The sequence below is a fragment of the Chelmon rostratus genome, chromosome 5, assembly GCF_017976325.1.
Source record: "Chelmon rostratus isolate fCheRos1 chromosome 5, fCheRos1.pri, whole genome shotgun sequence".
In the NCBI taxonomy this organism is placed as follows: domain Eukaryota; kingdom Metazoa; phylum Chordata; class Actinopteri; order Chaetodontiformes; family Chaetodontidae; genus Chelmon; species Chelmon rostratus.
Window position 1 is genome coordinate 22,600,987 of NC_055662.1, and position 115,197 is coordinate 22,716,183.

Below are 115,197 nucleotides of genomic sequence, written 5' to 3' on the forward strand. Positions count from 1 at the left end.
ATAGAAGATTAACACCTCTTCAATAACCTTCCAACCTTAGGAGAGATTAAACATAATAAACATATAGTTTACATGGAATTAATTTAATTGTGTGTTGGGGACATTTGACATTTGACATCTGACATTTTTGTTAAACTACGTCATTACAGTAAAACAGTGACTAATGGCTTCCTCTTTTCCCAGGCACGTGTTCATTTTTATTAATGCTTTATTTGACATGCATGTATTTATGTCACATGAGCTGCTGTGTTCTTAAAAGTTGTACAGCTACAGGAATATCTCTAAAATATGTCCTCAGCTAACCACGTTTTTTTTTTTTTTTTTTTTTGTAGTTGCTGTTGCCTCATTCTGTTTCAGAGAAATAATGGCTTTATTTTAAATAAATAATGGAGAGTAGCCAGCACAAAAAACAATTAAGCCATTGACAGACCATAAATATTTCTACTTATTGTTCACAATCATGCATCCAACACGGTGGTTCATCATTCAAAAATAAAAAAGTATTGTGCCACATCAATGTGGGTTGAATTTTTGATGGTAATGTAGAAACAGCCATAATACATGAGAGTTTTGAAATATTGTAAGCAGAGAACAACATTTCTGCTTGGTGCGAGGCTGTTGTCTGCATGTGACAATAAATAAAATAATACATTTTATCAGATATCTGTTAATATGACCTGAAATTACCCAAGCAACACCTGTAGGGCTACAGTTAGCATCAGAAAGTGGCCAGTGATAATAATCAATAACCGGTATGGAAAGTAAAACTTCTCAAATGAGATGACAACCTCATATAACCCTCTCACTGACTCACCACAGTATCAGTTCATTCTCTTGTACCATACACACACAAACAACAGACATAATACATACATGTTTGCACTTATGAGGACCCTTCTGGATGCTTTCTCTTGCCCCTGACCCTTACCTTACATAACATTACTACAAAATACCTGACCCCAGTTCATGGGGCTCGAGATCATTCTCTTTCCAGAAGCTACCAGGTTCCTCTGTCGTCATACAGCTGTCAGTCCCCCCAACTGTCTCCAGACACACACACACACACTCTGTTAAACCCCCCTCCCGCCACTTTGGCATCAGGCATTTGCTGGTAACTTCTCAGCTGTCTGTGCCCTAAATAGACCATATCAGGGGCAGACCATCTTTAAGGGGGTCACTCTCATAGCATTTATTGAATGGAAAATAACTGTTTTATTCACAAAGTTTTGATAATTCAAAGGATAATTGTTGCAACGCAAGTAATTGTGGTTTATAATGACCTTTGGTACAAAATTGCCATTTGGGGTTTTAGTGCGCTTGGAGTGAACCCCCACATGTAATAGCCTACCTCCTCTATGGATCTGTCCCACCTCATTGAGATCCTCTATAAATATAAATTGAGGAGTAGGTGGGGGAGGTTACAGAAGACAGAAAAAGTTTGTAACAAATACTAGGGACTGGAGGTCCAGACCATCTACGCAGGGCCAGACAAACACAACACACAATCCTTAAGGTACTGTATAGCTTCCACAGAGTTCTGTTTTTTTGTGTGTCATTTGAGTGACATTCAGGTATGCTGAGGGTACTTAGGATAAGGACACAGAGGGGGGTAGACTGTGCCTATCAGGGGAGCAGGGTGAGATGGTGTGTCCATTGGGAAACTGGCATTTGTTGCAAGGGGACTATGCCCAAATAAGGCCTGAGGGGAGGCCATTTAAACTTAGAGATAGCATGTGCATGGCCATTTGCTGCAGGAGGCCCAGGTCAGCAGGACGCAGATTTGCATCAACGGTGAGAATGAAAATGTGTTTAATGTTACAGTACTTTTTAAATAATGTCATTGTGCTGACAGATTCTAATAGTATTCTCCAGAGTAAATGTGAAATAAAAGTATGTACTGTACGTCTGTATACTGGCTTCCATTCTAATACTCTTGAGCTTTGAAATGGAAAAAAGTGTTCACCAGATTTGTTTTTAATCTTTAGCTTATTTGAAACATTTGTTTGTCTCCAGAAGTCCCTTTATGTGATTGCAAAATATGACTTTGATAAGAAGCTTTGGTGACTTTATTCCAGTTAAAGTACATTTAAATTTGACTGACCAATTGTTGAACTGTGCTTTGGCTGGTGGACTCTGATACTGTTCTTGTGATACTGTCATAAGAAGTCATTAAACATATGTGTACATTTTAGCTGTCATAACTGATAATCCCTTTTTCTACCAGATGGGAGATCCCATTCAGTTAAAAGATGAAGGAAACAAACACTTCCAGGCAGGTGATATTGACAAGGCCATTCAGTGCTACACCAGTGCCATCAAGGTGTGCAAGGACAAAAAAGTGCTTGCTGTCATTCACAGGAACAGGTGTGCATGCTACTTAAAAAAGGTAAGAGTATGTTCAAAGCAGTGCAAAAGCAAACATTTAATAACAGATTATGTGTAATTTCTTTGGCAAATTTAGACCTTTATTTAACTTTTTCTGTTTTCTTTCAGGAAAACTATACTAATGCAGCATCTGATGCTTCTAAAGGTAGAGCAAGAAGTACAGAAATTTAACAAACACCAGAGAAACAAAGCACACACTAGCAGCAATGACACCAAAAACAATACAAACATCATCTTAAACCAAAGGCTATAAGCTCATTATGACTCTTTCTTCCTCGCATATAGCAATTGATGTTGATGCAGCAGATATTAAAGCCTTGTACCGGCGTTGCCAAGCTCTGGAGAAGTTAGGAAAACTGGACATGGCTTTTAAAGATGTGCAGAGATGTGCCACTCTCGAACCAAAGAACAAGACCTTCCTGGAGACTCTACGCAGACTGGGAGCAGACATCCAGGCCAAGGTCAGCATCAAACAGAACAACACACTCCCAGACAGAAGTTCATTCAGACTATAAGACTATACAAATCACTTCACATAAATACATTCAACAACACTGAATTAACACTGCTACATGTGTTCAAAAGAGATATTTTGGCTGAAAACTATAAGTAGGTGTTGTTACGTTGTGGCCTTAGAAATTAATGTTTTTTGATTCTGCAGAAAATTTACAGATGTACTTATACTGAACCACAAACAAAATGCATAATGTCAACAACACGGAATGATGGAAGTTTCATTTTCATTTTCCACAGCTCAAAACAACATTCTCCACAGATTCGAGGGTACAGAACATGTTTGACATTCTCCTTGGTGACGAAATGGACAAGGAGAAAAGGGAAAAAGTGAGTATTTTCTGTTCCTCTTTATATTGTAGTCCGGATGTGGATGTACGTAAATGTGGTTTCATTTCTGCTACTTATCCTTTCATGTCTAGGCTGCCAACAACCTGATTGTGCTGTCCAGAGAGGACGCCGGAGCAGAGAGAATCTTCCAGAATAACGGGGTGCCTCTGCTGCTCAACATGATAGAGACAGGCAAACCAGAGATGATCCTGGCTGCTGTTCGTACTTTGTCAGGAATGTGCACAGGACACAAAGCTCGGGTGAGCATATCATGGATAAAAGAATGAATAAAAGAAAAATGCAAGATTAGAATCAAAGAGTTCGTGGAAATCCAGACAAAGGCAATGATGACACCTCTGCAGACGAACACAACAAACTTTAAAAGCATAAACTCTACCTATAATTTTCCGTTAGAAATAAGTTTTATATTATTTGCATTTCATTTTTCTCATTAAAATGAATATTTCTTTTTACCTCTCCTAAACAGGCCATGGCTATTGTTCACATGGTGGGTGTTGATAAGATGTGCAGCATCATGGCGGTTGACAATGAGGAGATTGCACTGGCAACCTGCAACCTCTTCCAGTGCATCAACGACTCCCTCACTGGTGGAGATAAAAGGGAATATGGGAAAGAAGAAGCCTTGGTTTTGGGTGAGTCGAAATCATCATCCGTATGTGTAACAAAAAGTAGATTTTATTATGGGCACTTATTTAATCTTCAACTAGGACCTATAGAATCACAGACATAATGAAAAAATGGAAAAGGCTTTAGCTATGCCGCTATTTGTTTTATTTCACAGCACTACTGACTGAGACATATCCTCTTTTATGCCATCTGTCCCTCTGCAGATGCATCTAAAGACCTGAAAACCATTCTTCTCTCTCTGCTGGAAATGGTGGCTAATAAGAAGGTCTCTGGCCATGGCAGAGACCAGGCGCTGAACCTCCTGAGCAAGAATGTACCTCGTAAAGACAAGAAAGAGCCAGACCACTCCAGGACCCTCTTCACAATTGACCATGGTGAGCAGACAGCTGCACCTGGTCCTTAAATTGGTTTGAGGTACTGTCTATTGCTGCTTCCCAGGCTGACATGAGATATTAATATATCCATGTGTTTGTTCTTCAGGTCTGAAGAAGATCCTCAAGGTGTGTGGTCAGGTTGCTGAGCTGCCAGACCAGCTTCCCATGACAGACAATACACAGCTGATTGCCAGCGTGCTCCTCAACAAGCTCTATGATGACCTCAAATGTGACCCAGAGAGAAATAACTTCAGGGACATTTGTGATGAATATATTAAGTACGTCCATAAAATACAGATTCCCCATTGACCAGTTTTATAGCCAAGACTTTATAACAACAAAACTTTCATCATCTCTTATGCTTTTCTCTTTTCCTTGTACTCCCTTCCTTTTCCACAGATCCAAAATTGACCCCAACGACATGGACAAGACCATTCACGCCATCAACACCATCTCAGGGCTGCTTCAGGGTCCGTTCGATGTTGGTAATGCACTGGTTGGACATCAAGGCATAATGGAGATGATGGTGGCGCTGTGTGGCTCCGAACGTGAGGTCGACCAGATGGTCGCTGTGGAAGCGCTGATCCATTCTTCCTCAAAGATGAGCCGCGCCAGCTTCATCATCACCAACGGTGTGTCGCTGCTCAAGGACATTTACAAGAAGACCAAGAATGAGAGGATTAAAATACGTGCGCTGGTGGTGAGTGTGCAAAGGAAATAATGGAACAGAGCTGGTCCTTGGCCCATGTACAATAAAGAATAACAATACAACACATTAGGAAAAAATCACTTGGAAGTACGTACAATACAAGACAGTACAGGAAAGTAAACACATTGTGAACAGCTACTGTTGCTCAACTTCAATCAGAATCAGTTTATTGCCAAATGGGTTTTCATATACGAGGAATTTGCCTTGGTGTTTTGGTATATAACATTAACATATGTGTAGGTACTGCAAAGTAATGCAAGCGAAGAGGAAGAAATAGAACAAGTCGGAGAACTACACCGGGCCAAAAGTTCTGTTGTTCCCTTTGATACAGAGAATAATAAGAAATTCGATTAGACTATCCATCTTCTAGATTTGGTCGGTGTATGTGGATGCATATTCATGTCCATGTCCTCTCCAGGGTCTCTGTAAACTGGGTTCAGCTGGAGGTGATGATTACAGTTTAAGGCAGTTTGCTGAGGGCTCCACAGAGAAGCTGGCCAAGCAGTGCAGAAAGTGAGTACTCACACAGAGATTGTTAAAGAATATAGCAGATTATAAAGTATAATAACCATCATGTAGTATGTAGAAAATATGTGAGGAGACCAATACTAGTATCAGTTCTTTTGATACCTAATCAGTTATTTTCTAATTTTGATGCAAATTGCTGAACAGATATGATTTGTTACAATATAAGTACCAGAATGTCATTGTGGCCACTTCACATCATCACTAAATGCACTTACTCTAAAATGTCTCTCTTTTACTCTTCAAGGTGGCTTTGTAATCCCCAGATTGACACCAAAACAAGGAACTGGGCTATTGAGGGTCTTGCTTATCTGACTAATGATGCTGACGTGAAAGATGACTTTGTGGAAGATGAGCTTGCTTTGAAAGCCATGTTTGAACTGGCCAAGGTATGAAAATAACAAATAGAAAGAAACATGCACTAACTCTGGTTAGACGTCTGAAATAACCTTTCTCCTTTCTCTGTGTTTTTAGTCTAAGGATAAGACAATCTTATATGCAGTGGCTTGCATCCTGGTTAACTGCACCAACTGCTATGATAAGAAGGAAATCATACCTGAGCTGGTTCAACTTGCCAAGTTCTCAAAGCAGCATGTGCCTGAGCAACACCCCAAGGTAAAAGAGGAAGGAAACGGAAATATTCTCTCAGACCACAATATCTAAATTGACATAGATAGAGTATGAGCAGTTACGCATACTATATGCATGCATATACACTCTTTGCACACTTGCTTTTCTTAGGACAAGAAGGACTTTATTGAGAAGAGAGTGAAAAGGTTGCTGAAGGCTGGAATCATATCAGCTCTTGCTGTCATGGTCAAAGCAGACAACTCCATACTGACTGACCAGACTAAGGAGATGCTGGCAAGGTGGGAGAGGAAGCATTTCATGGCAAAGTGATGACAAGGCATTTTGAAATGTCAATAAACATGTTCCCTAAAAAATTTCCCAAAAACAGTCATGAAAAGTCATGCCATGAGTCACTTCATGACATCAGCTGTAGTCAACACATATAGTAATAATGAACAATAGATGTCAAAAGGCCCTTTTCTTTTGAGTAATGCCATTCACGTTTTGATACAGTGTAATTTTGTCACCTTGTAGAGAATGACTTACATTTACTTTTAAATGTTCCATTCCATAAAGGAGGGAATGCAAGCTATAACACATATTAATATGTCCAGATTCTTGTTTATTCCTGTGCAGCATTGCTTAACAATATCTAATTGTTGAACCATCTTTTTATCTTTAGGGTTTTCTTGGCATTATCAGAAGATCCCAGAGATCGTGGTACTATTGTAGCCCAAGGTGGAGGAAAGGTGAGTGGTAGGTTAGGAAATAAAGTACAAGTAAAGTTATGACACTTCATCAAGTCACAAATTAATGGAAGTAGTTCTTTTTTAGATAACATGTTCCGCAACCAAATCATTAGAAAACTGGACAAACATTGCCTGGACAAACTGGTTGTTGCACGATATCCCACTGTTGTCCACTACTGTTGTTCTGACTCTGCCCTCAGGCTTTGATACCACTTGCTCTGGAAGGGACAGATGCTGGGAAGGTGAAGGCCAGCCACGTCCTTGCAAAGATTGCAGCTATTTCCAACCCAGAAATTGCCTTCCCTGGTGAGAGGGTAAGACTGCTTTGTTACTTTGTATAAAGAGCAGTCCCCTTTGGTATGATTGTGAGGGAAGGGGAATGGAAAGTTAATGAGGCACGACATTCTTCCTAATCTACGCTTTACTACACTACACTTTTCACTTTTGACGTCGATGTCTTTTGCCTATTTTTCTTTGTCTATCAACATATTGTGGGGAGAAGTGGCCAATTTATTTATTGTTTCTCATTGCTGTGACAGACTTATTCTGCTGAATAATAATGTAAACCACATCATTATTATTATTAATCGTGTTTGCTCCTCTCTTTCAGAATTCAGTATCTCTGCTGATTTGAAGTTTAGTACATTTACAAAATTCAGATCTCTGTCTTTCTTGTTTGACAGGTGTATGAGGTGGTGCGGCCTTTAGTTAGCCTCCTTCAGACAGACAGAGATGGGGTGCAGAACTATGAAGCTCTGAGAGGTCTCACCAACTTGGCTGGTTTCAGTGAAAAGCTACGGTAATGTCTTGCATCTTATGATATTATGGTCACACTTCATAGCTCATTTCCTCCAAGTGAGCTCACTGCAGGTCACGAGTGGTTATTGTGTTTCATCTCTTTTTCAGAGTAAAGATTGTGAAAGAGAACGCTCTGCCAGAAATTGAGAACTACATGTTTGAGGAACATGAGAAGATCAGACAGGCAGCCACTGAATGTATGTGCAACCTTGTTACATGTAAAGAGGTGAGAACAGACAAATCGGTAAATCCACATATAATAACAGATGATGTGTATAGTCAACATGTGCAACATGGTGTGGCTGTATTAAAAATATCAACTCTGTGTGTTTCAGGTCCAAGATCGTTTTCTGGAAGATGGCAATGACAAAATGAAGCTACTGGTCCTGCTATGTGGCGAGGATGATGACAACCTTCAGGTAGCTGCAGCTGGAGCTGTGGCCATGCTCACTGCTGCTCAGAAGAAACTCTGCACCAAACTGACAAAAGTGGTATGCACAGCAGTCGTTAATAGTGTTTTTACTGTAGAATATGAATAATAGTGTCATATCAGAGTCTGTTTTGAAAGCTTGTGCAACTATGACAAATGCCCAGAACTCCCCTGGTTAGCTTTCCTCCAGGAATAGATAGATATACTTTATTTATCCCAAGCTGGGAAATTGCAGAACTGATAACTTACTCAATATGGCAGATTACACAAGAGCAAACACCTACTAGCCCTTGTAAGGCCTAACTACACTGCAGCTCATGGCATCTGCTTGACCACATTGATGCTTTTCTCAGCATTTAACATTGCTGAATTGTTTGTATTTTGTGACAAGAGGTGCATTGTGTAGACTAAAGACACCTTGGTGTGCCATGTCTCACTCTTTGTGCCACTGAATGCATTTCACATTGTAGTTAATTAATTTGGAATAACTGAGACTGAGACAACATATGAATCTGCCTGCAAAAACAATGAAAGCTATACTTTCCATAATACAACTCAATAGCATGTTTTCATTACCTTCCCTTCCTGCAGATGCCTTTCAAAACTCAGTTTGAAACTCAGAGCCCAAGCTGAGCTGATGACATTATTATCAGGGGATATTTTCTGAGACATGACAAAGCTTCTCCAGAGCCACTCAAGACATAAAAAAAACCCCTTTAAAATTAAAATAAAAAAAAACTGCTGAGTTATACACATACTAACTTCCTCATAGATTCCACTGTTTAGAACTGAAAGTGTTAAAAAAAATATTCAAGCTACCAATCTCTAATTGCAGCATGTGTCATTTTCTATTCATCATTCACACATTTCAGTGTCACTGACTGATTGATTAATCTTTCCCAACAGACCACCCAGTGGCTTGAGATCCTGCAGAGGCTGTGTCTCCACACTGACATTAGAATACAGCACCGTGGCCTTGTGATTGTCTACAACATGCTCAACTCAGATGACAGCGAGCTGGCAAAGAAGCTGATTATCGATAGTGAGATGCTGGAAATCCTCTCAGTGATTGGCAAGGCAGCGGACAATCCCAATAGGCAGGAGGCCATCGATGCAGCACGTGCGTGCCTTGCCAAAGCTATGGATCTCGGTCTCATCAAACCCTTCACCAGTCCTTCTTAAAATGATGGCGACAAGAAAAGCAACAGCAATGGACATTCTTCTTATTTCTCCTGTTAAATACAGACTTTCTTCCACCAAATATATAACGATTAATCAACCTGACTCCAAATCTCTAAAGTCACAATAAAAATCAATGTTCTTTTTTTTACAGGGGTTGTTTGGGGCTAGCCAAATAAATATACATGGGGTCCCCCCATGAAGCTTCATGAAATGTATCATTTCCTTTTGTACTGAGCTGTGAGAGCACATTTACATGTGAACACACTAATCGTTATATCAATGTTGTGAAATTTGAAAAGGAAGTGACTTGATTCAGTACTTGGCAGTTTCAGTGACACCAAATGAAAGGTTGTGTCATGTCATGTGACCAAATGCTGAACAGAGTTTGAAGCAAACAATACATAGGTAAACAAAGTAAAGTAATACATTAATTAAACAATAGGGAATTCTTACTGTAATAGGACAATGTCATATTCTGATTTATTTTGTAATTTAGAACACATCTGCCTGAAATGTACCTTTTTAAAAGGTTTCTGTGAAAAGTAAATTAGCGTTGTTTTATTAAATCCATGTCAAGAGGAAAATGATCATGACTAATAGTCCCCAGCCCCTGTCACATACCCCCCACCCACACACACTGGACACAACAAGAAGTGAGATCGACACTGAGAAGATTCCCTGAACTTTCCATCCAAAATTTACACCTTCTCATTGACTAAGTATGTGATGAAAATATTGCTGTTCTACATCTGCACCACTCTCAGCTTTTCTCTAAATGAGTAACTTTTACATAACTCTGTCAAGCCAGAACTAGAACGAACGTTTCCTCACAGCACGTGATAGCATCATTATAGCATTCATATTTTAGATTTCATATTTTTGTTGAGCTTAGTTTGGACAATAATTTAACTATGCTGCAGACGTATGATGCTGTTAAGAAGACAGCTCTCTAGGGAATAATAAAGAGGTCTTGTTGTCCAAATGCACACCGGAAATTCAGGTGTTTCCCTAACCTTTATGTTATGTTCATGGCACGATCGATATTGTTATGGTGTGGCTTTTAACTGGGAGTCGCTTTGCTGGCAAATGAATGTAAAAGAAAAGAAAACGTAGGCTATTAGACCCATACCATGACACAGCACAGCCACATGTCTTTGATCGGGTAAACAGATGGGGGAAGGAGATTAGATTCCGCAGGAAGCACAAACCATCACACCATCTTTGAAAAAAGTAATGACTGACTGGCGGTTAATTTCCAGACAATCACGTGAATAGAACACCAATATGCAAAGCAGAGGACATTTCCAACAGACGTGAAGGTGTCAGTGTGTCAAAGCTCCCAGTAGGAGGAGGGTATATGCCTATCATGCCACCGTCAGTCTCGCGTTGCGCCAGGAGTGACCGCTTTCTGGCGACATTTGAGAGGATTCATTCGGGTGAGTTAACGTTTTATCAGTCTTCTTATCGAAACCAATCGGGCTTGCTTACTTCAGGACGAAGCACGAACGTGCAACAGAGAGGCACTGCTTTACTGCTGGCAGTAAAGGCACAATAGTAACGATCGTAATACATTAGCTTTCCATTAGCAACATAATTGCACTCAATTACGCTCGCTGCGACTCGTCTTGCACGTTCGTGCCACCGCCCTCGCCAAGCCTCACACATTGTATCCGTATTTAATTGAGTTCATTGCGGTCAAGCTTGCCATCAATTAATTAATCTGGCCGAACCAGCGGTCACTTTACAAACTCTGTAAAGCATGCTAACATAAGTAGCAACCCTGCAACATTCAATTAAAGACGTGGAATCTATATTTCAACAGGAGTTGTGGGTGGGACGACACACCAGGGTTTTGTGATCCAGAAAACATTGTCAGCACTGGTCTCGAACATGAATGGTAGGTTTCTGACAAATGACCAGCTTTAAACTGTGTCCAGTGTTAGCATCAGAGATCTTTCAATTTCATTTGTGTCTTGACAGAGGTGACCTTCATCTTTGTGCTGCTGTTGACTCCTGGTCTCACTCACTGCTTTTCAGTCACAGCAAAGCAAGGTATGTCTTTTCTTGTGTACGTCATTCTCATGATGAAAAAGTTTCTGTGAGATATTTCAGATCCGTACTGTCTGATTAATGTTACAGGTGGAAAGACATCTCCGCAGCTGTTTTTCTGCACGATTCCTGGATGTGCCGCTGATGTGGCTTACGTATTTTGCAATGAAAAGCGGCTCTTCAGTCGCACTCGCATTGCAGATTGCACAGGTCCTCCACCACCCAATACTCTCTGCCAGCATGATGGTCGGGCATTTGTTTCCACTGATAGAGATGGTGCTTGTGAATTTGAAGGGGAAGACAGATTTATTGATACGACAAAATGTACAGGTATTTCCTTTTGCTTTCTAAAACCCTTAATGTATTGTACATTGTCACACTCTTGCAATCATTCGCACCATTCTTGAAACTTTATATTTTGATTTGATGGGCCACAAAGCAACAGATTTCACAGAGTGTCTTCACATGCACTTCAGTGTCCCTGACCTAATTGGAGTTTGGAGTAATTTGTTTATGTGTAAACGTATTGTTTTCGGAAACCTGTTTAACCCCTTATGTTATTTTTGAAAAACCCAAATATCTACCCTTGTGTTCTGATTGAGATTGGGATTCTGTGTCCTGGTTTTTGTTCACTGTCTGCCGCGTGAAGTTGATTAACTCTAAAAATAGGAAAGCCAAATCAAGCAGAATGGTAAATGCAGCAGAGTCCTGGCAACCTGTTCCCTGTTACATTGGGAGTGATGCAGATGTGTCACAATGCTAAATTAGAAAAAAAAAAAATCTTATTTAGATGTGACCATTCAATAGTGTAGCAGAAGTTTTTCTGTTAATCTCACTGTTCGTTTTCTGATTCTGTCCTCTCTACTGTTACCACTTCCTCTGCATGTCAGGACAGGAAATCTCTGCTGCTACTTATTTCTCTCTTTAAATTACTGTACTTCTCAGAAAAGTGATACAGAACACCTTTGATGCCAAACTAGAGTCTAGATTTATATTTAGTCTCTTTGAAAAGTTTGTTCAATATATACTGTAAGAGAACTGACTGAGCTGTTCATAATGACGATAAATTAGGAGTATCAGTACATTTTCCTAAATACATAATGTGTAAACATCACACACAATGTAAACAGGTGAAATATTGTTTATGATGTTACTCTAACTAATAACATGTCATAACAATTCTCTTCTTTTCTCAACTAGACAATAGCAGCATTTGTGTTTTTACCACTGGTAAGCTTTTCCTGCAGACACACACTTAACATGATGCTGCCCACTGTTGTGACTGAACACTGACTGGAAGTTTCTGTCTTTCTCCCACATCATTACCAGTCACCACAGAGGACCATGCAGGAGATAAACACATTATTGCTGGAGTTTGTAAGTTCTGAACACCAATCCATCTGATACTGTGTCTGCTTGCATCATGTTTCTCCTGCATCTTGTTAAGAGTCCTGTAATTAAGCACTGCACATGAAGTACTTATACTTTACTTGCACATTCTCTTCTCATACCACTACTTCTTTACTACATTTCAGAAGAAATATGTACTTTTTGCTCCACTACAGTTATTTAACAGCTCTTGTTATTTCCTTAACTTGTTGCACACAAAGCAACAAGTCAAGAAAATAATGCTTTTTGCGACTAATTTAACTTGCTTTTACTCTGCCAACCTCTGTTTTCTTGCTTTCGCTCAGGAGTAAAATGTTTGCCTTTTGAATGCTGACAATCAGGTATGATTCATTTTTATGATATATTGCATTTATTGTGTATACATACAATTATCTGAAATATCCATCTCTTGATTCCACAGGTGCTTTAGTACTGATAGTACCAATAATAGGCTTATTCGTGTATCTCTATAAAAAGAGACAAAACAGAGAACAACAGCCTGCAGGTATTTAAAATGCATTGTTATTCTCAAAGTTCCTTTGTTAATATGTTAAGGTATTATTATATCATGTTACCAATATGTCTCACGTTTATTATGATTTTTTTCAGTTCTGGTGTGACTGCACCTCTTAGAGAGAGACAAAGCCCTGAAGAAACCAATGAGAGGTTAGTGAACATTAAATATGCAACATTTAACCCATCGTCAGTGCAAATGTACATCTAAATATAGTCATTCTGGCATGACTTTTTTACATTTCCAGAGATACTTGTGGTGGTCCTGGACTGAATAATGGCAGCTCTCCTTCTCAATGTGACCACGGATCTTAAACCCCTGCAGCAGCCTTAGAATTTATTGTCCTATTTTTTCATTTTATTTTTTTATTTTTAAATTGTGGTTTGGTTAATAATAATAACTATAATAATAATAATGATAAAGCATGTTTAAGTTGAAAGAGGATGCTTTTTATTTTATTGTTGTACAAGCCTCCACCACAAGCTGTTAGTTATTTCTAAACTGCTGTTACAGTTGTTGGAGATAATAGAGATATTATTGTCATGCCAATTTTAGGTAATGAAATGAAATAAATCTTTCTTTTTTTTTTAACAAACTGAGTCCTCTGGCGCCTGTTCCACTCCCCGGCTTCAGACCAGCAGAGGGCATGTTCGCCTCGCTTTTTTCTGTATCCAGTGGTGCACTGAATGGTGTGGTTGTATGTAAAGAGGCAGGGCTGGGACACAGAGACACACAGGGCTTCTCGCTGCTGTCGGTAGAGAAGTGACTCTTCAGTTGGACACAGTCCACAGCCTGTGGTGGAAATACAAACCGACACTGCGTATATTTTTCTTTACGGCCTGTATTCATCTGCTGGGATCGAAAGGGCTTCCTGTGAGGACCGCAGCAGCCACTCTGAGGAAAACATCTTTTCTACACGAATACTCGGAAGAAGATTGGCTGGTGAGGTTTATGTCAGTTTCGTATCCACACTATAGATATTGTTGAGATTTATATACGTGGCAAAAAAAGATGTCAACTATGCTGACACCTACACCATTAACTTATCATTGATTACGTTTCATTTCAAGTATCTCAAGGTGTTACGCCAGGTGAAAACCGCAGGTGCGCTTCAGATGTTTTCTCTTCTGATAGGAAGGTGTTGCGAGACTTGGTACGACCTTAGCGAAGGCGTGAAATGAAATGTAGCTGTGTTGGACTGGTGTCTCATTTGAGGTTTGTTGATGTGTCTGCAACTCTGTCGTGCACTTTTAGTGAGAAAGTGGAAGTCTCTAGTTTAATGGGAAATGAGGCAAGCGTGTCGAAGGTTGAGTAACACACGAGGGGGCAGCGGAAGAAAATCACTCATTTAACTTTAGAATATTGCTTATGTTTATAATCTAGATCTATATAATCTTATAGCTTCATGTCATGATGTTAACACCTTGCCAAAAAAAGTCACAGTTTAACCTTTTGTAAGCCAAGTTACTGAGAAACAGATGCATGCGTGCAGTAAACAGCTGTTGAATCCTATTGGCACAACATGCGCTGAAGGCCAGGTGATAGATTTTCAGGATCCAATTATTTTATCTGTGTGCATTATTATTAGATGCTGCCTTGGACCAGCCCTTCATTTACTGGTGTGATACCTGTCACATTAGCACTGCTCTTTACAGTGAAGTGCTACATATCTCCTCCTGGTAATTGGGAGCCACGATGTGACTGTGAAATAGCTTCACCCGAAGAGGAAAAATAGATAACTGGTGATGTTGAAGCTATACTGGAGGATTGAGAGCCTCCCAGTGAGAGAAGCTGCTCTAGAAGCTCAATAACAGCAGTATCCAGCGAATGATGTGGACTTGTTGGTTATCATTTGGTGGAAATTCAACTGTTGAGCTTCTGTTTACATGATATAAAGTCACTGACAAAATGCCCAGTTTTAATCGGCAAAATTCTGTTTTTTTTTGTCATAATGAAGGATCAAAAGTTTTGATGTTATGATGTGTTTTTCTCTCTGTTGTACAGAGGATCTTGAACAACTTGAATGAGAAATGTTTCTCTTTAGAATGCCTTTAACTTTTTTTTTTCTAATTAATTCAATGTTTGCTTTTTTTCTTCAGTCTAAACCAATTGTAGACCATGTCATCTTAACACATGTGGTCATGAGCCGTGCTGGTTGTAGCGGGCTGAAGAGTGAGGTGTATCTGGTCTGTAATGGGTCTGATTTTGTCCTGCGACCCTTTTAATGTTATATTTGTTACTTTATTGCATCATGGCTAATGAAGCAATGTTAAATGTAGTTTATGATTGTTCCTTGAAATATTCCAGACACTGGCTTGTCACTAACTTTGATCAAAGTGCAACATACTGATGACTGGAGAAAATGAATGATCATGCAAATCTGACTGATTTCAAACTAGCCTGTAGGACAAGCATGTGGTTTACTTTATGAACTTCCTCTTCCTTCCTCATTTGACTGTAAGGCAGTGGCATTGGTCTAGCTCGGGCCAGGTTGGTCAGCTTGCTGCAGAGGGTGTTTGAAAGGGAAAACAGCTCATGCAAATCCCCCACTCTCTCCTTGCGACCAACACCTGAGCTCCTGTGCTGTGCTGCCTGCTGTCCTTGCACTGATATGTTGCTTGCCAGAGTGAGCAGCATCTGTGCATTATGTAATATTTTCCATCTGAGTAGCATCAGAAGTGCCACATCACGCTAGAGCCAAAACCTTGTCAACAGCAATCATACTTACTCTCAGTTCTTCTTGGGGTTTTGGTTGTGGTGGATCTGATTCTCTCTTAGATTAGTGATTAAATCGTGACACTGACTGTAACCGTAAGCAATGATCAATAACACTGCTTCAGAGCAGAGGGCCACCTTTTTAAGCCAACAGTGGTGTAACCTTTCCCTGCTGTATGAGCTTCCTGTGAAGAGGTAGCCCAGCAATTAACAGCTACATCAGCTTTAGTGCAGTCTTGTGATTTGGGGTCAAAGAGTACTCGGTGTACTGTGCTTGTACTGTGCCATGGGATCCCTGTGGTGATATGACCAGAATAACAGCCATACAAGGCTCATTATGACAGTTACATAAGTCAGTGCCCTGAACATTCCTGATAATGGTCTGACTGATCGATGTGTCTTGTGTCCACACACAGGGGTGTGGCCCCATGTTGGGTCTGGCTACATTCAAGATGTTCTGATACAAAAATGCCTCAGTGTGTTGTGATAATGAAATCCCCCACCTTGTAATGTTTGTGTGTGTTTAGATTGACGTCTCTTCCTTCTACACCCAGTCTAATTCTTCTCTCAGAGCATCCTCTCTCTCACTCCCGTCTACAGCGTTATGTTCTGGGTCGAAGTGCTAATGTGCCATGACACAGCTGCAATGAGTTGAAAGCATGACAAGAGTGTTTGTTTTCTCTCCAGAGTTCTTCATCTCAGGTTATTCAGCACCCCGCCATTCTTTTCACTTGTAGCTACCTTTGATCAGATCCCCTTGATTTTAGCGAAGCAGCAGAGCGAGACCGTGCGAGGATTTGCTATCAATTCCTGTCGTGCCTATTATTGAAGATCTTGTATTTCACTTTCTTGTGATTTAACTTGCCACAGTCGTAAGATGTCCCACAATATATAACATGAGGATGGCTTACAATTTCTGATTGGTTATTGAGCGTTGTTTGTTACGCTACTTTGCCCTAAAACAAGCCTTAGGGGTCGCTACAAATGATTTCTGGGTATTGGTTAATCCAGTAGTAAATTGATTGATCGATTTACTCTATGTATCATACTCTATTGATCAGATGAGGTTTAGCCTCTGCACCTCTGTTCAGTTGGGTTGCACCTCTACCTAAGCACAGTGTGGGCTGCTCTCTCTCTCTTTTCTGCTTTGTTGCCCTCATTCATTGGCCAGGCTGCACTCATGTCAGCACATACCACATACTACTGATAGCCACCAGGACTTCATAATCAGCTATACTTTATTATCAGTACTGTGTTCTATGTTCATCCTAGACAATATGATATTTACTAGGAAATATTTTTCACAGCAATAGAATGAACATAAACTGTATGTCGTTTGCAATAAACAGGAAATCATCTCAGTTTTGTCAATAAATGATTCAGAAGTATTATGTAGGGGTGTTAAAGAAATTACAACTTCATGTAATAACCGTTCACAAAATTGGTGATTTCTGTAAAATGACAGTAATGAAAGCCTTAAAAATTAAGAATGAAAGAAAGCTTAAAATAGGTTCATTTTTGTCAATTATTTTTAATCCTTGAAAAAGGCATGCAAATAAGATCAGCTTTTCTTGGTAGACCTGCAGTCAGCAGCCTTCCGTACAAGTAGGTGTTTTATGGCCATTACTAGTCATTGAGAATACAAACTGATAACATATGTGGAATACCTTTGGTGCCTCTGGAGGAGCTATCTTTGTATAACCCAGATGATGTCATCAGGGTTGTCTGGCTTGGAGACTAAAAATGTATAACTAAGTCTGTGCTAAAAAGACCTGGGCATTTCATTTACCAGGCAGGGAGGGTCCAACTAGAGTACACTGTTGAGCTTGTTCAACCCATTCTGAAGACAAAAAGCCAGGATATATATCTCTCTGTGACAGATTTGGACTATTCTTCTTTAAATCAGTCTCTCAAAAGTTCCCCAACTATACAAAATCATTGGAATGCTGTTTTAAGAGAGAAGATGCAAGTTGTCACAGCAATCCTCAGTCACAGCACCTTATGTAACTCTTGATGATGTGACCTGACATGTCTTCGTCAGTCAAGTTCTTAAATTCATGGTTGTACAGAGATATGTTCATCTTGGGAAGACCATCAACAAATGCCAGTGTCGGGGTGTGTGAAAAATTCCCTTTTTTTTTTTTTTTTTTTTTTTTTTTTTTGCAGCATGTGAATCTGGATGAATATCCCAGTATTGTTGCTTTGATCCTAATGACCTCCAAAGAGTAGTCCCCCCCTGCCTCCATGGCCCCACAGCCAAATCTGCCAAAGGAGGGCTGCAGTGGTAATTGGCTCGTAATTGTGCTCTTTTGTATAATGATTGGTTGGTTGGAGGGTTGCAGGCAGAGCCCTTGGTTGGCAGCACTGCAGGAATTCAGATTATTCGGAGGTTGTGGAGTTTGTTGTTGTTTCTTGTTGTTGTTGTTGTTGTTTTGGCCCTGCTGAGCCCCCGTGTCCCCCTCCTACTTTCCTGTCCTGGTAATGACGAAGCTTGCAGAGGCCCACGCAGGGGAACCTTGGGTGCTAGAGTGAGAGAGTGGGAAGGAGGGATGACAAAATGAATGGGCCAGACAGCAAGACATAGAGGGGTGGGTGAAGACAAGCAAGTGGGAGAAAAGAATTAAAGAATGCAGAAATCTGACAACATGAAATTGTTCCTCTTTTTCTTCAGCAAGCTATGAGCTCTGATTAGTAAAGTCAGCCGGCCTTTATACAGTTGACCACTGTGGAGAATAATAAACAGTCAGTTGAGCCCACAGCGATATGCATAGGTAATAAACCTGTCTGTCACTCTTGTGGTGAAGGAAGTACAAGGACCTTTGGACTCCAGGGCAGGGCTGAGTAAAACTAAGCTGGGCTTGACTGGATGGGCAAGTCTTTCTCTTCTTCTCTTTGTGTCATGTGATCATGTTTTCCATTGGTTGTGACGTTACAAGCCGAGGCCAGCTTGCATAGATATCATTGGTGGTTGAATGTAATAAGCCTGCTGTAATAAGTCATGTCTCAGAGAGTGTGTGGTGGTGTAGTGTCTCGCTCCATCAGGGCAGCTTCTCCCTGCTTCTCTGTCTTTGGAGAACATTGTTTCTGTTTTCTCTCCATATACTCATCTCGATATCCCCCCTTCACCCTCCCTCCATTCCTTCAGTTGGATCATGTGACTCTCTGGACACAGAGGGTGACCTCCTCCTCACTGCTTCTCAGGCAGAGTGGAACCAGAGTGAGACGCTCTCTGAATTACAAATACACAGGCTCAGTACTCTCCCTGGGTTTCTTAGAAAACAAAATATGTTAAATCTCTGGCTCTAAATGGTGTGATTTTGTACCTGCATTTGCAGTTTTACAGTGCAGATTTATTTTTTTATTCTCCGTACTGCTGGGAAAATAAATTTCCATGCTATGAATAAAACTTGACACGAGGTGTTGTTGTACATTGTTGTTACATGAGCTAAGCACCCATTTCATATTTCAAACGATCACACCTTTTGTTCTCTATCACTATATCTCTCTCCCATTGTCTCCCCCCATCCTTGTCAAGCTAATTTTTTCTGATCATGTCACATCTCTTAAAGGTCAAAGCTCTGTAGGTGTAGTCTTTCTTTCCCTCCCACCTTTCTCTTTATTTGCTGTTGCCAAAAGGTCAAATACCGTCTGTAGTTAAAATGTAAATTTAGTTGGTGACAGTTGCCTGGCCACTGGTATATCTCACATATGCGCACCATTGAGCACACTAGAACAAGAAATCTGACGTATGTTGTGCTCATCACACACTGTGCACACTGTGTGATGCATCAGTGACTGTCACCTTTCTCACTGTAAAGAGCTCCCATTGTTTGCAGTTGTGCTTCTCTTTGCAGCATTGAGTTGTTAAGACACACATTGCTGTATTTTTAGCCATGGCAGCTCTGCTGGCAGCCCGAGCAGTCTGTCTGTATAACACTGTCCAACTATGGAATGGATGCCACCTTCATGACAAGATGTATCTAAATCTTATAACCAGAGTTTCCCATGAGTCTCTGCTGTACTCTGACATCTGTAGTGTGTCATGGTAACAGGATGACATTAGCATTCTACCATGTCATGAATTAATTATTACGCTACATTAGCACGCATACCAACTTCCACATGTTAACATGCCTAACATACATTACACTGAACTTTACACAACATACACTGAACACTGGATGTGATATGTTCCATACTTTGATTTAATCAACAACATCTTTTCATTTTGGTGTTGACCTGTGGCCAAACTTGGCCAAATTACTACTAGTTGTGGATTTTTTTTTTTGCCTTGTTTAGACGTATAGCGTACACACTGAAACACACTCCTCTGCCAGCTCTGCAGTGCTGCATAAAGCATGCAGACACTGCTCCGAGCTGCAGCACGGCTTGTCCATCAGAGGGATGATGAAAACAAACACACCTCCCGAGGATACTGTAAAATATGGAACAGTACACACCAAAACATTCCAAAATAGTACCTGCCTGCTGTTTTACAGCTTCATTTGGTGTGGGGACTCACCAGGGAGAGAAAACAGAGAGAGTATGTGTGTAAGAAGTGTGGCAATGTTTACAGGGCTCACAAAACCTGTGTGTTTCGGTGCACGAGTACATGGTGAAACTGTGTGCACTTTATGTTCTGTTTGCCTGCTGTGTTTTTTTATTTGTGTTTAGGTGGTTTGTTTGAATTGGGTGGAACCAGAGCAGCACTCCTGAACTGGGTGTGTTTTCTCTTTTTGTGTCTTTGAGATTGATGAGCAGACATTTCTGTTTGACTGAACATTTCACAAAGGCAGTGTTAGTCTCTTCGCTATCCCCCTCACTCTGTCTGCCACCCACCAAGCATTTTCTAGTCCTGCGCCTGTCTCACTATTTGTCTGGGAGGAAAACAGTCATTCTTGAAATATCTACAACAGCAAAGGAAAGTCTGAATGCTTTTGAGGCGGTGGAGGACTGCATTTAATTTGTTTGTTATTGTCATTTATAGGACTGATCATTTCTGCTGGGCTAGCGAAGGGGAGCCCACGCATTAGATGTTTGTTTCCCAGCTGTGTGATTCATAACAGAACATGACATATTTTAAACAGTTGGGGTAACTTAGCCAATTAGATATATCAGATATAATGATTACTGCCCAACACCACATACATTCAGCAAATTTGGCATCTTATTTCATCCAATAGTTTACACTTTATTTCAATGTATTTTATCATGCTGCCTATCACCCTGGAACACTGAGTATCTCTGGATACAGAGTAATTTCATTAAAAAATCACAATCAACAATGCAATGCAACAAGTTCTCTGAGATCAACTGAGCTTCAGTCAAGGATCGGAGCAGTTCAGCTGATGAAGCCGAGAGCCTACAGGCCGAGCTAAGCTGACTGTGCATGCATGCTCTTGATTGTATCCATTCAAACCCAGATATCAGTCCGTGGGATGTGAAGGTCATGAAAACCCAGCAGTCCAGTCCTCAGCGCTCTGCATAGCTGGCCTGCTATTGATTCTCCATTATGTCTCCAGTCTGCTGCGGTAATCCAGTAGTATCTGGGGACTGAAGCAAAGCTGAGCAAAAAGGAACCTATATGTACAGTAGTATGTGTCCTGGTGATAGAAACTGTGGGAGCCTCCCTGAATACCTCTCAACCGTGATGTTATGATCACATGTTTTGAAAGTCGTTGTACTATACTGTGAAAATTACTGTTTCTCTTTTATCACTTATTGCAAACAACCAGATCTACTCGGCAAAAGAGATGGTTTTCATGTATAATTTCTAAAATAAGTGCATCACTTATTTTGTCAATCACAAAATAAGTGGTTGATCTGTCTGATTCCTGCTGTCATTATTATTATCACGACTTGCCTAATGAGACCAGTGTGGGAATATTACCACAGCTACTTTTTGACAGTTCAGATGCATTGGATCTGTATTTTCGTCATACCAGATGGCCCATGTCTGCTCTTAGCAACATATTTTCTTTGCCAGGACTGCTTGGCTACAGAGTGGCTATTTGACTTCCACAGGGGCTGACTGGCACCCTTGGTGATTTCCCTGAAACCATGGAGGAGATATGTATGAGAGCCAGTGTTTGATCTGCGCTGTTGTTTGTTCGAGGGGTGGTAGAATGTCTGACAAGGGTGTGTGGACGAGCAGGAAAAGAGTTGTTTAGGAACAGAGACACTGACGGAGAGAAGAGAGCTAAGTAAGTAAAGTTTATTTTATGTCACCTTTTAAGAGCACAAGTCGCAATTTGACTTTGAAGTTGCAACAGTTTATTATGTATATTTTTTTCTACATTTTTACCAGACAGTGTTATGGACAGTGTAGTTGTTTGTGTGTGAAATCTAAGCTTGACAGCTGCGTGAAATGGAAATTGACTTGGAGTGTATTTTTCCCCATTCCAGTGAAATTTTTCTTTGGTCTGCAATGCGCAGACACAGTGTTGCACACTTTTTACCATGACGTACAAAATCTTTATGATCGTGCTTGACTTTCACAAGGGCACACAAACAACCCACAACTCACCCCTCTCCACAGGCCACTTCTAATGGTTCTCATTCAGGTTTAGACCACCAAGTACAGAGTTTTCTTTTTATTGATCAGTTGTATCAGTTTACCCATTTGGTCCTCATCCAGACCACAGAACATCCACTCTCTGCCAGTGGCATTGATTTGACAGGGATGCTTTTTTGTATTTGTAGCTTACAGTAATGTAATTGTGACTTGCAAGGTGTCATTTTACATGTGTGTAACCGTACACCTGTGCTCTCCTTTTCCCCGTGTTATATTCCTGTATGCCTGTGGTATTTGCAAAGGGAGTGTTTGACAGTGGTAAGACACAGCTGATTAGGATGATCTATCCATCCATTTTCATTCGCATGTCCAACCATCTGTCTGCCTCTCTTTTGTTGAGAGGTGAACAACAGACCTGCTGTTGTTCACTGCAGCTGCGGGCCTCGCATGGATTGTTCTGGAAACAGTCTGTTGGAGCACCGGCTGGGTTGTGAGGTCAGGTGAGTGAGAGAGGGAGAGAGATAGAGAGGTCCAAACAATCCCTTTTAGCACTGACACTCGGGCCAGGGCTGAACAGAGAGCCAGACAGGCCGGCAGGCTCATTAACATTCCTCAGGTTCAGAGCACACAGCCAGTAATACAGTGTAATGGCTCAGGTGGATCAACACCTCATTACACAGTGTTGAAGAGAAATACTCTGATTCATTTTTAATGGCTAATGATTGATAGCAGGATTTTGTTTTGTAAAGAGCATTGCAGGTGAGTTTTACCTCACTTCCAGTCATACCAAGACACGTGACCAAGATAATGTTTTAATTCAGGATGAGTCATCAAGTTTTGTGTGACCTCCATAAGAGAGGATCTGAAAAGACTGAATATTAGTTTAAAAGTGATGGAGAAGATATTAATGATGCATAGACCCAAACAAAGACACATAGCTGGAGCTGAGACTGAGAGGTGTGGTGTTGGCTAAAATGCATCTATGTTAGTGTTGTCTCTGTGTTCATAGCAACAGAAGAGTTGGTGCGCAGATAAGGACTCAGTCTGGAGATAAGAGCTACATACTTTTAATATCTGAATCAGTGTCTCCGTGTCAACATGCTTTTAATCCCCTTTTGAAGACTATTTTTAAACATGGCTGCAACATATTTGGTGCTTTTAGATAATACACCCTGCAGCATTGTGACTTCGTTATAGTAGTGGCCTGCTGTAGCTGGCAGTCAGAGTTTCAAAATCTCAGTGCAGTAGCTTCTGATTTGATGAGGATGTGATTGCTGGTCACAGAGCAGGTGACTAGAGGACATTGCACTGCAACCGCTGATGAGGCAGAAAGACATTGTGTAATATTCAAGGCTCAGAAACCTGCAGGTGCATTTATATGCAGGTGGAGTGGTGACTGCAGGCTTGCTAGAGCTTATCAGACAAAGTCCAAATTTTGTGTTTCTATTAAGCCTCTGCTCCTCACTCCCCGTCTGTGTCCCTGTTTTTCCCAGAAGACGACAGTGACGCACAGTTAGTGAAAGTAAGGAGGGAAGGAAAGAGGGTGACAGGGAGTGGTACAGTAAAATTGGACGACATATGAGGAAATGAGACAGAGTGGTGTTTTTGTGGCTCAGTAAGAGTGTGGTTGTGCTGTAAGCTGGGCAGCACCAGCAGATCGCTTTCAGCCCCGGGGCTACACCTCATTCATACACACTCTGCAGTTCTGCTTCTTTATGAGGTGTTATTTATCCAACACACACACACACACCGAAACACATGGCCTGTAATATGGAAGGAATTATAAAAATAAAGAAGTCAGAGATGAGGAGGAGGATGAGGACGAGGAAGGATGCCAGTAAATGTTTAAGTATAACGTGCTTTCTACATCTGCGCAGTGAGATTTGTGAAGTGGCAGCTGGACTGTCAATCAAGACTGCATTGTTCTCCAAAACAAGACTCTAACAAGAGGAGTTGGGATGGTTATTCCACACACATACATAAACATTTCATTAGTCACGAGTGACTGTCAAAGCAGAGAGCTCTGCCTGCAGGCCTGTTCTACAGTGAGCGTTTAGAAATAGACTAAATTGCCTCTCCTATCAGTCTCAGATTAACAGGAGAGTGACGGCATTTAAATGGCCTCAGACTTATTGCAGTTAATCAAGGAATCTCTGCTGGTGGACATCCTCCCGCCCTCAGCTTGTCACGCCTTAAGTTCGGAGCAGCTGCACTTCAGCCGAGGCTGTGAGCGTTTTTTCTGCCCTGGTTTTTTTAAATTACGTAACAATAACTCTTCTCTTGCAGAGGGTCCCCTGACAGATCCAAACCTCCTGATGTTATCTCGAGCTGACAATCAAGAGATGTTGCCCTGATTGCTGTTTGTCGGGCACAGCTTTTCACTAAGCAAGGTTAGTTTATGCTGTTGACTTTTTGGAAATAGTAATTTTAAGTTGTGAAATTACCACCAGTAAGTTTTCCTAATCATAGTTTTATTTCACTTCTTTACGTCTTTTTCAGATGTCAACCACAACAGAAAATGGGATGGGAGGGCCTTGGAGCACAAGCAGAGAGAAAACGTACAAAAAGGTAAAAATAGGACTATTCATACAACAGCTTCACCATATTTGGTTTTATTTGCCTCTTAAGACGAATGTGAGCCTGCTTCCATAACATTTATTCCTGAATGCCACTGTTTAGAGCCAACAAGTCCAAAAGGTCCTTATTTCTGAGCCGTAGTCATATGAGTCCTTATAAACGTCCTTCTACAGCACATAATGTCCTGACCCCTGCCAGGGCCGACTGCCAGAGATCAGTCAAGTGCTTGGTCACACTTGTTTTCTTTCCCTTTTTTTAAAAAAACTTTAGACGTCACTGCTTATGGCAGCATTTCTTTGGATGTCTCCATTACAAGGCTTTCCACAGTGGCTGTTCAGGTTGGGACTAATAACTGGTCAAAGGCCTTTTTGTGGTGGCTACCCACGCAATAGGAACACGATGTATGTTTATGTCCCAGCCTATTTTCTGGTTTGTGTGTTTGTTCTTAGAACACATTAAAAAAGTCATGGATTGACATGGATTTTCATGCGTCAGTGTATGGTCTGCTTTCCTTATTATGAGGCCATAGTTTGAATTGTGAAAAAAATATATGAAACTAGAGTTTGTAAATGAAATATAGAAAGGCTCAAACACAAGGGTTATCACTCTCAGGCTTGCCCATTTGCTATTTTTCAAATGTTCACATTTCCCCCCAATAGTGTATGTAATGGGGATAGCAGTGACAGTATGCTATAACAGCCTGATATAGCCTAATATGATGTTTTCTCTCCCATTTAACCATTTAGACCACGTCATCAGCCTTGAAGGGGGCTATTCAGCTCGGTATTGGCTATACAGTGGGCAACCTCACCTCCAAGCCTGACAGAGACGTGCTTATGCAAGACTTCTATGTGGTGGAGAGTGTCTTTCTGCCCAGGTCAGATATACGTTCATACTTATGCACACAGCTTCTACACACAGCAAGACATCTTTAGAAGCGCTCATTCAACATATTATCAGTTATTTGTGTAGCAATGGTTTGCACATTGTCATCAAAATAACAGCCACACTTTTGCGTTATTGATCTACGAGAGCCGGTGAATTGCAGAGCTGCTTCAGAAAAACTGTGTAGGTGGTAGCACGCTGCTCTTTGGCTGTGACAGCTTCATGTCTCGGCTCAGTGAATGAATGGAAAGTGGATAAAGACAAAGATTTGCCTGTCTGCACTCTCAAATATTTTATGTCTGGGTCTTGTATTAAAAACACTTAAAGCTATTATTAATCATGCTCAGTGGAAACTGCAGGCGCTGGACATCCAGTCCAAAAAACTGCTGCTACCACAAACTACCACCATCATCATTTATCAACAAAGTGAATTTTGCTAGTCTAAGTCATGATGCAGGGACAAAACTATTCTGGTGGATAATCCTGCCAAGAACTGTGAAATCAGCTTACTGTGCGCCTCTTACTGCCACAGTGCAAAACATATGTCAGCGTGGGGCCGCTCCATCATCTCAGGCTGTCTTCAGCTTAAATAAACATTTTCTAAAATCCAAAACAGACCCAGGAATTCTTAGAAAGTGTGACTCATGTATTCACACATAAATTTTTTTTATGTCTGGTCTATCTCTCATTAATTTTTATCTTCTCATGTGTGTGAAGCACTTTGTAACTGTGCATTTTAAAAAGTGCTATAGAAATAAAGCTTTACTTACTTACTTCCATTAACAGCTGTTTCTCAGACACATACTGTATACTAAGAGTTTAGCAGTAATCAATGTCATTTTACTAGCATTGTCCCATCAGTGTAAATAATGCAATCAGTTTTAGAGGATCTCATCAGTTTGTGTTAGCTGTATGAATGGATTTCTGATATTTTCTATTCAAAAATGTGCTTTGTATCATGAAACAAAACTTAATCGATGATAATTAGTCAAAAGGTTGCAAAAGGTTGCTATTTTCTATCCAACTACATGGATTGTCTTTAATTCTGAGGCTTTAGGATGAGAATACTAGGAAAAACTTTGGTTTGCCTTTGCAATTCTGTACCAGAATATGCAAACTTAGTATTGTTTAAGCAAACCTGGTCTTGGTATGCACATTTACTGTCCTGCTCTTCAGCAACAGCCAAACATTACTCTGATGAGTGTTTAAAAACCTGCTGTAGCTTTGCTGAGATGGTGAAGCACAAAAGGTGAGAGCTTGTTACATCATCCTCAATCTGCACCCAATGTCAAGCCTTTTCACATAATGGTGAAATAAAACGAAAGGTGTATTCATCTTCGGGGCCAGTTTTTCGCTCGAAAAGCCAGCTGAAAAAAATTAATCAAGGCTACACGGCTAAGAAAAACAGAAAATTACACAAGACACAACGAGCAAAACGTAATCATTGGGGAGGGAAAATTGATGTCTTACATCTGGCATCTGACATAACCATTTCCCTCTTTATTCTCTTACTTTCTCTAAAGTGTTTCTTTTCTGTTCTGTAATAGCACACAAACACAAACCGCTCTCCTTCTAGTTACTGACAGAGTATCCTGAGAGAGCGGCTGAGTGATGGAGAAGGCTCTCCAATGCTTTTATTGCCTCCCTCCCTCTCACCACTCCTCTCCCTCTCTTCCTCCTCGTGTTGTTGCTCCTCTCTGGTGGTTTTCCCACTGTTGTTTGTCCTGTCACTCCGGTTTTGGATGGTTGGAGATGTCGCAGATCACTTTGACTCCCACTCACGCACACACACACACACACACACACACACAGTTTTTTGTTTCTCAGTGCATGTATCTTTGACAACCAGCACACGTCTGTCACCAGGCAAACACACACACACAGATGGCTCCCTGATTAGATTGAATGAAACATTTCCAGGTGCTGTTTGTTGTTAAGGCTTTCCAGGCGAGGCGTATGTTTCTATCATGGACTGTCAGTCACTGATGATAGATAACTATTGTTGCCCTGACACACTAAGCAGAGCAGTCAGATTTCATTGTTTAGTAATCACAGTTATAGTGTTACACAGCAGGGCCTGACTGTTGCCTGTATCCTATTACCGAATATGGTACCAGCACAAAACAACAACACAGTAGCCTCTTTACCTAGAAAACCATCAAAGTCCTCAGAATTTAAACCAGATTTAGAGGCGCCCTGGAAAACAAAAACCTTTATTAACCTACTTGTTGTAGATTTAAGGTCAGTGTGATTGATTTCAATGAGAGTTTATTGGATGAAAGACTCATGCTAACCTTGTCAGATGTGCTTACTCCTGCGACACAGGTTTTTGCCATAGCCTGTCTGAGAATGTCAGGTCTCGTGGTCCAGCCAAGACAACAAAAAATGCAGGCTATTTTGTATGTTTGTTGTATTTTACTTTAGTCCTTTTACAATTCCCATCTCTCTCTAGAGTCAAGGCTCATGTGTTGGGTGATATTGTTTAGTTCCAGTAATCAGAGCCCCCTTCAGTCTCCAGGCGGAGAACTCTATACAGGCCAGTTTGTCACCACAACACTGGTGAATCTTGGTTCCCATAGACGACTTTGCTGAAGCCTGTTCATGCACGGGTGGAGCATATTACAAGGGCCCACTGATACACTTACTGGCAACCAATAGCCTAGATACACAGGCACAAAGATGAGGTGTTAGGCTTCACTTTCCCCCTGGTGCTGCCTGCATGGGATTCTTGGTAGGAGAATGACTGTTTGTGTTATTGACACTGACTCTGACTGTTCAACTTATATAATGTTAAAGCCCCCCCTCATTTGAGTTAGTGTTGGAATAAAGTAACTAATGCACCGTTATATGTTTTTTGTCTCCTGCCTTGCTGGGTTATTCATTGCACATCCCAGTGAGGGAAGCAACTTGACCCCAGCACATCACTATCCTGACTTCCGCTTCAAGACGTACGCCCCACTGGCCTTCCGCTACTTCAGGGACCTGTTCGGCATCAAACCAGACGACTACCTGGTAAGACTAAAACTTGGCTGAGACCTAGCTGGTCATTATTTGTTCCACCTTTAGATGATTATGCATGATTACCAACTATTTTGCAAAAAGTCGTGCAGGTGTGGGGAGGAAGTGTTAAGGGTCAAGTCAAATCAAGCATACTTTAACATAGAAAATGACTTCAAGAAAGTTTGACATTTTTGGAGATGTGCTCATTCACAGTGACTTCCTGGAGTCTCCACTGGTTGTCTGGCCAGGAAGCCATGTAAAGCCACTTGTGAATTGATTAAACAAACAAATAACACAATGGTAATTAGGTCGCTTTAGAGGTGCCGGATTTTGTCGCCTTCAGATAGAGCCCGGCGAGCTCTTTCACCCCGTTTCGAGTCTCAATACTAAGCTAAGATAACTTCCAGCTAGCTTTCGCTTTATATTTAGCGAACAGACATGAGATTGATGTCCATCTTTACATGTAACTCTCGGCTTCAAAGCAAATAAGTCTATTTTCCCACATTTCTAACTATTGCTTAAAGCAGTTCTGTTTTTCAGTGTGCGTCAAACAATGCATTTATTCATTGTCCATTGTTCTCTGGTGTAAGCATACTCCACGTTGAACCACACACTTTATTTCTTGAACACTTGAATCTGGTTTTCTTCCATTGTTTTCACATGAGCACAAGTCAAAAATACAAATAAAAACAGTTGCTCCAATAAACAGACGACAAAGGCCTGCTGGTTGGGTTTCTCCTGAATTAATTCCCACTGACTGAACAGTAATCTTCCTCTTCAGTGCGTAATGTGACAGAATTCAACGTGTATTTTATTGAGTAGGGGGCTGGTAGTGCCACACACCATCTGTACAGGGGAAAGACAGGATTGGGGGATGATGACGAGGCAAAACTTTGGGGCGGTGAAGATATTGGAGGTAATGACTGAGCAAACAGAGCGTGCCCTCATTACAAGAGCTTTAACCAGACAAATGATTCTGTGATTTCCCAGCAGAATCAAAGACAAACACAGAGTGAGAAACAGACAGAGAGAAAGAGAGAGTAATGTTTTTCATTGTGTCTGTGAAAATATTCTCTGAATGAAACCTTGGAACACTCATGATGTATGTTCAACTGCTCCTGTCAAAGCCTTTATTTCTGTACCCCATATGCCATCATGTTTGTTAATTTAATTTGCTGCTATATACCTTGTTATTATATTTATCCCTAGTTAACACATACACTTCTTGCTTGGAACAAAATTAGTTTTTGTGTGATCTTCTTTGGGCTTTATCATGTTATTACGCCATTTTCCTCTTTTCTGTCTGCCTCCAAGCCTTTCAGAAACCCACCAGCTGCATTCTTGTTCTTGAATGCAAATTTGTTTCTGCATACGTAAAAGACAAAAGGCTCTGGAGGAGAGACAGAGACGAAATGCAACTTCAAGGCGGTAGAGGGAGGATGGCATAGCGGCTTAGAGGATGTACTCATGATTGATGTCCTTGAGGTGATGATGAATTCATTCAGACAGAGGCCACACAGCAGAGCCTAATTAAAAGAGAGAACACACACGCACGCAGTATCCTGAATGCAAATGCAATAAACTGCGGATGTGTTTATGCTGGTAACTCAACGTGACTGCAGACAGTCATCAGTGGAGGAGTCTCTGGAGAGGGAGAGTGGATGCCTCCAGTGTTTCTCCTCTCCTCTGAACATGTTGCTCTCATAACGCACTGATTAACATCTAACCGTTCCTTTCAGTCCGCTGCTCTCACAGTCTCCCTCACACGTTGGGGTGAAGGCTCTGGGACTGTTCTGGTCTTTTTAATGCAGCACAAGCAGTAATTGCTTCGGCTGAGGAGCTTATGTTTCTGTCCATATTTGTGGGCTTGTTTGGATGTCGGTCAGCAGCAAGGGTCAAATGTAGATTTAGCAGACAGATAAGCTTTACACTCATGTGATACAGATCAGGTATTTTTGCAATTAACTAATTAGGGTTTTTTTTGGAAAAAAAAATATAGACAGAGACCTGCTTTCATTGACATGTACCTTATGTGGCCAAATGTTTGTGGACAATCATTACTTTTGTGTTTATCTGGTCTGGGGCTCTTTTCATGGTTTAGATTAAACCCCTTAGTTCCAACTTAAGGAATTCTCAATGCTACAGACAGTTTGCTTCCAGCTTTGTGGCAACAGTTTGGGGAAGACCCTTTGCTGTTTCAACACCATTCTGCACAATTTGACCTCAACCCCATTCCCAAACCTTGAGGGTGAATTTTAACGAGCCGAGCCGTATCGCCCAACAACAGTGTCTGACCTCACTGATGCTCTTGTGGCTGAATGGGAGAAAGTCTGGAAAGTCTTTCCAGCAGAGTGAAAGCAACTGTAGCATATGTTCCACAATCACATGACAATGTAATGTCAGCGTGTACGCATTGTTTGGGTGCTCACGTAAGTTTTGGCAACATAGTGTATTAAGCCACTAAAACAAAACACAAGTATTTGAACAGCAACCTGGTGCTTTTGCATCATAAGACTTACTGTAAATACCCTAAAGCCAGTGAAGCTGCATTTTCTCCCAGTACTAAATAAACAAAAGATGTTTGTGTTGTAGCATTTTTGTTTAATCAAGCCTTCCACATTAACTTTAGTGATTTAATTTTTTTCTGTGTTGTAGTTTATGTGTTTAGAGCTCTCTGTCTCTGGATCAGTGATGCAGTTTTCCAGAAGTGTGACTTCTGTGTCATGTGAAATGTTGAACTGGTTTATTTATGTTTCTAACCCTCAGTACTCCCTGGTAAATGAGCCTCTTATTGAGCTGACCAACCCGGGGGCCAGCGGCTCTCTCTTCTACCTAACCAGCGATGACGAGTTCATCATTAAAACCGTCCAGCACAAAGAGGCCAAGTTCCTCCAGAGACTGCTACCTGGATACTATATGGTGAGACACTTAAAGTTGCTTTGTTAGGTCTCCAGCACCTGGTGAGGTGGCAAAACTCCACTTCTGAGTGTTGAATGGGTGTCTAAAGCCTGCTTAGTGTTACACCTGAACAGATTTACTGTTAGCTCCAGCTGTAGGACTCCATCTGACTGAAAACTGCCTCAGACAAGGGGAGGGCGGACACATTGACTGCATGTACAAAAGTCTAACATTTGATCATTGTGCTCATTTATTCATACCTGTAACCTAAATCAATTATGAATTGAAGCAATCAACAAACAGTAACAAATTGGCACGTGTGGGGCTTATCTACAGCCATATAAACACTGTATAAAAATCTATTATACTCATCAGGTGATTTGCAACATGATATCACCATTCAGAAATCAGGAACCACATTTTTATCTCACTCAGATCTTCCAAATTACATTAAAATAAAAGTGTAGCCAAAAACAATGAAATTATTTCTGTGTATTTTGAGCCTGGCCCCTGTATTGTGACTAAAGCTGTCTTTCACTTCACAGAACCTGAACCAGAATCCACGCACACTGCTGCCAAAGTTCTACGGACTGTACTGCATCCAGTCTGGAGGCATCAACATCCGACTGGTGGTGATGAACAACGTGCTGCCGCGCTCCGTCAAAATGCACTACAAGTACGACCTGAAGGGATCCACCTACAAGAGACGAGCGTCCAGGAAAGAGAGAGAGAAGTCTTGCCCGACCTACAAAGATCTGGACTTTCAGGACATGCATGAAGAAGGCCTTTACTTTGACGCAGAGACGTACAACAACCTAATGAAGACCCTGCAGAGAGACTGTCGGGTAGGTGGTTTTTGCAGTGTGTGGAGCATGTGGTTGTGTGTCTGTGTGCTAATTCTTGTCTCTATCTGTTCATTGGGCCGGCTTTGAAATAGCAAAGTCAGGAAGGAACAGGAAGGTCACTATTATTCCACAAAAGGAAACTGTGCAACAAGCAAGCAAGGAAGCATAGAATCAGACAATTTTTGTTGCATTACCACAATACTTTCCTTCAAAAGGCCATTTCAATTACATTCTCATGCTGTCGTCCCTTCGCTAAAACATTTTGACCTGTGGGCAGCAAAGCCCCACATAGACATTATGTCATGTGTGATATCAGAGCTTAGAGCAGATTGCTTTGAACCTGGGAATTCACTGGAGTGAAGGGGCATAGCTGTTGAAAGATGTCATTGACCTCTCATTTTTGTAAAGATTATGGCGGCTTAAAGAAATCATAAGGATACAGTAAATTAACTGCATTGTGTAGTAGTTCAGGACAGTGTGTGTCCACCTTAGATGGGACAGAATATTTTGAGAAGAGAATTTTCCATGTGTTTGCCAGTGGAAACACACTGTGTTTCCACTGTGTGTTCAGTCTAAGCTTTGAGTTTGCCCCACGCTCTGTTGTCCTATGTTTCAGTACATGACAGCTCGCCAAACACTGAATGTGATTAAGACATGATACTGGTAGCGTGAGAGACTCTGAGCTTGATCCAAAGATGGTCTTCCAATCTAAAGGCTTGCATCATTCTCTATTTTAACGCAGGAGACTGTCTGCTGCAGGAGGATAGGTGGAGTTTAATAGGAGACATGGTCTGTGCTCCAGTGATCCACCAGTATTTCCCTGCTTTTAGCTTGAAAACAGACAACATACAAAATTAATTTTCTGAAATAGTCCAGACATCTGAATTGAATATCTTTTTTGTCTATGTACATCAGTATCAGATAAATTGTTTGTGAAACCAGCCTTGTAATGGAGACGAAAGGTCTATGGTCTATGTACACTGCATTTTCAGATTTTGCTGATGTGTTTGTGGACCACAATTGCAGGCAAAGAACAAGCCTCCAGGCCTTAAAAGCCAAAAGAACCAGAACATAACAGCTGAATTGCTGATTTGCTTTTCTTCTGCCTCTAACAACAACTGAGATACTGTGGCAACTAAACCACAGAGTTATGTGCTAGAAATGTGGTAAAACATTAGATTATCAAACTGCACAATGATTATTTTGAGTTGGTTCCTCAGCAAACTATGCATTTGTGCAGTGACATTTCTACCCAGTTGTTCTTTATGTGACAAGGTGAATATTCTCTTGGGATAGCTTTATGAGTGATGACAATTTGCCCTCCAGACACTGCTGGTTAATGATGGGCCTGAAGCCCCCTGTTTTGTAATCCTATTTGTTATGCCTGATGTACAGTAACACACACACACACACACACACACACACACACACACACACACACACACACACAGCTCCTCCATGGGGTCTACACTCTGAAATTCAACCTGGACTCTGACCAGGATCTTACTCTAACTGTGGATCAGTACATTAAATGAGGCCCAGAGATCAGAAAGAAAGACTTCCTGCCAGACTTCCTGCAGGGCCTGACTAACCTGCCGGACCTGGCAGCCCTGCGTGGCACCATTCAGCTAACAACTTAATGACTTCCATTATAGCAGCCGCAGCTTAAATGTTTCAATTTTTAGTGTGTGGGAATAGAAGAACCTTGATGGCTTTACTGCCAAACGGTGATTGATGGAGTAAGGAACGGAGTTAGTGGTAATGAATAGTGTGATGCTGTGTATTTAGTTTAGCCTGTTAAGTAACAGAAGACTCTTCTCTTCTCTTCTCTTCTCTTCTCTTCTCTTCTCTTCTCTTCTCTTCTCTTCTCTTCTCTTCTCTTCTCTTCTCTTCTCTTCTCTTCTCTTCTCTTCGCTTCGCTTCGCTTCGCTTTGCTTCTCTTCTCAAAGCAAATTTTACGCTACACATGAAATGTCGTGACTTTCATTTTGTGCCACAGTTAGTAAATTAGCATGTGGTTTAGTGTTGCCATTTTGGGAAAGTGGAGTATCCCTCCAGGAAAGGTGTGTTAACAGGTGTGATCAGCTGTTGTTTTCCCACCTCTTAAGTCAAACAGTATCTCGATCACAAGCTTTTGGGCAAACCTGAGTCTTGTGATGTTGGGTTAGAGTAACATTACCCGAATTCAGAGGAACTTCTCAGGTTATGGCCCTTCTCATCATTATTAACCAATATGCTGACATTGCTGATGCCCTCTATTTTGTCCTTTCTTGTGTTTTCATAAGTAGATTACAGCAGGAATGACATCCTCCCCTTTTGCTAATTCAGTGCTTCCTTAACCTGGTGGCACTCACATTTACAGCATTGCCTAAACTCACCCCAGAGATGCACTGTCTACCTGCTATGTGTGCATGTACAGGCCTCTGTGTGATACATATTGTGTGTATAAAGTATATGGTGCGGTGTGTATGTGTGTGTGTCTGTACATATGTAAGTGAGAGTGTTTATCATCAGCTGTTAGATACTCTCGGCTGTACAGTTTGTTATTGTCATAGCTTCCTGTGCTCGCCTCCTGAGCGGGAAGCAAAGTGCCCTCTAAGCAGAATAGGTGTCCATTTCCATGAGTAAGCAGCTAACCCCAGTCACCCCAGGAGAGGCTGCGGACAGAAAGACAGAGGAGGGGTCGGCAGAAGCCAAGCAACAGGGGGTGAGGGGTGTGGAGAGAATGAGGAAATGGAAGGAGCTTGTTGTCCTTTGAAAGTACATATGCTGAGGCCTCTAAAAAACTCATTTTTGCTGTTTTTCCAGTGCTTGGGGTGTTGTGATTCCTGTTTGATAGGAATGTGGGACATCAGAGTTAAGTTGAAGCAGAAGACTGAGAGATGGGACAAAGTGAGCAATGTGTTTGAGAGAATTAGATGTTTCTGCTATGTGGGACACTTCTAGGGAAATGCAGGGTACACTTTCTTCCTTTTAAGTCTACTCTCTCCATTACTCTGCAGCTCCCCTGATACTCCCCAAACGCCAAAACAACACAAGGCATTAATAATTCATGTTGAACTCTACTGTACAGAGAGAGTAAGACAGAGAGGGTTTATTGTAGAAGGAGTGTGTGTTTGTATCGTTCCAGTGTTGGCTGTGTGTGTGTGTGATTTGAATCAGAGAGGAGCGTCATGTCCCAGTTGCATTAGACTGACTGTGCAGCAGCTGTCCGTGAGATAGACTCAAAGATGATGATTGTGATGCTGATGATGATGTCAAGCTGTTGACACAGTTTTGTTCTCAGCACATGTTTGATAGTTGAGACCTCGTCATGAAAAATAACTAATCTCTCCCACGTACTGTCTTGATTCCGTTTGAGAGTTTGTCAAATAGGAGTCCTTTTATTTCACGTAGCAGCAAGTGCAGATATAGTGATTCAGACAATGTAGGCAAGCATTCTTGGACGCTGGACAATAATGGGTTGCATAGTTGCCAGTGTAGCCAATCATCAACAGCCATTTACTGTATGGTTCTCCCTCTTCTCAGTCATGTGATCCTATGACAACAATGGCCTCTCTCACTCTCAGCCGCACAAAACTAAGGACCTGACCTTGCAGTCAGAAGTCAGTAACGCTTCAATAGGATCCTTAACCTCAGTCACGACACATGGCTGAAACCTGGTTATTACATAACTAATGACTACAAGAGTAAAAAATGTCCTCAGAGCCCATGGTGATGTGTTCAGGTGACTTGTTTTGTCCACTGATTTGTTAAAAGTTAAAGATATTCACTTTACTATTAGTGTAAGAAAACACAGATATTCTTGCAGAGAAGCTTGAAACCAGGGAACTTTTGCTCAGGAAATTACTTAAATGAGCTGATAATCAAAATGATTGCTGACTATTATCATTGTAGCTCTGAGCAACAATGCATGTTTTCATTCATATTGTCTCACATCACAGGATGGAGATGGTATTATTATTGGGCTTCTAGTTTTTTAGGCACTATAAGCACTATGGGGGCAGCCCTACTGGCACAGAGATAGAGGGGTGGAGGAGTGCTTCAGGGTGGAATATACTGAGATTTGTGAAAGACCAGGGGATGCTGTGACAAAGCTCACTTCCTACAGGAGTGCTAGGATTAGTTTTTCCCATTCACTGTTGGAAAACTGAGCTGTGTTTGAAATGAGAGCAGAGGGCAGGTTGCTGAGGGCAGAGATCCAAACACTTGGCAGTTATGCCTCTAAGAATCCGCAGTATTCCACTTCACAAACTGATATTTTTCTGCGTCTGTTCATACAAAAAGCATTTATCAGAATCTAAAGAAAATCTTTTGCACAAACCACCATAGAAATGCAGCTGTTTTCTCTCTGCTGTGACGGTTTGATTGTTTGACTGGGCAAGCTGGGGCCGGGACACACAGTAATGGCCTTCTGTAGGCAGCCTAGTGTGCGTGGCTCTATACAAAATGGCTGCTGTTTGAATAGGCTGGGGGAGTTGGAGTGAAGGGATGCAAATCGTTGATATGGAAAAGGCAAAGCTCAGACAAAAGCCCCAGTGTTTGTTTGAGTTGGTCATTAAGTCTGTTTTGTGCTTGTGTATATGAGTATGAATGTGCATTACTATAACTTTGTACATATTTCTATTAGAGATGCACACTGGATTTAAAACTACAGTAATACTACTAATAATAAAAATAATAACAGCTGATATAGAGAAAGATAAGAGGAAGTTGCAGGTCTCACATTCTTCTCAAAACGAGCCAGTTTTCTCTGGATTCTGGGTCACAGCTCTCTTTGATTATATCAGAAGTTTTTTTTATTGCTTCCAATCCTATTAGGCTTAGGAATGTGTTATTTATGCAGTGTAAGTGAGAATGTCCAAGATTATAATGATAAACCTTTCATCAGGCTTAGTCACTGTGTTGTGTTGTTTCTTCTTCGGCCTCTAACCTGCTTTTCATTAATTAAAGATACACATAATAAAGAGTTTTGTTAAAGGGGATTTACTGAGAGTTGCATGATTTTTGATTCTTCTTCTTTCAGTAAAGGGAGCTGAAATGATGGAATGGAAAGTCATGCTTTCTCTCTTTCTGTGCCACCCCCCCACAGTTATTCAAGTCCAGATTTATAAGCAAGTATAGTTACTCTTTTCTCATTCTAGGTCATCAGATAAGACCGGCTACCTGGCAATGACCCTGATCCCATTCCCAGATCAGGCTCCTGCCTCTCTTTCGACCCTTCTTGCCATGGCTGCTTTACTGGAGCACTTCAGGAACATAAAATTGTAGAGTCTCCGGGAAACTGGGCAAAAGGCTCCTCAGACGGGTCAATGTGTAACACTTGGCTCACTGTGGAGAAACACCTTGTTTGTTTAGTTTAAAACTGGTTCAAACAGAGATTTCCTTTTGCAAGCTCACGGCCTTTGAGGCACTGAAGCGTGTTGGGTGATGAAAGTGCACTGGGAAGAAAAAAGATGTGTTTTTTAAAACAGTTCATAATGACTCCATCAGGGAGCTAAAGGTGAATCAACCAGTCCAGGAGAATAATCTCTTCAGTGTTGAAAAAGTTCAAAATGGGAAATCCAGCTTGTGTTAGTGGATTCATCGGGCATTTCTTGTAAAAACTCCATGTCTTGTAACTCGCAATAGGTGCTGGAGAGTTTTAAGATCATGGACTACAGCCTGCTGCTGGGTGTGCACGTCCTGGACCAGAGCCAGAAAGACGGGGGTGAGCCAGGCCAGGCAGGGGGGGACGGGAGGAGACCTCTGGGTCAGAGGGTGCTTTATTCCACTGCCATGGAGTCGATCCAGGGAGACGGCAAGGCTGCTGAAGCCCTCACCACAGACGACACGTGAGTCAGCTCAGCTGGGGGAAAACACACATGTTATGCACACATATTTGGGCATACACACTCTGCCTCTGTCTGTCTCTTAATCTCCACCTTTTCTATCCCAGACACAGTTATACTACCATGCTCATACCTCGCAGGACACTCAACACATACACAGAGTCAGCTCTCATATTACCATGGCTACACAAATACAAACACAGCCACTGTCCAGTGTATTTACAGCAATACACATGAATGTAAATACTGTAAGTGCCTCTTTTACAAACAATTGTTAAGCTGCGTAGGCACATTGAATGTGTTTCAAGCATTGCAGATAAAGAACAGGTGCTATTATCTGACAGCTGCTGTGTCTTTACTCTGTTTCAGGATGGGTGGTATCCCTGCCAAAACACACAAAGAAGAAAAGCTGCTCATCTTCCTGGGCATCATAGATATTCTACAGTCATACAGGTACTGATCTTTATGAGATTACATAATCCTACTGCTATATCCCTGTACTGGTGCTCTCTTATTATTGATGATTGGGATTCAATTCAATCACATGTTGACTTTTTGGGGCCATGAAAGTGATTAAATCTGACTGTAGAGCTGCACAAATGACCCAGTTCTGAAAGTAAAATGTCTCATCAATAGCCAGTAAAGATGTAACAATTAAGAGAGAATGTGCATGAATAGTTAAGGACTCAGTATGACAGCATGGCATGATTCTCAGAGCCTGATGACAAGAAATCTTAATGTTGAATTATCACCCTGCATTGATGGAAATAGCTACAAGCCACTTTATCACACTCTGAAAGGGACTCAAGCCTTTTTCCCTGTGCAACATGATTTAAATGGACACAGCGGTCTATCAGTCTTCTTTATTTGCACATTGATTTTTTTTTTTTGAGAGCAAAAGCGCCGAGTAACAGAGGAGGAAGCCTTTTGGCTCATCGACTTTTCAAACTTGTGGAAGTTTAAAAGCATCACATACGTCTTTGTCAGCTCGGTTGGTCAAGGCATCAAATGCAGACAAAGTAGGTGAGGTGAGATTGGGTGAAGGAGAAAGGACGAATAGGCCCAATTTGTCTCCATTTATCCTGCCTTATTTCTGGTAGCTTACTTCACTCAAAGAAAGCGTTATGTAACTTCAAACTTTGATGTATTTTCTGCTCAGAAGCTGAAAAATAACCTTAGTTTTGTTGGGGAAAGGGGAAGAGTTTCACGTTTGATCAAGCATAAAGGGGAAGTTGTTGAGTAAGCGGATACATTTGTGACAAGGCTTCTTCTTGTTTTGCTTCTCCCCAGGTTCATTAAAAAGCTGGAGCATTCGTGGAAAGCCCTGGTGTACGATGGCGTAAGTTGATTCCCTGCTCAAATCTGACACTGCTGCTTTTATGAGTGGGCCTTTTATTTGGTCGCAGACTCTCACGTCTTCTCTGCCTGTCCCCAGGACTCCGTCTCGGTGCACCGGCCCGGGTTTTATGCCAGCCGCTTCCTCAAGTTCATGAGCACGCGGGTCTTCAGGAAGACTCAGCGTAAGTCTGTGATTGTCGTCACACATGGGAGGGAAAGCATCCCACGTGCAAAAAAAGCAAACAAGCTAAGGGGCAGCAGTGGGAAGTAGGAAATCCTGGCCTGATAAGACGAGTCATTCTGTGGGGAGTTTTTTTGTTTATTGCTGGGCATTTGTGTGGCACTGTGACATTATTATATTACTGGGTAATTCCCTTGTTACATTAAGTGTACTATTGTTCCCTTGTATTGTCCCCCCAAAAAACCATAGCATTTTACTTTCTTGTTTTTGTTATCAGTGTTGTGTCTTATAGTTTGCTGTTGTATAAGCATTTCAGGCACGTGATCCGCTGTGTGCAGAAATGTGAGCTTTGATTAGATTTTAGGAGTAAATAACACACTTTTGTTCTTCGAAATGAAGGACTTCATGTCGGTTGCGTGTAAGCAATCATGTGGCTAGGTCATTCAGAACAGATTGAGTTTGTTGTTTGGCAATCCAGAAACAAAAGTACACAGTTGCAAACCAGTGAGGTGCATGAAAAAAGGGTGATAAATCCTTTAGTCCAGGAAGCAAAGATGACGTTGATTCCCATTTTACACTCTGCAGAAATCGGGCATGCGGAGCTGATTGATGTATGACAGACTGACTGATCCTCTGTCAAGATTTAAACCATTTCATCCGCAGAGTCTATTCTCAGTGTCGTGGCTGTAGGTAAAGCCAGGAAGCAGTTGGAACTTCACATTAACATCAAATATAGTAACAATGTTATGCAACCATGTGGGACCCCCCTGTGGAAATTAACATGGCTGAGGCAAAGATTTGAGGATTTAGCCGTGCTATTAACCATCGCCAAGTCCCGTCAGAGGGAGATGACAGGGAAGGATTTAATTTCATGCCCTGCTTGGGAGGCAGAATAAGGATGGCTTAGAGGACACTTGTGTAATCGTCATTGTGCATTTCAACAGTTTAATGACTTTACTTTACTAATTTTGGAGGCAGAGCTTTGGAGTTTCATTGTGTGTGAACATCGCTTCAATCAGGATAATGGTCTCTTTCCACCACCTCCTCCAATTATCTTCTCCTCTTCCTTTTTCTGCCTCCCTGAATCTTTATCTCTCGCTTTTCTTTCTCTCACTTGCACGCTCCCTTTCGCTCTGCAGCACTTCGATTCTCCCCTTCAAAGAGGACTCGTACTTCCATCCCGGCTCTGAAGTCGTCCTCACAGGAGATCCTCTCATCGCACGCGGATGAGAGGAACGAGGAGGACAGGAGGGACAGGCTGGGAGGAGCTTGCAGTCTGGCCAGTCTGGACGGACAAGGTACACAGAGCGACAACTTTTTAGGAAAACCTCACTCTGGCTGTGACAACTTAGAGCTCACTGTGAATTTTTTCCTTATAGTTTGTAAGGCAGCCTAATTTGGATTCATTCAGGGATATTCAGAGAGGTGCCTGAATTATTAATGAGATCGTTTGAAAGTCAAAATCTAAACGATTTTTTATAAATGTACTTGTTATTTTCCCCCTATCCTCACCATGTCTGTTATTTCAACCTCAGTCATTTATTGTCGGCTATATTAGAGCTTTTTAGAAACACTTGAGGCACATAAACAGCACACTTGAGAAAATGTTGTCCTCTCATCCCTGCCCCTTGGGGGGAGGGGAGGGGGGTGGTACATGCTGATAAATGAATCACGTTCACGTTCAGCAGCAGCGCCTGACCTTTGCGCTTGATATGAGAGTGTTGGCTGACGCCACACTGGAGGAAACATGGACGTGCATGTGGAGTGAAAAGAGATGTGTCCTTTCTCTTTACAACTGAACGCTGTCCCTCTGATGTCTCCAGCTGTGATGCAACATATTATAAAGCAATTTGGCTTCCTGACGCTTCTACTTAAGGGTTACTAAACCAGTCTCAAACTCAAAATTGTGAGGCTGATACATAAAAATAGATCAGTTCTATTAGAACCTTTTAATCAATTAACTTAAATCGAATTCTCATGCCCAGCCTTGTCTCAGTCATTAGGCTTGTTTGAATTTTGATGTCCACAATGGAAATACAAGAATAACTCTTTCTCCTTTCCTCCTTCCTCCTCAGCTTTATGTTTTGATCGATACAGTTATACAATACTGTATCGATCGTATTGATTGACTCATTTGGCATTTCCTCCAAGAAGTTATGGCACTGTGTTACAAACTGGGTGTGGAGTACAAGTCAGACGGAAAGACAGGAAATGGGAAATGTAGTGTGAGTGTAAGTGTGCAGTTGTTGTCCATCACTGATTTCATGTGAATGTTTTCTCCTCAGCTGTGTTCGGTTCGTACCTACGTCCTGATCTGGTCCCAGCCAACCCGTCCTTCTATGAGGGCTCCTCCATGGGAACCATCTCCACCTCCTCCATTTTTGTCAACGTGGACAACCAAACAGAGGAGAGGTAGGGTGTCTTTTTTTCCGTTTTACTCTTTCTGTTTGCTTTCCTTATATCGTGACACTTAGTGTTGATCTAGCGGTAGAACGTGTACTTCATCACCTTAAAGCCACGACGCAAGGTGACTGCTCCCAGTACGGCCTTGTAGACGAGAAGGAAGGCAAGTAAATCTGCCACGCCCACCACGCTCTCCCACGCTATTGCCACCTGCGCTCTGACATCACATTGGTGACATGCGTCATGGAGCAGGTGACTCAGCTGGCTTGGCAACATGCATCCAATACACATACACATGCACACTCTTCCTACACAACATATGGACAGTACAGTTAAAGGATCGGTGGTGCTGTGGTGGGTAGTGTTAGTCTGTCTTCATTTCTGAATTAAGTCAGGGAAGAAATATATCAATTCTTGCGGCATAATTTATAGAATGTTTGAACAGTACAGTGTGAGCCTGTTGACCTTTATGAGTTATTTATTACCTGATATTATCTTGTAAAATCTGATAAAAAACAATGCTGTACATTATGAAGTAGTTATCAACGTATTACATTAACAGGTTTTATTACACCTTTTTATGTGCTTTACTAGATAGTCTGGCTGGTAATAAACGACAGTTTCATTCTGCAGCGTGCTCGAAGCATCTGAACTCTTTGTCCTCTGCCCTTGACGTGTTTCCCATCTTTCGCCCGTCCTTCTGTCCAGCAGTGTCAGGTTCAGGTCGCTCTCTGAGGCTCCATTGTGTGACTTGCCTGGTCCTGTCTCCTCATCAGTCACCTGCTGCTGCACTGACATTGTTCTGTCAACTGTTTTCATAAATATTTAAACGGCGGCTTTGACACGGTCTCACTTAGCGCCATTAGGCTGCAGAAAGACCGTGACAAAAGAGGACAAGCGGCACAGTGGCGACTGCACATCCACCAACAATAATGGCTGTCTGACGGCTGGTCTGCCTGTTGCAGTAGTAACACTTTATGTCGTGATGCGACGGGGCGGGATTGTTTTAATACAAAGTTGTTATTTTACATGTGACTCTATCCTTATCCAATTATTTACCTCTTACCTCTCTGCTACTCTCTCCACTTTCATTTTGACTTTGAACACAAAAAGTAGTCAGTCAGCATTTGATAAAATGGCAAAAACACATTCCTGAATTTATCAGGGAGTCACCTGATGTGTATTTAAGATAAAACAGCTCTCATGTTGCCCCTTTGTGGTTGAACCAGGATGGAGCAACTTGCAGCAACATTGCACTCCTAATGGTGAAGCTATATTTAAAGCCATAACTTAATTCATGTATTGATGCAGTCTCATAGTGCATAGTGCACATATTTCATTACTGAAATATGTTTGTTGCTAGCTTTCTGTGTTTTATTTTGTTTTATTTAGTTTTTTTTCCCCCACATTTCTCTGACTAACTCAAATTAAAGAGTTAATATGCATTTGTATTGGCTGCATTGGGATAAAAGTGTAGTTTTGGTCTTGTGTCTTGGAGGTCTCTGTGCACTTACAAGACCAGGTGATGGCTCACACTCTCATACATAGGTGACATCTTTTAGTGCATATATGGCGCTCCGTGTGCTTCATTTAGAACACAATGTTAATGTCTTCTCCAAGTTGCAGTTTGTGTTTATAGCCTGGTTAAGATCTTGACACAGAAATGTTGTTTTCCCTCGAGCTGAAACGAAAATGAAACCCAAATTTAAGGTGTGACATTTCCTAAAATAGTTGCTGTATGTGACCGTTTGTGGAGCATACTCTCCCAGCAAGGGTCTCATTTTGACTTATTATGGCTAATCTTGAGGAGCCTTTGTTCATTTCCTGTGAGACATTTCTGAGACTATGAGCTTCTGAGCTGAGGCCTCCACTGGCCCGACACCAGACGGGGCTCCCATCCTGCTCGCAGTCAGTTCATCTCTTTGTCTCTTTGATTTCAGACTCTTTGCAATACTGTGTGTGATAAGTTTTTGGAGGGTTTTTTTTTTTCAAGCCCTCTTTGTACATCTGCTTTACTTTAACTGCCTTGACCCAGACAATAAACTCCTTGGGCCATCTACTACAGAGGTTAATATGAGAATTTATTTTTCTGTTTCAGAGATGACGTTGCATCAAGCTCCACATTTACCTTAGAGGACAGTGCTATCTGCCTCACTTCAGAGCAGAGCACCATGGATGTGGACATAGACCGTGATGATGGATCTGTTCTCGATGTCTACTTGGTGAGAGGTTTCCCAATTTGGGAAATTTGTGACTAGTTTTGTCTTCTTAAGGTATTCATCTGTGGTTTATGCATGTTTAGCTTGTACACATTTAGGAAACATGCCTAAACAATGTTGACAGTCATCCTCTTCTCTCTTCTCCGCTACAGTGAAAAGCTTTACAACCTTCATTTCCTCCTTCCAATCATAAGACAATCGCCACACTCCATTGGATGGGCCAGGCTGGCCTGTTGACTCCACTTCCAGTGCTGCTAGATCCATGTTGCCACTTGTATTGCCAACACATAAAAAGACTGGGATTCTCCACCGGTTGATGGACTAAAAGAAGACACCAACAGAGTCACAGCGATGGACATCTGCAGGAACCATGTGACATATCATGTAATGTGATGAACATCAGGCTGAACTGAGTGTTGCTTTTTAGAGCATGCGTCAACGCAGTGCCATTTAGTTTTATATATGTATACTGTTTTCATGGCCCGCACAAAGATCTTCACATTTAAAATATATACATATGACAAGGTAGATACATTTCTTTAAATGTTTTTTTTTCTCCTGACCAGAAAGAAATGAAAAAGACTTTCAGTTTCAGTTTGCAACTGCATTAGTTGCTGATCAGAAGACAAATGTTTACAGTGAATTTGATGGTGGCATCTTTGTCCTTCATCAATGGGGATATGACGGTGTCACTCAAAGGACACAAGCCAGCTTGTAGCTACAGCCAACACAGATGAGAAAAGACTCACAGGAACAGACTTGATGCATTCTGAAGCTCCTGAGGCCCAACACAGACTGTGAGGTGGTTAAAGTGGCCACCTTATCCTAACTGGGCTGTTATTTGTGCCGCCCTGACAAAAAGCTGAAGACCTGGCGAAGAGCTGCTGTAAAGTGAGAAAAGACAGTTACTGGATCTTGGATGAAGCTCAGAGTGGAGGGACAATGCACTTGCTCTTGATAAAAAGGCACTTTTGACATGGTTATGATTACTGTAAGAAATATTTTTCTCTGAAGAAGTTGCTTAGGTGGGTGGGCTACCTGACATAAGCACAGATTTGGATATGTGAATATGCACTTTTTTCCTCTTTTTACTCTACAAATGCACCTCTGTAAGTCATTGATACTACATGTACAGAGACAGTGAAGGAACATTGTAGATCATTTTTGATGTGGAGCTACTAGTTTTGTGAGGTTTGCGTCTTGACTGAAATGCTTTTACTCAGGATATCCTTTGATACTGAATAAGTGTGTCCTCTTCAAGAAGTTATGAGACATGCATCCTACACTTAGAAGCTGTCCGATATCTCTTCATCAAGACCATATCCAACTATAAATGTTGAATTCCACGATTCCACGTTGGTTGAGACCATAATTTATTATGTAAATCTCAATATTTTACCATTTGCTGAAAAACTACTTTAATCGCTGAATGTAAAGACAATGCATATTTATATATAGAAGAGACTCCTATAAATAAACTGCTTAAATTCAGCGTCCGCTGTTTAGCTTCTGTGATTCTAACATTGAGAGACATCTATTTGCATATAACTGCTGCGGTTGTTGCCCTCACCTTCACAGTAGTGCCACTAAAACATTACACTACACTTGCTTCTCTTGTGTAACAATTTTAATTTACAGAACATTGTCAAATTGCATTACATTTAGTGCAAATAATAACACTTCTGATGTACAACTTAGAAATATACAAAGTGTGTAGATTACTGACAAAATATCAAAATTAAAAACACTAAATGCATTCTTCAGTTGACATTGCTTGAAGATCTAGCTCATGTAATCATCAGCAAAACGATTATCCAGAACCTTCTAAACCTCTGACCCCTTAGACCAAAAATCTGATGGTGAATTTTCAACCACGCAGATCTACTGATTGCAAAACTCCCAACTTTTGATGGCATCAAACACAATCGAGAGTAAATTTAAATCTTGAGGTAAGATGATGTGAAATGCTGACCCTTTCCACCCCCGCTTCATCTCAGTGTTGATAAATGCACATCTGGTGGCTGTACAGTAGAGATAACCAGGATTTTTAGGGTTCGTCCTGGCGTCTAAGGCATTCTGGGGGTAGTTTATCAGTCAAAGGGCAGGAGGCCACTGCACTGTAGTGTGGCATGTGAAATGTAATGTTAGAGTATAACAGAGTGTAAGGTGTAAATGATATCTTGCTCAACATTTTACAGCTTTACTTTGTCCTGCACAGTAGCAGCAGGGCTCATTTCCAAACCTGACACTCGTGAATGGACAAACAGACATTTTTTGCTGCCTCATCAGGGGCCGAAAATTGTGAAGAGCAACTTAGACTGTACAAAATGCATCCACTCATCTCTCAATGAATGAGAGGAATCTTTATATCAGATGCTACGGCTGTCCATTTGCCAATATCTGTCAGAAACCATGTGTTACAATGAAGTTAATGATGACAGATACATACTGACAACAGACCGCAATTCAGCATCTATAGACAACAGTCAACTAAATCATAGATATCCAATTGATTATCAGTTCAACTTTGCCAAAAATATTGTCCACTATGAGTTAATTAAACTTAGCAAATGCTCTTCATCTCGCACTTCAGGTGTCCTTGGCCCATTCCTGTCATGAAATTCAAGCGTTTAACAGTCAATTCACATTTCGCACATTAGTAAACTAACTGAAAACTTATTCTGTTTTCTCTGTACAATACATTGTGTCCATGGTGCTCTCCGAAAGCTACTTTATAACAATCTAGAAATATAAAGATTTCAAAGCTTTAGGCTCTGACCCCCCATCAAACAGAATAGAGTCATCACTAGAGGGACAGGAGAAGGCAAGAAAGAGGAGATACTGTACCACACCTCATCACTGCTTTTCCTGCCAATATCTACTTTCCTCTCTCATGGTAGTTACTTTAGCAGCAGCAAAACAAGTAGCTGTAATACTAGTGATTAAAGCAAACCCAAAGTCAAGAAGAATATAATCATAAGAAATGTACAAAACAATTTACAAAAAAAGCAAATAATCGGTAACAATTCAAAAACCACTTAGGAAACTCTTGAACTTACATACAAATGTACCCATGACCAACTGATGGTGTTAAGCCATTACAATGTGGCTGGGATGACAACTACTGATGGATTAAAGCCGTAAAACCAATCTCTTCTACAAGCTGGTGTCCTGTTGGACGTCCTGGATGATATGGCGTCCCGCATGTAGTAAGTTTGAAAACACATTCTAATTGACAGGTGAATGGGGTCATGTAGTCATCAAGAGGCTGTTCAGCGATGAACAATGTAGCGTCTCCGGTGGGCAACCTTGGCCCTCCACAAGCCTGAGACAACAAGGAAGATTAAAAGTCAATATCCTCGAAATTAGCAAAACTGAATTAATAACAGATCCAGGGCACCTGCTGGCTTTTTCATTTCCAATTAATTAACGCTGTAGTGTTTGGGTTCCTAGTTACCTCTTTGTGTTCAGAAGAGGATGGGCTTCCCAGCAGTTTTTTCTTGAACATAGGAGGTGAAGCGTTTCAGAAACTTGGGATACTCCCTCTTGGCCACAGCTCTGAGGACTGAGGCTGGAGCCCAGCCTCCTGGATTTACTGCATCCACACAAAGGAAAGTGATGAGGAAACTGTGTACATGTCAACTTATGATAAAATTATTAGTCAGAAACCCACAGTATACTGACTCAGTACACAGACAATGGTCTAGAGTGCCCTCTAGTGGGGGCTGAAGATGCCATGCTTATTTTTTTCAAACAAACTCCCGTGACCTGCCTGGCCTCCCTAACAAAAAATGGGCTCAGGATTGCTATTGCGGCACAGCTTTATGTCACAATCTCCTTGTCAACAGGAAGTCAGGGGAGGGGGGTGAAGCTGTGCAAGTCTAGACTGACATTTCAAAGACACAAGCACAGACTGTGTACAAAGACCATGTAGCAGAAATATTGACTGATAATGACATTGCTCTGAATAGTTTGAGAAAAAGATGTAAAAACAAACAAGAGCAACTCAGTAGCATCATGGCGTGCATTAAAATAAAACAAAGGAGGACAAGCTAGCTACGGAAAGTTTTCTGACAGCTTGACATTTTATTTTGCCAAATTGGATTCATACATGCTGGATCTCCTCAATCTGCTCTTCTGCTTGTAGTTGACCTGCAGATATGTGGTGACGGTTAAACCAGCTGCTCGCTTTCCAAAAAGTCAACATAACACTCAACCAAGCAAACTATATATGAGCCAACTCAACTAAACATTCAAGCTGTAATTATTTAAGATGAGGTGACAGTTGAGCTCTTTTCCCCTGGCATTCAGACATTATTCACAAACACAATGTATCTTTACCAATTTGCCAAGGCATTAACCTGGATATCACAGAGTCTGATGTTAAATGTCATAATTAATGCTTTTTTTAATTTCTCATCTGTAGTTTAGAAATTTCTGCAGGTTTTACTTATATCAGTACAGACTGTCTGCAGACAAGAAACAACAGTTTGACTGATCAGGGGTTAGGCCTCAGCTTAACACTTGTTCTGGCATGTACAGTAGGCTGCATGTTAATATTACTGTACTTGTATGCAAATTGTAGTTAGATTGGGGAAAGAGAGGCTTTGTTCTAATGGCTGTTGATCTTGCCTGGGACAAATAAACTGAGATCAAAACCTTGTCAGACTGAAGAGGCACCTACCATTGGCAACGTAGGTGATCTTACAAAGGATGTTGTCTCTGCTGATCTCTTTATCACCCTCTGGTGGGCTGACCAGCGTTTGGCAGATCATAGCGACACTGATTTTGGCACGAACGCACCGGTTTGTGGGCTGAAATTAAAACAAAAGTGCAAATGCAAACAATGGCCGAACTGCTGCAAATCTCACTGTAGCTAATTTGACAGAGTGACTGTGGTTTTCTTTCTTTGATTTAACCATGAAAAGGGCCCCACAACAAAGCCTTGTTTGACTATAGGACATTTGTAATTATATGTTGTAATGAATTAAACACATTTTCAATTTAATCTCATCACTTGGTTGCCTTATACATTGCGAAAAAGTCACTAAAATTAATAAACAAAAAATGAATATATAAATAAGCCAAGTAGCATGTTCACTGACTAGTATTCAGTCCACTGGCCGTATATTGCATGATAACAAGTTTAAATGTAGTAATCTTACAGTAGCATTGTCGTGGTCCACAGAGAAGTTGCAGACCAGCCATGTGTCGGGATCATTTTCGTTTGTTGCTAAGATCTTCCTGATGGCTGACAGATAGAGCACGTCTCTCTGAGAGGCAGGCCACACTCTCTGAAATACAACCAGAGGCATTCAGCTGGCAATCAAATAGGCTGCAGAGTATTACTGATGAAGTGTGCATCGTATTTCAGCAAAGTCTTGAACCACCATGATGTCAATTTACCTTGTGCGTCTGGTAAACAATGATGGCGTTATCAGAGAGCGTTTCCACAACATTAAAATTTTCAATGGTGGCTGAGGGAGGAAGAGTTTCAAAAGGTCGTCACATTAAAACAGAGAAAGTCAAACAGTGTTGATATGATGCTGATTTCTAAAATACGGAACTTACTCTCCCAGTCCAATCGGACCGCTGTGTCCCAGAAGTAGTGGCAGACCTCATGTCCTGTCACCCCCTTCACAGCATGTGTAGCTTTGAGAGGATCCAGCACAATACCGTTCTCCTCTACTTCTCTCCTGTACACCTGTCACACAAAATGCAGAGCGTGAGACAGAAAAAATGGATGCCACATCAGTACTATCACCTTCCCTTTTAAAAAGGGATTGAGAGTTAAATATTCACAGCTAGCAATCAAGGGAAATGATTCATAAGCAGCTTCTCTCCTCTGTGCTCACCTTCATCTCTCCTTCTTCTATTACCAGCTGCCAGTTGGCATCTCCGCCCACATCCTGAAGAGAGTAAGTCATATGATTCTGCACCATCTCCTCCACCTAAGAGATCGACAGATATTGATTAAATTCTTATGTTAGAGATTCCTTTACTGTTCTTTACCTGCTTATTTGGGAACATGCTTTGGAACAAGACACAGTTTGGGGCAAAGTGCATTGTATTTGGAACGGTACACTTAGATTTATAGTCTTGAGCAAACAACACACCTACTGTAGCACCTGTGCTGACATTTTATTACGGAGGTTTTGATAACATCGTGGGAGGCAAACAGAAAAACCCTCTCAGAATCTTAGGAATTCCTTAAGAAAATACATTATCCACTGAGCAGTAGCCAAATAAATATTAAACACTTAATCCTGCTTGGGGTTGTTATTGAACATCCCTACAATGCATTAAGACCACAGTGCAGTCTGGATTCATGCCTGCTCATGCTGCGGAGGACAGAGTGAGGAAAGGAAATGAAGCAGGTTCACTAGATTCCAGTCATGCAGCCTCAAACTTACTTTATTCGTATCGGTATTGTTATGACATGCAGGAATTTCAGTTTTGTTGGGTCAAGTTTTTTGCCTCCATCCATTACATAAGACTTAAAAACCCATTGTAAGCATTCTACTTTAAGAAACAGAAAATGTTTGTGAAATCCTGGAGAGACTGGTTTGTAGACATTCTCATGCTATCTGTGCATGCTCTCTCTGCCTGCGGTGGAAAGCAGTAGGCGTTTGCATCCCCCTACAGATACAGGTGCTCGCTTTTACCAAATACAGTACCTGAGTGCTGAATCTGTGAATGTCATCTGAAGCACTGACTAGCTCAACGGAGGACAGGGATGAAGAAATGCTATGGGGCTGTACAGCGGAGAGGAAGGAAGATTGAAAGAGAAAGGAATAAGGAACAAAACAGAAAGAGGCACCACTGCAGCAGTCAAGAGGACAACAATCACGACCTGCTCAAGAAGCATTGCTTATGAAGATGCTATTTGAGCCTTTAAATTATTGCAATAAGCACAAACTGAAAAGATTAAGATGGAGCCTGGAGACATTATGAGAAAGTGCTGGCACACATGTTGCCGTTGTAGAGCTTTATAGGCAGGTCACACTGGTTGTAAGCTGAATAGGCTTTAGAAAGGAATGAGGAGTAGCAACTGGTAGCCTTTAATTAGAACAAGGTAGGATAAAAATAACATGTATATCAAAGGGAAAACAAGAAATGTGTTGAGCACCTTGGTGGCAAATCGATGTGTACCGATGGTGGAGTAGGCGTCTCCAGGAGGAACAGGAGTTAGTCGAGGTATCCTGACCTTCTCTGACTGGCACTGAGGGACAGAGAGTAGGAGTGTGGTAAGAGAGAGAAGATTAAGAAAATATCATAGAGAAAGACAACATCTCTGTTTAATTTGTGTAACTGTGCTTTAGCTCGCTTTGCTTTGTTTAATGTGTTTCAGAGAAAAATAGAGACAGAGGGAAAAACAAGGAAGAGTAAAACAAGAAAGATTCAATGTGGCATCTAGACAAAAACATGTAATGTCTAAATGTATGTTTGTACATAAAAACTTAACAGGACTGATAGCGCAAGTTTAGATTTTCATCACACCTGCTCCTCTATCTTGTCCTGTCTGTCCAGTGCAGCTTCCACCGCATCAAAGAACTCGTCCTCATTGATCAGACTGTTGGGCCCCTCCTGAATAAAGCAAATTTTGTCAGCAATATAAGAACAGCCCTGCATATGGTGCAGAGTTATAAAAATGCACATGCTGGGAGACAAAGTCATGCAATCTTTCTGCTGCAGTTTAAATGGCTGTTTCAAATCCATTTATCTTCTCTCATTTCATCTTGCCTCATAGTCTGGGCCTCCGTAATGTGTCTTTTTCTTCAGTTCAATCATAGCAGACTTGTAGGCATCTTCTATCCTTCTCCTCTTCTCTAGCTCCTGAACAAAGAGAGAGAGAGAGAGAGCAGTGTAGTGTTGTTTGTGCAACTGTATTGAGTATTAAGTAACAGTGACGGCTCTGCAATTAGAAACACCCACCGAGACAATCTGTGTTGCATTTAAATGAGATCTGCTAATTCTCTTTGTTTAGACAACAAACAAAAAAGTCATAAAATATCTCTGCCCAAGTGACAACACTCCTTTTATCAGACTACGGCTGGTAGAGTTGCAGAAAAAGGGTGAGAAAAGAGAGGTCTACATGTCACCAACAATTGTGCAAACCCGCCACATCATTCAGCTGTGTGCACAATCAAACAGGTTTTACAGAATGTCTCATCCCCAAATAAACACACTTGGCACACATGAATTAGAGATAACAGACTGCTGCGTTAGAGTGGAGAATGGAAAAGGTTGGATTATATTCCAGTGGTAGATTTACTGTGCTCACTGTCTATTACATAAAAGCACAGAAACCTAGCACACTGGTCTAAGTATTAGGTCTCTTTGTGAGCAAATCAAAATACAAAAAAAATTTACTATGTGGACTGAAACCACTTAACAACTCTACACAAAAAACTGTTCCAAGTTTCAGAAGAAGTTTATCCACACTGCAATAAGAGAAAGCAAACAAGCTACAGCAATTGTAGCTAAGCACACTCTCTTGAAAACACTTAATACTTAAGTAGGAACCAGACAGGCGGAGACAATGAAACCAAACTAAGTGTACAGGAAGGTGTCGACATGTAACACTCGGCACAACATAAACAGGAGGTGATCCTGTTGTCAGCTGTGTGTAACCACCAGACAGACAGACAGACACCTACTGTAAAGAAGACGCTGCAGGTCTGTAGAGGTATCCATCTCTGTGTTTGGTATTTGAGCAGCTCTGTCCTCCTTTGTAGTGAAGGCTTCCACAAATTGCACCACGAAGTCCGAGCAGTCATTTTCTAACTCACTCTCTGTACAAGTCAAGGTGTGTCTAGTTCCTTTCAGTGTGTGTGTGTTCTGTGATTATTTCTATTTCCCTACCTCACACTTGCAGCTAAACTTCACCCACATAACCAAACACAGACAAGACTGAGGTAGTTTCGATCTAGCTGTCTAACTAACTGAAAGCACTTCCCTGCTTTAGAAGGTTTTAGGGTTGGGCAGCACGCCTTAACACACAGGGAGAAAAAAGAAAAAGAAACAGGTTTGACAACATCAGCTGAACTGATCATGTCAGCATGGGGAGCTCTGAGGAGCATACCACAGGCACAGACCGTTCTCTAAATAAAGCAAAATCAATGACTGAAAAAGTCTGATAGGATCTCACACCAAAAACATAACGATCAAATAAAAATGGTGTTAAACCACATGATGAGAAACAGGTGCATCTGTGCTTCTGCTAAGCAAGTCTGACTATTTTGAAATGTAAACATTCATTGAGCAATAGCCATGTCAGGTTACATTTGATGTAGCTAGTTTGCATTAACTACCTGTAAAGCAGATTCAATAAAAAAAAATTGTGCTTTTTAGCAATCTGTATGATGGAATTTGAGAAACTGTTTTTCCCATTTTTAACACTGACTAATCACACATTCTTTTTTTTTTAACAGCAGGTTGCTTTACAACAGCAACTGGCAGTTGCACGGGGAGCGATATTGCGAAATGCATTGCTTAAGGCACCTTAACAATTCCCACGAAAATATATTGAGAAAGCACTTACCCAAAAACAAAAAACGAACCACAAACAGTAACAAACTGCTTCACAAGATACAGTTTAAATTACCGAATAAATACGAATATGACCACACAGAAATGGGGAACAAATAAGAACTTAAACACATACTCACATCAAATCATACATAACCAAGGGAGGGTTTAAGAATAAGGACTACCTGAACTTGATCCTAAGGAACTGAGGATTGTCTAATCTGTTCATTCATACAGTTATATATTTAATACAGCAAGTGTAATTTACATGTTTTTTAATTTCAAAGCCACCTCCTTTAAATCACCTTTTAAATCACTTTCTTGCCTTTCCAAAATGATCATTGTACCTTTTTAATACTAAATTTTCCATCCCATCAACATGAATAGCTGACTTCTGTTTTCAAATACAACAATCATGGCTAGACATTTGGACGGCAGCATGTTGCACAACATCCTCAACACCTGACGGACAGAGCTCAAAAACACCAAACTCTTTTTGGTCACAGTAAGCAACTCTTTAAAGACAACAGAAGGCAACAGCTAGCTCCTCAGCCTGCGACACATCCACACAGCAGTGGCTGCTGACAAGCCCACTCAAATGCAAACTGCTTATTATTCACATGACACACGCACACTGTGAGTGACATTTATTTTAATTACTGTGTGTAGAGTGCAAAACCGTACCTTATCCAGTCTCTTCTGCCAGCTGTCCTCTCGTTTGACCATCAATTCGATGCAGTGGGACAAGGTCGAGAGGATGCCTGCTGTGGTGGCCTTGAAGGTGATGGCCTCACCCTTGAAGTCTATCCCGTTCATACCTTTGGGACTGGCAGGGGAAAACACTGGCACAGACAGAAACAAATAAACAACTGAGTGTGACACCTGCCCATGACTGCATTAAAAACGGATATTCTAGCGAATCCGTTATTTCAAGCAACCTAGCAACCAATATTTATTTTTACAGATACTCTGAAATGATGCACTGAATGGTTAGACAGCGACTGCAAGTGAACTCACATTTCTCTTTGCTGCCATTGTTGTTGTGATTATATTCACCATCGGGTCTTGTAGTAGTAGGAAAGTCATCTTCGTCCTCCTCTACTACTGGTAAGAAAACAACAGCAACCTCAGATCTATGTCATTTGTATCTGTCCAAATAACCAAATCAGCCAATTTAATACAAAATCAAATATGTTTAAACCGAATCTCTGACACTGTACAAGCTCCACAACCTTGAATCTATGCCACAGGTTACCTCTGTCTCTCTGAAATTCATCTTTGCAGACAGCATCAGCACAGGAATCAAAGTATTTCTGCAGGGTGTCCACTTGTCGGCACAGAATGTCCCGGAAGGTTTCCATTTCTGCTAGCTTCTCACGCAACCTGTGCCCCTTCTGAGCAGAGAGAAACAGAAGTAAAGCAATGCAATCAAAGGCTGTCGGGGGAAAGATTCATGTCACTTCTCTAGTTTAAACCACAAAGCAAGGCCATGATAAAAAGTAAGTACAAAACACTTGACATTCTTACAAATGACAGAAGTAATTACAAAAGATCTAGCCTTTAGCTTGTTCTTTTCAGAAGGTTTAAATGTGTTTTGATGGAAATACTACAGAGAGTGCTGAGAGACACTAATAATGTGACATTATCTGCTAGTGCCCAACATCTTGAGACTTTGTGGTGACTTTTCTTTTCTTTTTTTTTTTTTACCTTGAAGGAGGATGTGGATGTGGCAGACAAGGCACTGGCAGCAGAAGTGAGAGACAACATGGAACCATGACGTCTGAGACTGGTTTCTGAACCATAACCAGACTCGGCCTGAAATCCAGAGGGAGGGGTGGAAGGAAATAGAGGAAAGAGAGAGAATGCAGAAAGGAGAGAGAATGATATGGATGACAAGAAAGGTAATGGACATGAGAGGATACATGGAGAAAGGAGAATCAAAGAAAAAGGAACAGAAGATCAGTAAGTGCACAAAACACATTAAACCATCTGCAATATAATAAGAAAGTCCACTCATAAAAAAATAGAAAGAAACAGGGAGAGGGGGAGATCATTTCTAGCAGTCCGCAGCACTGAGTAATGCTGAGCTCGACCAGAGCATGACCTACACCAACACAGACAAACAGTCTGTTGAAAGGGACTGAGGCTGACAAATAGACACATGCATCAACCCAGCCGGTAGATACTAAATTGTTGAGGAACAGTGGAAAAAATCACACTGTACTGCAGAGTGGACAGATCTAGGCTTCACTGTGACTTTATGGAGGAAAATACTGGGTAACACTTTATATTAAGTGATTAAGCTGTATTCTGCATGACCATATTCTACAACTACTGGGCCATTAACTAAGGGCCATGAAGAGTTTTCCATTAATAACCTCCTTTACTGCTTACTGATAGTAAGGACGCTGTTGTACACGGGTTAAGATCTTAAAAGCCTAACCCTAACCCTTAATAACCCTAACCCCCTGATCCCCTGAATAAGGTATTAATAAGTGTTTTATGTTGACTAATAGAGAGTCAATATGCTACCAATATGTATGCTACCGTGCAAACAGTTACTGGGGGACATGTGTACCTTACATAAAGTGTGACCAAATTTGGTATATACCTATTAAAACATACTGTGTGCTGTGTCACCCGGCATTATCAAACAGATCTACTGTGTGAACGGCCGTGAGGGAGTGGCAGTGACAACATTTCTTCCATTAATCTGCCAACTTATGACTGGGTGATGCGTGGGACTGCCAATTCAGCAAAGTGACAGAATATCATTATACACAGCGTACTGTGCGTGTATGCATACCCAGCCAACCCCGCCACAAGCAAAAATATTCTTGTTGGTCCCCCATGCAGCTGTTAAGAGTTATCTATTACATTAGAGAGAGACAGCAAATACATGAGCAAACATTATACTTAAGTTTATACCTTGACTCAAAAAGCAGAAACAGTAAAGAGGAGCTAGTGTGTCTGAAAATTCTTTTACATATGAATCAGAATCAAAACATGCTGGTAGGTTTTATGAGTCTAAATTTATTTGCTGAGGTTTACTCACAGCCTATTGGGTAATATTCCTCTTGATTATTTAATTAAACATCATTTTCTACCATATACCACAATTAATATTTTTCTGTTTGCTAACTGGCAGGCAGAGGTATTTCTTAAAAACAATAAGCAGACTGAAGAGGGAGTAAGGTGGGAAACTGAGAGGACACATAAATTCCTTTGCTACAGGATTTTACAACACTTAACTACATGCTGACAGACTGGGAGAACTGACACTGAGTAGTGGTAAACAGATAATGAGCTGACTGGTAGACTGTTAAAGACCAGGCCAACAGAAAATTAAGTCACAGTGTTGGCTATTAAAGGAGACTATGCTCACATTCATACAATTTTGTGAATGTTACAGTGATAAATCAAGCACTTACGTACTTTAAAGAAACACATATTATCCCAGTTACACAGGATTACATAAAGCCAATTTAGTTGATTATTGGGAAATTTACTCATGTACGAAGAGCAAGAATAAACAAGTAGCAATTCTACTGTTCCACAACCACAGTCACATAAACTAATTAACACTAACTAAAATCCATATAAGATAATGTATGAATTGCAATCAAAATTTGAAAAACGTCAAGAATCATCATAAAAACAAACTAATAAATTCAATAACATCACGATAAAATTCAGCCATAACCACCAAAAATTTTTGACCATTACAACTTTCACTTAAATAGTGAAAAAAAACTAGTTTAAAAAAACAACATACTGGTTTGTGCTAGCCTGGATTGTGACTGGCTGATCTAATTGTTCCTACGAAGATTTTTTTTTTTTTTTAAACTAAAAAGGGCATTTTTTCATTTTCCAGCCGCAAACACTAAGTGGTAGAGCTGCATGCCAGGCATGTTATTTTTGAATTCCAGATAGAAGTCAATGATTGTTGACACTTTGCCTCGTGATCTGCACAGTGTCTTAGCTCCACTGTGTCACCCCTGATGGTTCACTAAATATTAATGCTTACTGCGCTGTAGGAATCATTGCAACAGGGATTTTATTTCTTGTTTGCTTTCTTAATGCACTGTTACAACAGTCTGACTTAAACGATATCATCTTCAGTGTCATTATAATCTAGGTTTCCTGCAGTCCTTAAACACACAAAATGTATTACTGTTTACGTCATGTTGACTTTTTGTCCAAAAAGCTGAGAAAGATAGTAGAAGAATTTGAATAAGAATTTGACAAAAAGTGCTACGGACCAAAAGCTAAAAGTGGTAACACTATCTATAAAGGATCTGGTTTGCTGTAGCTAATTTCTTTGATCAGACTGAGATATTGAACAGGTTGCTGAAATCTTTGTAACTCAATTGCCAGTTTGGGCAGAGACCAAGAGGCAAAGCAATTCACTGATGAAACATGAAGACCAACTGCAGAGACTGTCATATTTATGCACCTGGTTAGCTACGTAAACGGCCATGCAAAACTTAACACCCACTCATTAACAACACATGAAATGGCATCTTGTGCCCACAGCTTCGTGATGGTAATGAGACAAACGTACAGTAGCACCATTATCACTCATTAAAAACACCAGTAGTTCAGAACACAGCCATGCAGCATACTTGACTTCAAGACTTCATTTCTAAAAAATGGTGAATGATTTCTTATAATGACAGACATGCAGTGGAGTTCAAGATCAGGCTAGCCCCTTAGTGCTACTCACGTGAAAAACTACACTAGTGCAAATAGAAAATAATCATTTATGCAATGTATGGACGAGAGCAAAGATGGGTTTTGTTTATTAATCATTCATGCCACAACACTGGCATGCCAATTAAAGGCTTCAGTGATGAGTGACAAGGAACAAGCAGCATGCCAACATGCTGTAAGCCCACCATTCGGCCATTCCAACACCCAAGGCAGAGCAGGACACTGCTGCAGTCCCGACGGTTTGCTGGCCCCAACATGGCCCAGACGCTCCCCCAACACTCCCACTGTTCTGACAATTCAGAGGCTTAAATCCAGTATTCCTGTTTCCCCTGGACACACCTCACTGAGGAACAAAAGGGAAGAGGAGGAGGTGGAGAAGAAAAGCCATACAGGCTCAGCTTAGCTCGGCAAGTAAAGGAAAGCAGCTATAAGAGAAGGAAAGGAGGAAGAGGAAAAAGTCATTTGCTCCGTAGCACCCAGAGGAGAGGCAGCCACTAGCTGCTCCGTGAAGCAGAAGAGACAGACGGAGGCAAAAGGATGAGTCTTTTAATTCCTCTGCAAAGCGAAGCCGGTCTGCTTTCAGTCAGATCTTCCGCAGGCACACACGTACTCAAAGACACACACATACATGCACTCCACTCTCGCTGCGTACATATATCAACAGACCACACACACCCTAATATGTGAAACCTTTTCATCGTGTCCATCTTTATGTCCAGCATCCATCATTGAGCAAGCAACTGCGGCTGTGTGTGTTTGCATGTAAGAGACTGAGCGAGAGAGGGGTAAAAATGAAGGGTGCATGCATGTATGCATTACAGAGAGAGAGAGAGAGAGAGAGAGAGAGAGAGAGAGAGAGAGAGAGAGAGAGAGAGAGAGAGAGAGAGAGGGCTGACCAGAGTTGTTTGTGTGATAAACCAAAGTACGAAATGGGTGGGCGAGTGAAGGAGCCTGCTGTACATTATAACACAGAGAGAGACAGAGCGAGAGGGGTGGGAAGAAAGAGAGAGAGAGAGAGAGAGAGAGAGAGAGAGAGAGAGCACGAGAGAGAGAGAGTGGGAGGCAGGGAACATTTGTCTGGATCTTCTGCTTGACTTTTATCTACCTGACTCTCCTCTTATCCTCTCTTATTCTGATTTGCTGATATTCATTTGTGAAGCCTGATCTGGAGCTAATAATGCTCAGACTGTCCCAACAACCAGCATGAAGACATGGTAGAAAAACTCAGAATAAACATAAAGGGTTTTCCCCATTCCCCCCAACATCACCCCTCTGAATCTACCAGAATGGAACAGTCTTCTCAGTATGATCTAGAGTTTTATGTGTCCCTCTTGATTTTTGTTGCTGTGAGAACAAGCGATTAAAAAAAACTGCATTATTCATCAAGAGCTGCACTTAACGTCCCTACATTTTGCACAACTTTTTCCACCACTAACAAACACACCCACACATAAAAACACAAAAGGGCTTGCACAAAAACTGCTTTTTTCCTGCACAAGAACAGTCTAATTTGGTAAAATGGATATGCAAATGGTGGCTTATAAGAGGCATTTAAGAGCAGTAATCATGACTAACATATTAAATGCATAAATTGGCCCCCCCAAAAAAAGACATTATCCTTCATACCTCAAAAAGCATTTTTGAAAAGTTAAACGTTACACAATTTGTATGCAACTATCCAGAGCTTCACTAATGGATGCTTAGATTGGCCTAAATGCTTAATGCTTGAAGGAGGGAATTTTTAAAAACTTGAACAAACATTGGTTAGATTTTAAAGGACTTGGTGTGTAAGTATGTCTGTATTTTAGTTTCACTAGTTTTTGTGATGAGAATATTTTCAGCATGGGGAATAAAAAAGAAAACTACAAATTATTACGATTGTATGTCGTAGAATGTAGCTGAAAAGTAAGGCAATAGACACCAGTCTATGTCCTCTTGGGTCCCAACACATGATGGAACATGATGGTAGGCCCTTCTTTGTCCAGCTGGGTGCAGTGCAGACACACTCACTTATAGCAATGGTGCAGGTAGTGCTGCATTAAGCTTACTGAGGTTACTGTAGGTCACAATCCAGACATAACCCTGAAATACTCTCATACCGTTGTTAATGTACCAGAGTCCAGTGGTCACTCACACTCAATTGACATGCACACACCCAGCAACACTAATGAAACCATCCACAGCACCATTTTAGTGGAAAAGCTGGCCTAATGGGAACTCACACGATAATGATTATTTCTTTCAAGGAAGATACATTTATGGTGGTCTCTCAACTACAGTCTTTTTAAATGTCACAAGCAAGCAAGAAAAATCACATAATTAAATAATTCAGATGACTAGCGCACTGGTAATATACATTTGTTTTTCATTCTCTCACACAGACATTTATCCAGAAGGCCCAGATAACACAAAGCACAGTCAATGTCACAAATCACCCAGTGCCATAGTACAAACACTTTTATTGATATTACCTAAGTTTAGGGTTAGGGTTAGTGTCTGCAGAGTATTTTGAACGCGGTATAAGCAAATCAATAAGAACAAAATAAAAGTACAGACGTTTTACTAGTTTAATATTTAGGACTTATTTAGGCAAACTAAATAACAATAACAGTTACAAATAGCTGTATCAGCTAGTTTTAGATAGATTCTAGCATTATGTGTTGCACAGATCCTCTCCTGTAAGCCATGACGACATACCTAATGTGTTTTACACACTTTGTGTAGAGAAAGCCTGCATCATTAATGAGATGTCATTGCAGCTCCCTGGTATCTGATGAAAAGGGGATACCCCCAACTCAACACCTCACTCCTCAGATTCCTCACATTCCCAGGGGGAAGGGCTCTCTCTCTCTCTGTGTGTGTGTGTGTGTGTGTGTGTGTGTGTGTGTGTGTGTGTGAGAGAGAGTGTGTGAGTGTGTGAGTGTGTGAATCCCTGTTCTGCCACACCCAGCTCACTGAACAAAACTGATAACTCCCAGTCTGTTCTGAAAAACACGCTGACCTAAAATTGAACCTAAGCACCAGAAAAATGTGAATAATGCAGCAAAACAATGTTTTCAGTGGGTGGGTGGGTAAGCCAAAAAGAATCAAATATTTATTTATTATGGCCTGACGAACTGACACAATACAAGACAGACAAATTAGTTGTGATTCTTGAGAAATACCAAGCATATATAAAAATTCAGCATTCAGGCACACTGTGCATCTGCAGTATTAATTAATATATCAGGGTAATGCAGCTGACTTGCTTGCGGGTATGCAAAATCCCTGTGAATAGCTTTATCACAAGACAGTCTGTATAAAATGCAAACCAAGGTGTCAGAAAAAAAAGCCAATAAGAAATTTCCAGAAAATCTGTGTTAAAGAAAGAGATACCCTTTCCACTCACCTTGTGCAGCTCTATCGACTCAATCCACTGGAGTCTGTGCTCGGGATCTTCAGCTCTGAGGTACCAAACGCTGTCATTCACACTGATGTCAAAACGACACTCGTCAAACTCATGAGGCTGCACAGAGAGAGGAGAGGTCTCATGAATATTTATTAGGCAGAGTGCATGAGTCATGTCAGGAAATACTGTCGTAATATGTGTCTGAATAGCAAAATACAAAAACTTATTGTAACATTTTCCCCTAGTTCGATAATTCACAGAGGAATCAGAGTAAAAATCCTGATTTAGCGCCTCTACAGTTGTCTGCCTGTTTTTGACACTGGCTGACTAGCGATGACACATTCTGGACACACATGGATTCCATCAGTCACAGAAAAGCCTCTGCCACACAATAAACAGGAATTTTAATTAGAAACTGATGTCTGATGTCTGCAGGCGCAACCCTAAACGACTGCAGCAGAGCTGTGCAAAAAAACAGTTTCTTTCAGCATGCCTTCGCCTGAACCTGGGTCATCATAACTTTTCCTTCTTCTATTGAGCCAAATCTTTCAACAATTTCACTCCCCCATTCTACAATGCACCCCACCCAGCTTCAACCGCTGACTGCCTTAGGCACCCAAACACGTGCACCAAAGAATTCCTGTTTCCTCTGCGATTGGAATTTGAGCACTGCACTCAGCTGAGGAGAGATCTGCTCTGCAAAAGCTCCTAATAAGAAATGAGGCACAGTTGTCTTGAATTTCCTTCCTGTTTTTCTCCTCAGTGGCACCAAGACTACAGCTGCTCTGTCAGCTGACATAACCTCATGTTACCCAAATTCTATTAGATTTGCTGAATTATGCTCATGTGCTGGTTTATTTGCTGCCACAGACAACAGCAACATGCACTCCAAGTGTCAGCCTGCATAACTTTATGCAACATTGTCTGCACTTGAACATTAGTATTACATTTCACAAGTTGTATATCTAGGATGCAGACAGGGGCGAGTGGTTTTCTCTGACCCTTAAATGCTTTCTATTACAGCCGCTGACAACCTCAATGCAACAATTTCCCCACAGAGACAGGTGTAACATCACAAGTGCCCTCCAGTTTATAATTTCACAGTAAGGAGTGCAGTAGTAACCTCAAGTGCATCCAGCCATGCTGTCATTACTGGTTAGAGAAATCCAGTCTATCTTACTCAGGCATGGCCCATAAACCTCTGCTTTACAATCCAGTTTATACCTCTTTCATTCTGCTTTGAACAGTCTCCTTCCCTTGCGTAAGCACTACTGAACATCCATGCTGCACTGGCCTTTTTTCTGTGTATAGGACTGTGGTATCTTCAGTGTTAGGAAAGAGGAGGTTATCAGTCAAACGGTGATAGCATAGTTCACAAAGAGACAAATGAGACTTTTTCTTCTCAAACTTCTTCAAACTGAAAATGAAAGTTAACATTATAAATATAAATATTAACAATTATTTATATGAATTTGCTCTGTATAACAATGTATAACAGGAAAATACTAATACACAGACAAAAGCTTGAACTGATGTAAGCTTTTGATAACGATAGGAATTATCACAGTTACATTTCCTGAATATTTTTCTTCTGTTTGAGGACAGTGTAGTGTGTGTGCAGCTACACAGTGTGTAACAGACTGGTGTTAGGCAAGAAGAGAAGCAGGGGCTTGTTTCTGCATTCCTGAGTGCTCATGGCATGATCTCCTTAGACAGCACTTACTTTAGATATTTCGGAAGAAGGAAGAGGTAGTAAAAGGACGCTGTGTGGGTCATTAATCAATAGTGAGCATGTGTAATAAAACTGTGTACACTCTCTGTCAGCCTATATAACACAATTACAAAACATCCCGAATGTGCTGTGTAGTTCCATTCAGGTCTGCACAAACACAGGAATTGGTATTATGCTCATTCAAATGACCACTCTCGATAGAGGAAACAAACTGTAACCTTTCATGTTGTGGTTTTCCTCCAGTTTTGAGTCATATAATCCTATTAAACAAATCACAGTAAAACCATTTGTTTGGCCTCTGGACTGGAGGTATGCTCAGGGAGAACAGTGAATATTTAACCACGGTGTTGGATTTCCACTTATCTCAGGAGGCCTGCATAGGGAGAATACAGGTGCTATCTGAACAGTATGTGATCAAAGCTTAGATTTGAACTGTAGGGAACACCAATTTCAAGTAGCCAGTGCAATAAACTGGCATGGAGGAAGAGAAACAAGAGTGTTCTCAAATGAAGGCTGGAGCGAGAATGTCTTGGTCTGCCAAAATACAGCTCGCTGCCTTACCTGTGATGTCATTAACAGCCTCATTTATAGTTAATGTTTACCTCTGTTCCTTTGAAGAACATGGATTGAAGGACTTAAAGTTCAACTCTATGCTAATGGCAGGGAAACACAGGATCATTGAGACCTTGTTGGGAGGTAACCCTGCTCCAGGAGCGCTGATACAGAAAATGAGGCCTTTCATTGTCACCCATCTTATGAGGCCTTACTCCTTGAAATGTTGAACAGGTGCCACCTCACCGTGCTTTCTATTTGTGAAACAGACAGCAGCAGAGTGGTGGTCTTTCCTCACATGGGGAATACTTACTGTGATAACAGCCTTGCTGAGACACAGAGACCCCCTGCAGCCGTACTCCCGTTCATCCTCCGACTTGTAGTAACTCAAAGTATTGTTTTTCAACACGACCCAGCGGTCCTGCCATCCGTGTATGTAATTTGTCCACTGTAAACACACAGGAGGTACAACACAAACGGTTAACTACATTGTGCAATCAACAGATCCTCTGCCCAATTGATGTGTATAATGTTACAGGAATAATTTCGACTTCTCCAGCTCATTAGTAATATTCACTTTGCTTTCAGGCTAGTGGTTTATTATTGGCACACCAAATATGTAGCTAAGTTATTTCAGCAGCATGAAACAGGGTAACATGCAAACTGGATCACCTCACGTTACCTTGCTTAAAACGCCTCCGAGCTCCACAGGCTGACCGGATTCCGGATCCACATCCTCATCCGAACCGGACGATGAACTCTTTTCGGACATTTAACGTTAAATCCAAGCTTCAACGAAAACTTGAACCTAATTTTATCGAAAGAAGCACGAAGCTTAGCTGGATTAGATAAATTGAATCGCGTCACAGTCAAACCTGCTGACAGCTTCTTTAACTTAGCCTTAACGTCAGCGAAATAACATTAATTAGGCAGTGACTGAGTGTGTTAAACATCAGCTGAATGGCGTAATTTATCTTCGGTCGGTTGACAGATTTACACCTAGCTAGCTTGTCTTGCAGCAAGCTATTCTGGAGGTGACAGCTGAGTTTCAACTTCTCGGTTTTGCGGGCTTTGTTTTGAAACTGACGTCGAATACCAATGAGACTAGCTAGTTAGCGTTAGCTGTCAAACGACGCATCTAGCTAACATTAACTTCAACTAAAAACTTGTGACTGTTCTGGTTAGCTATCTTAACTGCAGTCGATAAGCTACTCAAATGAGCAATCGATAAGAAGGCCTTCGAGTTAACGCTGTACCTCTACTTAAAGCTACAAATGACGATCAACGGACTGTAACGGTGCTGTAGTTCCGCAGTTTAGTTAGCAATAGCGGAGGTCTGACTAGCTGTCTTCATTCAGGTCGGGGGGAGGAGCTGCAGCCACGCTTTACTGTGTACCTATTAGAGGCGTCAAGTTAAATACGACCACAGTATCACCGGAAGTCAAACATATTTGCCTTTAAATTAAAATCATTACCTTTTTCATATAGGAATTACAGTGAAACAAAACCTGTACCAAAATCAGCAGGAGTGGATGAGGGTAATAGTGGTTTAATTGGAAACGGATTTCTTTCCTATATATACTTAATTATTTTGTATCTAAAATTAGACAAAACAAGGGGTATACTTTGAAAAAGAAAATACCGGAAATATGAGTTTTTATTTGGCTAACTTAACCTGGATTTTGCCATAAACTGCAGTGTATGGATTTTGCTAAAATAAGAGAATGACACTGTGATAAAGGTGGTTTTGGAGTTAAAACAAACTTTCATCCATAATGGTTTAGAGTGAATTTAGTGTGAATATAATTTAATTTCAGAGTGTTTTATTCTTTGAGATTTTCTGTAGCATTATCTGACCGTGGAGCTGCTGTATACTGTGCCAAAGGTTACTTTTAACAATTTCATGCTAAGTGACCTTCTGTAGACCACTATCTTTATTCCATGTACTTTAGACACAGCTATCACGGCCCAGTCCATGGTTTATGGAGTCCACCAGAGAAAACACTATAACTAATTTCTTGTGTTGTCTGCAGCTTTAAATGACGCCCATTATTGTAGTAGATGTAGTTTTTCAAATAACTTCTGTGAAATAATCTCAATTGTGTAATTAACTACAATATGCTGTGACTCATTATCAACACGTGGAGGCGCTGTAGGACAGCTGAACAGTTTCTTAATACTAACTGATGTCCGCCAAAAAGTACCTTCATAGCTTTCGTTTTACATACATGCTTTCTGGAATTACACAAGTCTGAAATGATGTGCAGACAATGTTAATTTAGCTGTTGAACATATGCACGTTGGTTCATATTATTTGGCGTCTTCCAAAGTGTTAAGTGTGATCTTACGTCAGAATTCTTTTAATGGTGCAATGTAATTTCCAATACCTATTTACTAATAGCTTAATCTATAACTTTCTTTATTTAATGTCATCATTAAAATAAGTAAACAAGGCAAGCCCCGCCCTTTCCGGTGTTGACGCATGTACGCGGAAGTGCCGCCAAAAACCGTCATCGTCACTGACTTCAAAACATGTAGGAATGGTCGTTAGACCTCAACCTTCCGTGTGATTATTCTCTGTTCAGAGTGAAACTGTAAGTTGCTGAATTGCCGGATATCTGATCTAGCTAGAAAAGGCACACAGATAATGTGATACACCTGTCTCACGATATCTTAGAGGTTATTTTAGGAAAACATTAGAACAGAGTGGAGATCTTTATAAATTTGACCATACCCACAAAAACTAAGCTACTGCTTTCCCTTCAATGTTCAGTTCTTCAGGATGGAGAATGAGGTCGCATCCACTGAAGCAGAGGGCTTTCTCTCCAGAATGGCCCTCAATGACAACAAGGCTGGTATGGAGGGTCTCGACAGGGACAAGATCAACAAGATCATCATGGAGACATCCAAGGTAGATCCTACAACTCAAATAGACTTGTTTTCTTATTTCTGTGTGAAATCAATCTTCCATCTGCAAAATGTTCTCCCCAGTGTCTGACGAATCTTAATATAGATATGTTTTAAAAAAGACAAAGTTCTATAGTATGCAATGGACAGTGTGAAAGGTGAGGTCTACTTTTCCTGGCTGTGTCCAGCCTTGTGTGAAAGTCCCATATCCTCTGTGTAATGACATACAGTCCTATAAATAGATGTGCTATTGCAGCTTTTCATTATAGCCGTGCTACAGAATCTGTAACTCTTTTATCGTCCTTGTCATTTCCCTGCAGGGATCTAGGTTTTATGAGAATGAGCTGAAGAAAGAGCAGCAGGTGAACCAGCGCATTGACAAAATGATGCTTCAAAAGGCACAGATCACAGAACAACAGTTAAAGAAAGCACAAGCTCAGGTAAGGCTTGTTATGGATTTAACTGTTCTTTTTAGAGGTCACTCAAAAATGTACATACATATACAGACAAATATGATATGCTGTTGCATTTCCAAATGCTACTTAAGTGTTTTTCATCAACTCTCTCTTTGCAGGTGGACAGGATGGCCACGGAGCTAGAGAAGAGCCGTGATCTAAGACGTTTGATCGTACATGTGGACATGGATGCTTTCTACGCTGCTGTGGAGATGAGAGACTGTCCTGAGCTGAAGGACAAACCAATGGCTGTAGGATGCATGAGCATGCTGGTGAGTTAAAATGTTATCTGCGAAATTGACAGAACTATGACAGTAATGTCTTACAACCTAAGTTGGGACGTTGTGTAAAACATAAATAAAAACAGAATGCAGTCATTTGCAAATGAACTCTGTTTACCAACAACGGTTGTAGGAAGGCTTTATACAAAGTGGTGAATCTTGCTCCATCCTCGCTTGTGAGTGACTGAGCCTTTCCAGGATGCTTCTTTCATACCCAATCATGATACTATCACCTGTTTGTTGTCTGTTCCAAACAGGTGTTTTCGGAGCGTTCCACAACTCTGCCAGTCTCTTGTTGCTCCTGTCCCAACTTGTTTGAAACATGTTGCTGGCAATTCAGAATAAGCAGATATTTAAAATAATCGATGAAGTTGATGAGAAATATTCAGTATATTTCCTTTGTACTGTTTTTAGTTGGATATATGTTAGAAAGGATTAGCAAATCATCACATTGTGTTTTACACAGCATCGTGAACGTTTTTGGAATCAGGGTTATAGATACAAATATGCCCCCACATAACACAAGTAAGTCAGGGAAGAAAAATTGCAATAGTAGGTGGTCATACAGTACAACTTTCTGTCGTACAAGTCACCACTAACCTTTAAACACATCATTCTAAGTCTTCTAACCATGATTTATGCAGGATAATGCAACAATACTACACTTTCTTAAGGAATAAGTCTTCATATAGTATGCATATGGTATGTATATTACTGAATACTTGAAATTGTAAATTCTATGCTTAATACATTACTGGCAGAGATCATGGGTAAAAGCCAGTGCCAATGTTTTATATATGCTCCAAAAGAAATGTAACATTCCAGTGAGAGTTATGTATCCTAAATCCTCTTTCTTTTCCAGTCAACATCTAACTACCATGCCAGGAAGTACGGGGTCCGAGCCGCCATGCCTGGCTTCATTGCAAAGAAACTCTGCCCCTCCTTGATTATTGTTCCAACCAACTTTGATAAATACAGAGCTGTGAGTGCTGAGGTGAGAGTAATGGCAAAACACGCAAACAAGGAGATACATGCATCTAGAAACTTTAATAAAAACAAATGCTGTGCTCTCCTTTTGTGGCTTCTTGCTTCAACTAACAGGCACTCCTGAATTTGTATTTTTCTGTTAGATCCGGGAGATTTTTGCAGACTACGACCCTCATTTTATGCCAATGAGCCTGGATGAAGCCTATCTGGATTTTACAGACCACCTGGAGCAGAGGCAGAACTGGCCAGATTCCTCGCGTACACATCGCTACCGTGCCAGCAGCACCACTACAGGCAGGACCTAATTATGCAGAAATGTAGAATGATTGCATGGCATATTGCGTTGTGTTTTTGTGACTTGAACTTTTGCCACATTTACTGTAGACATGACGTCCTGACGGGAAATATTTTCATACACTGGAAAACCATCATCATCCATTGTGTGATATATATATATATTTTTATGTAAAGGTGAAGAGAAGGTTGAGCTTCCCCAGGAGACAGTGATAAAGATGGAGGACCTCTCTCCGCTTCTGTTTGAGGACAGCCCGAGCTCCTCTCCCTGCTTGCCGGGCTCTAAAGCTGCTGCTGGTGGTGCATTCGAGGTGTTTGGGAAGTCTGCTGAGGAGGCCGTTCGAGAGATGCGTTTTCGCATCGAGCAGAAGACCATGCTGACTGCCAGTGCAGGTAAGGAGAAAACCAAATTAATAAAACACTGTTCTTTTTTCTACCTAAGCATCACATCTACGTGTATGCATACACTTGTGCATATGTGGAGTGTGCAACAATTAAACACAAAGTGAATCATTTAAATATATTCTAATATATTTTAATCAATCTTCACTTTCAAAATGTAAATCATCCTCTCATAGCTTTTTAATTGTGGGCAGTGTGGTAGGATTGAGTGAGTGGATTAGACTACACCAAACAGAGATTAATATAGATTTAAGATATACACTTATTATAGTGGGTTCACTAGCAGTGGCTGGCAAATGAGGAAACCTGGGGTAAAAATTTCTAACAAAACTTGGAACCTGTAAATACCAAAAAAAAAAAAAAATGTTTAGATTAAAGAAGATTACGTTTCTCTACAAATTGTTGGAAAGATTAAAATATGTTATCAGCATTTAAGTCTTTGATACTGTTTTAATACCAGAAGCTTGACAGGACGAAAGTATTCCATTTATTAAAGAAGGGGGGAATAATGGATTTGCTGCTGGTGGAGCACCTGAATTGCTTTCATATCCTCAGTGTTGATTTAACTGTTACATATTTGAACAGGGAGAGACTCAGAGATTCACGGTAGCATTACAAGAGCAGACAGGGGGGCTGGTCGAGAAGACTAGGACTCCATTATTATCCATGTTGGGAGAGAGTGAGGGTCCTCCAGATGAGGCCGGAACTGAATAGCTCTCGAGTTAGAAGCCCAAGAATAAAATCTGAAATTTGGCAATGCTAGACCCTCAAGAGGTTTTGGCGTCTGAAGTGAGGGTTTACAGAGTCTTGGAACCCTCCTGTTCCAGATGAATTCAGACAAGTGGCAAAATGGCAATGGCGAACAAGAGGGGACTCAATGGGCAGCCTTGCTGAGTGGAGCGGTGGAGAGGAAGATGTTTTGAATGGGTGTTATTGGTTCAGATAAATCCTGCTTTGTCTCAGGAGATTGATTCGTTGAAGACATCAATAAGGATTGGGGCTCATTTATCAGAGAATTTCCTATTAAATTCTATTGGGAATCCGTCTGGCCCAGGACATTTCCCCATTTGCATGGAAAAAGCTGCTTGTCTTTGGCAATAGTGATTGGCCCTTCTAGTGTCTTAACAGAGTCAGGGTCTACTTTGGGAATGTTGAGAGAGTTAGAAATCTGGTTAGAGGTGGAGGGGTCAGTAACATCTTCAGATGAATATAGAGACATGTAGAACTGCCTGTGTTAGTGTTAGTTGCTTAACATGGGATAAAAAAGTCTAAATTTGTGGAATCAGCTGACTTTCTTTGCCCCCATGCTCAAAGTATATGGATCTAGATTTCAGTAAAAAGTCCCTTGCCCAGACAGAAGCAGAATATCACATTTTACTTCAAGTGAAGCCATTCTTTACACATTTTAGGTGACGGTGAAGCAGATGTTGTCAAGCTGAGCTGTTTGTTGACTCACTTCAGAGAGTTTCTTTTTCCAAAGTTTAACTTTCTAACTTGAGAATGAAGTATTTTTTTAAATGTTAAGAGACACAGGCATACGGTTTTATTTAGTGACATAAAAAAGTTGATTTGTTGTGACATAAACCTCACAAAATCTTCATTATACAGCAAGCACGTATTAAGACGCGAGGCAAGATGTGTAAAGTTATAGTTATTTCCAATAACTAGCGCATGGTCTGAAATCACGATTGCTGCTCAATAGTAATCATAAAAGCCTGCAAAGTCTTTCCTGAGGGAATTAGAATTATAATCAATATGATGTATATGTTTTACCAGCCGTTCATTTCCAAACACATGATTCAATTACTCTATTCACTATTCTAGGAATTGCTCCAAACATGATGCTTGCCAAGGTGTGCAGTGACAAGAACAAGCCCAACGGCCAATACAGACTCCCCTCCACTAGAGAGGCAGTCATGGACTTCATCCAGAGTCTCCCAATTCGCAAAGTACAGTACACATTGCTCAAACTAAAACATAAACAGAGTCTTATGGTGTAGGTAGTGAATAATTATTCAACTGTAATATGAATGTTTGTACTATTAAAGGCTGACATATGTGGTGTAAAGTGAGTAATGATGTGCTAAGGAAGGGGGAACGATGTTTGAAAGACATTCTGTATCAATATTTAAAGACAGTAAAAATGTGTGTCCTTCCAGGTTTCAGGCATTGGGAAGGTGAGTGAGAAGATGCTAAATGCTCTGGGCATCAGTAGCTGTTCTCATCTTGGCCAGCAGATGGCGTTGCTGTCGTTGTTGTTCTCCGAGACAGCCTGGCATCATTTCATGCAGGTTTCCCTGGGTCTGGGCTCGACAGATATACCGAGGTACTTCTCTTTCTGTTTAATAAAACATTGATGATGATTATTGATGATTAAAAAATGAAACAGTCCAGTTCAGAGAGAGGAGATAATACTCACTGTCTTTGCTTTTATACAGACACGAAAAAAGAAAAAGCATGAGCACAGAAAGGTATGGTTTAGTGAGGCATCAATAGAGGTTAAATTGATTTTTTTTAGTGTCCCTCCTCTTAACGTTCCTTCATTTCCCCCCTGCCCCACTCTTTTCTGACAAACTTAACAGGACATTTAAAGAACTGAGTAAAGCTGAGGAGCAGTTGTCTTTATGCAGGGAGCTCTGTGAAGACTTGGCAGAAGACATGAAGAAAGAAGGCCTAAAGGTAGTGAATGAGGGCTGCTTTATTCATTTTTCACCACGGATGTACCTCTCTGCATATCTTATGAATGAGTAGGCTGTCTTAAACACAACTTTGTGCGACCTTTTCTGGTTACATCAACCACACACAAGGTTATATTGTATGTTCATAGGTTTCATTTTGTAGCTGCTGTGACATTGCTTGAATGAACCTTTCCAGAACACGCTGCGTGAAGCGATATAAAGCAAGCACTGCTGATATTTGAACAAAAATGGACAATCCCACAAAGAGAAAAGGGTTAGATGGGAAAAAGCAACAACAAAAAAAAAAGAAATACCATCTTATTCTTGGCCTTCCTACAATCACCCTGACTCCAAACTGAATCTCATACAATTACCTCAACCTGTTCATTCCTCTGCGAATCGATAGAGAAAGGACTGGATGGCTTGGCACGACCATCACCCCCCTGCCTGGGTCCCGATGTGGCCTTGATAGCTGGAGGAAATGGAGGGCCATTAAGGAGACAGCAGGGGCTACTATCAGCCTTGGAAATGTCTCCCTGGGAGATGATCACATTACAATGAAAGCGCTTCGTGGCGTGTTTCTCACAAAAAAGCGTTCTGACAGATCAATCAGTGATATGACAGGTTACAGAGATTTCCACCTCTATTCTGTATCATTGGTTATGCTTATAATTAAGAGGTTGTTAGACAGCAGACAGACATTATCTTATATGTTTTCCTAATGTGAATTTAGCTTTTCATATTATTTTTTATTTTTCTGAAGGGTAAAACAGTAACACTGAAGCTTAAGAACGTGAACTTTGAGGTGAAAACCAGGGCGCTGACGCTGCCGTATGCTGTTGCTACAGTGGACGAAATCTTTGCTGTTGCTAAGGACCTACTGAAAACGGAAAGAGACAATGAAAGCCCCCAGCCACTCAGACTGAGGCTCATGGGTAATTAGATCAGCAATATCACTGACGTACCAATTAACAAAAGTAACTTGAAATAAATCTAAATGATCTGTGACACACTGCTTGTGGAAATAATAATACAGTTGTCATTCATTTTAAAGTTTTCTCCAGATAATTTGTTTTTTGTGCTCGTAGGTGTGAGAATGTCTACCTTCGTCAGTTCGGATGATAAAAAGCCCCTGCAGAAGAGCATCATTGGCTTTCTTCAGCCAGGCAAGACACACTCTAGTGTCGCTTCCCAAGGAATGCATCAAAAGCTTGAGAAAGAGCATCTTTCTAATCTCTCCTCCCAAACCTGCCCTGGACTCAAACCTTGTCTTCCCCCAGTGCAGATGTGCCAGAGACAAGAGGAAGTTCCTAGGTGGAGAAAGCAGAGGGGGTTAGAGGGGAGCCAGACTTGTGAAGAACCCCAACAGTCTTTCTTCCAAAGGGCTCATGTCAGAAGACTGCAGCTCCAGGTAGAGAATGGAAACACACAAGAGGAAGGACGCAGGGAGGATGCTTCTGTGGTTACCTCTACAGGTGCTTTTTCTCAAAAGGGTGTAGAATCATCAACAAAAGCACACAAGAAGGACTGTACAGCCTCAGATCTCTCAGAAGATCACCTACTTTCTCCCGTAGTGGCTCATGCATCCACATCAGGCTGTGGTGGCACGGTGTCAGAGAGTCTCACCTGTCCAGTCTGCTTCAGGCAGGTGGAGACCACTGATCTGAATGTCTTCAACAGACATATAGACCAGTGTCTCACTGATGCTTCTAGAAAGCCAAACCAATGCACAATTTCTGACACAGATTCAGATTTGGACCTAGAGAATGACCATAGAGAATATGAAGTGGTGGACAAATGGAGGGGGGAGTGTGAGGTTGAAGAGGAGAAGGCAAAGAACAATGAAGAGCAGAAGTCAACCAGAGGTGATTGTCAGGAGGACCAGCGCAGCTCGAAAAATGATTCTGTTCAAACAGCTTTGTTGATCAATGGTGACAACAAAACTGTGACCTTGCAACAGCCTGACTCATGCAGCGATAAAGGCCCCGTCCTCATCTGCCCAATATGTCAGCTGACCCAGGGCGATGATGACCTCATTACCTTCAACCACCACGTTGACCTCTGCTTGAACCAGGAGGTCCTACATGAGCTGGGAGGACAAACATCATCTCCCTTAAATCCACCTTCAATTACTAATGGCAAGGCCGTGGGTGAGTGTGTGTAGTAAATGAGGCTGAACACTTGTGTTTCATCATTTTATCTGGAATAAGTGGGTTTTCTTTGCCACTTGGAGGCAGCACAAACAAGTTGTGAGCACAACACTGGCACATCTCCTTATAAATTGATATGGCGAACTTGCCATCAAACAGTCATTTATTGACATACATTCAGTTTTAGCCACCAGTTGGTCTCTACCAACTCCTGAGGTAGATATGACTCTTTAGCTGCTAAATGCTCCACTATGTTGACCAGTGGAGCATTTAGCTGTGTCCATCGGCTGTTCTGTGCTGACCAGGTAGTGTGTTTTATGCACTTTTCCACTGAAAACAACTGCCTGCTGTGGCAGAAATCAATGCAAGAGTGAACAAAACAGTTAAGTTGCAGACCAGACAGCTAAACATTGAGCTGAACGATGCACATGGTGATAATTCTCTGTAGGTTCATCACTATGATATACCTACAGTGTCACATTGTTCTCATACCACTTAAATAAACAACGTGCAAAACTCTGGAGAGGTTGAAGTCAATGAACAGCCAATTCTTTCAGACTTCCATTCCACATTAAAAACATATTACATACATTAATTTTGTTAGATTGCTGAATACAAAAGAAATATTTGAATTAAGCACATATAAATCCAATAATGATAATAATAAATCACAACCAAAAATATATGCCCGCATGCCGGCTCTGAATTGATACATTGTTGTATAAAACATTGAATATAGCTGCTTTGAATTATTCATTTTCTTCTTTGTGTTGTGTGGAGTTCCAGGTCTGTCAGTGTTTTCTGCATAGATCTGAAGTCTGAGAATGTATCTGTCTCTGCTGATGACAGATACGATCCTGTTAGTAACGTCTATAAACTGTGGCTGTAGGAATGTCTATTTGGGAGGATGTCGGTGACCTATGACCTTGTTATTTACTGACAGTGACATTGTGTGAGAAGTTTGTATTGATTCCTACAGAGAAAAGACATCTCATTTCAGCCCATGGGGCTTCCTTTGCCCTGGTCTTGGAAATGGCTAAATCACTTTCTCACCTATTTATTTCCTACAATGAACTGCACCCTGGTTTCCTCTTAAACAAGCCTGCCCTAGAAATTGCACTCTTTATATCCCTGAAGAGGTGTCACAATTGTGTTCCTCCTCAGTGGATGTCATTTTTTTCTCAGAGAAGAGGTAATGATGGAGTTTTTTTTTTTTCCTATCCATGTTCATGATGTCTGTTTTCTGATCACAGACAGAGGCCGTCTCCTGCCAACACAAGCGAACAAAGGCAAAACCAAAAGGTGAGACTTTTTGATTACAGATAGTTGTTGCACAGTGTTGATATATGGTCTCTGCATATTCCATGTACAGCTAAGTAGCATGAATCATGTCAAGATGGGATGCTTTAATTCATCAAAATCGTTTTTTCTGTTGTTGGTTTTGATTTCGTGTCTGTCAGACGGGACTCGCCTTCCTCTCCTCCTTCTAAAAAGGCTAAAGGCCTCGGTCCTCGCAACACCATCGACAAATTCTTCAGGTGACAGGGATGCACTCAGAACGCCCTTCCTCATCTGGAGGAACTGAGGAAGTTTTCTACAGGAAAGATTTATTAATTTGTTCAGGTTTTAGTCATGCTACGAACTCTATGGCTTGAACTGTCCTCACAGTCATTGCAGGATCGCTGATATTAGAAGCTAAGTATGTGCACTAATATGCCCTTTTTGGTTTTTATAAGCCACGCACTTGATAAGAAATTAAAGATGACAGAGAAAAAATCTGTTTGTTTTAATTCTGGTAAATTAATGGAAATATTTATGACCTTGTTGTCTGTCAATGCCAGTTTCATTGCCTATTTTCTCTTACCAAAGAGAAGCCTAATGTTTTCACTTGAATGAATGCTAAATGGACCATGCAGGTATTTATTACATGCTAAGGTTGCTAAGGTAAGTTATTGTATTCAGATATTTTCAGTAATTGTTTTTATTATGTTTTCCAGTGATAATACTGTATATGTTTAATGAAGATAAGAGAATCATTCTATCATGTAAATGGTTGTAAAGTTGTAATAAATTACCAAATCCGCTGAAATTTCACTTTGGGTAATTTTTCAATTAATTACCATCCATTCTCCATTAATTTAGATGAAACGCACAGAATTAGACTGATTTAAAGTAAGTTTATGACTGGGGTGTCTGAGTATGCGTAACTAGTCAACTCAACAACCTCCCTGGACAAGTTAAACTACTATTTAAACTACTTATTATTCATACTTCATTTTAATACTTTGCAAACACTGCACAGTGTTCAGAGAAGTAGTAAAAGTAAAGTAAAAAAAACATTTGGAAAAGTATCTTCATGTTACTCAAGGCATGATATAATGAAGCCATTCTAATCCCACCTACTAGTCATGTTACACAGGTAGAATGCGACATGGTCAATATTCTCTGGCACTATCAGCTGTCTCTCAAGGGTGTGAGCGGGTAAAAGTAAACACAGACTGGCCCTCGGGCATTAAGAAAGTAGGAGTACACATCCATTTCAAGGCATGCTGTTCAGTATTTGAAGACAGGAACTGCGTGAAACTTGGTAAAAAGGGGTTCTGTGGGATCCGTTTCTCCTCGCGTATTTGTTTTCGTACTCGGCTGTTTATTATATTTACACCAAGCCCACTAAGGTTACACAAAGAGGTTGTTCAAAGAGCTTCCCAATGGAGAGCAGAGCTTTGGCTTTTAGGGCTATGGTGAAGAAGCATTGTCCTGCGAAGGAAGATTTGGACCCTCGAAAGTGGATGAGACAGGAATCTGTGAGGGGGTTTGCTGACTTCATACTGAACAAGAACTCGGACAAAGATACAGACAACAGCTTTGACAACAAAGAGATGTGTGAGTACACAAGGACAAGAAAATGAAGAAAACGTTGTAAATAAATGTGGCTTTACAAAACATAAAATGATGGAACATTATGGAGCAAAATTTAAAGCTTAAAGGCTCTCTTGTTCAGGACAGAGCCAGTGAGGTTAAAGCTGGAGTTAATCATTTTCTATTCGTTGTGGTGTACAGACTGTATGCTGGTTGAATGATTGCTTCTTTTCAGGAGTCACACTATATTTGCACAAGGCTGAAACCTAAAACCAATACAGACTGTCTTTACCTTGCAGTATGCTCCTGTTGAGGTTTTGACTCATTGCAAATACTTCACACATCATCTGGTTGTATATTAAGCCTAGTACATGCTCTCATAAATATCATAGTATATATATATGCATGGTATATATGTATCTATATGTAAATCCAACCCTGTGTTGTAAAATCCTTCCTGTCTGCTGTGCAGTGCTTGACACAGAGAAGAAGTTTATGGAAGCAGCTAAGAGAAATGATGTGGAGACCATGAAGACTCTTGGAAAAAGGCTGAACCCCAATGCAAAGAATGTGGTGGGTCTGAGTAGAGAAATCCTGTATTTGCATCTCAGTATACTGCGTTGTGTAACATCCCACAGACAGACACAAAGGCAGGTAATTTCTGGGATTTTGCAAAAATCTAAATGGATAATGTACTGATTACGTTGTTTGCCTCAGCATGATAGGACTGCCCTCCACTATGCAGTAGCCGGGAAAAACAGGGAAGCTGTGCAGCTTCTTCTACAGCGCAGGGTCAAGGTGGACCAAAAGGACAAGGTGACATGGCTTGAAATGCCTGCATCTGAAAACTTGAGCCACATGGCCAAATAAATTTACAAGTAATCACAACTTTCCATTTTGTGTTCTGTGTCTGACAGTACGGTGTGGCACCCATTCATTTGGCTGCATGGTTTGGCAGTTTGGAGATCCTGAAATTATTAGTGCAAGCTGGTGCTGAACAGAAGGTTGAGAACGAGGTAAAGACGCAAGAAGTTTCGCTCTACTGTTTCATAACATTGAACATAACATTTACATGCTCGTCTCAGAACAAACCTCAGCGCAGACTCTCTTGTTTTTATTGTTGTATGTCCCTTTATTTCCCAATTCAACACAAGCTTAAGACTCTGCTGCCCCTCTAAATACAAGAGCTGGCAGAACACATCCACATGCTCTATTAGAAGGTACAGCAGCAATAAGTGGATAAAAGATATACCACATTTCTCCTATGAAATATGTAAGGAGCTTCTAATCATGTATCAATTCTGCAAAGATGCAAGAGCAAAATATTTCTCAGATATTCATCACCAAGAGGCTAACATTGTGAAAAGCTGCACTGAGATCTAAAAGAATTAAGACAGAGCATTTACCAGCATCCACATCACAAAGGAGGTCATTTGTTACTCTTAGGAGAGCTGTCTGTGCTGTGACGTTCGCAAAACTATGACTGGAATTTCTCAAAAATATTGTTTTGGTTTAGAAAGGCCGTAATCTGATAGAAAGCAACCTTTTCTAAAAATTTAGATTGAAAGAAGTCTTTGAAATTGACCTAAAATGATTTGAAGCAGCCAAGTCAAGACCTGGCCTCTTAAGGAGTGTCTTAAAATAAGACGGGACTGTACCTGCAGCTAGAGGGCTCATCAGTATGCTAGGAACTGCTTCAAAAATGTTTCAGGAGCTTTGTCGGTATTATATCAAGCTGACAGCTAGTGGGCTTCATGCCTGCAATTATACTTCCAAGCAGGGGTAAAGAGACTGGGCGGAAATTATTAAAAGCAGGAGGGTCTTCAATAGTGCATGTATGCGTGCACTGTACATAAATGTCTGTCTTTGTGAGGTACTTTGGCGCAAAACCTCTTTGCTTTTTAAGATGCAATATAAATTAACTGTTGACAACAGCAGATAACTTCACACTGCTTAATTAAAAAGAAAATGTTTAATACATCACAACTTGCTTTTTTCCACCCCAGGACGGACTGAACATCATGCACTGTGCTGCTATCAACAACCACACTGATATTGTAGAGTATATTGTTGATGACCTGCAGATGAAGGAACTAGACAAAGATGACCAGGTATCTACATGAATTTTCCATAAATTGAGTGTATAATTCACTTTCTGGGTAAATCATTGAAGACTATCAAAGCACATGCAGTAAATGTAATTGTTTGTACCTGTATTCTTCTACTTCAGTCAGGAAACCAAGCATTTGCACTGGCCGCAGAGCATGGGTGTGTTGAAATGTTAGAAATGCTGATGCACCCATACAATATGGCCACCATGAAGCCCAACAAGGTGTGTGTGGACCTGCTTATGCATTTGTGGTTTGTTTGCATCTATTTACAGTCTACGGTTATTTATGCTCATGTGTCTGAGTGCACATTTGCGTGTCACACCTGCAAGAAAGCTCAAAGTCAAACACTCTTTGATGCGAGTTGTTCCCTCCCTCCCTTCTGCCAGAGAGGAGACACGCCCCTGCACTTAGCTGCCAGGAACAACCAATTGGATGCTGTCCAACTACTGCTGCAGAGCTTTGATACTCGGGATGAAGTCAATATGGTAGACGATCAGTGTAAACATCCTCTCTATGGTTTGTGACAGTGCGTGTTCAGTGGCTAATCCACTGCTGGATGGTGGCTCCACTTTGGATTAATTAAGATGAATCAAACATGTACTGGTTACTACTATATAACAGGGTAAACTGTGTTCTTCAGCTCTGACTGGTAAACCATGCTTAATAAGATTTACTTGGTGCCTCTGGTCAAAGATTCTTCTAACTGGGATCAGAGCTGTATGATAGATATTATCTGATAGCAGCTATTATCTGTTTTAAATAATTAGAAATATTAAAAAGACTCCCAAGAAAAACCAGCATACACCAATGTCAAATATTTGTTTTGGTTATTAAGTTACTGATGTCTGTCCAAAGTTTCTTCAGCGTGAGAAGGTTGGTTGATGTCTGAATTCTAGTTGGTTACAGGCCTGAAAACATTGTTATATTTTTAATTTTAAATTGCCATCTACCTGAGAAGACTTGTTTGCTTATGTTATGGTTAACTAGCACCACTACTATATTTTTTTGCTGGATCTTCTGTGTTGCAGGATGAGGAGACAGCTCTGTACCAGGCTGCAGACAACGGTCAGGAAGGATGTGTACTGGCTCTGCTGGAGGCTGGCTGTAACCCCGACATCCTCACAACGGTACAACCTGTTGTTAATCATGTGCTACTGTAAAGTATTTCAATGTGGTAAATCCTTCAGACACCATCAAACTTGATGTGATAATGTTTTTTTTTTTTTTGATTGGTTAAAGGCATACAGCTAAACCTTCCTCTCTTGCGTCTCTTGTAGGCCAAATGCAGTGCTCTCCATCCAGTTTCAGAAAGAGGAGACACATCTCTTGTCCAACTCCTCTTAGAGTACAAAGCCCATACAGACTTTAAGAATCAAGTAAGCAAACGCAAGCTAGGCGGCAGCAGTACACTCTTTAAGGAAAGTTTTTCGGCTGACACTCTGCTTGGACACCATGTAATTTAGCATATTTCCTCTAAAAGCTAGCTGTTCATTTTTTTGGGCTTGTGTTGTCTAACACGATATTTTTGCTCTCAGCACCTAGACGCTCCTCTCCACCTGGCAGTGAAGAACAGCCACATCCCTGTCATCCATTCTCTACTGGCAGCTGGCTGCGACATTAATGTCACAGATAAGGTATGATCTCCACACTAACACAGGAAAATGAGATGTTAGCCAAACTATATACAAGAAAATAAATAAATAGAGTAAATGTTTGCTGCATTGTATTGTCGTGTCCTTTGCCACAAACTGTTAGAGGTCCCAGACTGTTATGCATCTTGCTGCAGAGCTGGCCAGAATAGACGTCGTGGAAATGCTTCTTAAAGCTGGGTTAGACCTGTCACTCCGGGATAAGGTATGACTTCTCACAAACACAATTTCTAGAGCTAATGTAGTGTAGTTGCCAAAAGCTAGTTCATGCCAGCAGCATAATGCATTAACTGTGAACAAAAGTGTAATTCTAAATGTGATCCTTTAATTACAGTTTGTGTATTTTGTTGTATGTGTTGGATTTGGAGTAGCAGGGTAAGACGGCTCTGGGTGTGGCAGTCAGAGCAGATGAGGCGATTATTGCAGACATGATCATTAAGGCAGAAAGATACTGCGCCTGGAGGACGGTGAGAGATAGTGAAATTTGCAACCTTTACTGTTTTCATATTTGCCATAATCCATTCTTGAGGCCTCGAAATCTATAGCTACATTCATCACAATGATTCATTTCCTGACGTCACAATCTAGATTACTTGAATCTCCTCTAATATTATTAAAGCATCCATGTTAAAATATGACTCACAACTCAGAAACATTTGACAGCCAATTTACCATCATTTTAGTTATGAGTTTCAAAATATTCATCTCAGACACTTGCACACATATTGCTAATCGTGCGTGTGAGTGCCTTTCCAATAATCTCTTCCCATGCCCCTCTGCTCTCTGAGGCTTGTGGCCTTTATCAATCTGATTTAATTGCCCTTTCAGGCCAACCCTGAGCTTAATGAGAGTGTTCACAGCGAGTATCCGCTAACGTTTAAGCTCGACCACCGCTATGAGACCAAGCAGCTCCGCTCGATGGCCTGGCACCTGGCGTACGAGCTCCTGAAACCAGGAGACTGGAAAAGACTGGCGGATCACTGGGGCTTTACTAAGGCGCAAGTGTCGGCCATCGAGGAGCAGTGGACAGGTGCCGCAACTCACACTTACTGGGCAGGCTTTTGCCAACTCTCTGAAATACAATACAGATTCAAATCCCCAAACTGATGAGGAAAATGTGGCAATGAAAAGAATATCTTTGGATAGCTTAATTGTTTAAAACAGACTGTGGTTATTTTATTTTTCCTATTTCATCTTCTAATCCACAGAGGCAATATTTAGGTTATTTTTACTAGTTGAATTGTTTTTGTGACTGTACAGTGCTGCGCATGTTTGTCCACAGGTCAGCACAGCTATAAAGAGCATGGGAACAGGATGCTGCTGATCTGGCTCCATGGGGAGGAGTTGGCTCAGAAGAGCCCTGCTAAAGAACTTTACCAGGGCCTCATCCTCACAGGGAACAGGAAAGCTGCAGGTACATTCAGTTAATATTTTTACAAAGCAAATACACTGAGAAATGTATAAACATGTACTTGTGCTGCCTGGGGATATGTCCCAAACTTTTAATACAGAAAATGTTAATTTGCCTTACAGATAAGATCCGGATGGAGGCAGAGAGTTCCAGCAGTAAGAACTGCAGCATTTCATGAGAATGAACACTGTAACTCACTGACAAAATGAACTCCACATTTACATTATTTTCAACTACTCATCTGTACAGGAACTTAGCAGTAAAATAATTTATTTAAAAATAAAATCATGCCTGAGATAATTAATAAATGGCTTTGGTTTAGTAAAGTAAACAACTTGTGATGTTGGACGGTCAATTCTCAACTGATAATATTACACACAAATATTTACACTATGTGATTTTACACATTTCAATACAGTTTCATCTGTGCATAATTTAAAGTAAAAACTTATCATAGAAATAAATGTTCATTTTGCAATTCTCAACTCTGTCCAGCTGGTAATCTGCTGTTCTAAACACCTGTGTCTATGTAGTACTTTGCTGAGAAAAATGCTATTGCTCAGGAAATTGTGCCTTTCACATTCATGAAAGAAAGATGAAAAAAATCAAATGTTCCCTTCAAATGTAGACAGCAAGGGCAAATTCATTCCAAATAAACTGGACTTGAATCTAATGCCAAGCTTACTATGTCTTGGATTGTTGCATAGAATGCATTAAATTTAAAATCTAGACTAGGTGAGAAACACTTTCTGTGAGATATGTGTGTGTGGTCAGTCAACTACTTTGATGGTGTGTACATGGCACGTGCTGGTGTGTGTTTTGGAGGAGCTTCTCCCTCCGGTGGAGCTCTGACCCTGCTGGGAGGTGCGAGGAAACTTAGCAGCTGTGGCCTGGCCGACGGTCAGCTGAAAGAATGAGAGAAACAAAAGGAAATGCTATTTTTCAGCTTCACATGACTAAAGGTATACATGGAATAACCCAAAGATACATAAAGCAGTGATGCCCACTGTCCCATACCTGTGTAACAGGATGATGGCGTTCAACTATCACAGAACTCATGGGTGGAGCCACACCCATCACCTGGAGGTTGCTGCGTGCAGTCTTACCAACGTCAGGACGTGCAGTGATGCGAGCTGTTACAGTCTTTGAGGGTTTTTGTTGACTCGCTGTGATGACACGACCACTGACCTGAAACAACAAACATTATTGCATCTTGTATACATGTGATTACTGTATTAGAGACTTGAAAACATTGTGAAAACATCCACAAGATCCAGGAAGAACACCAACATTGCAGGTGGTGAAGTGAAAAAGAATAAACCAACAACCATACTACGTTGTTCCATACATGTCTGGGGTCTCTGAGAAACTCAGGACCATCTTTGGATAACCATGACATGGCTGACTGATAATCATTACAGACAATGTAGTAGAGACTTTTTCTTTTAACTAAACTTAAACCATTTTGTCTTCTTGGTCAGCAATTTGATGTCCAATTATCAACATAATTAGCTCTTGTGAGGTGGACATTGCCATTACTTGTAAGCCCCTTGCATTAGAGTCAATAGATCAACATGTCTAATGCTAACCTGTTTGTGGGAACTTGCAGCGCCCCCAAGTGGGAGTGAGCTGTGTGCCAGTGTAGTGGGAGGGAGTGCTTCTGCCCTAGACGTAGGGGCACCAGAGCCCACCTGAGCAAGACAGAATCGGGAACATGAGTGGGATTTAGTGGAAGTTAGCCATAGTGCAGTAAATGAAAACAAACAGGAGGAATTACAAAAGCAAATTTAACAATGCTGTAAGATTACTTCAGTTCAGTGACATCTACATGGGAAGAGGTCAGTGCGAAACCATAATTCGCAGCAACATAAGGTAACAACAAGCAAAAATTCTAAATTAAAATCTAAAATTAAAAAAAAGGATTTTAATTGTATGATTATATTTTATTTATATGAAAGACTGATGGATTGAATGATCCAATGAGAGATTTGAGAAGAAATCAACCTATGGCATAGAAGAGCTATGGTGTTTGATAAATATATGTTTTCAACAGAAATTGTCAGTGTCTCACCATATCCTCTACTTCGCTATAGGAGGGGGCCGGGCGGTCAAAGTGGACTGGGCTGAACCGTGCAGAAGAGATGGGATATGGCTGAAGTTGAGCCACTGCAGTAGAGCCAAGCTCATCCTGGGGAGGCAGAGTATCTACAGAAAGAGAAAAACATTAATTATTTCAGACTCAGGCACAATATGGTCTTGACAAAAGTTAGTTATAGTTCAGTCACTAATTTTAAAGCTGAATGTTAGACTGACTGAATGTTTTCCTTTGAATAGAAAGCCAAACCATCTGATATTTTTGTGAAAAAATTTCACTTTAGTTCTCAATACTAATGATATAAAATAGGAAATCTACCTCTCTTGTTTGTTTGAACTTATGTTAACAGTACAAATGTTTAACCTGAATATGTAACAGAGAAACCATTGCCAACTACAAAACCCTTATTTGATAAATCAAAAAGGTGGCTGATCATTAAATATACATAACTCCTCCTATTAAGTATGTGTACTTAAAAAAGGCTAAATACCACTTCACATCAATAAGTATAGAGGTGGAGAGAGGAGGGGAGAGGAGGAAAGAGAACAGCAAGGACGCAAATGTCAGATTTATGGTCAACTCTTGTCTTTTCAGTTGAAAAACAAGGCACCCACCCACTACCAAAAGTGAAGAGAAAGACACATCAATCACCCAGTCACTGAAAAATCTGATCACCAACAACCAAGTTATTTTTTTCTAACACTGAGCAACTGTTTTGATAACTTTCAATCAAGATTTTTGCTCCATCATAGCACAGAGACTGCACTCATATAGACACTAATTGGCACTGAACAATGACTCAAGCAAAGTCTCTGTCTCAGTATTGTTGAATTTTGGTGCCATATTTAACACTGTGGAGTAACAATTCTATTGCAAAGATTAGAAAACTGGGTGGGACTCTCTGGGACTGCCTTCGAGTGGTCTCCATGACACCCGCTCTCACTCAGAGAACTGACTTCAAAATCCTGCTGCTTGTCTACAAATCACTCTGTGGCTCTGGGCCCTAATACATCTCTGCTATGCTTGTGCCATATGAGCCTCCTCGAACACTTATTACAACTGAAACTAGTCTATTGGTTGTCCAGAGTTAGAACAAAACACAGTGAAGCAGCATTTTGTTATGCACAGACCTGGAATAATTGCCCAGTAAATAACAGACAAGCCTTGATTCTGATCATTTATAAGTCATAGCTAAAAACTTACCTATTCTACACTGCCTACTCTACCCAGTAGGACTTAACCCACAACGTTAACATACTACTTAATAATAGTAATTACATGGTTTAATAAAACGGGCTATTGAACTTTTCCAGCAAATCATTCAGCGCCACATCAAGGTAATAACCTGTACAAAGTACCCCTCGGTCAGCACTTAGTACATCCACTGACTCATCACTCCATTAGATGAGTCAGTGAATGACTTTAAGAAAAGAACACAGACTCTGTCCACTCCACTCCACTGCCCTCTATTGTAGAAAATGTGTTTGTGTCTTATCTGTCTTGATAGTTGCACTAAATCGATATAGAACAGAGGCAGGGCTAACCTTTCTGGTTTAGTGTATAGAGCAGGGCTCTATTTATATAGCTTTAATGTGCTAGTTTGTGTGGTCATTCTGTTACAGACCATGCTGATCTGGAGGTTGCTCTGGTCGTCCCTCTGTGGTGTGGAACATGCTGAGAGCCTCCATGTTGAGAGCACACACACCCCTCATGAAGGCTTTCTTCATAGATTCCTCATAACGCTCTCGCTCTAGTCGTAGTCTCTGAATTTCTGCCTGGGCCTTCTCTATAGCCTCACAGTGCTGCAGAGACAGGTGGCAGAGTGCAGAAGGAATCAGTCATTTATCAGTTTATATGATACTGACAACACCAAGATGTGGTTCATTTATTGCTTTTAATATCAGGCCTTTGTCTTGTAGCCTTGATATACTGTACTGTATAATCTGTAACACACATCAATAAGTTTTCCCTAACTACAGTTTCAAATTACATGTATTTCTAACAATTCACTAAAGAGACCTTTTAACATATACAGTATCTATGTAAGGAATTAATAAATCATGGCAACTAGTGATACTTTGGAACTGCTTCACATGACTCAGCTCTGCAAATGTATAATGTCTCTTTCTGACTACAGGATGATGTGGATCCTTTGGTAAAATACATTAATAAGGTAGAGTCAAGTATGAATTCAACAATGCAACATCACCATACACACACTGTTTTATACTCAGGTCCTTCCCTGGCTTATTTACCTCTGCCAGCTTGGCTTCATACTCTGCAGACAGGCGGGTGCAGACCTCTTCAGCCTTTGCACGGCAAGCCCGCTCCACCTTGACCTTCCAGTGTTTCTGAACCAGAGAGTGCCAGCCTAACCACACCTTCTTCTTCAGCTGCAAATTATAGTGCTGCTGTGCTACTTGAGCAGCATGAGCCTGGCAGGGAACCACAAGACCATGAAAATATTTCAAAGGAAATAATTACACCCATAATTCATTCTTGTGCAGGTGCAGTACATTTTCTCTCATGGTGCACTTTGTGTCACGGTTTAGACAAAATATGAGTCATCCACTAAATTTTCCATTTGAAAGAAGTGGTGTAAACAGCTATTTTGTAAACATAAAAATATGATAAGCTATGCACGTTTTGAGTTTGATATGCAGTATGGTATGAAAAAGAACAGATTGTTCATCAGTACACTGACAAGATTTCATGTGTGGAAATTTTGTAAGAGGGGATATTTGTGTAAAAATGTGGCATGTGCATTTTCAGTGTGCAGTGACATACTGATGTATGAGTCGGTAACTCATGCAGAGACTATCATTTGCATAAACCAGTAAACTGTGCTGACAGAAATCTAGCAACATTCAGGTGCATTCACGACCAGTAATGTTATATCCACTTCTCAAAAAATACACCTATATGAAAGTAAAAACATAGAAACAAAATAAACTATACTGTGATTGCAAGTGACAAAACCCATAGATTACAAATTAATGTCATAGTGATATTACATGTGACGCCCATATGATGCTCATTCAATCCTCTTGTCCAACACACACACCTTTTTTTTTAAATCAAGTCCATCATCATATACTGTAAGATATGATGATAGATTAGCCCCACCAAAACAAATGTGCTATCCTCTCTTTTGTATCATGTTCATGCAGACTAGCAGTAGGATTTTTTCCTTTTGTGCCAGATAAAGTAATGTTGATCTTTAAGATGTTCTTCACAGTACAGTAGAACATTTTATTCTCTGATGACAGAATTACTATCCATGTGTGTACAGTTTCTTACTGTGAAAAAAGGGACAAGAGCGATACCTGTGCTTGTGCAAACATGATTGCTGTGTAAAGGATGGTGTAAATATGCGCCTTGCATTAAAAAGGACATGAAATCCCATGAAGACAAGCTTACCAACAACAAATACCACGAAAAATAAGTGAACCTATGGGAAAAGCCACCTTCTTATCAGTTTACCTCTTCTTTGGCCTCAGTGTGCTGAAGTCTCCAGTGGGTGAAGGTCCTCATTTTTTCAAGCTTTACTTTTTGTTTGTCCAACACTTGGCTCAGGTTCACTATCACCTGAGGGCGGACACATAACACAATAAGCTTGTCAGTCTAAAAAGTTTTTAATGTATCAAATATACATACTATAAGTGTGAGAGACAGAATGTGCAAGTAAGAAAAAAGTGAGCTAGGGGGCTAACATGGAGTAAGCCCACCCAGTCCTACACTAAAACTTTACAACAATGGAAATGACTGGAAATTAAATCTCAGTCTAGTGCTTAATCCATTTTCAATCTATCAGCACATTATGTACTGGAGAAAGCAAATACAGTATATACACGTGTAGTCACCTCATCTTTTCTCTGGTTGGAAGTCTCGTAGGTATGTAGCAGCCCCTTCAGACTGTCTAGCTCTGACTTTAAGCCAGCTGTCTGGGCTGCATTCCTCTCCTTCTCTTTCTTCATCTCCAGCTTGTGCTGCTCCTTGAACGCAAGCTTCCACTTCCTGAGCTCAGTCAGTACATTTGACTAATTAGGAAATAGAGGGTGGGACAGTCACAGTATGTTCATTACACTACTTCAGTAAATATGGGGATATCTTCGGTTGTTTTTAAATGAGATAAATAGGTGCAACAGAGGTTTTGTCACTAACAGCAACTGCAAAATATAAAAATCTAACAGATTAGGAGGAGGTACACCTCTAGAGGATTTAGATGTTTACAACAGGTAACCACATTACATTTCGACAGAGTCAAAAATAACCAACACACACAAATGTGAATAAAATTGGCTTATCTTGAAGGTAGAGCACTGATTTACTTCCTGCAACAACAGTCAAGATAAATGAAAGAGTCTCAACATCCTCCTCTACAGTCCACGGTTCTTCGCTGCCTTTTGCTAGGTCAGACTCCTTTATCAGCACATCTTAGCTGGCCATTGGTTGTCATCTGCCCTCCATGAATGAGTTGTATAATATCAGAAGAAAAGGGCAGGAAGGACACCCACATGCAGGCACTCACCTCCTCCAGAATCAGAGACAAAATTAAAAGGTCACTGGCGCCACGAAGCCTTCTGGAGATTCCAATACTTTACATTCCCTTTATAATCTCTGACCTCTTCCTCACCATGGCCTTTGTATAGTACATTGGCCTCAGTATTTCTTGAATTGAATCCATCTCAAGTCTAACTTTGTTATGGCATGAATGTGTGAAATGTCAGTATAAACCTACTGTGCAGATTTAAGATGCTCATACATGTACAGTATTCATTTTTTATCATACATATGAACTGAAACTTGCAGTGTCAGTGACATGCTCTTCAAAGGCTCAATCAATGCTTTTTTGACTTTGTGCCATAGATTTTACCATATATAAAAATTCTTACCTATGATTAAGATACATGTATTTCACAGTAAACAAGCAATTCAGTTTCATCTTTTAAATTTATCAAGAATAAACTTGGGCCTGGTTTGTTGTAAAAATTGCAGAAACCCAAAACACACCACTCCTGCTATTATATTATTGTGTGTGTGTGTATTATTATTATTCAGCTATATCAGCACCCATTATCTATGGTCAGCCCTCAAACCGACAACAAATACGAGCCATTGAATTGATTGATTGTCGAAGGAGCGAGAGGAAGCAGACTAACCTTCAGGTTGTTGCTCCATGTGTCCAGAATGTTCTCCATCTTGCTTATTTTCTCTTCTGAGATAAACATCTCTGTCACAGCAGACTCAAGGGGGTCTGGGGTGTTTGGCCTAGACCTCTCAGATGTCATGTGTAACCTGTCTGAATGAGTATTTGAGAGCACTGACGCCCTGCTAGACGGCCGACCTGCCATCTCCTCAGCTGGAAGGAAAAAAAAAAAAAAAAAAAAAAACAGAGTAGAAAATGAGACAACACTGCAACTGGATGGTCGCTGTATTTGATACTGAGAGAAATTATACATATTTGTATTTGTTTGTATTTTTAATTAAATTTACCATGAGAGGCTCTTAAGTGTGTAGGGGGCTCAACAATCAAGGGGAAGGCATGTGATCTCAAGCTTCTTCTAGAATGCCTCCCATCTTCAGCTTCAGTGGTAATATTTGAAAGAAGACAGGAGAGACAAGGGAAGGAAGTCAGAGGGTGAGGCACAATAGAATACAGATATAACAAGCATGTTGTTACATTTTCACCTGGAATAAGTGAGTAAAATTAACGATAAAAGTACAATGTAAAAGTCAGAAAACAAAAGACAGAAAAGGTGATGGCAAGAATGCTGAATAAGATGAGCCAGCTCCTCGTCCAGGAATGCATTTATGTCAATATCTTAATTAAATCCTGCAGGGGGAAGAGAAAGCCTGCACTCTAAAGAGCAGTGCGGGAAGAGTGCCAGGAGATCATTACCAATCGGCCGTCTGCTTTCTACATCCCTGTGCACTACTCCATGACAGTTAAAGCACCTCCAATAGGAGCTGCAGCTGGAGCTGAGGGGGGGGGGGTTGATGGACTGTTTAAGATGTGGGTATCGTAGGGGAAAGAGATAGGGGGAACGATCTGACAGACTGATATCATATGCATCTTGACTAGACTGGTTTACAAGCTGAAAATATGAGACTGATAAGAACACACTACATTTTTTTTCCATGTTGTGATGCCAAATCCTTTTTGACAGCTGATCATTTGATGGGGGCAGTGTCTGGAAGGGCTCAAGTTGTGTTTCTGTCAGAAAGACTTAGTGAAATGTGTGTATATGAATGTATCTTGCATACAAGAGGAAACCAAGATACCTGCTGGGCGCTGTGAGTGTGTGTCATCTTTACTGTGGGAAGTCCGACCCTCTGCAGACAGATATGAGGTGCTCAGCCGCTGCACGTGAGCACTGGTGAGTGTCTCATGCTTAGGGGTGACCACAGCGTAGCGGAGAAGCTCCTCATACTCATCCTGTTGATCCATAAACAGCAAAAAATTAAGCGTCTGTTCATAGCTATTTCAGGAAAACTGATTTTTTTTTTTTCATTTTACAAGGTGTATCTTATTTTCATAGTCTTTTATTTTCATCGTCATTGTTCCTATTGGTTATGATAACATTTTAGTCATTGTCAATTTTGAGACACATGGACACAAAGCACACAGCTTAACAGTGAGTGAATTAGGGTGGGCAACACAACCAAATAAATACATTTAATAAGCTGCCAGTTTAACAATATTTCAAATTGCTGGTGTGTTTGCCTTTATTTTTAATTCCAAATATACAGCTTGGAGAGTCAATTGAAACTTGGAGTATGTTTAAAACTATTTTGTCTGATTGCATGTGTTGCTTGCCCTAACCTAGCACTCTGAAGATGTTTTGCACGATGTTGCTGTGTCACCAGATCTGTGTGATGTGACTAGTGCATAAAAGCACATAAATGCACATAAATGCCTTGTGCTTTTGTATAACCACCTGGAGGTCAGAGGACACAGAGCTGCCCCGATCAGAGTCCTTGTGCAGAACAGGACTGGTCTGTTCTTCTTCATCTGAGGACATCTAGACAAAAATATACATGGTTGGAATTGTATCAGTTTAAGGATAGACTACCAAGAGCATAAGCCAGAAATGTCAGGTCACATTTATGCCTCATATGTAAGTCATATCTTGTAAAACGTGGTTAATACTGAACACTTTCTACAGTATATTAACATAAAACGTCTGTATCTTTTTAAACCACAAGGACAAATAGTAACATTCATCAAGATTTCATATTCTTTGCATATGGTAATTTAGTACCAACTGTTGTAGTTTTTAATGTAAGTGTAATGTATAATGTAAGTTAGCTACAAGTTACTGTACATACAGGACATAAGGGTTAGCGGATAAACTGTTCGAAAGTGGTCATAATCAAGTACACAAAAACATATCTGTACAAATAAAAAATATGCAAATTGTTGCTAACTAACGTTAAGTAACATTTCAGAACATATTTGATAAGGCAAATTCGCACATGTCATGTTAACTTAGCTAACATTAAGCACACCATACAACTTAAAACAACAGCATAAAATATAGCACAACCACATATGCTAGTGTAACTTTCTCTACAGTAACTGGAAGTTAAGCCGTTTCTGACAAACTGAAGAAGAAGTGGACAGCTAATGTTAACTTACATACGTCAAAACATACACACACGTTTCCTTTTTGGAAGCAACGCTGAAAAACATAGAAATGTTTGAAGCAAGAAGCAACACTGACAATTAATGTGGAGTAACGGTGCCTTCGGAAATGTTTACCTGATATATATTTCTAAGCAGTCTACCACACTCCTCGGTGATACTTATTCCGTCAGTTGGAAAATGCTTGCTTTGCCGTTTCAAACAGGCTGACTCTTAAACGACAGACTCTATGATTGGCTACTGTTTACACAGCACCGAGTTAAATCGTTTGTGATTGGGTACGATGTTTCCGTGGTAACGTTAAGCGGAACAACGCGGAGCTCACCAGATATGCCTACTACAGTACAAATTAAAGCTCCGCTAAAGTTTTTTCTGTGATTTTAATTGAGCAGCTCATTCGCTTTACATTTATTGTGGTAAACATAATATCTGGCAGGCATATTAGGAGGATTTACTATGGTTGAGCGGCCTAAACACACACGCTATAGACATTTTCTCTACTTTATATTCCTACACGTGAAGAATTACTGCTTGAATTATGATAGATTTACGTATCAATGTACAAAGAGGTAAATTGTGAAATGATGAGAAAGGACGTTTGAAACAAGTCATTTCAAGCAGTTCTTCAGCTGGTAGTTGTGCCAATTGAAAGAGCCAGTGGATTCCAAGCTGTGTTCAGAAGTCTGACATGCTGCATAAAGATTAACTGATTAAAACTGTCACAAGCGGAAGCTCACCTGTCTAAGGAAGGTGTAAGTCCTAGGGGAATACCACCACCCTGTGAACCTCCCAGTGGCCATTTCTCTGTTGTTCACTTAGGAAAAAACAAACTGAATTACAGCAATGTCTTAACCCCCTGAAGACCTAGTGCTTAACAGTATTAAGACACATATGTGGGATAGGCCTAACGGCTTGGCAAGCCTGGGCTGGGACAGACTCTAGAGAGAAGAGACATATGGTCCCTCTCAGCCGTGGCAGAGCTGCAAGCAGTACAGTTGGACTGGAGCCTCCTCACCACCTGGCTGATTGCTGAGAGTACTTCACCGTCCAAAGGTGTCCTGTCAGCACTGCCATAAGATTTGCAGGCTGACTTTGAAAAGGGGTAATGCATGGTTGTGACACTGGTGACAGTGCAGCAACCTCCCTAAAAACATCAGTCTGATGCATTTCATATCAAATATATATTGTCAATAAATGTAATGATTACTTAGCAAGCACTTACAAGCAAGGCCTGACACAGACACCCCTCAGCACACACACTTTTTTTTTTATTACATGTTTTGACAGTCGATTCAAGCTGTGAATTTGAACCAGAAATGTGAGGCACAGAGGATAATCCTTGCTGCTCTGTGGGGAATGGAGGTTTCCTGTTGAATGACAGAAAGCCATTGCTCCCACGGATTACTTATTTCCATTTCAGAGCAGATGATTCACATGTTTTTGAAAGGTGTTGGTGATATTTTCATCACAGTTTATCGTTTTGGGTGATTTTTGCCAACCCATCATGTTAGTTTCTCTGCTTTTTGTTAAACTGCTTGTATGCATTTTGCTAAGCCATTAGAACAAGGACTGTTTAGTGACAAACAACTGCAGCATTTGTGTACGCTTTGTGGAAGGACCAGCTTTTCAGGCATATGTACTGCAACTGTTCTACTGACAACTCTTTAATGGCACAATACATAATAGCCAACTGTTCATCTGTTATTGTGCCCAGTGTTTTATTGTGTGATGTATGATTCTGTTTGTTTTTAATGAGTGTTTGTACTATTAATTGCATCCTGTTATTTGCCCCATTTTGGATTAAATAAAGTTCCATTAAATTAAATTATTATCTTTCAAATCCATATTCTCTTAATCATGCAAAGCAATTATGATCACAGGACAGTATCAGCTGTTACACCTGCACTTTGACCCACACGAGTAAATAAAATAATAAACTGAATTTAATTATATTTAATATGCAGACAATAGAGACACACCTATTTAAACACTGTATAATGCTTTCCTTTTGTAGCAAACAAAGGTAATAAGCTATTGTTGATCGTGGTTGGATTAAAGCCAGTGCAACTGCCTCAAACCCTTCTTTAGATCCCCTCTGTAAATTTCACCTTCCTTTCAGCTAAAGAAATGCACCTAGGCCTGTGTGTTGAAATGGGATTCAGCTCACATTCTTCTCTCATAGCCTGTTCAATCTGTTCCAGGACAATAATCACAATCCATTTGACTTTCTTCCCCCTGGTATTTTAGCTCAGGTACGTTAGACTATTCAGGACCTTGCAATGGTAGACAGAACAGAAATTAGGAAATAATGTCCTGTGCTTATATAAATTGACTTTGTTAAGGAACTTTTTCTTACAATACTTTTGCATTTTTTTACACTGTATTTTGATTTTAACAGATTCCTTAAAACCGTTCTATTGTTTTCTGTGTGTGTGATTAATCTTTTGCATTCCAATTGTGAAGCTAGATAACAAACTTGGTGTAAGATTGTTTCTGCCCTTGATCGATTTTTAGTCAGACGTATTTACAGACAGCCATAACTCCTGCAGACAACAACTAATGTGCTATCATCAATCGTAATGTTATCAACCCATTTTTCTCTCATATGAGACAATGATGACCTCTCACTGAATGCAATGTTGCCAGAACTCATCTTAGAGTTATTCATAGCTGCCTGCTGTTTTCAAATTAGTTTTCATTACATTTTGATGGACCAGGACTTCCCCCTTGGGCCACTCTAATCCATCACATCGCTCTATCTGTGACACCAGTGTCCTTTTGCTTTGCTTTCAGAATGCTTGGGTGCCAAATTTGCCAGCACGTGTAAATACATCATGGCAACATCGTTCACACTCAGATAAGATGGTGTTAAGACAGTCATAACCAGGTAACACACAGTATGGCTCCATGATTTCTGTCATTATTTTATAACATACCCATATAGTATAATAATTGCTGACTCCAGCATACAGTGGTCAGCCATATGAGTGCAGAGGAGAGGCTGAGAGACAAGATGGAGACTAAATCAGTTCGGCTGAGCTTCTATCTCCACAAGGCAAAAACAATTACCATCAGTGTCCACATCCGTTTGTTATAATCTGGATGACGATAAGCAGCAGACAGTTGTTCCAGGCTACCTCCACCGCTCTTCTCACTTCTTAAGGAAAGCTGGCACTGCAGGTACCACATCCATTTTAGAACTTGAGGCAGGATACATGCGCTTTTCAGTTTATACATTTATGAATGTGTATTCAAACATTGCATAGTGGTACTGTAACACAAGTTCACTGGTATTGTATTTTGTAGTTAAGAACCACAAACATACATTACATTTTGCATATCATAGTTAAGTATGCCTTCTGTGTAATACGAATGACATACAGTATATGTCTTATACAAAACAGATAGCATGTAATGTATTATGTTGTATTCTGTATACATATTGAGTATAAGTCATTTTTTAATATGTGTGAAAAGAGCAAAATGCAGTAAGGGACGTACTTACATTCTCTGTATTAATGTAGGATTCCTATGGGATTGCAGTACTTGCAGTACACTTTTTTATTACCTACCATCAACATCATGCTACATTTACTGAAAATGTCAAGGGAATTTATTAACTTGACCATAGATGCATTCAACAGCCAACTTGCAAGCTCCAGAAAATACCAAAATAATATTTATTGTATTTTTTACTGTAATGAAAGGACTGAGATTCATGAGCATCTTTTTTAATTGTGTGCATGTTTGTGCAACAAGGAGAATTGTATAAGTCTTACAAGAAAGGAGAGAGAGGGAAAGTGTTGGCATGCACATTGGACTGTGTGTGTGTGAGGGTCACTCTACTGTCCCGTACATTAAGCTAAGTGCTCCTCAGCTCTCCAGCAGTAGTAAATGGAGTCTTGTGGCTTGAGGGGGGTTTGTCTCCCAACTCTGAATCAAAAGCAGAGATTGTCCCAAGCCCTAGGTCACTGCTTCTGTGAATCATCAAAATCAGTGGATAAAGATAGATGCCTTTCCTTTTGTTTATGTGTGTGTGAGTGTGCCCTTGCACGCTTTGTGTTGTGTGTGTCTTTGTGCACACTGTATGCATCATTTACAATCCTATTCAGCATCCTTTGTGGTGAATATAATGCAGAACCAGTGTCAAAGCCATGTCTCGGTGTTTAAACCCAGTCAGCAAATGCACAACAGGGTTGCAGGATTCGCCACATTTCCTACATGTTAAGCATTTTAACATGGAGCTATTGAGATATAGTTTTTCTAAAAATGAGAATAAGGAATCAGATGGACAGGGTGTAATACATCAAAGAGCTTGCTGGTAGTCATTTCTGCAGTAGACCAAGTCTCACTGCTACTGCTGGTATAGTTTGCAGGCTTTAATGATGTGAATACTGAAAGGCTGTATGTCCCTGTGCTTGCATCAGTCCGTCATCTCTTTTTCTCCCCCCTCCCTCACTTTCTCTAGGAACCACTTGCAGGTTTCAGAGGCGTTAGGATCTGACATAGCAGGCACACAGGCAGTCACTGTCTCACACTTCATGTAAAGAGCCTACTTATCTCTAAGAGCCCATGTTAGGTTACGCAATTATTGTAACAGGATTGTATAATCTTTCTGCTGTGTTCGTCAATAATATTACTCCCTCTGTGGTTGTAATTTGTGGCCATAGAAAGAAGGAAACTGTTAAAACTGCACCTGAAAATCAAGGGATTTACTGACTGCACAGGCTATTTTATGTCGTCAAAATAAGATCAGTGGAGTGTAAATGAAAAGCAAAATATTATGCATGAGAAAAATAATTCTGTAAACATAATAACTAAGACATGAATGTGAACCACAAGCTGCAAACAGATATATTGACGATTGAAGTAACTGAGGGTGCAGCCTCAGTGCAGGCTTTATTGAGTAAAATGAGAGTCATGAATGTAAATGATGTGAATGTGGTTTTGTGAATTCTGAAGATTACCAGAGGTGATGCATCAGCATTGAATATTGCACACATACAGGTGTGTCATTATATAAACTAACTCACCTGAGGCCTGGGGTGATGTAAGGTCTGTGCCCCTGTATAAAACCCCTCTGCTATTGCATTGTCTGCTCCAGCTCACCTTCTCATCAAGGGTAAGAGTGACAGAGTGAGAGCTTTGGCTGTCATCTAGCTTCATAGAACCAATGTTACATCCATAACTCTCATTCTGTGTCACAGGTGGGATCTGACAATCTCTGGTGCCGCAGATACTCTGGCCTTTATGATCAAGATCTGGGCCATCAAGCATCTTGTGGGGGTTCCCGACCCTCAGTTTATAGCTGCTGGTGATCCAGATCCAGATGTCATATGTGGCAAACCAGGTTTATCCTCAGTAGGGATGATTTATCCAGATGCAAACAACATACAAGTTGAGTAGTACCTATGCAAGTCACTTCGTGACTGACATGATCAAAGGTGAAAATAATTTTCACACAATGAAGCCAACTGCTACGTGACTGCATCTTTGGTTACAAAACTATCAGTGTTTACAGACTTTTGGAGGTATGCTTGAAGGCAGCGACCGAACATTCTCAAGGTTTTTACTCTAGTATGACACACTGGGTTATTAATGCTGGTTGTGGTTATATTTGTGGCTGTACTGCATTTGTATACATTGGTTCTGGCAGTGTATGATTGATTAAGTCCCTGGAAAAACGTGCATCCTATAATAAAACTAATGAGTAAATGAATTCCAATTTCTATGATGTTTTAGGGGCTGCTTGAGGTGATTATACTGTTTATAATAGTCTTACTATTCTGTACTGTAAACTATTGTTTAAGTTTTTCTCTTTACAATAATACCCCAAACGCCTTTTGGTCCGTCATTTTCTTGTTTAACGGCCAATCCATTTGTTTGGCATATTACTTGCCCAGTTAGGAGATATGGATGGACTTTGTGGACATTTACAAACAGGTGTATATAGATGGAAGTTTGTTACTTTCAATTATGCACCGAAATGTAAATTTGCACCTGAATATTTACAAGACTGGCGAGTGGGCACGACGGGTGTGATCACCTCTGTGGCATCAGCAGCACCCAAACCTGGCGCACTCAGACAGCTGAAACGCGCAGGTGTCGGTCAGCACCACGGACAGAGACAGTGGTTGAAATGCAATGTGCGCCTTCACAATCGACTCCGCATATCTCGGTGAGGTCCCAGACAGCTCCACTCTTATGAAACCGGTTATGGCTGAAGTTAAAAACAGACGACCGGACGAACAGAATTGTGTGTGGGGGGGTTAGATCTTAAAGACCAACCTTGCGGCTCACACGTGAAGCTGTCAAAAACTTTTCCATTAAGCAGCAGTTTTTGCCTGTCAACTTTTGCCCTCAAGCGGAAACCCAGGCCTGCCGATGATGCACTAATCATTCTCCGACCCTGAAAGAAACGCTCATTGTTCACGCACACGGTGGGTTTCACTCGTGGTGAATGGACGAAAGCGCCGACTGTAGCCTGCTTAAATTTAGACCTTTCTTTCAGCATTCATGCGTTGCAGTGTTTCACGTCATTCAGCCACCTAACTAGATTGTTCCATCAGACGGAATTACCCGCATCACTCAATGAAGTACAATTATTGATTACACTGCCACCCGCCCCCCTTTCTCCATCCCTCCCTCTCCCCTATCACCATCTCTCTCCTCCGCTCTCCCCTTTCCTGAAGTGCTGCAGCGAGGGAGGACTGCATCGAAAAAAAACCACACTGTCGTGCGCTGGCAATTACCTCTGATCCTGTTCTACAGTAAAAAACCCACAAGATTTTTTTTCCATAAAGCAAAAGCGGAGTCTGATGCAATGGGTTACTATCAGCTCAGTCCACTCTTCTTGCCATAAATGACGGTAAGTGATTACTACTTTTTTCCCACAAAACATGCTGACTGTGTACCACTCAGGAGTTAGAAAAATCCAGTATTTTCCAGTAAACTGTTTTATGATCAGCTATATTAGGACTTACAAGCCACGTTGCTCATTAATTTGCATATTCTCCAACTAACATCAAAGCTGCGAGAAAGCATTTCCCTATTATTTATTCATAAGTTTGTGTATCATTTGTTAAAAGTTGGGATGGCGTGTGGTTTTTTTTTCTGTGGGTGCACTGAATATGCCTTCTTGTGCCTCCTGCAAAAGTAGAGTAATTGGCATCATTAAGTGAAAGCAGGCAACAAGCATAAGGGTTGCCTCATATAACTAAGGATGTAGTGGACGTTGCAGTTTCTGTACCTTTATAATTGTGGAATCTAAATAATTCAGTATCTAGGGGTGTAATAAATGATTCTTTAAATCCTTTATGTGCATCTCGGTTTAAAATATCTGATTTAAGCTACATGAGTAAGCTCTGTCGACGGATTTGCTTACTTGAACTGTTGTTTGTAGCCCTTAAGTGATTTTTCATGATGATCACTGACTGGGGCTCACAGTTCACCCATCTGCTCATTCGCAAGTATGTTTTTTTGTGAAATACTTGTCCTCAGAATGAGCAGACTTTTGGGTTGTTGGCTGCGCACTGTGCATGCTGTAGCGCAATCCAGCCACCTTCCCTGGGGCAGTTAAAGCACTCTGCACTGCCGCCAAAAAGAGGAGAGGATGCGGGAGCAGGCAACTGACTCATCCGTGAATTGCACCTCAAGAGGCAGTGAGCGATTGACAGGCACACAGCCGGTGAACTGGAAATCTGTGGCAAAGTGCTTTGTTTGCAATCTGAAGGCTGCTGTAGTAGTCCTGCTGGGTTAACACTAAAGGTGTCCATCAATGCAGAAGTGTTAGATGAGGTGAAGTGATTGCAGGTTGCAGAATTCAATCTTTTGGCCCACTTCTTGTTGAATTGAAGTTGATGTAGGTTGTTTTCTGGCATGGTAAACAAGAATCTCATTGTAATTCAGAATGCCCCTCATCTGCATTCAATAATGTCTCCATCACAAGCGTTTACTGACCTGTAATTTTGTTAGTTTTCCCAAAGTTTATGCAGCATCACACAAGCTATTTTGAGAGTAAGACATCTGCTATTCCAGTGTTTCACTGTTGAAAGGAAGAAGGGACTCAAAGTGCAAAGTATGCTTTGCCAGTAACAATGTGGTGAATATGAGAGCTTCACAAAAAGATTCTGTCAACACATTTTGTTGACAAGTGCACGCAGAGAGGGAAATAGTGAATGCACAAATTTTTCATTATTTGTGTGGCAAGTTAAGCCCAATAGCACAGTTTACATTGCATTCAAGAGTCCTCTTGTCATCCTCGTATCTACCAGAATGAGACAGAGCATGATTTCCTGTCTGTAAGCTACTGAAGATGGTGTTTTTCGTGAATTCCTACAACCTTATTGTAAAGAAAACACCAGTAAATGTGACACATCTCTCATCCCTTAGCTACTCACTGTTATTGCGTCACAACATAAAGTGTAAGGTCTGCACCAGACAGCGGTGGTGGAACATTATGTTTTATATCCGCTATGTAAGCACTGTATTGTGTCAGCAGTGAAGTCTGGCAAGGTGGCGAGACCATATGTTTACCAAGAAGATCCAACAGACATCAGCCTAATGCAAAAAAGCATAGCCTATAAATGTTTTCTTATGATCTGCAACTTTTGTTTATGTCTGTACACATGCAAGATGTTATGATTTAAATCAATGCACAGTGTTTCACAGATTTTTCTGAACACATGCATTCTGTGTCCTTTAGTAGTAGTATTAAGTGCAGAGATTCACAATATTAATATAATCAGAAGGGAATTCAATTTCCCTGAGCTAAGATGGGCACACAAATGATTAAAGTCAATACTAATATTAATGGTATTAGTTCCTGGTTGGAAAGGCAGATGTCAACTTGCTGTAACTGCTTAATGAATCTGTATGATGTAACATTAACATGGCTTGCAGTCAGCTCTGCTTTTGAAGTTTTTATTATCAGCGGTGGGGCTCTGACTCTTGAAGAGAGGTGAAAGTCGAGGTTTATGTGCTTTCAAAGATGTTTTCATCATTTTGTTCTATTCACATGACACATTTGCAGAAACAGCCATTTACTGCACTCCCTTGAAGTTCTTTTGCCCAGCCTACATTTATTCTGTTATTAATTCTTCTCATATACCCCCCATCTACAGTATCTCTCATCCTCTGCCTGCCCCTCCACTCAGTCAGTAATGGCATCAGTGTTTGATGAAATCTCCTAACGGAAGACGTCCCGGGCTGGCTGTGGCTCTGCCTTCCAGATGAGGTCATGGGCTCTCCGTTTTGATGGGATTATATGCGGCTCTGCCCACTTAGAGATTGGACCTGCTCTTTCTGATGCTAATAGAACAAACCAGCCGTCAAGCCACTGTGCTTGCACATGTCTTTGAAAGGGCAGGACACTGGCTAGTCAAGCCTGACTGAGATGGAAAGCGTTTGCAGTTCCTACAGGGCTTGGGACATAAAGTATAAAATTGGTTCAATGTATTGTGCACATGATATACATACAATAAGCAAGAAAGGCAGAAAGTAGCCACTTCAGAAAGTATTGTTGAAGATGCAACCATCATGCATTAATTCTAGCATTTCATTGCACTAACAATCCTTGTATAAAAAAGAGAAGCCTTCAGCTAGCTTTTTTTTTTTTTTTGGCACTGTGTACGGGCGAATGTCTGGACTGCCCGAATGCATGGAGAAAATAAGGTGCTATTGATTTTCCTTCAAGTTCTCAAGAAAAATATAAAGTATTTGTCTCCTTCAGCAGCTATGGGTCAAGCAACCTGAAATTCTACAACCAGAATTGATTTTTTACTTCTTAGTCTAAAAACCTGCTTGCCCATATCAATCTGTATGGTTACTGCTGAACTCGAGGTAGATTGGTACCAACAGCAGCAATAATCCTTTAGACAAAGTGCATTCTTCACTGTGCTGATAATTGCTTCATTATGTTTTAAGTTCTTCTGACTAAGGGTTTTTATTACCACTATCACTATGTGTGATTATTCTTTTTTTTTTTTTCCACTCATTAGCAGTGTCTTTACTGTTCCACTTTTGGCTTCTGATTCATAATACACAATTGAGGAGTGTGGTCAAACACACATACATATTAACACACACTGTATCCCAGTTTCAGTCGTTCTTGTCCGCTCTAAGACATTAGTTAGTCTTAAAATGGGATCTCACCAGCCTTGACGTCAAATCGACGTAATGGTGGTGCAATAGAACACAAGATGAGAAAAGTGAGTTTGCAGAAACATTTGAACTCTACCGGATTTATATATAACCATCTCCTACATGGTCAACTTTTAACTCATGTTAGTTTTTACATTTATGTGCATTCTGCTGAAATATTCCCTCATTCGATGTCAGAAACATACAGCGTCACAACCACAGGTGTAGTCACAGAACTCTACAGGTGTGTAGTTCAGATCAAAATGAAGGCTGAGTCTGAACATGGGTGTGGTCTGACCCATTAGTACTGAGTGTAATAATGTAGTGATGACTGCTGAGTGTTCATGAGTCAGAACATCAAAATGTTAGCAGGCTTGTGTGATCCCACCGCAAGATGGTCTCTAGCTTGTCTTTATGTTCATGCAAAAGGAACTTTGGGGGCCAAGTGATACTTGACCTAGTGTTTTTTTAGTATTCTAAAGAGGTTGAGCGAAAGCAGGGCCGCTATTCATCATGCAGACAGGGGGTATTACCAGAGCAAGGCCTATTTTCAGCCATCCTCACATGGTTCACAGCAACAGTGCATGTACTATATTAAATGTCTATTGAAATTATAAGGAACAGTTTTGCCTTGGGACCATGTATGAATACAGCTTCTTTATGTTCCAATACATTTCTTCATCATCATCATCATAATCATTATCATCATCATCATCATCATTGTGTTGAATTGTTATCAGCAGAAATCAAATGTAATATAACGAAAGAATAAGACTCGCTAGCCATGTTTGATGCTGGATTTACAAGTAGCAATGTGTGGACAGACACTGAGGATTGGGTGAAGACAGGTTGGACAAAGTGAACTCGTTATGATCTGAAAATGCACAGGTGGCTTTAAAAGAATGAGCCTAAAAGAAAAGAGCAGAAGCAAAAAAATAAAGAAGATACAGGAGAAGTAGAATGGAGTTGCCACAGTGTAAAATAAAACATAGAAAAATAAGAGAGATCGGTTTGTTTTTGGAGTGTTGGTGGTTACCCAGTTTGATTGTGATTGCTCCCGTTGCTCGGGCTGTCTGCGCTGTCAGGATCTAGTCAGCTGCGGTCAGGTGAGGTTGGTCGTCTGTGTGCTCAGGTGTCCTCTGAGCTTCATCACCACTGACAGGGGGACTCACCGTACACTCCATTGATTCTCTGACAGGCAGGCTGCACAAGGATACATTGCCTTTTGCCACTGTGTGTACGTGTGCGTGCTCGTTTTAAGTAAAAATGATGTGTGATAGCCGTCATGACCTGATCCCGAAACAATAAATAGCATAAGTTCAGTGACACCGCTGACTCCTGGCAGGGTGTTAGTCTACTGAGGCATTCAAAATTCATTTTATTTAACCCCTCGCACCTTACTATGTGCATCTCACCAAGGAGGTGAACAATTGCATTTGGACAAGGGAAACAAACAGATCGGCAGAAAAGCTGTCTTTTTGAATCATCCTCAGGACAGTATATGAGGCAAAGCGGGTGTCAATGGAGGTATTACAAAAATTATCAGCCCATGTGTAAAGGACTGTGCTCATAAGCACAGAAGTCTTCCAATGAGCCAAAAGGGATTAGTAGAGTCACCTTGAATCAGCAGTGTCATTTTGCCCAGTAAAATTGCATTATGGGAGCTGGAGCTGGCCCTGTGATTTGTGTCCTCCTGACAAGGCTTCAGTGTTCATTAGAGGCTGTGGTGAGCTGCTCCTAGACACACAGGAACCACACACTGGACAGCTCTGACCACACACACACACTGGGCAGCAGCTCTGGACCATCTCCACCCTATTCCTTAGTATGCGCTCTATTCTATCTCGATCTATTTTAAGAAAAATCAACAATTTCAGATTTTCTAATTTAAGTGTTTGTTTTGATAACGGTTATGTCTCTGTGCTAGAACAAATTATAGAACAAACAAGCCAGAGTGAGCCTGTGGAGACAATGTGATTATGAACTGTGGATCACAGTTTGAACACTCACATGAAATCATGTTACATCATTTGCACTGCTAGGCTTGGGTCTCCCTCCCACCAGCACTGGCCCGCCAGGAAGGGAAAGGGCTTCCCCCATCCATGCTGAGCGCACACTCACATATGTGCATGGCATGTTTGGGCTCGTAAGAGAGTCTTTCTGTGTGTCTATCTATTGTATGTGTGCTTCTTGCAAGTATGTGTGACCCACTGATGTGTTAAAGACACCTGACTACACAAAATCAGGGCCCTTAGACAATAGCTATTGTGTATGTGTGTGTGTTTCTGTGCCTGTGTGTGAGTGTGCATTTACTATCTACGTATCCAGTCATGACCATTTCTCCTTTCCTCCTTTCTTTGCACGGATTAAATATGACAGTGGCGTTCCGGTTGGATCGTCACTCCCATTACAATAAACCAGCTCTTTATTGGGGGCAAATTGATTTCGGGCAGAGCCTTGTTTATTAGCTTCTGTTCCTCAGAGCTGATCATGAGTCAGCAGATTCAGCATCTCTGTTTAAAAAGCCCATCTCTTCCAAACTCCAACTTGTGAAAGAGGAAGGAGAGCGCCCCTGGAAATTAAATATTCATTTTGAATAAAAACTGAGAGCTATACAGCCGAAGCTTTTTTCTTCACATCACTCCAAATGATTAAAAGGCCTGGGAGAATGGTGAATGAATGATTAAAGTGGGTATGTGCTGTCAGTAGGGTGTCACCTGCTACTTTAGGATAGTTATGGATGTAGCGGGGGAGACATGAGTTACAGGTTATATTGTCTGATTAACATTTTCCTGTCTTTCTTTCTTCCTCTTTTCTCTCTGATCCCTCCCCTGTCCTTTCTCCTGCTTGTATTGCTTTTATCTGTCTGTCTCTTACCCTTCCCCCAGCTCTCTCAGCCTGGCCAATGATTGCCACAGCCATTGTGGGTTATCTCCTGTGGTGACTGCAGACTCAAGAGTTTTCTTCCCTTCTGCATCTCGAGACCCACTGATCTCACCATTCCTGAAATTCCCCCGCCAGCTTAAACTCACCCCTTTTGCCCCTCTTCCCTCTTTCTCATACTTCTAATTATCCTCTCAACCCCTGTGAAGACCTACCAGTGGAGCCATAATGGAGGACACTTACAATAACAGGACTTCCCTGGCTAAGGGGGCCAAGGACATGGTCAAGGAGGCCAAGCGGCATGCAGCAAAGAAAGTCAACAAGGCGGTGGACCGCGCCGCAGATGAATACTCGTCCCACCGCAACTACAGCCGATTCCAGGATGAAGAGGACGAAGATGAGGATTTCTACCGGAACCCCCCGAGGCAGGATGGAGAGAGCTACCATGACAACGAAGAGGGTTCCAGTGATGCCACAGAGGGCCACGATGATGAGGATGAGATCTACGAGGGCGAGTACCAGGGCATCCCCTCGGCAGGAGATAGGAAGCATAAGGAGGGCCAGGTGGCGGTGGGGCAACCGATGTCAGATGCCACAAGGGACCGTAAGGGGCTGGAGGAGGAGAGACAGGCCGATGAGGAGGAGCTGGCCCAGCAATACGAGCTGATCATCCAGGAGTGTGGCCACGGGAGGTTCCAGTGGCAGCTCTTCCTGGTGCTCGGGCTGGCGCTCATGTCAGATGGGGTGGAAGTGTTTGTGGTGGGCTTCGTGCTGCCCAGCGCAGAGACAGACATGTGTGTGCCGGACTCCAGCTCAGGATGGCTAGGTAAGGGTTTGAGTGTTGGTGAGTGTGCATGCATCTTCTTGTGCTCACAGGAAATTATGCATTTCCTTCAATATTAATTAAGTTGCATCAATTTTTCATGATTCTAAATTGTGTTTACCAAGGCTTTTTATCTTGCTTGATTATAGACCTTTTATTCTATTGTATGTTGCATTGTGGGAAAATAACTTGTGCCCAAATGCTTCAGAACTGCAACATTACAATACAACTTTGGTATGTAAAAGGTGTGGCTATTCATACAACATGAGCCGATTTAATGAAGGGGCACTCCACTGTCTTCTGTGGCTCTAACTCTTATGGTGTTGTACTGATGTTATAAGAGTTGTACCAGATTGGGCCTGGAGATTACAAATTTAGAACAGAAACTCTGCTTCACAAACCGGAGGTGTGGCATTTGAAGATGTGTGTTTACCAGGAAGGGAGGCCATAATGAAAACACACTATCCAGTTGCATTATGGGAAATGCAGGATCCAGTGTTTTTGGAGCTAGACCCATTCTAGGGCCTAAAAGACGGTACCTCTGCTGCACAGAATTTTCCCTCTCAAGTTCATTAACTTAGTGGAACAGACTGAATCAGTGGCAACCATAGTCAGTGGTCCCCATGCTATGAAAAGTGTCAAATCATTTTTATTTCCAGAGGAAAAGCCTTAACGGTAGACATTTTTTTAATCTGTATGATGAATATTTGAGCAGGATGAGTGGCAGCACAAGCTAGCAAACAGCTTCCTTGTAAAGAAGTTCTTCTGGTGGCTGGCCACCTGCACTTGGATGTAAAGGTGCAATTGTGAGGCATTCTAGGTATTCCATACCTATGTTAACTATAATTAGTAATTTGGACACAAATCAAACCATTTTAGCATGCAAGTATTCTCTGTTCAGTTACTGTACCAGCATAAAAATGCCACATATTAAAATCATGATTCAAATTAGCATGTAGAATCCAACTTGGACAAAAGGAAAGACTAGTTCTGCATGTTTGTGCTATATGTGTGACACTTCATCCTAGTTGTGTTTCACATGGATGAGGGGTTTCGGTCCACTGGTCTCCGTGTCAGGATTAAGACGGTAGCTGGTATTCCCTGTGTGCTCCGTGTGTTGAGCAGGAGTCCCAGAAGTCCCAATGGCTTCAGGTGTATAATCCATCACCACAGAGCTGACAGAGGGCTGACTCACTGTGTCAGTACCAGAGTGGCGAGGACATTAATTCAGGCACACAGACTGAACTACTAACTGCCACAGTGAGACATGACAATACATCAACTACACCACAACATCTGATGCGAAGTTGATATGGCAGGGGCTTTTTGAGAAAGAAGGTTGTGACTGAAAGTTTGGAAAAAATTGGATTAGAGTTAATGAACGTGTAAAATAGGAAATTCAAAAACCCTGTCATACATAAAATATGTTATAATCATTAATTTACTTATCATACTTTGATTATACACATATGTTCATTTCACGATTCCACATAACAAAACTTAAACATTTGCTTTATTGCATCTTTGCGATCCTAAATAGATTTCTCACCTTGGAAGTGTATATATCATACAAACTGTATTATTCAAACATGATAAAAAATGTGTTAATATAATATATGTGTGTATGTGGTTGTCACTGTTAAATCCTCACAAGATGTTGTTTTAGGTGCACCTTCATTTTTCTGTCTCTTTCAAAGTATCCATGTAAACTCTTTTCTGCCTCTCAATCCAAGCAAAGTCCTGCAGGCATTCATGCTCTATGCTCTGCTTCTTCTTGTTCGTGACTCCATCCCTCACCCCCTGTCCCTCCCTCTCACCCTCCATTCTCTATGCGCCTCTCCTTTCTTCTCCCATCCTCCCCCATTCTCTCCTCCTTTCTCCTACTGATTGCCCCAAGGCTCCTCCCTGTTGAGGTGAACATGATTGGTGTGTGTGTGTGCGCACATGTCTGAGCATAGCCTACATGATTACTATGACCTTGTTGGTATCCATTTGGAGTTTCCAGAGTAATTACACTTAATTACAGCAAACAAAATGAAGTGAATTGATGTTTTACAGATGCCATGGCAATATTTGATTACTGTGAGGTGCAGAAATGAACAACAACCAGTTAAATCTGTGGATGAACTTGATAAGGGTGGTCTCAATTTTCATGTATATATAAGATTTTTTAATCCGAGCAGGACTTCAAAGTTCTTGTTTTCCAGTAACAACCTTAGGATAAGATGTCCTCTTCTTGGTGATCTGGTAGTGCCAATAAAGAATAGCCATCAAGGGACACAGGCTAGGCCTCATGCCAACACACTGACCTGCGTTTAGTTTTGGCAGTGGTACCTGCAGTTCGGTTTTATGTTCATTTAACCACAATGGCAGGTTTAGCATGTAGGAAGCTAGTGAGAGATCATGTCCTTGTTGCTGCTGCACCAATGACTCACAATGGTTGGTTGGCAGTACTTGTGATCTTGAAGGGGAGATTTTTGCACTCTCCTGGTGACACTCCTCACTTAAGTAACCAGATTACAGTTGACTTTCTGCTGTATACAAGAGACTTAGTTTTTGTAATTGGGAGACTGAGATTGGAAAAACCTGATGTCCACAACTAGATTATATAAGAAAAAGACTTTCTTGACCATGTAACTGTTTTCTTAAATGGCTTTTGACATGTGAGCCGGTACATGACCAAGACTTCAGACTCTTACGAAAGGTCATCAATGTATGCAAATATGTTCTCCGGTTCCTGCCTGATTTCTCAGACTAACCTGTCTCTTGTGTGCATGTGAACACACTGATTGGCAGGTGGAAAGTAGTGGACGGCAGTTCCACGTGTTTCAGAGGAGGCACATGGCTGTCGACATGGCCAGCAATGGAGAAGCAGAAATAGCTTTCAAATAAATCAGAAGTTTGAAAACTGAATTGACCAAAGCACAGAAGAAATTCTCTATTTTATTGGAAAACATTTGAATTGCATAGTTTTGAAAATTGCCATTTGGTGTTTGGTTTGTTTCACCTGAGCTGGACTCCCATCATAGTTGCATTGAGCAACTCCATTAACCACGTAACAGGCAGAGACAGAGGCAAACTGCACGGACTGAGCTGAGCATAATGGGATAATGCAGTATGAAAAAATGCAAAGGCCTGAATAGGATGGATGAGCAAAATGCTGATTAGATTACAGAATTCTGTTTGGTCCTGCCAGTATCCCGATCTTGCAGGAATCTTTAATGCTATATGGGAATGAAGGATAGAGAGTTGGGGCAGGAGGGGGTGAAATGCTGTTTGTGCTTTTTGAGAGTGGATGATGTGGTAAGGAAGCAGGAGGGAAAACAAGCGCTGTGAGATGCAATATGTGTGATGAACGGAGGAGAGGAGAAGAGGAGGGACAGCTTTGTAGCAGAAAGATTGCCAAGTTAGAGAGGAGTAATGGGGAGAGAGGTGTGGGTGGATGGGAGCAAAGAGGTGGCAGATTGGTGGTATTCAGTACACCAACAATGTGAGGGAAAGGCTCAGCTATCATCTCAGACACAACAGACAAAGGGAACGCATCACCCTATCATTACTTATTTGTTCTCCTAGGCTGTCTTTTCCCTGCTGAGACTCCCCTCATTTCTCCCTCTGACTCTGTCAACTCGGCTCTCCTCGTTTTCATTTAACATCCATCTCTCCCTCTCTGCCACCGACACTTCCTCCTCCTCTCGTTTCCTCTCTACTTTATCCTCTTCTTTTCATCCTTACATCCCTGTCTTCTGATCTCTTGCAGGGTTTTCCTTGCAGGGCTTCTGTGTGTCCCAACTTCACTCCCCATCTCCTCTCAAGCTCCATCTCTACTGCACTTCTCTGTCTTTGTCTCCTTTCTTTTCCCACCGTTCCCCCTCTTTCTCCCTGTCTGCATGAGCCAGCTGGCAGGCTGTGTGGGGCCGTGTGGTCCAGGGGCAGCTGAGCATGGCTAAACTGCAGTAAGATCGCAGCGTCACTGCAGAGATTATGCTACTTGAGTAGTGCAGCTCCACATTGTGTGGGAGAATTTGTGTGTGTGTGTGTGGGAGAGGAAGGTGGGAGTGTGTGACGGGGCAGAGTGTGTGTGCGTTTGTGCGTGCATATGGACCAAACCTGCTGCCACCAGCAATATCAGCCACAAGTAAACCATGTCTAACTGCTCGCTCTTATCAGGGGTTCATAGCATCACTATATTTCATGCAAATTATTCACAGTCTTTAATGTAATGAAGGTTGTATCATTACTGACGCTGAGTGAGTCATTTTAAACCCTGCACTCTAAGCCCTACAATAGGTTACTTTCACATAGATTTCATTGAAATCCTGCCCCCACTGATATGACTTAAATATGACAAAGAGCTTCAATCTCTTTTTCTGCGGAGGTGGCAGAAGACGGAGGCATGAATCCGATCAAACTGACACGATGTAGTACAAATGTGATTACACGCTGCTCAGTGTAAAGGAGCTGATGACAGTGGAGCAAAGAGGAAACTAAGGCAAATAAATGAGAGGGAAGCACGGAGGAGAAGAGAGGAAGTGAAGAGGGGAGAAAAAGGAGGACAAAATGAGGAAGGGGAATGAGAAGCGAGCCAAGAAATTGGATAGGAGAGGACACAAGCTGAGCGAGAGAGAGGAATGGAGGAAAGGTTGGGAAGAGAGGCACAAAAGGGGAGGAGAGCTGAGCGAAGTGGAGAGAAGATAAAATAAGATCAAAGTAGCAATGAAGAGATTGGGTGAAAGAGAGAAACGGAGAGGAGAGCTGGGAGAGCTTTGGCGACGCTGCAGCCCGCGCCAGGCACGCTGTTGTATGATAGTATCATCATTATGAATAAAACAGGACGGGTGTTTTGCGCAACGCTGTAACAGTTTGCACCACTAAGAGCGAAGAGCATCAAAGCATGAAATCAGAGAAGAGGTCGTGATGCAGCTCAGCGCTCCCACGGCTCTCAGGGGGCTCCTCGGGATGTGACAGGACAGAAAACACTGTACCAGGGCCTTCCCTTTCCTCCCCTCGTCCCTCTCATTCTCTCAGCCTATCTGGCAATTACTGAACTCTCCTCCCTCATTACCCTTTTCTCTCTTTTGTCACCCCCACCCCCGTTGCTTTTGCTCTTTCTTCTGCTGCTCACATATTTCAGTTGCTTGCATTTGTGCTCGCTCCTGTATATATTTTCATTTTTTATCTTCCGTGTTCATCTTGTTCCCCTGTGCCTAGTTTAGCCACACCAGAACAGATTAAATGTATTGCTAATATCTTAATCTGTGATTTAGATTTACTCTTTGGTCCTGTGTGTGCGCATATGTGTGTATATAATTGTAGCTGTGTTTTACCCCATATCTTAGCCTAAAACACCAGTTCCATGGGATTTGTCTTCTTTTTAAAGTGCGCCTGTGATTTTGCTGAATATTAACCATTCCTGGAGATGTGTTTTGACATCTCAGTGGAGTGTCATGGGGCAAATCCTTTCGCTTCTGCCTGAGAGGTCTCCTGACACACTGTCATTTTCTGATGGTGCTCAGAGTCTACAAGGGTCATCAAATCCAAATGCAGTGCTGTGTTTCACACTATATGGTAAAACGTCTGCACCAGTTGCCATCAGTTCAGGGAATTTTATGTCTAATATGTCTTATCAGAGCTTCAGAAAGTGAACATTTCTCCTATTTAAAGAACCAAGACTACATTTAATCGCTCTGCACTTTCAGATGCACATTTTTTGGTCTTGAAATTAGGCTGGCCTGAGCTGAAGTCTATTGATTGTATTCTTCCTAGTCTGCAGGCCTGAGAGAGGACCTACATTTATAGCCATACTAAATCAATGACAGCGCAGTACTGGGGGATAACACTCAGGCAAGGGTTTCATTAATCAGAAAACTCTGGCTGAAGCTCTTGTGGTCCAACCTCCAACCTAATCATTCCCAATGTGTTCAGTATTGACGTCTCACGGCAGTGTGAGCATCAGCCTAATGAAATATTGAAACATTTCATGTAGGTAACATCGTTAAGTTGATTACTGAACAGAACTGACTTATAGTATGGTGTCCACTGGGAGCACTGAGGAAATAATGACACAAGATGTGCACTTTCTGCACATATGCTGATTTAGATGAGAGGAAACTCTATTACATAACCACAACCCAGCAAAGACCTAAGACATTTTTATTTAAAAAAACACATCACTTACTGGACAACCTTTAAAAAAAAAAAAAACTTTATCTCTGAATTCAAAGCCTAACCCAGAACAGCACAGCAGTTTTACCCAGAACTCAGGGCTGACATATTCCATCATCACTCTTACATGTCTGTTACCATTAAATACATAGCAAATCCCACACAGGCTTCATTTCATGCTTCAAATGTTAATGTGTAACTGTGAAATATAAGCACTCCCCGGGGCTCCCGCATGTCAACTCTCAGCCTGTGTCAGTAAAGTTAAAGTGTATGTGCTGCCTACATGCAGCAAGGGCTGCCATTTGTAAATGTTCATCCTTCTTGTTTCTGTATTTCTGTAACATCAGATTTTGAGGAGATCAAATTTTTCCACATTGGTCTTAAAACATCTGTGTATTTTGCCAAAGGTATACGAAGAAAAATATTTTCACAATCCAATGTGTGAGCGAGTCCAAAAGCAACAGAAAATGAGACTGTTCCTCTCTGACATCATACTGAGAGCGTGACTCATTATCAGATAACAAAGAAATCCCTCATGGGACAAAAGACACAGGAAATATGTGCCATAATTTTCCGACATGGCAGGTTAATGCCACACTAACTACCTATTGTTCTTTCGTGGATGATACAGTCCTCATAACGTTAAGGGATGTCTATTGTGCTATTTTTGACACCACAGTGGCCCACCACACCTCTGTGGGCACTGCTGACATCATGCTCAGAGATATCGTGCAACAAGTCAGATGGAACATCAATAAATTAATTACGTAATGGACTGTCCTGTGATTGCTGTACTCATCAGTTAGCAGTTTTATTGTAGGGCATTAAAGTAGGAATCAGAGGTTCATCCTTGTCTGCTTTACGCCAGCCTCTCTAAAAACTGCTACCCAAAAAAACAGTTTGTTGTTTATATGAAAAGTTGAGTACTAGTGCTAAATGAAAAGGCCTCTGGATGTTTGGAAGCATGACAATTAAATGGGAGGCCAGTGGGTGTTTGTCTGGGCACCCTATATCTAGCCCTTCCTTAATGAAGCAAATTTGAACTGTGCATAGACTGACGACTTCTGTTAAATTTAGAATTGAATTTATGGCACCTTCAGGCGACTATCTAGATGGCTGCCAAATGTGACAGATAGCCGGGTTTTGACCCCCGGAGTGAGAGAGTCAAACAGATATCTGCTCACAGCAGAGGAGAAGAGACCTGACTGCAGACATTACAGAAAGGAAATGCATCTTGTGATTATTGTAATGGGATGAAGAAAGTGTCCCTACGGCTGAGTCATATCACTCCATATATGACTGCAACTTTCACATTCTCTTCTTTTTGTGTGGAATTATGAATACAAACATCCTGTCTAAACCAGGTTGATGTGCCTGCATACAGTATGTCTGGATATTGACAAAACATTAATGTAACATCATCTGTTTGAAAACTATATAGTGTTTTAGTCTGGAACAGAAAAATCCAGTCAAAGTTCCTCTTTGAAGCTGACACTATATGTCCATGAAGGCTTCTAACTACACAATGCCACATACAATATAGACTAAAGCAGTAATAATAGGCTCCTCTCTCCAGAGTAGAATCATGATGATCAGTGAGAGAGATCAATGTTGTTTTGTTGGAGCATTGATCCCATTTGTGATGAGAGAGATTAAAAGAGAGCAGCGGGCCCTTTTGTAAAGTCACCCTGCATTACTGTTCACATTTGTCTCCTCATTGATCAGAACCAGTTTTCAGTCTGTTACAAACTGTATTTACTCATCAACGTTGGAGTCCACCCGAGCCAAGGGGTTTCCACTCGGGTGTCAGACTCATTGTCACCAGTCAGTGCTCCAATTTTTAGGATCCAGTCAGAGTAGCAGAAATACTATAGCTTTCATTTGAAAAACTGCACATGCAGCACTCTTTTTTTTTCAGCATACATCTAATATGGAATGTGAGTGCATGTGTGCACATGTATGTGTGTGTGTTTAAAAACATTTTGAATGATATTTGCAGTATGATCGCCTGTATGTTTAACATGGAGTCAGTCATTCGACACATGTAAATTCCCTTATGAACATTCAGCAATAAAGGAGGCACCATTTGCCAGCGCAGGCACATCTGGGGACGGGATTCCTAAAACACTTCTTGGCTGAGAGTCAGTGTTGGGTGGCATGAACAATAGGGGGAGATATTTTCAAAATGTCAGTCCCTAAGTTCACTTTCACTTCAATGAGCATTATTTTTTTGGTGAATGGTGATATTATGAGAATAAAAAAATGCAAATCTGTGAAGGTCATCAGTTCAAACTGCTAGCACAGAGGGAAAGTGTATCCTCTTGTCAACGTGTCTTTTAGCAAGACCTAATTCTTCTTTGGCCGAAATGTAAAAAAAAAAAAAAAAAAAAAGCTGCAGCTGAGTCCTGTCTGGGAATCTCTCTGCTGTGTAACTGTATTTACATGTTAAAGCGGCTATAATCATGTTTATATTAACAGTGCATCACATGAGTACTTGTATGTGAAAGGTATCAGGAACTGTAGCATCTTATACTTCATTATTTTTGGTTTAAGGCTGTTTTTGAACTTTACTGTTCTGGTTTACTCTCACCACTTTCATAGCTTTGTTTTCAGCAACATTATGAACACACACTGTACACTATCTGTTTAACCCTAAGCAGCAACAGACAAAGTTAGCAACTAGCTGGTGAGAACAGTTCCCGCAGTTAGTATCTAAAGAGCCAGATATTTCCCTCAGGAGTTAGTGGAGGCCATAACAGAGCTAAAAGAGTGAGA

General features: G+C 41.0%; 7 protein-coding genes across 12 annotated transcripts in view; 5 read left to right on the forward strand and 2 right to left on the reverse strand.

The window, feature by feature from the left end:
- The first annotated feature begins 1,430 nt into the window (after positions 1-1,430).
- Positions 1,431-9,419, forward strand: unc45b (unc-45 myosin chaperone B). Its single transcript, XM_041937151.1, has 20 exons — positions 1,431-1,513; positions 2,225-2,386; positions 2,494-2,530; positions 2,671-2,846; positions 3,139-3,228; positions 3,321-3,488; positions 3,716-3,881; positions 4,080-4,250; positions 4,357-4,528; positions 4,650-4,950; positions 5,378-5,472; positions 5,732-5,873; positions 5,959-6,099; positions 6,226-6,353; positions 6,737-6,803; positions 7,004-7,117; positions 7,487-7,602; positions 7,710-7,827; positions 7,937-8,092; positions 8,938-9,419. Exons 2-20 carry the CDS (start codon positions 2,225-2,227, stop codon positions 9,211-9,213), a joined length of 2,796 nt encoding a protein of 931 aa, XP_041793085.1. The 5' UTR covers positions 1,431-1,513; the 3' UTR covers positions 9,214-9,419.
- A 4,493-nt stretch (positions 9,420-13,912) lies between these two features.
- Positions 13,913-46,071, forward strand: pip5k1bb (phosphatidylinositol-4-phosphate 5-kinase, type I, beta b). 2 transcript variants are annotated; one of them, XM_041937355.1, is made up of 15 exons: positions 13,913-14,107; positions 24,681-24,784; positions 24,894-24,962; positions 25,718-25,848; positions 28,751-28,868; positions 31,623-31,775; positions 32,300-32,599; positions 38,231-38,433; positions 38,800-38,883; positions 39,721-39,769; positions 39,866-39,950; positions 41,089-41,247; positions 42,235-42,361; positions 44,451-44,574; positions 44,724-46,071. In XM_041937355.1, the coding sequence occupies exons 3-15, from the start codon at positions 24,894-24,896 to the stop codon at positions 44,724-44,726; spliced, it is 1,605 nt and encodes a 534-aa protein (XP_041793289.1). In that variant the 5' UTR covers positions 13,913-14,107; positions 24,681-24,784; the 3' UTR covers positions 44,727-46,071. The 2 variants fall into 2 exon arrangements, with proteins under 2 accessions (XP_041793289.1, XP_041793290.1); XM_041937356.1 differs by lacking the exon at positions 13,913-14,107 and adding an exon at positions 22,873-22,894.
- A 109-nt stretch (positions 46,072-46,180) lies between these two features.
- Positions 46,181-65,820, reverse strand: LOC121606804 (ceramide transfer protein-like). Of its 3 annotated transcripts, XM_041937354.1 has the most exons (18): positions 65,170-65,820; positions 64,801-64,935; positions 62,204-62,320; positions 55,810-55,917; positions 55,358-55,496; positions 55,120-55,206; positions 54,787-54,944; positions 52,315-52,407; positions 52,072-52,158; positions 51,701-51,793; positions 51,249-51,326; positions 50,427-50,522; positions 50,143-50,275; positions 49,978-50,048; positions 49,737-49,865; positions 49,256-49,385; positions 48,029-48,166; positions 46,181-47,896 (listed from the first exon to the last, which is right to left on the reverse strand). In XM_041937354.1, the coding sequence occupies exons 1-17, from the start codon at positions 65,257-65,259 to the stop codon at positions 48,039-48,041; spliced, it is 1,872 nt and encodes a 623-aa protein (XP_041793288.1). In that variant the 5' UTR covers positions 65,260-65,820; the 3' UTR covers positions 46,181-47,896; positions 48,029-48,038. The 3 variants fall into 3 exon arrangements, with proteins under 3 accessions (XP_041793288.1, XP_041793287.1, XP_041793286.1); XM_041937353.1 differs by lacking the exon at positions 51,249-51,326 and having other exon boundaries at positions 55,120-55,203; positions 65,170-65,819; XM_041937352.1 differs by lacking the exon at positions 51,249-51,326 and having other exon boundaries at positions 65,170-65,819.
- Positions 56,037-76,729, forward strand: polk (polymerase (DNA directed) kappa). 2 transcript variants are annotated; one of them, XM_041937351.1, is made up of 15 exons: positions 56,037-56,064; positions 67,261-67,398; positions 67,715-67,834; positions 67,969-68,121; positions 68,993-69,124; positions 69,261-69,411; positions 69,589-69,804; positions 71,638-71,762; positions 71,973-72,139; positions 72,252-72,284; positions 72,396-72,492; positions 73,255-73,426; positions 73,580-74,641; positions 75,895-75,943; positions 76,102-76,729. In XM_041937351.1, the coding sequence occupies exons 2-15, from the start codon at positions 67,270-67,272 to the stop codon at positions 76,181-76,183; spliced, it is 2,688 nt and encodes an 895-aa protein (XP_041793285.1). In that variant the 5' UTR covers positions 56,037-56,064; positions 67,261-67,269; the 3' UTR covers positions 76,184-76,729. The 2 variants fall into 2 exon arrangements, with proteins under 2 accessions (XP_041793285.1, XP_041793284.1); XM_041937350.1 differs by lacking the exon at positions 56,037-56,064 and adding an exon at positions 66,845-67,081.
- A 612-nt stretch (positions 76,730-77,341) lies between these two features.
- On the forward strand, positions 77,342-83,282 carry ankdd1b (ankyrin repeat and death domain containing 1B). Its single transcript, XM_041937220.1, has 15 exons — positions 77,342-77,524; positions 77,973-78,073; positions 78,218-78,316; positions 78,418-78,516; positions 79,507-79,611; positions 79,731-79,832; positions 79,998-80,096; positions 80,640-80,738; positions 80,889-80,987; positions 81,147-81,245; positions 81,367-81,465; positions 81,632-81,727; positions 82,089-82,290; positions 82,543-82,674; positions 82,794-83,282. The coding sequence occupies exons 1-15, from the start codon at positions 77,350-77,352 to the stop codon at positions 82,847-82,849; spliced, it is 1,662 nt and encodes a 553-aa protein (XP_041793154.1). The 5' UTR covers positions 77,342-77,349; the 3' UTR covers positions 82,850-83,282.
- Positions 82,630-92,574, reverse strand: poc5 (POC5 centriolar protein homolog (Chlamydomonas)). Its single transcript, XM_041937219.1, has 13 exons — positions 92,532-92,574; positions 91,708-91,791; positions 91,052-91,205; positions 90,263-90,352; positions 89,929-90,128; positions 88,630-88,806; positions 88,250-88,354; positions 87,022-87,201; positions 86,391-86,568; positions 84,743-84,876; positions 84,261-84,362; positions 83,689-83,859; positions 82,630-83,576 (listed from the first exon to the last, which is right to left on the reverse strand). The coding sequence occupies exons 2-13, from the start codon at positions 91,789-91,791 to the stop codon at positions 83,442-83,444; spliced, it is 1,710 nt and encodes a 569-aa protein (XP_041793153.1). The 5' UTR covers positions 92,532-92,574; the 3' UTR covers positions 82,630-83,441.
- A 13,091-nt stretch (positions 92,575-105,665) lies between these two features.
- Positions 105,666-115,197, forward strand: part of sv2ca (synaptic vesicle glycoprotein 2Ca) — a 19,964-nt gene continuing 10,432 nt past the window's right edge. For both annotated transcript variants that reach the window (XM_041937515.1, XM_041937517.1), the window contains exon 1: positions 105,666-106,263. In XM_041937515.1, the coding sequence (XP_041793449.1) occupies positions 105,666-106,263 (598 nt within the window). The remainder of the gene's footprint in view (positions 106,264-115,197) is intronic.

Coding starts and splice junctions, on each gene's coding strand:
- unc45b (XM_041937151.1), top strand. CDS start 2,225: ATGGGAGATCCCATTCAGTTAAAAGATGAAGGAAACAAACACTTCCAG. Junction 4,251..4,356: donor CCTCTTCACAATTGACCATG/GTGAGCAGACAG, acceptor TTTGTTCTTCAG/GTCTGAAGAAGATCCTCAAG. Junction 7,603..7,709: donor GGTTTCAGTGAAAAGCTACG/GTAATGTCTTGC, acceptor TCTCTTTTTCAG/AGTAAAGATTGTGAAAGAGA.
- pip5k1bb (XM_041937355.1), top strand. CDS start 24,894: ATGTCAACCACAACAGAAAATGGGATGGGAGGGCCTTGGAGCACAAGC. Junction 28,869..31,622: donor TCAAACCAGACGACTACCTG/GTAAGACTAAAA, acceptor TCTAACCCTCAG/TACTCCCTGGTAAATGAGCC. Junction 38,434..38,799: donor GCCCTCACCACAGACGACAC/GTGAGTCAGCTC, acceptor ACTCTGTTTCAG/GATGGGTGGTATCCCTGCCA.
- LOC121606804 (XM_041937354.1), bottom strand. CDS start 65,259: ATGTCCGAAAAGAGTTCATCGTCCGGTTCGGATGAGGATGTGGATCCG. Junction 51,327..51,700: donor CACATCGATTTGCCACCAAG/GTGCTCAACACA, acceptor TCCGCTGTACAG/CCCCATAGCATTTCTTCATC. Junction 50,049..50,142: donor GGTCCGATTGGACTGGGAGA/GTAAGTTCCGTA, acceptor TTCCTCCCTCAG/CCACCATTGAAAATTTTAAT.
- polk (XM_041937351.1), top strand. CDS start 67,270: ATGGAGAATGAGGTCGCATCCACTGAAGCAGAGGGCTTTCTCTCCAGA. Junction 72,140..72,251: donor GGCTCGACAGATATACCGAG/GTACTTCTCTTT, acceptor GCTTTTATACAG/ACACGAAAAAAGAAAAAGCA. Junction 72,285..72,395: donor AAAAGCATGAGCACAGAAAG/GTATGGTTTAGT, acceptor CAAACTTAACAG/GACATTTAAAGAACTGAGTA.
- ankdd1b (XM_041937220.1), top strand. CDS start 77,350: ATGGAGAGCAGAGCTTTGGCTTTTAGGGCTATGGTGAAGAAGCATTGT. Junction 80,739..80,888: donor ACCCCGACATCCTCACAACG/GTACAACCTGTT, acceptor CGTCTCTTGTAG/GCCAAATGCAGTGCTCTCCA. Junction 82,675..82,793: donor AGGGAACAGGAAAGCTGCAG/GTACATTCAGTT, acceptor TTTGCCTTACAG/ATAAGATCCGGATGGAGGCA.
- poc5 (XM_041937219.1), bottom strand. CDS start 91,791: ATGTCCTCAGATGAAGAAGAACAGACCAGTCCTGTTCTGCACAAGGAC. Junction 90,353..91,051: donor ACACTCACAGCGCCCAGCAG/GTATCTTGGTTT, acceptor TTACCACTGAAG/CTGAAGATGGGAGGCATTCT. Junction 86,569..87,021: donor ATGAAGCCAAGCTGGCAGAG/GTAAATAAGCCA, acceptor CTGTCTCTGCAG/CACTGTGAGGCTATAGAGAA.